The 144,179-nt window shown below is 42.3% G+C and overlaps 2 protein-coding genes across 2 annotated transcripts; both read right to left on the bottom strand.

The window, feature by feature from the left end:
- Positions 1-5,271: 5,271 nt before the first annotated feature.
- Positions 5,272-42,008, bottom strand: STK33 (serine/threonine kinase 33). Its single transcript, XM_056851650.1, has 13 exons — positions 41,754-42,008; positions 35,115-35,234; positions 34,271-34,384; positions 32,904-33,008; positions 30,231-30,369; positions 29,399-29,487; positions 26,155-26,239; positions 20,414-20,489; positions 16,629-16,741; positions 14,986-15,071; positions 8,517-8,765; positions 7,720-7,803; positions 5,272-5,454 (listed from the first exon to the last, which is right to left on the bottom strand). Exons 1-13 carry the CDS (start codon positions 41,979-41,981, stop codon positions 5,272-5,274), a joined length of 1,671 nt encoding a protein of 556 aa, XP_056707628.1. The 5' UTR covers positions 41,982-42,008.
- Positions 42,009-86,293: 44,285 nt separating this feature from the next.
- On the bottom strand, positions 86,294-143,656 carry TRIM66 (tripartite motif containing 66). The gene is made up of 20 exons (XM_056850705.1): positions 143,531-143,656; positions 133,428-133,532; positions 130,587-130,734; positions 127,027-127,159; positions 124,685-124,801; positions 123,381-123,495; positions 122,582-122,728; positions 119,894-120,011; positions 116,634-117,553; positions 115,394-115,537; positions 98,828-99,100; positions 97,527-97,752; positions 96,478-96,538; positions 93,835-94,009; positions 92,452-92,798; positions 90,852-90,984; positions 90,299-90,373; positions 88,234-88,386; positions 87,085-87,303; positions 86,294-86,366 (listed from the first exon to the last, which is right to left on the bottom strand). The coding sequence occupies exons 2-20, from the start codon at positions 133,434-133,436 to the stop codon at positions 86,307-86,309; spliced, it is 3,573 nt and encodes a 1,190-aa protein (XP_056706683.1). The 5' UTR covers positions 133,437-133,532; positions 143,531-143,656; the 3' UTR covers positions 86,294-86,306.
- Positions 143,657-144,179: the final 523 nt, after the last annotated feature.

Below are 144,179 nucleotides of genomic sequence, written 5' to 3'. Positions count from 1 at the left end.
GAAACAAACAAGGAGCTAACTTTTATTTATAGCTTAAACACAACGTTGGAGTGAGTCAGGTAGATGATCACAAAATTTCTCCACACGGACGTTTGGACCATAGCTCTGCGCAGGCATTCAGGATTCTTGGTTACAAGTCGCCTCTCTCCCAGCCAGCCTCAGGCCATTATTCTGTCAGTCACCCGCTGGGTTAAACTTCCATCTTCTTACTCGGCCACTTCTAACTCTCCCGCTTACTGAACTAATGGCTTTAACTGTCTGTCAGCCTCTCGCCAACATTCCTTCCGTTCCCATTGGTCATTCTTAGGGAGAGGTGGTACTTTACCTGTCCACCACAATCCCTTCTTTTCCCTCCCCCAGTGATGCATAAACAGGACTACTGAAAGCATGGAGCTTGGAGAAACTTGTTCTCCTGGGAACAAAGAGGTCCGTAGAGATTCCAAAAGGCTACACATTTGCAACACGTTTTTGTTGATTTCCATTTACATGGTTAAAAATGCCTGCTTCCAGGCTTCCTTCCCAGGATCCTGCATTCCTGAGGGTCACCATGGTTCTAATCGACCTTCATCAAACCAATACCTTTTGTCCATTAAAAAAATGCATAGTGGGTCAGACCCAAGGACATGATTATGTGGTAGAGTTATGAAGGAAACTGTGAACAAAATAACCTTCAAAGAGCAAGAAAAAGTATTCTATGAAATGTACTCTGTTAGACAAGGGCTTAAAAGGTAAAGGTAAACGTCCCCTGTGCAAGCACCGGGTCATTCCTGACCCATGGTGTGACGTCACATCCCGTTTACTAGGCAGACTTTGTTTACGGGGTGGTTTGCCAGTGCCTTCCCCAGTCTTCTTCCCTTTGCCCCCAGCAAGCTGGGTACTCATTTTACCGACCTCGGAAGGATGGAAGGCTGAGTCAACCTTCAGCCTGCTACCTGAAACCAACTTCCTTGGGATCGAACTCAGGTCGTGAGCAGAGCTTGAACTGCAGGACTGCAGCTTACCACTCTGCACCATGGGGCTCTTCAGACAAGGGCTTACAGCAGCTTAAAGAAATCACTGCCAATACCTTGAGCGTGGGGGTCTATTAAAGACTCATACAACAGAAGTCACAGTGCAAGGAATCTAGCTATGTGGATCTTCTGGTTGTTCAGAGAAGTACAGAAGGTTCTGCATCCCTTCCAGATTATATTTTCAGTAGCACTAAGGAAGATGATAGATGGGTAGAGTCAGCACTAATACAAACGGTGCAGTGGTTCTTACACTTTCTCAGACCTATCACTGAAACAACACTGCTTCTGAACATTTTCTACATATATCTTATTATTGCTCAATGATGTTCAGCACGGCATTCAGCATAATTTAACATAGGGAGGAGATTCTCCCAGCCACTGAAGTGTTATGATTCTAGAAAGCAGTGTAGTCAATCATGGGAAATAATGTCTCCCAATTTTTGTATAGTAATGGTAGTTTGGCATTTCCACGTCTGGCTTGTTAGTAAAAGATCGACATGTTTCACTGGTGCCGGCTGGCAAGAGATATTCCAGTGATTTTTGTACCTAAAAAAAAACCAAACTTTGTCAAAATCAGTAGCAGCAGTTTCTTTATGACAGCGTGGTGAGAGCCAGCATAGTGTAGTGGTTAAGAGGGGTCTAATCTGAAGAACCAGGTTTGATTCCCCACTCCTACACATGAAGCTTACTGGGTGACCTTGGGCCAGTCACAGTTCACTTAAAACTCTCTCAATTCCACCTACCTCACAAGGTGTCTGTTGTGGGGAGGAGGGGAAGGGAAGGTGATTGTAAGCCGGTTTGAGACTCCTTAAAAGGTAGAGAAAAGTGGAGTAGAAACACCAACTCCTTTTCTTCTTATAATGGTGATTACTAAACTTTCTATACCGCAAAGCTTATGCCTGTGCAAACTACCTGTACTGGTCACCATCACTTTTTAAAAACCTAAGTAGAAAGGTTCTCTGTTGTCTCTCTACCCAATATTAATATTTGAAACACTCTTCAAGGTGATTGTAGCTATCAAATTTTCATGTAGATAGGACTGAACAAATGAACTAGTACTGCATTTTTAAACTACTGTTAGACTACTGTTATTAAGGTTTGTCAGAATGGGCCCTTTCCTTTAGTTTTCCCTGTGGTGCCACTGTCTGATAACTATATAACCACCACCAAAGACAAGCTGCTATGGCAACCAGAAAGCACTCTAAGTCTTAGGTACTTCATATGGGCACCAAGTCCTCTGGGATGAGTGTATTTATTTTTTACATTTGTATCGAGCATGGTGTAGTGGTTAAGAGCAGTAGTTTGGAGCAGTGGACTCGGATCTGGAGGACTGGGTTTGATTCCCCACTCCTCCCCATGAGCGGCGGACACTAATCCCGGATTGGGTTCCCCCACTCCTATATGTGAAGCCAGCTGGGTGACCTTTGGCTAGTCACAGCTCTCTTAAAGATCTCTCTGACCCACCTACCTCACAGGGTGTCTGTTATGGGGAGGGGAAAGTGATTGTAAGCCGGTTTGATTCTTCCTTAAGTGGTAGAGAAACTTGGCATATAAGAACAAACTCTTTGTCTTCTTCTATCCTATCATTCTTTCCAGGAGCTCACAGAAGTATTTCAGTTTCACAACATTCAGTGAGGCAGATTAGGCTGAGAAAAAGTGACTTGCCTAGGGCTACCCAGTAAATTTTAAAAAAATTATTTTTTTAAAATCATTACTATCAACTTCATAACTGTTATATTGTCTTGGATTAATTAATATCATGGTTAGCTGTCTTGATAACTCTCAGATTCAGAGGTAAGGTATAAACTGTTTAAACAAATAGACAATGGGGATTGACTATTCATTTCCCACCTTCAAACCTCACTCTCTAACCTTCACAAAGCAAACCTAACTCTCTAACCTTCATTTGGGGTGGTTGAGGCAAGAAGCTGACAACTGCGGATATGTGAAATAGTGCGTTGAACGGGTCATGGGATGCCTCGCAATACAAATGTGCAGGTTATGCCTTCCGGACGGGGTATAAATTGAAATATAAATAAATAAATAAAAATAGTACACAGGTCTTCCAACTCGTGAGGAACACGGACTGATGCATTCCATTTATATAAAACTCTACATGCTCATGGGCTTATGGTTCAAAAGAGCAGTAGGCACAATATATGTCAGCTCATAAAACTTCATTTACAATAGCCAATAACTTACCTGAACATAGAACAGAATCACTTTTACCACCATGTCATCAGTTTGCAGCTAAGCAACCACTCTGATCAAGTAGGACTGACCTGAGGTTGGCTAATGATGCCTCTGCAGCTCTAACAGAGCAAGTCTTGACATACCCTTCAAGTAACTGTCTCACTGCAGGGAAAGAACTAGCAATGTGAGTTAATAGCTGGCTAGATTTGGTCTTTTAAGACAAAAAGGACCTATTGTGCCACTGTCAAGGAAATCAGAAAGCAGGATGGACTTTCTAAGAGATTCTCTGTCCGTTTCATATCAAAATGGAGAGACTGTCAGATCCAGTATCTGGAACAGGGGTTTGCTGGAAATAACCTGAGCATTTACAGTAAGAAAAATTCTGTAAAATCAATTGAGTAATTCAGGTGAAGTACTTCTGAATGTCAGCTGATACAAAGTTAGGACATTCTACAAAGCTCACGTTAGTAATTCTTTCTCTGGCTTAAACAATATATTAAATTCTTCATATATGGAACATCATTTATGATTTCATATGGAATAATTAAACATGAATTGAGATATTTGTTTCAAACAGAGAAGTGTCAAAATCTCTGTTCCCAGCTCCTATTTGGAAATCAGGACAACAACCTGGGAAGGCAGGGGTAGCCCAATCTCTGCTATGCACTCCACAGCTTTACTGAGATAATGAATGTTTCTGTACATGTACAATGCATTCAGGATCACTTACAACCAGAGGAAGCATACAACATTTTCCAAAATAATATAAAAATGTTTGAAAGAAATATTATGAAAGTATAGAGATCAGACTGCTGACAACTTTAACATAGTACACTACCTGTGCAATCCTGAAGGGGGGCGAAATGCTCTTAGGAGCCGGTGTGACCCCTACGCCGGGGTCCGGGCCACTTGCGCCATGCAAACTGGCACGGATGCCAGCGTAGAGCCACTTAGGCCAGCCCCCCTGGACCGTGGTGGCAATGTGGCCCTCGGACACTGGCATGGCCTCCCACCGGCATTCTCCCGGCATTCTTGGGGCATTCTAACCCCGTTCGTGCTGGGAACGCCCCCTAATGCAACGCCGTTGCTGCACCATTTTTGACGGCACAGCATCATTGTTTGCAATGGGGCCTTTCCTCCTATTTTAAGGTCTTTTTTTGTTTTTAAACCTGCTTCCCCCACCCCACCCCCCGCAGCGGCCGGGAAACCTCTGTGGAGGCGCTGCGGTGGCAGAGCTGCCTCCGGCCGATGCAGTTCCCAGGGCTGTTCTTTAAGTGTCGATGTCTGTTTTCAAGTACACTGTTATGAAGTAAATATAATATCATAGGCGTTGTATTTTAGAAGGAAAATTTTGCATAAATGTTGGACTTTTCCTTAGCAGCACAACCCATCCTTTTAAAAATAAAGATGTATTTGTATGTGAAAGTTATTTTTATTTAAATCAATACACAAAAATTTTAGCAGCAAGAAGAATGCCTCAGAAATGTTCATAGTACTTAAAATGTTTAGAATAAGTTCTCTAAAAAAAATCTACAGTGACACAAACATATCTGGAACAAGTTTCATTGACCTTGGTACATGAGTTATAATGCCTACAGCAAGTTTAAAAGCAAGATTCTACCAAATTCTTAAAAGTGCAAAATGCACAGAGTTATAAAAAATAAACCGCAGCCATTATGTATTTTGGCTTCTTATTTCCCGCCCCCCCCCCTTTCACAAATCTTCGTGACAATATTAAACAGTCTTAGGTAAAACACAGAAAAGTGCTCTCACGTGAATGATGCCTGCTACTCTACAGTAAATTGTTATAAAAGATATTTTTAGACAGTTCTGTGCTTGGAAAGCAATACTCAGTGGATGCCCTCATACAGGTAAGGAATTCACACTGCATTAGAACATTTATCAGCACTACCATGAAGCTAGAGCTCCTTTGATAGTTATGGGTTTCAGAACAACAGAAAAGGCTTAAGAGCGCAAGACACACAGGTCCTTGTGATGCAGTCGCCACATTTTGGCACTAGCAATAGGTGCTTTGCAAAGAACTGCATTTGGAGCAGATGGATCTTTCCTAGGATTTCTTTTTGGTTTTCAGTAAGCCGCTATTGGTCGCTGATTTTTGCGTCGTTTTGTTTAACGATCCTTGACTCGCAGAAAAAGAAACTTTTTCGACTTCCATTTTCTTCTCTTGACCTTCCTGGCTCCGTTTTGAATTCCCCACTGGAGACACTGATCCAGTTCTACTAATCTGTGACTTGAAAAAAAAATCAAAATATGTTAACAAAGAGGAAGAGTCCTATAAGAGTAAGCACTGTGGTACTCACTGGACCACAGCAATGTAGGTTTGGAAGAAGGGGATTTCTTAGTAGAAACTGCAGCGTCAAGACCAGGCTCTTGAAGTGGGTGTTTTCCCCTCATGATTAGTGGACAGCACTCATGTTGAATGGGTAAGCACACACATTTGTCTAACAGTTAACCTCTGTGAAGTCAAGAGCCAGTGTGGTGTAGTGGTTAAGAGCGGTAGACTCTAATCTGGAGAACTGGGTTCGATTCCCCACTCCTTCACATGAGCAGCAGACTCTAATCTGGAGAACCGAGTTTGATTCCCCACTAATGCACATGAAGCCATCTGGGTGACCTTGGGCTAGTCACAGTTCTCTTAGAACTTTCTCAGCCCCATCTACCTCACAAGGTGTCTGTTGTGGGGAGAGGAAGGGAAGGTGATTGTAAGCCAGTTTGGGACTCCTTAGAAGGTAGATAAAACTGGGGTATAAAAACCAACTCCTCTTCTTAGTATAAATCTAATCCTATAAACCCTTCAGACTACTTCAGTTAAGTGTAGCTGGACGAGTCGGTTCAGAAATTGGCAGTCTACTGCATGCAAATATCTTTGCAGCGTGCAGGACACCTCTGGGCTCACAGCTAGCCTTGTCTCATCTGTAGATGCTGTTTGTGTGAACCATTCTCTGTAGACACTTTATATGGCAGCTGTACTTTCTCAACATAACACAGAAGTTTAAAACTAGGCAAGGCCAAAATCACGCACTTCCAGTTACCAGCTGCACACTGCAGGTATTAGTTATGCAGAAGCTTGTGAATCACCTAGGAGACTCTCTCACACAGCTCAGATAAAGCACGTAGGTCCCACTGAGGTTAGGGGGCTACTTATGAATACAGCTGCATAGTTGTGACTTTATGGTGGAAGGCCCACAAAGCCCAAAATATTCATCAAACACTAACACACTTTTACGCGGGACTGCCTTTGGAAAGTACCTGAAAACTTCAATTGGTTCAGAATGCAGTGATCAGAGTTGTAACCAAATCCTATTATGAAAACTGTATAACCGCAGTTTTGTATCATCGTCAATGGCTTCTGATTTGTTTCCAGGCCAAAGTTAAAGCTGGTGACACTTTAAAGTGCTAAATGGATTCGGACTAGGAGATATGAAGGACCTTTTCCTCTCATGTGTCCTAACCTGTGATCTCAGATCTTCAACTGGTGTGTTACCATAGTATCAGAGCTGAAACAGATGAGCATTTGAGGTAGATACTTTCGGCCATGGCTTTTGGAAGTTCTCCAAGACACTCAGTTTGCCACCTTACACTTTCTGGTATTGTCCCCCCCCCCCCCCCCGAACATATTTGGGAATGGGTAAATTGTATGCAACTTTCTGTCTTCTGATTGTGCTGTTTTTCAAACACTGCTAGTTTGTTCTCTGATTTGATCAATTTACAAAATTTGTATCCCACCTTTCTGCCCTTCCAAGGGCCACAAGCCCTGACCTGGATGGCTCAAGCTAGCCTGATCTCGTCAGATCTCAGAAGCTAAGAGGGTCGGCCCTGGTTAGTATTTGGATGGGATACCACCAAGGAATACCAGGGTTGCTGCGCAGAGGAAGGCACTACCAAATCACCTCTGTTAGTCTCTTGCCATGAAAACTCCAAAAAGGGGTCGCCATAAGTCAGCTGCGACTTGACGGCGCTTTACACACACACACACAAGGGCCACAAAGGTAGCTAGTGATTTAAAAGATATATGATAAAATGACATTTCAAACCATTAAAATCAACCCTCCTCTCAAACACATATAATTAAAACAATTACAAAAAAGAGTTAAAATACATACAAAACATTAAAAAAAACCTTGTTTAGGAAGGAGGGATCATTGAAGGAATGCCAAATGAAACCAAAAAAAAGTCTTCGCCCACTGGCAGAAGTCAGCAACAGAAGGGGATAGACAAATTTCCGTGAGGACAGAGTTCCAGAATTTTGGTGCCATGACCAAGAAGGCCCTCTCCCGGCTTGCCACCCACCTGATCTCAGAAGCTGGGAGCAACCAAAACAGGGCCTCCAAAGATTACAGTAGTGGTCAGGCAGGTTCCTGTTACTTGACTTAATATTGTTACTATTATTTTTGCTTTTTTGCTTTATTCGTACTGAGGTAACCACCTTGTGTTATCTAGCAGAAAGATGAGATAGTGTTCAAATAAAGTGGCTATTTTAAAAAAAAATACTTACACTGGAAGATGACTTGAGAGATGAACCTTTCTTCTTAAGTGTCCCATTTGGTAAAGCATTGGTGTGACTTTTTTTCTTGGTAACCTGAAGAAAGAACAAAAGTTAATCTGGGGAATTCAGGCATAAAGAAACCACAAAAATATATGTGGTGAGATAAATCTGACTGTCCTTAAAACAGATCTTGGCTTAGATCGCACTGCTCTATCTTATTTTTTAAGGAAATTTATACGCTGCCTCTCCAAAGTCCTCCTTAAGGTGGCTTACAAGTAATACCATAAAATCATAAAACATCATAATTTATTAATACAGAAACAAAGCAAGCCATTAAAAAATTACATAAAACAACTGAGCACCCTGAAAACAGCCATAAAATAGGCTCTATGCCTAGTTTTTAATTTTTTCTCATCTTACAAATATCTAGGGTTGCCAAGTTCCAGGTGGTGGCGGGTAAACTACCGCCAATCCACCGGGCTGCCTGCCGACCAGCTGAGGGCCGGTGGGCACCCTGTGCACACGCGCACGTGTGACGCGCCTATGTCAATTAAGGGTTTACTCTGAAGCGACGTGGACGCTCTAGCAAATTCAGCTGAAACTCTATGGTTTCCATAGGTTTCCCATCGGTCGATCGGTGGGAGGTTTTCTAGGGCACGCGGTGTAGGCACGTACCTGGGTCGATGTGCCCATGTGCTGACATGCCTACATCACTTCATGTGCCCGCACCGCGCGCCCCAGAAAACCTCCCGCTGATCGACTGACGGGACCTAGTAAGCCTACAAATATCCCATGTTAACTGTTACCTGTTTTGTGGGCGTGGAGGGTTTGCTGCTCCCACTCTCCGACTCTGTTTCCGCCCCAGCCTCTGAGTTGCCATTGCTACTAATAGGACTCTCTTGGCCTTCACGGTTTCCTTCCTGCTGAGCACCACCTGATGCACCATTCAGGTCATCTGCAGCCAAGCATACTTCTCCAATCTCAGTGCTGCTGCTGTTGTTCCACTTCTTCATCAGCTCAAGAACGTTACAGGGTCTCTGGATGTCCGTTTCCCCCTAAACAGCAATATTCACTTTACTTTTCTTTTTTTCAATAATATGTTAGTCCAACTACACGCTGGAAAACAAGCAAAAAATGCAACGTGTTTCTGGAATTCTTTCAATCAAACTGTTAATCATCCTACAAAAGAAGGCAAGTAGTCAAAATTTCCATTAAAAAGGTAAAGGTCCCCTGTGCAAGCACCGGGTCATTCCTGACCCATGGGGTGACATCACATCCCAACGTTTAATAGGCAGACTTTGTTTACGGGGTAGTTTGCCAGTGCCTTCCCCAGTCATCTTACCTTTACCCTCAGCAAGCTGGGTACTCATTTTACCGACCTCAGAAGGATGGAAGGCTGAGTCAACCTGGAGCCGGCTACCTGAAACTGACTTCCGTTGGGATCGAACTCAGGTCGTGAGCAGAACTTCTGACTGCAGTACTGCAGCTTACCACTCTGTGCCATGGGGCTCTTACAAAATTTCCATTAGATGCTAAAAATATGTTATTGGGTATCATGCCAGCTGAACTTCCTGTGCGATTCAGAGAAGTATTTAAATACGCCACTACCACTGCGAGGGTGGTCCTAGCAAGGAAATGGAAACAACCACCTATTCCGGATATAGAAGAATGGAGGGACAGACTGATGGAGTATGCCCTGTTAGCAAGAATGACTCATATGATAAATACTAACTGTGACACCACCCTTGAGCAGCATAATGGGACATGGAAATCATTTTATACTTACGTAGAAGTTTGGTAAAGACAAGGTTTTAATCAGATGTATTATAATGTAACTTCAACTTTATTGATACAAAAAATATTAGGTTTGCTAAAGCATTAATCAGCTTTTGAAAACACGCATTTTCTGGCATGTGTTATCCATATTATTAGCTCAAATGATGAAAACTTTGATAACGCCAAATGCCTGTTCTGCGTTAGAATATTTCTTATTATTAGTAACCTTATGTGAAAGTTATATATTGGATATATATATTTCGCTCCTTTCCTGTTTTCCTTTTGTGCCCCCTCATTTCATTTAATAAAATAAAACTGGGGGGGAGAGAAGGCAAGTAGTCTAAAGAAAGAAAAAATCTATTATGGGGGAAAACATTCAGAGCCGTTTTAAGTATACTGGGTCTTATAAGAATAAACACAACTGACTACCTGTTGACAAACTCACACTCCTCCTCACCACCCACCCATGTCCCCATCCGCCTGTTCATTCAAATGTCCATCTACCACCTGCACATCTTTTTTCCAATGAGGGCAAAGGCAGGTAGGAAGAGGCTCCACTTTCCGCCACTGCTGCTGCACACTACCTGTGTGCCCTTCCCGTGGTGGCCCTGAATGGTGCATGTGGTAAGGTAAAGGTCCCCTGTGCAAGCTCCAGGTCATTCCTGACCCATGGGGTGACGTCACATCCCAACATTTACTAGGCAGACTTTTTTTACGAGGTCGGAAGGATGGAAGGCTGAGTCAACCTTGAGCCAGCTACCTGTAACCGACTTCCATTGGGTTCAAACTCAGGTCATGAACAGAACTTGGACTGCAGTACTGCAGCTTACCACTCTGTGCCACGGGACTCCTGCGCCACTCTGCGCCACGGGGTGTACGTGACCAAAACTTAAGTCAGGCATGCAAGCAGGCAGCAGGAGGGCTTGTGAGCGGAGGAAGGGCAAGTGCTGGGGAAAGTTCATGAGCGGAGGAGGGAGGGTAGAAGCAGGTGGCAGGAGGTTTGGGAATTCTATGGCCAGTCCCCTCCCCCCCAAAAAAACCAATCTGGAAGTGGCCCTGGGCATAGCGTAGTACCACCACGCTATGGACCACCCTTATGACCTTAGCTATCCATGTTCTTATATCCATGTTAGATTGTGCAGCTGCAACACGTTGCGTGTCAAACTGCCGGAAGACTGCTCAGAAACTACAATTAATATAAATTGTGGTGCCCAGATTGCTGACTGAGCACATCTCTTGTCAGTATTAAAAGAGCTAGTGGCAATGGCTACCTATTTGTTTCTAAGCACAATCCAAAAGGCTGTTTATTACTTTAATGCCTAAGTGGTTTGGCTATTTAAAGGGACCATACTCCTCTATGAACTTGCCCACCCATTAAGATCTTGGATCCAGGCCCTGCTCTGTTTGCCCCTACTCTGAAAAGCTGGGCAGGTGACCGCCAGGGACAGGGCTTCTTCTGTGGTGGCACCTCATCTTCAGAAAGTTGCCATATACCTGGCAACCTGCTCTTCCATATACCTGGCAAGCTGCTCTTCTAGCTATAGGTGCTAAATAAAAGCTTTTCTGTTCACTCAGTCCTTTTGTTTATTTTTGTTCGTGGCACTGGGTTGGGGTACACTGTTGGGAGTTTTGTCAGTTAGCTAGGCATATTGATTCTGCTGCTGGGTTAGTGGTTAGAGTGTTGGGGTAGGATGTAGAAGAGCCATAGTCGAGTCCCCACTCTGCCATCGAGGCTTGCTGGGTGACCCCGAGAAAGTCAAACACTCTCAGCCTAAGCTGCCTCACAGGGCTGTTGTAAGGATAAAATGGAGAAGAGGATAACATTGTTAGATGGTTTGAGTCCCCACTGGGTGAAAAAGAAGAAGAGTTGGTTTTTATATGATGACTTTCTCTACCACTTAAGGGAGACTCAAACTGGCTTACAATCACCTTCTCTTCCCCATAAGACACCCAGTGAGGTAGGTGGGGCTGAGAGAGTGTGACTAGCCCAAGGTCACCCAGCTGGCTTCATGTGTAGGAGTAGGGAAACAAATCCAGTTCACCAGATTAGCGTCTGCTGCTCATGTGGAGGAGTGGGGAATCAAACCCGGTTTTCCAGATCAGTCTACTGCTCCAAACCACCTCTCTTAACCATTATACCACGCTAGCCAGAAAAGATAAGGTATATATGAAGTAAATAAGGCAAGGTATAAATGAAGAAAATAAATGATGTAAATAAATAATAATAAAATTTTAAGTAGTCTTTGTAGGACTTTCATTCATAGGGTCGCCATGAGTCGGAAGCGACTTGACGGCACTTAAGTGCACACACACTTGATGGCACACACGCCTATATGTATAAAATAACACGTTAATACATATCCTAAGATCTTCTATGTAATACGAGGCTTCAATCACAGCCCAAGGTTACTGGGATTCAAGGAAATATAACCAGGTCGAGGTCCTCTGTAGCGATTGCCTCAGTTAACAGCATTTAACTTCAATATTTGCCTTCCCATAGCATGAGGCATGTGTATGCACTTTTTTGCGGGGGTGGTGGTGGTGATATTGGCATAATAAAGGCACACACAGAGAGAGAATTAGTTTTACACAAGTCAAGATAATGTATTCCCAGACCTTCTGCATTTATAGAATGATTTTCAGATGTGGACTCCAATTCTGCAGGTGCAAATTTACATCTGTAATTAACTGTAGACAAATTGATGTTGCAGACATCCAAATAGCTACCTTATTTGCAAGCACATTCAGGTAATTAAATTTCTAAGTGCACAAAATAGCACCTACAAAATAAGAGGCTGGGTTGTGGCCTCAGGAAAAAAAAAACCTGTGTTTTAAAGAGCTACAAATACCTAAATAGCACATGAAATGGAAGGGTGGTTGTGTTCTGACAGTTTTTAAGAAAGTAGAACCACTTAAGTTAATTGTCTATATTGCCTCATTTGAACACCTGTTGAGTTTAATTGGCGAGCATCTGGTGCTAATTGTGGGGAAAGTGGAGGATTACTAATTGGTTGCCTTTTAGATTGTTTCATTTTCTTTTGTCTTTCCTTCGAAGCCTTTTCTCTGTTCTGATTTTAAGGGAGTGCATGTCACCGCGAGAGTCGAGACACAGAATGAAGCAGTACGCCCTTCCATCATGTTGCACCCAGCATATGTCAGAAACACATTTTCCACTTCGTGCTCCCCAGTAGATGGGTTGTTCGGAATGACAATACTTCCACAGCGCAGCACCCAGAGTAGAATAAGGGTTGCTGGAGAAGCTATACAGAAAATAAGGTCTAGAGAAGCTACACTGGCGAAATAAATGATTGCTATTTTACTAAATTTCTATACCTGTTTGTGGTTACAACTCTCAAAGGGGTTTCTAACGCTTTAAAAAAAGAGCATCTTTTACAATATGGGTGAAGAATATGATGAATACCAAAAGGAAACATCAGCTAAACTGCTAACCGGTAAACAATTTCTGTTGGAATACTACCCAATAGAGAAGAATATTCATTGGAGAACACAGTTTTGCGCTCAGTAAAAGCAAAAGCCTGGCCAAGGGAAGGCAAAAAGGGGGGGAAACCCAAAGTAACAGATGATGAAAATGCATTACTCAATTAGAAATAGCAGAAATACCTGCCAAGCAATAATATGCTCCATGAACTCCAAACTTTTTTGTACATTAACTCCTATTTGACAGTAGCAGATATCACAAACATTCCAAGGGCAAGACCCTACAATCATTTGGTAACAATCTTTTATTGTATTCAAAAACTCCTAGGAATCAAGAACTGGTTTTGCCAATCTGGGTATATGTCTACTAGCTGTTTTTATGCACAAGCTCAATCTTTTGGTAAACAGCACCAGCTGACCAAACAAAGAAACAGACCGCCCAATCCTAAACAGAGTTACAGCTGTCCAAATCAAGTATCTTCAATCGACTTAGAAAGGTGAGACTCTGCTTAGGATTACACTGTAGGAGAGCAATACTAAGCAGTTCTACTCAGAATCATTCTCCGGTCTATTGAATGAGGCTTACTGCTAGCAAAATATTCTTAGGATTGCACTGCCACTGTATATAAAGAAAATGGCCACCAGCCTACTTATGGATTATAATATTCCCCGTTTTCAGTACGTCATACGCAACAGACACTATCAAGAGTCTGCAAGAATTATTTCCAAAGAGAAATAATTTTCTTTCAAGAACTTTCCTTCTGTGAAAGCTTCTATGATGGCAGAAAGCCGTAGTTGTAATATCTTAGGCATTTCCAGGCTAAATAATTTAGCCAGTCTTGCAAAATGGCCTTTGTTCTTTAACTTTGTTCTTAACCTGAAACTTTTGCCAGAAATATTAGGCTGTATTTAGTATTTTGGCATGACCACAACTACCTGCAATTTTAAAAAACTGAGAACAAATAATCAAAGGTACACATAAAATCACATGCATTTCCATTCTTTTGTCATTGATTCTTTATTTGAAATGCATTGTGCCAGATTATTTTTAAAATGTCATCTCTAATTGTGTAGAATTATGATATCTGCCATACCTTTTTGGAACAGGTCATTCTAGTCCCCTGATGGGAGAGTTTAGTTCCACATGCATTAAAAGCTACCTGTGCCATTTGTCACCAAGGAGGTAGGTTTCTTGCTTTGTTTTGTTTTTTTACAAAGAAGCCTCTACATGATAAAGCACTTTCCACGCTATGCATTTGGACACTGTGAAATCATTAAGGCTGCCAAGACAAAAGTCTGAAGCCCGAACTACTACCCAGAGTTTCAGTGGGGTTTAGTACCATAATTTACACTACAGAGCATGGTTCTCCGCACATCTGAAAATCAGGCTTAATAAACACTGGATATAATTTATATACAGAGGTACTTATTACTGAAGACTGAGCACACTCCTCTTGTACTTCGTAACAAAATCAAACACATTTCTTACTAAAGTGGCTCCCAGAGTCATTTACTATCACAGGCTGTCAATTCAACTGTACATCAACTTCGAGCATCTACCTTTCCCTTTTAAAGCTCTCTGCTTCAGGGCTCAACCTAGGGAACAACTCTTGAAATAATAAATTCTGGTGCTTGGGAACAACCCTCTAAATCAGGGAGCCCAGAACAAAACCTTGTCCAGACAGACATCTTTTTGTAGGGAAAAAAAAGGTTGTGGTAAAAGAACATGGTGTTTTGTTTTGTTTTCTTGCAACCATACAAAAAGCAAAAGACATACACCACTATCGGGCCATTTCCCTCCTTTTTGTACAGTTGCAAGCAAACAAAACCAAACACCATGTTTTTCCCCCCGCAGCTAACCCTAATTCAACTATTACCTTTGTCCTTTACCTTTGCATTTTTTAATACCAGTGTACTTAGAATGGTTTAACGCTGCTTAACATAGCATTGATCATGTACTAAGGTTTGGGAAAGCAGTGATACAGCGTCTAAATCCCGCAGTTAAAAATTAATTTTATACTTAAAAATAAACACGATTAAGAAATGTAAAGAAAAACTTACTGTTATCCACTGGTTATCAAGAAGCTCATTAGCAGTGATTCGATGGGCAGGATCTACTTTCATAAGCAGCTGCAACACATGTTTGGCTATAAAGGAAGAAGTTCATAAACATCTTATATTCTGGTTGTGAAGTTGGCCAAATCTTTGAGTACAAATCCAGTAAATGGAGCTGTGGATGGGCAAGATGGATCTTTCTACAAACCAGAAAAGGGCCCCAGGTTTGCAGAAAAAGGTGAAATCTAAGAAAAATAGATTTGGGAGGGGGGTTAAAAATCTGAAAATGATAAAAGGAGTGCCGGTAGTCTTAATCAACAGATTTCCTCAGTGGCTGTTGCTAGGCAGCCACAGATTCCAGGCTTCAGTTTCTGTCAGTAAAAGGCAGGGGTAGGGGGCACAGCCCTTTCCCGGCTAAGGTTGCCAGGTCCCTCTTTGCCACTGGTGGGAGGTTTTGGAGGTGGAGCCTGAGGAGGGTGGAGTTTGGGGAGGGGAGGGACTTCAATGCCATAGAGTCCAATTGTCGAAGCAGCCATTTTCTCCAGGTGAACTGATCTCTATTGGCTGGAGATCAGTTGTAATAGCAGGAGATCTCCAGCTTGTACCTGGAGGTTGGCAACCCTATTCCAGGCCTATTTTGGCCTTTGAGAGAGGACTCACTGGGGCAGTGTTGCCACTGGGCTATGGTTGCCAGCTCCAGGTTAGGAAATTCCTGGAGATCACCCAAAATTACAACTGATCTCTAGATGACAGTGATCAGTTCTCCTGGAGAAAATGTCTGCTTTGGAGGTTGGAGTATATGGCATTATACCTTGCTGAGGTTGCTTTCCTCTCCAAACCTCACTCTCAAAAGCAGGGGTGTCAAACCTATTTGTTACGAGGGCCAGATATGATACAAATGTCACTTGGGCGGGCCAGTTCATGCCTCGCCAGCCCATATTGGGACGGGGGGGGCTGCTTCGGCAGCTCACAGGTAGGATAAGAGCTCTCAAGGGGCAGGATCCGGCCCACAGGTGGTATGTCTGACACCCCTGCTCAAAAGGCTCTACCCCCAAATCTCTAGGAATTTCCCAACCTGGAACTGGCAAGCCTGAGGGGAACTGTCTCTGTAGTTGGGAGATCCATTTTGATTCTGGGAGAGCCACTGCCATCACTTCTGTTGTGGAAGGGAGGGGGGAGCAGATGGAGGGCCAGGAAGGTGAATGGTGGCACAAAGAGAGAGAGAGAGTCATGGGGTGGGGAATGGAAAGACAAAGTAACAGACATGGAGAAGAGTGAAAGAAAAGAGGTGGCAGGAGGGAGAGAGGGAGAGACTGAGAGAAGGGGGAGAAAGGAGGAAGCAAAGGTGGAGGGAACATGATAACTGCTCTCGCAAGTTTTTTGTGGGTCCCCACTTATTATTTCTATTTGTCAGAACAACTACATTTTTCCTGTTGTCTCGAAGTGTTTCAGTCCAGCAGAGAATATTTTACCTCTAATACTGAAAAGCTCATTCATCATCAGCTTTCAATTTTTTCTTCATATCAATTTTACATTTATAAGAAAACACACTCCTTAGTGGTAGTAAAGAGGTAAAAAAAAGAGTACCCATTTGCTGTTCTTCTTACTGGTACTGTTGTCGTTTGTTTTGTCATACAGCTTCAACTTACCAGCCTCACTGACTGATTTCCAGACTGAATGTTCATAGTGAAGCTCTCCTTTCTTTATAATTTCAAAAAGTTTTTCTTCTGAGCTTCCTAGAAAAGGTGGTTCACCACACAACCTATTGTGAGAAAAAAGGCCACCTTATATTCTATGATTCTATTTCTAGTTTCCTACCTCTCCTCTAAAGTCCTGCATTCTACCCTTTTCATTTGAGGGCTATATTTTCACTATGTGTTTTTCTTTCATCCTCCGAATGATGACAGTTGGGCTGCAAAGTACCTCAGCTCATCTGCTGAGGAACATAGGATAATCGTAAGAACATAAGAACATAACCTGGTTGGCCAGGTTATTATGGACCTTGGTCTGATCCAGCATGGCTTTTCTTATGTTCTTTTGTCAGTGGCTTCTATCAGTGGTACCAGTATAATACCATAATAATTCTTACATTCATGTAAAGACAACCATGCCTTATTATTCCACAGCTACAATACTGAATACCCACTCTTTTGAAAATCCATTGTCAGTTTTTAGAAGAAAAGATTTAAGATATGGAAAACATGAATTACTAAAGGTTAACAAGGATTTTTGTCTATCACAAATTTCCAACTCTTCAGTTGAGTAATATCAGTTGAATAATAAGTCTACAATCAATCCAAAAAAATCTTGGCATGCTAGGCTAAAAGATCATGTACCAAGATTAGAAATCCATATGAAAAACTGCCTCGGTATTCTATTTCTGTGTAATCACTTCTCTTCTGTCAAGCATATCTCAACTTGGATAACCCTCTTAACATAAATACCTTGCATTTTTTTAACGAGAAATTGTTCTGTGATTTGTGGAAACTAAAATGAGATTAATAGGGATATTGTCTATCAAGGCAAAAAAATCTGTATTTTTCCAGGATCCAGCGTTGGACTCACACATAGCGAGTCCTGAAAGGTTCAGCATGTTACTCGTACTAGAGAAACTGAGGCACAGCTGTAGCTATGCCAAGAATAATTTTCTTGCTGGCTTAAACGGAGTTCTGACACAATGAGCTAACCCATGGCAGTCCCAAGGGACCAAACAACCTACTGAGGGGGTCATGGATGATGGATAGAATATTGCAGTCACCATAGGGTGGACCCTTTGTACCGCAAATGAGAGGCACCTTCCTCTTCCCACAGCTGCCCTCTGTGACCCAGAAAAGCCATTGCTGAGGATTAAGGGGACCCATGTTAACACCAAGACATAAAACACAAGTGTCTGCAGTGAGGAAAAAGAATTGGGCACAATCATTGTCTGCTCCAACTAGAAAATCCCTATTGCACCAAAGGAGCCAACCCTCTGATGACATGTTGAAAATCATAACAGAATTATTTCAGATGAACCGGAGAAAGTGGTCTTTTGTAGGATCAAGCTACATTCAGTAATCTAATAAACTGTGTGGTTCTTTCCCTCAATCGCTACTTGTTTTTTTGTTTTGTTTTTTATTTTGCTGGTCTGTATTAAAATACAAATGAAATTTGACTGATATCTGATTTTTCAAATGAAATGTACATTATACATCTGAAAAGCATCATGGCGGAATTTCTCCTTTAACTCAAAGGCAGCATATGTCATTTAGCATGACTGCAAAGTGAATTCATGTAAAATGTCACAGCTTTGATCTCCCAAGGAGTTCAAAATCATACCATAGAAGAGACATATCAAGATAAGGCATGAAGTATTGCCATTGCTTTGGCAACTAGTAGGTTAATGCAGATGCTTAACAGACACTAGAAAGATCAGCTACCAACGGCAGCATTCAACATTCACTCAGAAACAGTACTCCGAAGTCCATCTAATAATGATGGGGTTGGCTGCCTATGAACATGGTATAGAAATTAAGAAGTATCCTGTAAGTCTCTTGAATACCAATTTAAAAGGCAACAATAAAAAGGTTATGAGCTGTGTGTTCCGTTAACTCTCAGATACTATGTTTATTTACTATCAAGTAACCAATGTGCAATATAAGACTACATTGTTACAAGACTATTGTGGTTATTAAACGCTAATTTGTAACATTTATATTAAAGTGTAATGTCAGGAATCCTGAGCTGTGCCTACAATCTGAACAATTCACTGCCCTCTTGTTTTACAAGGCCTGAGAATTGTTGAGATTGCAGAAAGAGCTCGGGATTTTTACTGATCAATCAAGTCATTCGGCTATTCCAGCCCAATTTATAATGCAGTCAACTGTGCTATACTGTGTCAGTATAATTTCTTCAGTGGCAAATATTAATACTGTGAACTATGGTCATAAAAGTGGTGCTGCCTCAGCATTAAAAAGTATGCAGATCTCATTGTATGAACAATTTAAAAAAAGAAAAAGAAAAGAAGCAATAAAGCTGGGCAGGCTACACTTTGGTATACAGAACAGCTAGAGTGGATTGGTTGTGAAAATGGGTGAGTGGGGAGGGTGGCAGCTTTAGGCTCACCATCCTTACTTTTTCCTTCCGCCCCTCACCAAATCAAATTAGGTGGGGGAAAGCTGTACTCATCCTTCATACCTTCCCTCACTTGCACTTAGAGCAAAAATGGGTTACTGCTGCTGCTTGCTAACCTCTGTTCCAAGACCAGAGCACATTTGGAGGAACTAGGGTAGACAGTACTTCTGTTGAGTTTGGTCCAAGGTGGCTTTCTGAGCCTAGAACACCTTGGGGGAGGATCAGATTGCATTTCACTAGGCTGTAGACATAATTTCTCTCCTTCCTCAGCCTCCCTCAACCAAGAGTAACACTCTAAGCTAGCTGCAGCAAAAGGAAAACAAAACTGTGTCCATGTCATTTGTCCCAAATTATTCTGACATTTTGTTTTCTTTACTGAAAGGCCTAAGTTCAGGACTGTGGTATTATTAACTAGAAACTGAAATAAATAGTAATTTGAATTTGAAAAACTAGTGGGGATAAAACACAGAATCTGATTGTTTAACATTTTACTTGCACCGGTTTGAGATTTTATTTTGTTTGCTTAATTAAAATGTTTGCTACATCTAGGGTTGCCAACCCCCAGGTAGTGGCTGGAGATCTCCTGCTGTTATAACTGATCTCCAGCCAATAGAGATCAGTTCACCTGGAGAAAATGGCCGCTTTGGCAATTGGACTCTATGTCATTGAGGTCCTTCCCCTTCCAAACCCCGCCCTCCTCAGGCTCCACCCCAAAAACTTCCCGCCAATGGCGAAGAGGGACCTGGCAACCCTAGCTACATCATATGCCTAAACCAAAAATAAAGTAGTAAAATACTGGACAAGTAAGTAGAAAAGAATCTGTAAATAAACTCAATTCAGGAGGCAAAGTAAAGCTGTCTGGCAGAATGAGTAGGCAGTATAAAGCAAGTGCTTTTGCACTGACATCCACAGCAAATCGTTACCATTGTTGTCAAATATTCAGTAGAAAAAACCAAATGTTTCCATAAACATTATTTTTTTACCAAGGAAAAGTTGCCAAGAGTATTCTCACCTATCACACACCATCTAGACACACACATTCTGTGATGCTGAGAACACCTGAAAGCGTCTAATGCTTCCTGGGAGTAAGCCCCAATAAATAAAATAGGGCTTCCTTCTAAATATACCTATTTAGGATTGCTCTCTAATTGTATTTGAAAAGATTATTTATTTTACAAAATCAAGAAAGTTAATCTAAGTACTGAAAAATTCTCTTATTCAGACCTGAGCCAAGCAATGGCTTTCACTTAAAAAAAAAAAAAAAAAAACCTTTTCTTCACAGGGAAATTTACATTTTATATAAATGTTACAAGCTACTTACAGCATATACATAATGACACCAATGCTCCAAACATCACACTGTTGGCTATAGTCATGTGCACTGATGACTTCTGGAGCTGCCAACCAAGCAGAAAAAATAATATTAATAATATTGAAAACATTCTTTTAAATGGTTAAAAAGAAAACATGTCTTGATGAGATATACTGTATACCCCCCTGAAGGAGAAAAGAACAACAGCAGATGTTGAGATGAATAATGTACAGCCCTTAACAATTCATGTGTCCTCACTTTGAACATTTAGGGATGATAACATTGTGGTTTTAACTAACTGTAGTTTCTCTAGCTATGAATTGTGAAAGCATTGCTTACAAAATACTGATTGCAAAATATTGATACTTCATGACCAGCAGATGAAATCGTTTCACTCTGAAAAATGTGCACAGTAGTGCAGAAGGCTGTGTAGTGGCTTTAAAGACAGAAGACCTCTATGAACATCCACCTAAGACAAGTTGTTTAAAAAGGACATTATTAACCTAACATAAATAAGCTAAAATAGAAAAGCCAATTATCAACATTACTGCCACACAACATACAATTTTGGACTATAAAATATTGATAACTACAAAATGCATTATCACTGTTTGATTTTATCCCACCTTTTGTCTCCTGTTCAGGGTAGTAAACACGATTCTCTCTACACCCCCTTTTATCTTCATAATAACCCTGTGACATAGATTTGTCTGAGAAACTGTAATAGCTCTTAAACTTAGTCCTCAACTTGGATAGGAACCTGAATGTTGGTCTCTCCAAACTAGGAACAAATTCAAACATGCCACTTAAAGTGCTTTTCTGTTCTTCTCCCATCGTTAGTGTTTCCATGTGGGACAGGATGAGCCTGGGTGACCATATCAACATCCTGCAGGGCTATAATATCTTGCTTTTAAATGCCAGGTCAATTACAGGTTAAAGGGCAGCCATCCAGGATTTAATTCTGGATGAGAGAGCAGACCAGGCATGTATCACCAAGACCTGACTGGAGGAGGGGTTAAACTCTCCCAACTCTGCCCCAGGGGTATTTGGTGATACGGCAGCACAGATCTAATGAGCGGGGAAGTAGTGTTGTAATCTATTGGGATTCTATACACTTGGCATGATGTCCTGTCCCATACGAACTATCCATTTATTCCAGACATCTTCAGAGCTTCAGTTGCTCTTGACATTAAAGCCATCCAATGGGTGGCAACTAGGGCTGTGTAAAACAAATTCAATAAATTTTGGGTTTGGGTTTATTGGGCCCGATTTTTTTCGGGAAACCTGAAATAAGCCGAATACCCATGCCAGTAAATATGGGCATTCGGCTTATCTTCGGGTTTCCTGAAAATAATTGGCACCGGGGGGATCATTTTTCGAGGTAGAGACCCCAAATTCTCAGTGTAGCTTGAAGGGACTCTCCTTGCATGAACCCCAAAGTTTGGTGAATATTGGGCTGGGGATCCGATTTTATAGGGTTCGGAAGGGGTCGCCCCCTCCTCCATAGAGAAATATTGCGAAGTTTGCAATGATTCTCTATGGGGGGGCGCCACATTCTCGCCGTCTGCTTCCTCCCTCAAGACACTAATTTTCCCATGGATAATTGCAGGGTTACAATCATTCATGGGAAATTGAGTTTTCCCATGTTTGTAATGGCCGCTTCCTTCCTTTCTTAAGAGTCGTGGGAAAACTCTGGTTCCCATGACTGATTGTAACCCTGCAATTAACCATGGGAAAATTAGTGTCTTGAGGGAGGAAGCCAACAGCAGCCATTACTTACAAGTCTAAAATGTAAGTATTTTTGAAATTCTCCCGGGGGGAGGGCATTTTTCGAGGTAGAGCCCTCAAATTCAGTGTAATTTGAAGGAACTCTCTTTGCACAACCCTCAAAGTTTGGTGAAGATTGGGTCAGGGGGTCCGATTTTATGGGGTCTGTAAGGGGTCACCCCCCTCCATAGAGAAATATTGCGAAGTTTGCAATGTTTCTCTGTGGAGGGGGGCAACCCATTCCAAACCCCATAAAATCAGACCCCCAACCAAACTTCACCAAACTTTGGGGGTCATGCAAGGAGAGTCCCTTCAAGCTACACTGTGAATGTGGGGGCTCTACCCTGAAAAATTCCCCTCCAAGACCCGAAAAAGCCAAATAATTATTCAGCTTTTTCTGGAATTGCCTATTCGGCTTTAGCTTTTCCCCCAGGTTTCTGCATTCGGTAAAGCTGAACTGGAAACTTACTGAAATGGCTAATTTCGGGTTTATTTTTGGTTTGGGTTTATCAATATGCACCAGCCCAAGGGCAACCCGAGAAAAGGCTTTCTTAGCCATGGCACCAAAACTTTGGAACTCCCTCTCCAGGGAGGTTCATCTGTCTCCCTCTAGCGGTGTCTTCTGCCAGCAGGTGAACCTTTTTTTCTCCTGTTTGGCATACTCCCAATAATGGTTATTTACCTCCTCCCTGCTTCTGGTGTTGTATGTTTATGTGTTTTTGTTGAATTATTTTATAATTTAAAATGCTGTTTTTAATTGTTCAGATGTTTTCATGTTTGCCACCTTGGAGATCCTGCTCAGGTGGAAAGGTGGCACAAAGATATTTCAAATAAATAAATAAATAAATAATGTGAAAAAGAGAAAGTCAGTTTTAATATCAGGATCAGGTTTGTGTTCAGTGAAAAACAAAAAATTCAATTTTGAGTACACTTGTACTAATTTATGAATCAACTGAGGCCATGCAGGAAGGCTGATTTACAGTTGCATTTCAACCTACATGTGCTTTGTAACACATGTGCGGCTTCTAAGACCGGTAGTGTAACTGTCCCACGTTAGTATTCAGCTTCATAAATCGTCTCTAATTTTTCTGGCAGCCATTGCAAAGATACCCATTTATATGTAAATATACTTGTCTTGGTTGCTCAATAGAAAGTATATTCTGGCTATGTCATCCAGAAATGCTATTCTAGTTAGCAGGTCAGATTAAAAAAACAAAAACTATCCCTATGACAGAGTGATTGAAAACACAGATAATGGACTATATCTTTTATTACTTGTGTACCACAAATGCAGGCTCTCTGTTCATATGAGATTTTAGTGTATCTCCCTTCAAGGCCCATAGCAGGCAAAGTTTTAAACCAGAGTGCTGTAAATGCTCTGTGCAATTTACAGCTTGTCAGATCACAGAAGCAGCTTTCCATCCTATGTCTTGATTTGAAAAAAATACAAGCAAAGAGAAAAATAAAGATGCTTGAAGAACTGCAGCATCTTGATACTAAGGCACGTCTTCGAGTCCCATTTTAATTAATGGTTCAATGTTTCTTCGGTTGACTCTACTAAAACAATGGGCACCCCCACATATTCTATTTAAAAATATTACCAGTTTAGTCCTATGGCTGTTTAGTCACATGACAGTTCCACTGTAATAAATGCAATTTACTCTCCTTCGACAGTGCATATGGTTCGACCCCTACAGTGCAATCATATACAGAGTAGCTCTACTCTAAGCCTATTAGACTAGAGTAACTTTAGACAGAATTACACTGTCAATGTACCAAATATTTATGAGAGGAGAGATTTCCATAGACAAACATACTTTTTGGCATTCTTTATAGTTTACAGCAATAATTAATAATGCATTTATGAATTCTAGCAATAATTGACTCCAATGTTTGCCCTCAACAAGAATGCTGGAGTGAAAATGCCACAGAAAAGTGCTTTGTACAAGTTTAATTTGCACCAGGTTAGCAAGAACCCCCACATTTTATCCCATAATCTTTCATGATTTTTGCCTTAAAATTTTTTATGGAGGGTTCACCAAACAACCTCCCCTTTATCGAGTAAATGTAGGAAGGTCTTGCAGTTTATAATCCACTGACTAAGACATTACAAGCGGTCTTCTGAAAAATGGATCTTAGACAATTGAAGGAGTTCAACCTGCTCAACATTTCGGTCAGCCAGTCTGTTTAAGAGCAATAAGGCCACTTCCCAATAACTACAACTTTGGTCTTCAAAGAATTTGTATCCAATTGTTCTCTTGTATGCCCCATTTGTGCCTAATATCCAAGGAACATATAATCTGAATATATCGGAATGGAGAGCTTTATGATGTGAAACACACTGGAAACTAGTGCTTAATTTACAATTTTGTGAATGAACAAAACTTTGCTTGTAATCAGCTTAGGGAACACCTCTTAAAGTCAGAACAGGATGTCAAATTCACCATTCAAGCCAACCCTCACTCTTATATTTGTACCAGTGTATAATATTTACCAAGCAGAAGAAACCACTATCTACATCAGATAATTTAAACTATAAATTGCATTGCTTAACCAAATCAAAGACTGGCCGTTTATGCAGGGTCAATTTCGATGCTCTCTCAAAGCTCTTTTTTTAAATGCGACCGTTAAAATGCATATTCACTGTCCCAACGCAAAAGGAGAAATTCCACCTCCCCCCCCACTTGCCTGCTCCTTTGTTCCTGTTTGCACAGCCATTAGCACCCACTGTGTGCATAACTAACGCGCGGGTGTGATTTTGCATGCTTGCTTGAGGGGATTCTTCATGGCGGAGCAAACACAAAAGGTCATGTAAAATGGGCTCTTAAGAAATGCAAAGCAGGCATGAGCCAGCTTCGCAGTCACTTCCTGAATGATGGTTCAGCGTGAATAACTCAAAAAAGTATGCGGGGCAATTCAGCCTGGAATGCGCTGCTAATTAGCAAGCATAAATGGCCACTGAGAAAAAGCCTTCAGAATCTATATAGGAGGTTTGATGGGGGGGGTGGGGTCCAGAAATATATTCGGAAACCAAATGGACCAATATGAATCACTGACTGGTGGTACTCTTCTTTTCTCTAAAGCTTGCTTGTGCTTCTGCCAGCAGTACATTACATTTAACCCAGTTTTCCAGTTTGTTTAACAAACATATAAAAGGTAAAGGTCCCCTGTGCAAGCACCGGGTCATTCCTGACCCATGGGGTGACATCACATCCTGACGTTTACGAGGCAGACTTTGTTTCCGGGGTGGTTTGCCAGTGCCTTCCCCAGTCATCTTCCCTTTACCCCCAGCAAGCTTGGTCCTCATTTTACCGACCTCGGAAGGATGGAAGGCTGAGTCAACCTTGAGCCGGCTACCTGAAACCAACTTCCGTTGGGATCGAACTCAGATCGTGAGCAGAGATTGGACTGCAGTACTGCAGCTTACCACTCTGCGCCACGGGGCTCCTAATAAACATATAGAGCCCACTTAAAGCCTATTTCCCTGATTTGGGGAGTGGGGTGAATTGGAAGCAAAGACCTTTCTTGGCATACAAAATAAATTATTCAGCTGCTGCAAAGTTATTTCAGAACTGTTCATTACAGCATTACTTTAAAGTTTTGAAATACTGAGTCATATATAGGTGCTTGCCTAGTCTACTAGGTTATATATGAGCCCCCGAAAAAGAGCGTCACCATTCTACTTACAGTGAGCTACAGAACTAATTTCATTCATTGTAACACCATTCTTTCAAGCAATGAGACTTAATAGGAATACATCACATGAAGTACTTGACCAGTGCTTCCCAAAGTGGGCAGTATCACCCCCTGGGGGGCAGTAGGATTAGCTAGGGAGGCACTAAGAGGCAAGGGGGCAGCAGGGGGTGCTAGAGGTGGGCCCCTTCAACTGTGTTGTTGGATGGGGTAGGGGGCACTGGGGTTGAGTTTATGGAACCAAGGGGGCGGTGGCCCGAAAAGTTTGGGAACCACTGTACTTGTCTTACCCATGTAGATAGGAGTCCCGCAGGTAGACTGGAACATACTTTCACTTCCACCGACCTTTTGTACAGCTAAACCAAAATCAGTCACCTGCAGAAAACAGAACTCAACTGTATTGAAAATTCCCTGCTCATATGTACTTGCAGTTCTTGAGAATTCTGTTCATATAATACCACTTTAGTGGGAGCTAACAGAACTTGACTAGAGTTCTCAAATGATCTCATATAACAGTGCACCTTACGCAGGGAAAACTCTATGCCAATCCTCCCATACATATTCATAGTCTAGTTTGAAACAACTTTAATCCTTACTTTACAAATTGCACCAGCACTTGAGCATACATAGCGGCAGAAAGCTTTTTTATGAGGTGTGAGTCAAGTGTACACTGCTTTATACCCTGGTATACAGCCTGGACCAAAGCTGTTAAATTAAAAAGGCAGATATTTTAATTATGTTATAGTAGGCTTATTATGAAGTCATTAGTGAACAACCCAAATGGGAAGTAGTAGATTCTAGCTGGAAAGTACAGAAGACAGAACACAGTAAGGAAATAAAGGAGTAGCTGGGAAATTGGAATGTGTTTCTATTCTCCATGTGCACACTGGCCCTATATATGCTACAGACTTTGCAAGTCATGTAATTGACATTTACTATGACTAAACTGCTTATTTACTTGCATGTTGAACCCCTCATCCTATTGCCTTGCTGTTTTGTTTCATGTTCAAATCAGATGCCATATGTGAACTGAACCAGTGGGAGATCAAGCATTTATAACAATAACCTTGTGAGGTACATAAGACCTTTAGTGACTAGTCAGCCAAAGTTACCAAAGGAGCTTCATGGGCAAGCAATGATTCAAAGTTCAGTCTTCCAATCAAAGGGCAAAAGTCCATTTACTAGAACTAGTGATGCTCAATCACCTGCAAGTTTGACTCATATCCTGCTTACTGGTCACAATCAGGGGGCTGATTTCTGATAATCTGCCAAGGTTCCAGATGCTCTGTGTGAATTCAGCTGTATCTGTCCAAAAAACTGGACTTTTTCTTGAAGCTGCTGTCCCCCTACTGGCTACCGCCTCTTCCCGTTGTTAAACAGCACATAGTTAAAGGGGTGGGGGAGATTGAGACTTTTGAGTAAAGACTTCCTATTTAGATGTTCCTGCATGGTTTCGCTGTCTGTCCATGAACATAGCTAATCTGGCACGCATTTAATGAATAAATAGCACTGACAGTGCAGGTGCAAAAAGCAGGCAAGTTGGTGAATCCAAAGTTGATCATTTAAAGGATGTAGCCAATTATGCAAGTGCAAAGGGTATGAGCTGCAAGCAATACGTGCTTCTTCTCTGGTAACTGAGACAATTTGGTCATGTTTGCCATTTGTTGAAGGAGAAGGAGAAGGAGAAGGAGGAGTTGGTTTTTATATGCCGATTTTCTCTACCTTTTAAGGAGAATCAAACCGGCTTACAATCGCCTTTCCTTCCTCTCCCCAAAATAGACATCTTGTGAGGTACACATGAACACATGAAGCTGCCTTACACTGAATCAGACCCTCGGTCCATCAAAGTCAGTATTGTCTACTCAGACCGGCAGCGGCTCTCTAGGGTCTCAGGCAGAAGTCTTTTACATCACCTACTCACCTAGTCCCTTTAATTGGAGATGTCGGGGATTGAACCTGGGACCTTCTGCATGCCAAGCAGATGCTCTACCACTGGGCCACGGCCCCTCCAAGGTAGGTGAGGCTGACAGAGCTCTAAGAGAATGGTGACGGGACCAAGGTCACCCAGCAGGCTGCATGTGGAGGAGTGGGAAACCAACCCGGTTCACTAGATTATAGTCCGCCGCTCATGTGGAGGAGGGGGAATCAAACCCGGTTCTCCAGATTAGTCCACTGCTTTGTTGCACAAAAGGGTACTGCTCAGGCACATAATTGCTTGGCATGGCGCTAGAAACATTTTAACAAAAATACTGAGGCAATCCAGAAGCTTGCCACACATGTAATTGAGGAAGTGTAATTAAAGTAAGCTTGGTCTGGCAATCATGCTTGTGTTGAAATTCTCAGCGTGTCTCACTACAACACAGTAGTTCTCTAACATTTAATATAATGCAATGACAAGTAGCTCAGAAGCAATTCGCGTGACTATGGTGCCAATTTCTGAAACCACCATTCCCATTCACAGAACATATACTGCCAGATTCCACAATAAGTTTCTCTGTGCATCTGCAAGCAACTCAGGAGCAACAACATGGAGAGAACGAGCTGGTGGAAGGCATGGATGAAATAGCCCCCGAAAGCTTTGATTCCTGACCTATGCTAGTTGAGATAAAATACATTTCTCAACACACAATATGCTCCCTTATCTACTGCAGAAAATCATACAACGTATCTTTAATTCTGCCAGTGTGCACATTACAGAAAACTCAGAGTAACCACTAGAAAAATGGTTAGTAAAGTACTATATAATTTATCAACCATGAAAGGCCAATTATTTCCAAACAAATAAATGGCTATAAGTACTTGGAATATTTAACGTGTTTAGTTAGTAAATAGTTACAATGTCCAAAGTCTACAAGCAGACTATAACTGGTATGTTAAAATCAGGGATACAGACATAGGTTTTTCGAAATTACTAAGGCTTTTAAATTAAACTGGCAGTATGAATAATTCAAAATAATTACAGTTCTTCTTGACTTACTGTTGATAATGGTTGGGAGCTATATCCAACAATATAAGTAGAATAAGATCTGGGTTTTTTTTAAAAAAAAAAACTTTTAAAATACCTATACTACTCTTCACTCAACGATGTCCAAAGTCTACAAGCAGACTATAACTGGTATGTTAAAATCAGGGATACAGACATAGGTTTTTCGAAATTACTAAGGCTTTTAAATTAAACTGGCAGTACGAATAATTCAAAATAATTACAGTTCCTCTTGGCTTACTGTTGATAATGGCTGGGAGCTATATCCAACAGTATAAGTAGAATAAGATCTGGGTTTTTTTTTAAAAAAAAAAAATCTTTTAAAATGACCTATACTACTCTTCACTCAACAAGAGGTGTCACCAACGGCACTTAACTCCCGCATTATTGTCAGTTGTTCCTGCCTCAGACCTTTTCTTTTTGGCTTGATTACACCACTTAGCGCCTCAGTTCAAAAAGCTAATAGGCATTTACTAGGAGACGATTTTGATACCTAAACCCACCCTCCACCCCCAAAGTACAGCTCGAAGAGTTGCTGTTTCTGGACTTACCTTTATATTCAATTTCATTTCATTTTCTTCATCAAAGTCACTGCTCTTAACTAAAATGTTTTCCAATTTCAGATCTCTATGAACAATATCTGTCAAGATGGAGAACAAAAAGTAAAGTGGTATTTATCAATTGCATTGAAAATATTCTGACAGAAATGTTTTAAAGTCTTTTGACTGAGTAATTTATGAACCACACGTTCAGTGCATTTCATTCTACGTTAATGTACAAGGCAGATACTGTGCTTTTTTTTAATAGAAATTGTCTGTAAATTCAAAACCTAAATCAGACTTAGATCTATACTTCTGACAAAAATATAAAAGTATACCTGGATTTCATGGTGTTACCAAATATGACTTGTCACATGATTTGCTTTAAAAGCACCAATTTGTGAAATTAGTACATAAGCAAAAAAAGTTCAACTTTTTGCTATATTCAGAAGAACAATGCATAAAGTTCCCTTTACTCTGTTTTTGTCACCAATAAGGGCAGAGGAAAGCTTAACATGAGAACCCCAAAGAGACAATATCTATAAAGCCCTATTGAATGGAGAAAGAAATAAGTGAACATTTTTACAACAAATATGCATCAAGATAGCAGAGATGAGTAAACATTGCTACATTAACTGAGGAAGAATATCTATGGGGCTGTGCAGATAGGAGTAAGCCCCACTGAATGGACTTGAGTGAAAATATGAGTAGATCTGCTTAGGAACACTCTTCTTCAGCTATTAAGGGAGCAGGACTACGTGAAAAAAGATGTTCACATCTTCAGGGGCACAAGTAGCAGATATAAAAAACGGTGATAACTATTAAGCTAAATAAAATATCTTACCTTTTCTGTGAAGATATGCTATTGCTGATGCAAGACTCTGAATTATGTGCCTTGTTTCATTCTCTGTGAATTGACCTTTTCTGTGAAGGATCTCTTTAAGTTCTCCATCCTCACACAGCTCCATTACAAGGTACATGCGCTAACATTAATGGAGGAGAAAATATATTTATTTTACGTGCAATATTAAATAGTTGTTTTAATTTACAATTATTACAAATTTTAAGAGCATTTCATATGTCCCTTTTTACAAAGATTAAATAATATTTCTTATATTCCACCATTAATGCTTTTGATCAGCCAACTGTCATCATCACTAACAGAATAATGTCTAAAACATATAAAGTAAAATTTATAGTGGTTATTAGTTGATCTTCGAAAAGCTATGGCTGCTTTCACACTATATTACACTCAGATTCTGTAGCAGTAGAAAAGAGCAAGAGTCCAGTAGCACCTTAAAGACTAACAAAATTTCTGGCAGGGTATGAGCTTTCATGAGGCACAGCTCAATTCTTCAGAATTCTTCGTGTCTCACTAAAGCTCGAACCCTGCCAGAAATTTTGTTAGTCTTTAAGATGCTGAGTGGTAAGTTGCAATACTGCAGTCCAAGCTCTGCTCTTGACCTGAGTTCGATCCCGACGGAGGTCGGTAAAATGAGTACCCAGCTTGCTGGGGGTAAAGTGTAGATGACTGGGAAAGGCAATGGCAAACTACCCCGTAAACAGAGTCTGCCTAGTAAACGTCAGGATGTGACGTCACCCCATGGGTCAGGAATGACCCGGTGCTTGCAAAGCACCTTTACCTTAAGGTGCTACTGGACCCTTGCTCTTTTATATTGCTACAGACTAACATGGCTACTCATCGTGATCAGATTCTGTAGATATTCACCAACCGTAGAGTTTTCTTATAAGCATATGAGCTCCAAGCTACAAATATATAGCAAATAGACTGAGTTCCTCCATAGAGATGAATGAGGATTCCTACACAAGGACAATTTTGATGTACATGTCTGAGCATATATGCAACTCTTGAAACCGAAACGAATGTAGAATTACTGCTGATATCTGTGGATATCCCCTTTAAGTAATCAGACTATTCCAAAGGCTCTAAGGAAGAATTCTCACATGACTGAGGAGTTTCCAATGAATCTTGGCTCACAGGAAGCCCCATGTGCACATCAGTGGTCACACAGATGTTAAGATCTTAATGTGTTTAAGAACGATCTGATCACTCAGGCAGCATACTGCTATTTGTTCCTCTCTATCACTTCAGGAATAAGTATGCCATGTCCTACCTCCAAGAAATGTTTTAGCAAACAAAAAAGGATAATTGCTCCTGTGAAAAAGATGTATAGTGCTTTGTATAGTGTTGAGAAGAATAAGCCAGATCTGCCAACAATGAAAGAGCACTATTGTGTGAGAAGGGGTGAGGGGAGAAGGGAATGAGAGAAGATGGGGGTGAGGGAAGATAGACAGAGAAGGTGTGGGAGCAGAAAGAGAGAGCGGGGAACAATGACAGAGAATGGGGGAGCGGGGAGGAAGCAAATGTGGGGGGATGGGATGCCCCCTCCCCACAAGTTCCTTGCAGGTCCCAGCTTGTTGCATCTAATGATGCAATGCCATTTTTCTGCATTGTATCTGCATTCTGAATCATGTCTAATATTCTATACTTGTTTTCAGATATCTGTAATCCTAGTCCAAGTACATTGCTGACTAGATGATTCACCCTATTGATAACATCAATTTATACCATGTAATCTCCTTGAATCTCTGAGAAAGGCAGACTATAAATATAATTAAAAAATAATAAAAATAATTGTTCCTGTGAAATATGTGTTGTACCAGGAAGATAAACAGAGAGTATCAGGTGACATCAAAGGTGCATTTTATCATTTATTGTAATATACCTTTTTGCACACTCTTGTTTCACAGGTAACTTCACAGAGCCCCACCAAAACAAAACCAGGGGGATGCCATTTTGTGAGAAAAATGCAGGCAGGGTGAGGATTCTTCAGTGAATTCTTCAGCAACCCAGTTCTAATACACAAGTATAAGTAATCAAATTTTGTTGGCCCCACAGGTTGTTTCCACGTGGACTTACTGCTGCAACTTGCTTCCTAGACTCATCCAGTTTTTATTGGATCTTCTACATAACATAATCATTTTTCCATTCCCCCTTCCAGCTCCATCCATGATTTTTTTCTATTGCTTCCTAAACCTGTTTTAATATGAACTTGCTAGAAAGGTTGAATTTAAAGGGGATTTTGTCAACAGTGTGTGCAGGAAGATGCAGCTTTTCAGACCTCCACACCCACATTGGTGCCATTTTTCTGGTATCCCCACAGGCCTGCCACAAACACACATATATGCACTGGCAGACTTTTTTCAGCTATGTTTTTTCCAACTTGGTAGCTGATATATTGCTACAGCTTTTCAACACTAGACTAATAGATCAGCTATGGACTTTTTAAAATCCATCAAAAACCCTACCAGATGGGGAATGACTAGCATAAAGGACACCTAGGTAAACATAGAGAATCTCTCCCCCAGGTGGATGCTCTGTTGCCACTGCAAATGCCACTGCATTCACAATGGCAATGACAACACCACACGGAACCATCATCTTGGTGTAAAAGAAGCCTGGTGTCAAGAAGAGGTAGAATTTTTGAAAACTTACCTTAGGTGACTCAAACACTTCTTCGAGATGTATTATGTGTTCATGGTTTACTCTTTTCAGGATATTTACTTCTCGTTCAAGTAGTTTTACAGCAGAACTTCCAGCCTAAATCAGTGTGAAAAGAACATTACATTCATTCTATAGTTTGTGGTTAAACAGACTTTTTTTTTTTTTTTTTTGCATACCACTCTCTCACATGAGACACAGATTCCATAGCTTCTGTCTGTTTGTTTGTTGATTTTTACCCCGCCCTTTCCTGGCAAAGCCAGGCTCAGGGCAGCTAACAACAAATAAATTCTATCGAATAACCACTAGAAGACATACCGGAGCCTTGTTTATCACCTCTCTTTGGCACATACACACGCAGAGTGAACACATATGAAGCTGCCTTATACTGAATCAAAGCACTGGTCCATCAAGGTCAGTATCATCTATTCAGACTGGCAGTGGCTCTCCAGGGTCTCATGCAGAGGTCTTTCACATCACTTACTGCCTGGACCTTTTAAGTGGAGGTGTCAGGGACTGAACCTGGGACCTTCTGCATGCAAAGAAGGCACTTCCACTAAGCCACAAACTCTCCCTGCATGCCAGGCCATTATAAGAAATGCAAGGTATGTTGGTTTATAGACTGAGCAGGGAGTGCAGAGCAGAACTTCATTGGGGCTCTGGCTCCCGACTGGTGGACCTCCCTGTCAAAGGAGACCCCATCCCCGAGGGCCTGCAAGGTTAAGATGTTCTGCAAGGCCCACTCCAGCTGGCCTCCCTGACCCTTCTCCCCTTCCCTTTCCCCCTTGTTTGCCTCTTCCCTTTTCTTCTTCCCCTTCCTTAATTAATCTCCCCTGTTGTTTTCATATGTGCTGTGTAATGTAATGTAACACACCTCGTCCTGGGAAACTGGGCCTTCTTTGTAATTGGTCTGTCCTCTCACCTTTCTTCTGTTTGTAGCTTATGTGTACATATCTGCCAACTGAATGTAACAATGCATCTGATGAAGAGGTAGGTTTGCCTGCCTTCAGGTACTAGCTGGAGATATCCTGCTATTACAACTGATTTCCAGCCAAGAGAGTTGCCCTGGAGAAAATGGCTGCTTTGGCCATTGGACTCTATGGCATTGAAGTCCCTCCCCTCCCCAAACCCCTCCCTCCTCAGGCTCCGCCCCAAAAACATCCCGCTGGTGGCTAAGAGGGACCTGGCAACCCTATGTAGAGGCCTCTGGTTTACACAAGCTTCTGCTCCAATAAATCCACTAGCCTTTAAGGTGCTACCAGACTCTTTTGCTATTATAGTGATTTCACTATTATAGTGTTGAATAAGGTTATTGTTACCTGCAAAAAGAAAGTCTTTTATCTATCAGAAATAATGCCTACCTTTTCCCGGTTTACTTTCTTGATTGCCCACTTTATACCCGTTTCTTTGTGTGTTACTTCAATCACCACCCCAAAGCTGCCTTGTCCTAGTTTTCTTCCAAAAGAATAAATTTGCTAGAGAAACAAAGAATAATTCATAATATCAATAATAAAAGAAAGTATGTAATAGTGGAATGTTGTTATAGAGGAATATTTAAGAAGGCATATTAATGGTGGTGTGGGGGGAATAGCAAGACCTATATACTTCAGCCATTTGGGCAAAGTCATGAGTTATTAAAACTCATAATCTCAGCCAAAAATGTGCAAAAGTAAAGTATGTATTAAGCATTAAAAACAATAACATGTACATTCTAGAAAGGTTTTATAGTATCTCTGTTTCTCACTGACACTGGCTTCCTAAGCAGAGTTACACCCTTCTAAGACCATCAAATTCAGATCCCCTGCTGAGGAGAGCACAATTATCTCAATGGATGCTAGAAAGTTCTTAAGAAATCACAATATAAAAATAATTTTATTTTACTTTAACTTTTAAAATATGTCCTCTCTTTTTTTCTGGCCAATTTTCCAACTTCAGTTGTAATGCAGTCAACTTAATTTGCCTCTAACTCTGCTATTGGTTAGCAGCTATTCATTAAAAAAATATTCTATAAACCCACTAATGCAGCCACTACTAGTTCAGCTCAGAAACATCCACCAGGCTGCTAACATGGCAATCCTCACAGAGAGCAGCATGCAACGAAACTGTTCCCAAGAAAGCTCAAAGGAATACGTACTAACCAAGATAAAAATGTATCATCCAGAAAAGTGAAGCTACAAGTTTAAAGTGATATACACAGTTGCAAACCTGAATTGCTGCACCATCCTCTATCCGTGTATGAGGAACTTTGCATTCTGTAATACTGCTACGAATGCTTGAGGCAAAGAACATTGGTCTGTGAGAGTCTGTTAAGGTTGATTTTGACGCCTTTGGGAATATAAAAAGAAAAGCATGACATTAAAATAGAAGTCATCGCTTTAAAAGGCTATATACTATTCTCTATATCACTGGTTCCCAACCAGGGGTCCGTGGACCCCCAGGGGTCCGCGGGAACTAAATTAAGGTCCGCAAAACAAAGTTATAAACCCATAATAAATTAATATTTTCAATTAAAAGTTCTCTATTATAAAAATATATATTCAAATATTATTCTAAGTTTAATGTTTAACTAACAGTTATGATTAAAGTTTACTTTCAAATTCTCGGAATCTTTATTTTGAACCTTGGGGTCCCTGCACCGAACAAAAAAGTCCTAGTGGTCCCTGGTCAAAAAAAGGTTGGGAACCACTGCTCTATATCTTTCAACACATGAGGAAGGAATATGTAAGTTACAAGAAACATAATATATTGGAAGTTGGACAAGGCCTAGAAAAGGTGAACAACAGATTTCATATCAATAATAGAAATATATGTTAGGATGACTAATGATATATATAAAGGTAAAGGTCCCCTGTGCAATCACCAGTCATTCCTGACCCATGGGGTGTCATCACATCCCGATGTTTACTAGGCAGACTTTGTTTATGGGGTGGTTTGCCAGTGCCTTCCCCAGTCTTCTTCCCTTTGCCCCAACAAGCTGGGTACTCATTTTACCGACCTCGGAAGGATGGAAGGCTGAGTCAACCTTGAGCCGGCTACCTGAAACCAACTTCCGTCAGGATCAAACTCAGCTTGTGAGCAGAGCTTGGACTGCGGTACTGCAGCTTACCACTATTCCTGTTAGATGCTTCTCTTACACATCAATAAAGAGGTACAAATTAACTACAGCATGGCCTTTAAAACACATATACACCACTGCCTGAATTCTAGGGAAATGCTGCTTGCTTTTTTCCTCTCACATGGAAATATGGCTCCCAAAATCTACCATTCATAGAAGTCAGCTGTGCCATATACCTGCTAATAAGTCAGCTCTTCTTTTCTTTCCACAGAAAAAAATTGTAGCATAATGAGGCTGCAATCCTGAGAGGGCGGAAGCTCCTTTGGAGCCAGCATGAACCCGCGCCGGTGTAAGTGGTCATTTAACCCGGGATAAGGGGCATTTACACCTTCACAGGTGGCGTCCCTGCTGGCGCCAGGACGCCACACAGCGGTGCAGGGCTCAGGTGGCAGCACTGCCTCCTGGCAGTGTTCCAGTGATACAAGTACCCACGCCGGTGTCCTGGAAGGTGGTCCAGGGGCATTTCTGGGGGCGGAGCTGCCTTTAGGCAGCTTCCTAACCCCATTCACCCAAGGAATGCCCCCTCATGCTGGAGCATCGCTACTATACCTTTTTTGGTGACGCAGCCTCGCTGTAGTCAATGGGAGCATTTTCTAGTTCTTTGCTTTGTCCCGAAGTGGGCAGTACCACCCCCTGGGGGGCGGTGGGATTACCTGGTGGGGCACTAAGAGGCAAGAGGGCAGCAGGGGGCACGCTAGAGGTGGGCCCCTTCAACTATGTTGTTCATTAATTTACAATAGATCAAGCTATGGCACCATGCTGGCAAATTTGGTAGAAACTATTGGAATTTTTTTCCCCAGACTTTGAAGAGCTGGAACCACTGGATCAAGTTCATCAGTTCTGTTGAATAAATTTAACTAAAAAGTTATAATTTGGTTTTGAATAGATGTGCAATTGCTACTGTTTTGATATTTTATTGTTATTATGTTCTTTAGTGAGTCATGCAAACCCCTATTTTGAATAATGCTTTTTATAGGGTAGGGGGCGCTGGGGTTGAGTGTGTGGAACCAAGGGGGCGGTGGCCCGAAAAGTTTGGGAACCAATGGATAGATGGACTAATGGTCTGACTCAGCACAACGTATTTTCATAAGCAGTGGTACAAACAAATCCTTGTACTCTGATCCTCACTGCACCAAAAGGAACACACAGAGCATCAGACAATTTTTAAAATGCGGAGGTTGAACTAAAATGCAGTTATAAGACCTCCGCACAATGAGTCTTCCCTGGCTAAAGATGACTGGACCAACTATAGGCCAGTCTCAGATTTGCTGTTTGGGGGCAAAGTGATTGAGCAGGTGGCATCATAGTAACCCCAAGCAAACCTATATGGCACTTCTTCATGTGACCAGCTTCAGTAAAGCTTCAGGCATGAGTCACCTTTAATGCCACTAGGAGCCCCATGGGGCAGAGTGGTAAGCTGCAGTGCTGCAGTCCAAGCTTTGCTCATGACCCGAGTTCGATCCCGACGGGAGTCAGTTTCAGGTAGCCGGCCCAAGGTTGACTCAGCCTTCCATCCTTCCGAGGTTGGTAAAATGAGTACCCAGCTTGCTGGGGGCAAAGGGAAGATGACTGGGGAAGGCACTGGTAAACCACCCCATAAACAAAAGCCTGCCTAGTAAACGTCGGGATGTGATGTCACCCATGGGTCAGGAATGACCCGGTGCTTGCACAGGGGACCTTTACTTTTACCTTTTTTAATGCTACTAGTGGATTATCTCCTCTTACAGTTGGATATGGGAGTTTCTGCTCTGTTGATTCTATTAGACCTTTCAGCTGCTTTTTATATCACCAGTTCTTGCACAGGAGACAACCGATAACAATGTGTTTCACATAAAACAGCTGCATTTTTATATAATTTACTTCTTTTCAAAACACCTTACGTATTCTGGCTGGATAAGCCTTACATAGTAATGGCCATCTGGAATGTCAGATTCAATCATTTATAATAAATTAAGTGATTCTTTTCTATCATGCAATATATCACAATATACCAACAATGAGGTGATTGTGGGTGAATACAATTAGCTTTCTCTGTGAAAAGTAAGTCCTCATGATATGTTCAAACATGACCTATTTGAGATTGTATTAAGTCTGCATCTTTCTCTTTAAGAGTGCTACTTTAAGGAGACCAATTTATGTTAATGTATCAAATTATGAATTATCTTCAGAACTTTCAGATTTAAGTGCTTTTTCATTACATTCTTTTTAAATGTGTATTTATTGCAGACATCTACAACAAAGGCTTTTAAAGATTCCCACTCTATGTGCTGAGAGCGTATACCATTAAAGAAGATATTATGATATGCGATGAATATGTTCCCAATAAATGCATTAGGTGGTGCTTGATGGAAAACAAAAAAAATGGTCTACACCTTTTTTTAAAAAGACTAAAGAATTCCTAATATATTTATGTCAGTTTAAAAAAAAATCACACTTCCCTCTGAATTCTTTCACCTGCCACTACAACTTAATTTGTAGTCACTATTACTGTAACCTTTGAGATTAACAATATTAAGTTTAAGTATTATTTCAAATAAACGCAAATATTTTAGAGGTTTAGTAGAACATATAAAGCGCAATCCTAGTCTAACCATGCAATCCTTAGTGGGGGCGACAGAGCCGGCGTGACCCCTACGCTGGCACCTACGCCAGCAATGGGGCACTTACACCGGTCCCCAGGGAACAATGCAACAGCGTGGGCATCGTGCACTGGCACTGCTGTGTTCCCAGAAGTGAGTGCCCGCATTGGCATCGGAGGAGGCAGACTCGGGGCATTCCCAGGGGCAAAGATTCCTTTAGGCAGTTTTCCAAACCTCTTTCAGCTAGGGAAAACTTTGCACTACTGCAGAGCTACACAGCAAAATAACTGGTATAGCGCCAGAAACTCAATGGGCAAGTTTCACAAGTTTTTATTTAAAATGCATTTAAAACACTTTTTTCCAGCTGGGAAGCCTCTCAGGAGGTGGCGTGGCTGCTCCGTTCCCAGCCGTGACCTAACTACCCCCCCCCCCAGGAATGGGCAGTCTGTCTTTTGGGTGCCTCACTCACAGGCTAGGCATGCTGGGCACGTGGGGGACCTTTGAGATTAACAAAATATTGTCGAAACATCAAGCTTTCAGAGAGGGCCGCCCAATGTTCTTTTCTCTTGAATATATACCTTTGTAATTGTGGATTATTCCATTTATAATATAACCCTAAACCTTGACTCTTAAATGGTTCTCAAACTGTGGGTTGGAACCCAAAAATGGATTTTGATTCTTCTGCAAGTGGGTCATGAGGCCAGGAGAGAGGAAAAGGAGGAGTAGTGTGAGCTGAGAGAGGAAGGTCTTGGAGGCTTGGTGGCAAATTTGGGTTTCTCCCTGCACAACATGAGACGACCCATTGCTCAGAAATGCTATATATTAATATATATTCTATATATGAAAATGAAATATAAACTTGTTCAGTATTAACTGAAATGAGATTCCTATGTCTTATGTTGGGGAGGAGGAAAGTAGTTTCGAATTATTTTGCAAGTGAGCCCCACAGGGTACTGCAAAAGTGGATTCTACATCAAAAGTTTAAGAACCACTGGTTTAGGATACCAACTACACTCTATGCCTGCAAAACTGTGAGATATGCCAACGTGACTTGAAGATACTGGCATATCTTGAAATGAATCAGACTCAAGGCATGCTGGAATCAGGTTGGGATGGTTCCGGTTCAATCCTGGCACCAAAGTAGAGCTGGGTGCCATCAGGGAAGACTCAAGGAAGAAGCAAGGATCCTAAGATTCTTCAGACTGCCTCCTCCACCCCAGCACTGACGCAGTGTTAAACCAGCAACAATTCTGTCATAACCAGAAAAACCTCCATAGAAGTCATACTGTTAAAATTCAAATGGCCCCCACCTTAACACTCCAAGCCACAGTGCAGTTTAAGATACCAACCGAACTCTACCCTGTACGCAGCTGGGCACATGCTCCTTAGCATGTGGGGTGTTAGTTCTACTCCAGCCTCTTCCTCCCACTTTACTGCTGATCAGCTGTTGCTGCCCAAAAGCTGAACTGTCATCTGGGGAAGATGACAGAATGATTTTGTGAATGTGAGGCAATGTATTCCCCTCTCGTTGCTGCCCTGCTGTCTACTTCCCCCTTGTGAGGTGAAAGGCTTGTGTTTTAGCCCTTGCCCACCCCAAGTGACAAACTTTTCTGCAAGAGAGTTTTAGGCACTTTGTTGCTATTGCTTCTGCCAAGTGAGCTACGGTCGAGGTAGAGGAAGAACAGGAAAAAGAAGAGGAAGAAGAAGAGTTGGTTTTTATATGCCGACTTTCTCTACCACTGAAGGGAGACTCAAACCAGCTTACAATCACCTTCCCTTCCCCTCCCCACAACAGACACCCTGTGAGGGAGGTGGGGCTGAGAGAGAGTGGCTTGCCCAAGGGTCACCCAGCTGGTTTGACGTGTAGGAGTGGGGAAACAAATCCAGTTCACCAGATTAGCCTCCACCACTCATGTGGAGGAGTGGGGGAATCAAACCCGGTTCTCCACATCAGAGTCCACCGCTCCAAACCACCACTCTTAACCACTACACCACGCTGGCTCTCTGATGTGATCAGACTGACCATGGTTCTTTCTCTGAGTGTCTGTCTGGCAAAAAGTAACACAGAATGAGGTTTCCTGGAGCTTGTCCCTGTGTTCCTGCTTGAGGGCCATCAAACAGGGAATACATGCCTTCCCTGACCGATGGCTCCAAACACTGATATTCAGAGATTTACAGCCTCTGGACATGGAGGTTCCTTTAGCCTTCAAAGCTAGGAGCCACTGATGGACCCCATCTTCCGTGAAACTGTCTAATGTCCTTTTAAAGCCATTTACGACAGAGGCCATCAGTACTCCTACTGGAAATGAACTGCACAATTGAATTATTAATTGAGTGAAGAAGTACATCCTTTTGTCCATTCTGAATCTACTGCCCATCAGATTAATTGGGTACCCATTACTATTAGTATTATGGGAGATAAAACATTTTCACTTTCCCATGTATACACGTATAAAACTCTATCTTGTAAGCCCCTTTGGGTCCCAACTGAGGAGAAAGAAAAGGCTTCAATGAAGAAAATGAATAAATAACGGTAGCCATTTCTCTAAACTGAACCGCCCCAGGTTTTCAGGCCTTTCTTCATAGGACCAGACCCTTAATCATCTTGGTTGCTCTCTTCTGCGCTTTCTCCAGCTCTGCAGCATCTTTTTTGTTAGTTTGTTTGTTTTGTTTCCTCCCTTCTTGTGTTCTGTGCATGGACAGTGACCTGCTGACATCAGGAATCCATGCCAGCATTACAGGCTCTGGTTGGCTGTTTCCATATGGGTGTTAGGGGGGCATCCACCCCATGATTGGTGCGTCGCGGTGGGGTTGATGTAGACTCCAATGCATTTGTTATGTCCCCCATAATGTGGAGTAGGGTATTTTTCAGACACACTTTCCCTCTAATGAGGGAGTAGCAGCATTCAGGACTTAGGTTTGGGCTGCCCATGTTTCCTTTCCTAGTATTAGGGTTCAGCTGAGAATAATAACCATTAAACATTCACATGTATTTGATACAGCACACTCTAGTGCATGCTTTTAAAGTTGTCCTATTAAACACAACCCAAGTTTCTCAAAGCAAAAGTTGACAATTTACTGATTAACGGCAAAAAGAAAACCAAAACCTAACCTGAGCTTACAGTTGGGGAAAAAACCAAGTCTGCTTACCTCTTTTGTAAGAGACACTGCTTGGCGACTCAAAGAAACAAGCATGTCTTGAGATTCTAAACACTTATTCACTGAAGAGGGCGTGCTCATTGCCTCTGCTACAACTTCTCTGTGGCACGTGGGGCTGTTTTGGCAATGGAGGCAACAAGATACATTGTTGCTGGGCTGAATTGGTCCTGAGCACTGGATGCATTTTATAGCCTTCTTTTCCTGACCAAGATCAGCCATCTGCTCAGCCTCGTAGGTCCCGCTGTGAAAATTAAATGGTCACACAAAGACTGGCCCCTGGGTGTCCACTGTTGGGGGGAAAAGCAGAACAAAAGGCTCAGAACAAGAATTGTTAAGGTCACGGTTGGTGGACTGATGGTATAAAAACATCCCTGGCAATGACTATCAGGCAGCCAAAGTAGACTGATATAGTCTTTTGGAATGTATGGCAAAAATACATAATCACAAGAAAAACTGCAGTTTTACAAGCATGGTATTCACCAAGCAAACCAGCACTATCCAGTTACCACTGGAAATTTTACATTTAAAAAAAAATACTTTTTGCCCTCTAGGACAACAAAGAATTACTTACAATATAATATTTTATAATTCCCTATGTTTGTAATACAAAATAAAGCCCTGTGGGGAATAAGGGTTTTGCACTCCAGGCTGTAAAAAAAAGATTATGTAAGGATCAAATTAGACAATACAACCGACTGCTGTTTTTCAGAATGTCTACCGTATTTTTCGCTCCATAAGATGCACTTTTTTCCTCCTCAAAAGTGAGAGGAAATGTCTGTGCGTCTTATGGAGCGAATGTGTGTGAATCCAGCCCCGGGGAGAAGGGCAAAGCTGCCTAGGCAGCGCAGAGCAGTTTAACCTCCCCCCTCCCCCCGCGCTTCCCGGTCTCAAGGCTCAGCTGTTGAGGCAGGCAGCGCAGAGCAGTTTAAATACCCCCCCCCCAGCTTCCAGGGAGTCCCTGGAAGCCGGGCAGGGGGGTCTTGAAAGTTCTCCATGCTGCCATCCCAGGAAGCGCAGAGCAGTTTAAATACCCCCCGCCTGGCTTCCAGGGACTCCCTGGAAGCCGGGGGGGTGTGCCTTGAAAGTGCTCTGTGCTACCTGGGATGGCAGCGCAGAGGAGTTTAAAGACCCCCCCCCCCCCCCGCAGGGCTTCCAGGGAGTCCCTAGAAGCCGGGCCGGGGGGAGGGTTTTGAAAGTGCTCTGCGCTGCCTGGTATAGCAGCGTGGAGAACTTTCAAGACCCCCACCCAGCTTCCAGGGACTCTGCTTTAAAGCCTTCTCTAAAAACTTGTTTTCCTCCTCTAAAAACTAGGTGCGTCTTATGGTCAGGTGCGTCTTATGGAGCGAAAAATACGGTAATACAGGTTGAGTAATCCCTTATCCAAAATGGCTGGGACCAGAGGTGTTCCGCATTTTGGATCTTTCCATATTTCGGAATATTTGCATATACATAATGAGATATCTTGGAGATTGACCCAAATCTAAACACAAAATTCATTTATGTTTTATAAGTACCTTATACCATGGCGCAAAGTGGTAAGCTGCAGTACTGCAGTTAAACCTCTGCACATGACCTGAGTTCGATCCTGATGGAAGTTGGTTTCAGGTAGCCAGCTCAAGGTTGACTCAGCCTTCCATCCTTCCAAGGTCGGTAAAACGAGTACCCAGCTTGCTGGGGGTAAAGTGTAGGCGACTGGGGAAGGCAATGGCAAACCACCCCGTAAACATAGTCTGCCTAGTAAATGTCAGGATGTGGCGTCATCCCATGGGTCAGTAATGATTTTTTTATACACACAGCCTGAAGGTAATTTTATACAATATTCTTAATAATTTTGTGCACGTTGGGCATCGTGGGGAACCTGCCTTTGACACAACTGGCCTGCACACATGCCATTTTATTACTCTTTGTGGGCGCTCAAAAATTTTCAATTTTGGAGTATTTGCAATATTAGATTTCGAGATAAGGGACACTCAACCGGTACAACACGTGACATTGCATCATTGTACTATACATCTTTCTAACCTCTACTAATCAATGATAAGAGGCAAGAACAGGGACACTTATTTATTTAAAACATTTATTAGCGACCTTTCTCCCTTAGGCTTGAATGTTTAAGGGCCTGAATTTTATTGCAGTTTTGATGTTTATTCGCTTTTCTTTCTTATTTATGTGCTGTATTCTGCCCTGACTACCTCTGCAGAAAGGCAGGATGATAAACACAGGAAATTAAAAATTATAAGTTTCTAAACTAAAGATTTAATATTTGCAGCAACGTTAAGTGCAACATAAAGAACAACACAACATACCTTATAAATAGAGGCCCAAAAGGAAATGGGTAACACTGTCATGGAATGGAGGCAGGAACAACAGTGGACACAAAATCACAGAATTGTGACACTATTGACTAAATTCTAGTGTTCATGAGCAGATCTAAAAAAAATACACAAAGAAAATAAACCACACAAAAAAGAAGAAAAACAAACTAAAGAAACCGACAACATTATTTTTAAAAGAGACTGAATGAGTTTATCAGATGAAAGAACAGTCTTGTCTCTTGGGCATAATATTGGACTGGTTAGCTTTTAAATCTTAGAATCATAGAGTTGGAAGGGACCACCATGGTAATCTAGCCCAACCCCCTGCACAATGCAGGAATTTCACAACTACCTCCCATACACACCCCCAGCGACCCCTACTCCATGCCCAGAAGATGGCCAAGATGCCCTCCCTCTCATGAACTGTGGAATCTTTTCTCATTGTTTCAAATAGAAGTGTATTTAACATAAGCCATTGTTTGTCAGATTTTATAACATTGCATGCCTTGAAAATGTAATTAATTGACCCACATACCAACACACATGCTCCCAAGTGTTCCCACCCAGCTCCTATACTTCCAGCAGGACTTCTCCTCGCTTTGCTACACCCCTGATGCTCTCTCCCCATCTGCTGGCTTCTACGTGCTCCCCTCCCTTTCTTACTGCTAGCCTCATGTAAACTGACTGACAGTACTCAAAAGATTTGAAATCCAACCTCTCCCCTTCAACAACTGCCATTAGAGTTGTAATATACGCCTTGAGGAACTCTGGGCTTTGGTAATAAGTAGGGTTGCCAACTGCCAGGTAGTAGCAGGAGATCTCCTGCTAATTCAACTGATCTCCAGCCGATAGAGATCAGATCACCTGGAGAAAAATGGCAGCTTCGGCAACTGAACTCTATGGCATTGAAGTCCCTCCCTTCCCCAAACCCCGGCCTCCTCAGGCTCTGCCCCCAAAATCTCCCGCCGGTGGTGAAGAAGGACCTGGCAACCCTAGTAATAAGGCATGCAACCTTGTTCACACTCTACCCGGCCACCAAGACAGGTGACCCATACGTAGAAAGCCGCACCAAACTTTTCCCCTCAAATATTTTCACGGCAAAAAGGGCACTGGGGTGTGAAATGCATCCTGAAATAAAATTTATTGTTACAGTACATGTATTGTGTCCCCAGCCTAACTGCAATGCTTCGACTGTAATAGTATGCCTTCTTTCTCCATTCCTCTGGGGAAACCATCCAATCAGGGGAAACACATTGAATGTGATGACATCACAGAGCCAATCACATCTGGCTACATTTGAGAGGGGCCATATTTTGGACTAGATTTGTGGAAGGAACGTGGCTCAGTGGTAAAACATCTGCTTGGTATATAGAGGGTTTTTAGCTTCCATCTGTGGCATCTCCAGTTAAAAGAATCATCTGATTCTTTTAGGTGATGTGAAAGAACTCTACCTGAGACCTTGGACAGTCCCTGCCCATCAGAGTAGAAAATACTGAGCTTGACAGGCCAATGAGATGATTCAGTCCATGGCAACTTCATGAGCTGATATGCTCATAACTGCATCATTGGGAACAAATAAAGCTACACTGCCCTCTCTGTGATACTCAAATTCAGCTATAGTCTTGGCAGAAAGGTATGTTGTACAGTATGTAAAGCACACACCTAAATGCAAATTCCAGCATAGAATGCACAAAGATAAGCCTTTAATTGCATATTCCAAAGCTGATGGCTTTGTTTTGCAGCACAGCTGTGGCTACGCCGCCACACATATTTCCAAGCCCTTTTGAACATCTTTCCCAAACTGCCAAAAAAGGGAATGCTTGCCATGGGCATAAAAACGTTCATAGAACATGAGCCCCCCTACCAATTTGCCCCCTCATTCTGTATATAGGAACGAATTTTGCAGTGATATTTACTATGCAAGTGGCAATCGTATTTACTATGTCTGCGAGTAAAGTGGCATCAAGTCGCAGCTGACTTACAGCGGCCCTTTAGGGTTTTCAAGGCAAGAGATTAACAGAGGTGATTTGCCATTGCCTTCCTCTGCACACAGACCCTGGGCATTCCTTGGTGGTCTCCCATCCAATTCCTAACCAGGGGTGACCAATATTTACAATGCAAAGCTTTAAATTTTTATTTATTTAAAATATTTTATGCTATCTTTCCACCCAATCAGGGTCCCCAAGGCAGCAAACGTTAAAACATTTGAACAATTAGAAACATTTAAAATGATAAAATAATGCAGTAAAAACACATACAAAATTCTGAATGTTATATATGACAGGAGTGAATATCTGGTGGCCAAACAAGCCAAATCCAGCCCATGAAATATTTTATTTACTTTATTTACTTTATTTTATTTATTTAGTCCCCCAGTGGGGACTCAAACAGCGTTATGTTGTTCTCTTCTCCTCCATTTTATCCTAGGCTGAGAGTATGAGACTGGGCCGAGGTTATATAGTCCTGGGCAGCCTTAACATGGCATGATAAAGTTTTCCCTGAGTTTCAGTTGTTAGGAAGAGAAAAATAGATTCAACACAACAGATATTTCACATTTCAATGCTGCCTCAGCTAAGCCTGTAATCGTGCAACTCTTTCTCCTCAAACGTATTATCTTTATCCTGGTGCTTGACTGCTCACAAGGAGAGTCAGTTTTTGGTGAAAATTACAGTTTCCGCTTCCAGACCGCTGTCTGGAGAATGAAACATTCCCCATTAATATTTATTTAGGGTTTGTTTATTTAGCATTACAGAAGCTGGCCATCTCTGACATATGCTGCAAAGTTAAGTTTAATGATCAACCACGCAGAACAGAAGTGTCTTATCTACTGCATGGATACCAAAGAATAATTAACCTCAGGCATCTCTTCTATGTTTTGGTGTTAGCCAACCATATCAAATATGCTTAAAGATCCAGTGTTTTTAAACATTCCTTTAAAAGGAAAAAAAAAAAAAGAACAAGCAAAGCAACACCAACAAACATTAAACTTGTAATCTACACAATACAGGGCAATGTATTTAGTTTTATTCTTTCTAGACAAGTTCAAGCATCAAATAAGGAGGTCTACAGAGTGGCCAGTTCCATTGAGGTATGTGGCTCAGAGTGGTAAGCTGCAGTACTGCAGTCCAAGCTCTGCTCACAACCTGAGTTCGATCCCAACGGAAGTTGGTTTCAGGTAGCCGGCTCAAGGTTGACTCAGCCTTCCATCCTTCCAAGGTCGGTCAAATGAGTACCCAGCTTGCTGGGGGTAAAGGGAAGATGACTGGGGAAGGCACTGGCAAACCACCCCGTAAACATAGTCTGCCTAGTGAACGTCGGGATGTGACGTCACCCCATGGGTCGGGAATGACCCGGTGCTTGCACAGGGGACCTTTACCTTTACCTTAAAGCTACCTCTTTCCATTTTTTCCCAGCACGTTACAGAAAGCACCGGGTAATCACAAATATCTTGCTACTGTGGTTCATGCCTTGGTAACATCTAGATTAGATCGTTGCAATGTGCTCTACATGGGGCTGCTCTTGAAGAGTGCTAGAAACTGCAGCTCCACCTGCACTGTTTCCAACTTGCTTCCAGGGCCAATTCAAAGTGTTAGTATTGACCTTTAAAGACATACACAGCCTGGTACCTGTTTGCCTTAAAGGCCACCTATTCACGTATGAACCAACCTAACCAATTACGATCATCTTCAGGGGGCCCCATCATCTGAAGCTAGACAAGTAGCAACCTAAAGAACGGCCTTGTCAGTCAGAGCACCAAAACTGGAAATCCCAGGGAGATTTATGTATCCCTTTAATCATTGTCTTCTGCCAGTGGATGAAGACTTTTCTGTTTCTAGCAATCCCTTACAGTTCCTCCTCCTTGTTTGTTCTTACTTGCTGGTTATCTATATATGTACTGGTTTTAAAGTCTTTTTAATCGTTTGCCACCTTGAGGACCCTAACGGGACAGAAAGGTGGGAGACACATGTTCTAAACAAATAAATAAAATACTGACAACATGTTGTTGGTTTCTAGGACCAGTGATTACATCCTGATTAAAATCGTTCAGAAAAATTATGTGTAATTGCAGGCCATTCTTTGATTTTTTTGGAAACAAAAACATTTTATTTATATTTTCTGTTTCTTAGAGTACATTTACAAGCAATTGATAACAGGAGCTCTACACTCTCACCTAAGCTCCCTGTGATGTGCCCAGTTTAAATAGCTGAATATGCTAACTCGAGTTTTGCATTCAGAACTTTGACCATGCAGTTGCCTGACCATTGCTGAAACATATGGAAACTTCAGTCATATTATTTATACATGATGTGAATAATAAACACGATTTAAACCAAATCTTGCAAAATTATGTTAAACCTTGCAAGGTTATGTTTAACCTTGCAAAAATGAGTATTTGGCTATGACTTCGATAGTGCAATGGGAGGGAGGGAAGGAGAGGGACTGGGTAATGAAAAATACTACGGGCAAGAGATCACCAAAGGGAAATACCACTCTACCAAAAAAGACATTTGAGGAGATCTGGTGCTTTTGAGAGGGGCAGGGAGTGATTTACAACATCCTTGGTTCTATACATTTTTGGCAAGGCTATTCCTGAATGAAAAGCAGAATCAAAATCTGCTTGATCTTCCTATAAAGCAAGAGTCTGTGAGTTCTACACAGCTTATGTATATTTAATTTTAACAGTTCCAGAAAAAAATGCCAAATTCTACAAAAACACTCTGAAATTACAGCAGGTTAGATCTGAACTATAAATAGAATTGGTCTTTCCTGCCCCCACCCCTCATTCTTACAGAAGCTTTTGACCCATTCATACGGTTGCCAACCTGCAGGTACTAGATGGAAATTTCCCGCTATTACAACTGATCTCCAGCCAATAGAGATCAGTTCACCTGGAGAAAATGGCCCCTTTGGCAATTGGACTCTATGGCATTGAAGTCCCTCACCTCCCCAAACCCCACCCTCCTCAGGCTCTGCCCCAAAAACCTCCCACCGGCAGCAAAGAGGGACCTGGCAACCCTATCTATTCATGAAAGGAGGAGGGTGATTTATGGAAGGTGCAGAGGCCTATAGGGGGAAGACAGAAGACAGGAAATATCTACTTCTATGCAAACTCCAATTCTGCATTTCACGATTAAAATGTTGGATAAGTAAATTAAGACTTTCTGCATTGCATTTATGAAGTGAAACTTTGAAAACAAAATAAGAAGCATACAGCACAGTTGTTTAATCCAGTTTCCCAAATTAGGATCCACTTTTCAATTTACTGTACTATAATTTTCAGGACCACTTCAAAAGTTACCATAGTTTTTGGGACTCACTTGCAAAGTAATTTTATGATACTTCCCCAACATAAAACAGAAATCTTACATCAGTTAACATGGAAAAAGATTATATTTTCATGCTTGGTATTTATAAATTGCCTGACCAACCACAGTTAATGGCCATTTCCCACATTCTGCCATCATGCAGAATGCCAAATTTGCCATCATGCTACCCAGAGTCCCAGTTTAACTCATTCCTTCTCCACCCTCCCTCCCTTCCTCACAATTCACCTATGAGAGAGTTGTGATCCACTTTTAGGTCCTGCCCTATAGTTTGACAATATTCGGCTTAATCCTTTACATAGACTCCTCCACGTATTTTGCAAAATAATTTTAGCACATAAATATTGCCTTGATACTTATCCATTCAGCACAGCACTTTAAAGAATGTTGAGACGGGTGTATTCATTCAGGAAAATAAGGCACAACAAAAGTTGATACTATTAAATTGTGAACATCCTGTAATTGGCTAAATTCAGAAAATTTTCTTCTAGCATACCAAGAAGTTCATGGGTCAATTCAAAGGTGCAGAGAGAAAAATATAAAAAGAAGGGGTTTAGTTTAGCTATGAAATAAAAATAAAACTATGTGTGCATTTGAGCACAACAATGACCTTGAACACTCATCACAAAAAAATGGAGGCAAATATCTGACAATTTTAGCAACTGGTCAGAGGGAGATATCATTTGAATAAATGGCTTCCACAAAAACAAAATTTTAATATGTGTTTTGTTTTGCTGGGCAACTTTTCAATACTTTATAGTGGCTCAAATTTGTTTTTGAGTGGACAGAATTTTGATACAAATTCTGGAGTAATTTCACTGCAGCCCATGCTGCTACTCTAAGCTTAAAGAATCTGGCTCACTGTGATTAAAATCAATAGAGCACATCATTTGATGATACCATTTTTCAAGAAAAGGCAATAAGCCTGAGGCATGCTATTATTAGATTACACATTTTCATTGACAGGTTGAAAGGCTTAAAAGGCAACTGAAAAATATGGAAGATTTCATTTTCAAAAGAAGAGGATTCATTTTCTCATTCAAGAGGACATCACCATGTCATTTCTTCAAAGTCAAAAAAGTTTGTCCTTTGTTGTAAGGAGCTTAACAAGAAAATTCCTTTCCTATATCTTATAATCTTAAAAAATGATTGCTGGTTATGGTGTATTTTATTTTTCAACAATGCACAGCATCATAAGAAATATGAATCATTATATCTAACTCTGAACAAGGCTCTAGATGCAATCTGTTAAATCTACAGATTTGGGCCCTGTACAGAGAAGGGGGATCTTTCATCTTGCTTGGGTGCTTCCTAGAGGCATCTGGTTGGCCACTGTGTGAACCAACTGCTGGACTTGATGGGCCTTGGTCTGATCCAGCATGGCCTTTCTTACGTTCTACAAACTTGGAGAAACCCAGTATTTGCAGAAAAAGTCAAGGAAAGAAAAAAGATGGCAGTGAGTGGAGGAAAAAAAGAAAAACGAAGAAGGAAAGAAATGTGGACTGGAGGAAGACAAGAAAGCCGGAAAAAGAGAAAAGGAAGCACAGGAGGAAAAGCTGCAGATGGGAGGATGAGACAGGTGTCAGGAACAGGAAGGGAGGGAGAGAAGGAACCAGGAAAAGGAGCAAAGTTCTGGGGCTATGATGGGAAGGTAGAAAATAAAGGCAGGGTAAGGAGGATGATCAGCGGGGGAAATGAGGTTCCCCCAGAGAGTCCTCATGGGTCTCCCACTTGTGATTTTATCATTCTAATAATTGTCCTATATGTGAATGTTTGTTAAGTGTGATGGTTTAAAATTGTGGTTTCCCTTCATACATCCCTGGTCCTCCATTACTTTTATTTATTATGCTTCTACTGTGTGTCCTCTAAGAGACATGGTTCAGTTTATATTATTCAAGATATCTTGAATTCCTGGGAAAGGGCAGGACTTGAAGTAAACGAACTTGCTTCTGCTACAATGGCTGATAAAATAGGTATAAGTGAACTATCAGCCACATATATGAAACTTACTGTCTACATGAACTGTGTTATCAGGCGCATGCATAAAATGATTCCACAAAATCGAATTTCAAGTGAACTCTCAATCTATATATTAGCAAAGATATGAATTTTATTTTAAAAAATAAATAGACACCATCAACATCAGGGGTGACTATGCCACATTCCAATATTTAGCCTCCCCTCTGAGGCCTCTTGCCGCTCCCCCTCACATCACCAGCTCCGGAGACGTCCCCATATAGGACACAAAGCCACTGCTTCCATAAAAACAAGGCTGGCCTGCTCTTAAGAGTTAGTGCAGTACCATCTAACAGCAGAGAACTGAGTTAGAAAGGCACATCTTCCCCACTGAGAGGGAATGATTGGCAGCCTGGCTCTTGCTGCGATAACATTACAGACGGAGAGCTCCTTGCCTAAATACTGTCTTAGCTCACAGCTCAGATCTAAGACCTTGAGATTGGGTCCATCCCAGATCCTGACACCTGCCTTTTTTCCTGAACACCTGCTGCCTGATCCTTTGGCCTGACTGACTTTAAACATGAGGTATCCCTCTTATTATTGTCTTCTTGTTCTTAGCTCATTTGTGGCTAACCCCACTAACAGTCACAAGGCATTCTCTTGTCCTGAAACTGTAACACGGTGCCATTTGTTCATCCTTGCGGCACCTCTACCTAATTTCCCCCCTGGACTGAATAACTGATCACTTTCCCAATTTTAGGCAGAGATATGATGCATGATACTATGTGATACACCATATGAGAGACAGTGTGTTGTGTTATGTTACAGTATCTAGTACGTCTATCTATTTTTATTTTATTTATGTTCGTTATTTATAGTTCTCAGTTGAGCTCAAGGTGGATTACATAGAGTGAGTCAATCCAGTCGACGAGGAACATTCAATAAACAATGCAATCGGAATTAAGGTTGTCCAACCAACCAGAAGTCTAAAAACAGAACTGAAGCAAAGCATAAGTATTGACATGACACATTAAATGATGCAAAATTCCATAGTAGGATCCTAGTTTCAGCAAGCTATACGCAATAGCATAGACAACAGCCCCTAATAATATTTCCAACTAACTTTGTGAATCATTTACTACACTGCAACTCTATTGCCAGTGTAGAAAAGCCATCTTGAATAATTCAGTTTTGCATTGTGAACAGAAAGCTATGACAATGAGAGCCTTCCTAACTTCCTCAGAGAGGTCATTATATGGGGGGGGGGGCACAACAGAAAAGGCATGTGTACAGGCAGGTGTTGATTTTGCTCATTTACCTTCCTCCGAGGAGCTCAGGATGTTCGCCTTTCCCTATTTAAACCCCTAACAGCCCTGTCAAGTAGGTTGGGCTGAGAGAGAGAGAACCACTGACCCCAGTCTTCTCCAGCATGTTTCACAGCAGTGTTGGCATTTGAACCCTGGTCTTCCGGATCCTAATCACTCTAACCACTATACCACATTAGCTTCAACACTGCAGTGAGTTCTGTATTGAGTACTGGAGGACATAGACATAGACAAGTTTTATTGCAGCATTGCCGTTCTAAAAAGCTTAGTAAAACTATTTACATTTCACAATTATAAATTAATTTAAAAAAAGGTAAAAAGTACAAAATACAGTACAAATCCATCAATCTGAGTTTTACTTTTCTCCCTAATTTAAAATTGAACTCATCTTTGCGGAAACCTTTGAAAGGCAGACTTTAAGAGCTATTGCACAAAACCCAGCAGTGGCTAATGTAATCTGTTCTTTTCTCCCCTCCAAAAGTGTCTGTGAGTACTGGAGGTGTTGCAGTGTGAACAGAGCAATACAACACAGTGCAATGTCTATTGTATGCTAGTTGTATAGCATTTATTTTATTTATTTATAATCGGCCTTTCTCACTAAGACTCAAGGTGGATTACACAGTCTAAGTCAATAGAATCGACAGGTTGAAACATCTAATAAGCAATATAATAGTGTAGTAGAACTGCCTTGTAATAAAATAATGAATGGCATTGTGTTGTGTGGCATGGGTAAGAGACAGGGCATTTTCTGTGGTGTCATCTCACCTTTGGAACACCCTTCCCCTTGAGGCTTGGCTGGCACCTACTTTACTTTCTTTTAGGCACCAGGCTAAAACACATCTTTTAACCCATGTTTTTAATTAGGGTTGTTATCTCATCCACTTTTTAATGGTCTGCTTCTGTTTTATAAATAGTTTTTATGCTGCTCATGTCCGATGCCTTGTGCTTTAATTGCTTGAGCTTCAATACTGTGGCTTTTGATTGTAAGCCACCTCAAGCAGGACTCTGAAGAGGTGGCACAGAAATATTCTAAATAAATAAAGAAGTTTGTATGGAGGCGTATAATGGGAGCATTGAGTGGTTGAGGATATAGAGTTTAGGTGAATGTTTTGATGATGTATTCACCCCAGCTAGTTAGAATGCCCATGAACAATGCATGACATCCCAGCAACTCAACCAATCATTACTATGATCTCACAGTTATCATCACAAAATCCCTGAAAGCATTATAATAAAATTGCTTCATGAAAAGTATTACAACAAAGATAAAGCTCAATCTGTCCCTCCTGTTTTTAATGGAGAATACAAATCTTTTAACATGAAAAAAATATTGTTGAAAGTATAGCATGCAATTTTAAAATTTGTATGCAAAAGTGAATTTGTATAATTGGGCAACATCTTCGGAGAGCTAAGATACCCTGAGACTGTGTTGGCATATCAAGTACATGTGCAACCACTCTTCCAGAGTAACTAGATTATTGGGTATTCCACTCCCTAAATCAACCTGTGTGTCATTTTTATTTTGTTGATGAACTGTTATATCACTTGTGTCCTTGTAACTTGGTGTTAGTATCGCTAGCTACCTTGAGTTTAAAAAGATAATTTTTTTATTTATTTAAAAAGTTATTTAAAACATGATTATGCCACCTTTCCACCCAAATAGGATTCCCAAGGCAGGAATATTTTAAATAAATAAACTACATTTAGAATTTTGGCAAACCTAGATAAACGGTTTTGTCAATGACTTTGAGGCATGTTTGACATCTAAAAAAGTGGAATTCTTGCTTTCGCAAATAAAAACACACACATACACAACCACAAGCAACACAAGATTCCGAGTGACAAACGTTAACAGGAGAACTAAAACACTGCCACACTATTAACATAGCTAAGAGTACACTTAATAAAACTGTCCCCTATCTGCTTCAAAATCTACAATGTCTAACGCATTTTTTAAAAGTGACGGCAAAAACTAAGCTAAAACTCTAACAGATGTCAAATTGTATAAATAATCCACAAGCTTTTAGTTATGTTAGCCTACTTCTATGCACTCACGAACAGGCAAGTGTAGCAACTACAACAAGTTCAGTCTATATCAAGAATCTATAAACTGTTAAAGCACACAGGAGTATTACAGAGACACCTGGTGTAAATATATCTTAGAAACTACTTTCTAGTAACTTTCTATGTACAAATTAATGATAAATCGTTAATTGTCATAGTTTTCATTTTCTACAGGTGAATATCTGAAGTGTTCATATTCTCCTCGGTTTTTTTGCAAGAAAATATAAAGTGCAAAAATTGAACTGAGATTGTCCAGCACTATGAATACCCTTTAACCTAAAACCTAACAAAGAGTAAAATAGTTATTTTTCTTACAAAGAAAACTTTTATTTCTATTTATTGAATACTAAAGGAAGGACAAACTTCCACAAATCTAACACTTTACTAAAATTGATTATTAAAAATTAAAATTCTTACCTGATTTACTTTGGGTTGGCAAAACAAAAGCAGGCAATATATCATCAAAGCTTTCTCATTACCTGTAGTAAAAAAAGGAATTAATGACAGAATGACAATTTACTGTATTTCTATTTACTGCTGGCAAAAGAGCAAGTAAACAAACCAGAGAACAAACGGAAGACAATATGTCAAACTCATATGCTACATGCACAGCATCAGATTTTTAGTAGATGCAAACCATAGCAGTATAAATACGTAGTGGGGTACAGCGGGGAGGGGAGACCTTGAGACCCAAGGAAAGTAGAGACAAAGTAACACTTGATTACACACTAAAGAATCCCATTGCCAAGGACAACAAGGGCCAAGTCTGTACAAGTAAAAGGTAAATACTTAGCCAAAGAAGCTGCTACTTAATGCTTCATAAGGCTAAGAATGTGTGTGTAAAGTGTTGTCAAGTCGCAGACGACTTATGGTGACCCTGTAGGGTATTCAAGGCAAGAGCCTAACAGAGGTGGTTTGCCATTGCCTTCCTCTGCATAGGCAACCTGGCATTTCTTGGTGGTCTCCCATCCAAGTACTAACCAGGGCTGCTTAGTTTCTGAGATCTGACGAGATCAGGCTAGCCTGGGGCATCTAGATCGAGGCAAAGAATACTAATTATAAAATATAAACTGCCATTGGAATTGAAAATTAAAGGGATCTGAGAAGTATTTTTTTTTTTTAAGTAGCAAAATGTCATGTTAATGTCATCCTGGAACAGAAAGCTAGCTGCAGTGAGAATGCTGGCTGGAGTGAGTTGACCATATCACTCCAGTGTTGTAGTGCCTGCACTGGCTTCCAATTTGCTTCCAGGCCCAATTCAAGGTGCTGACATAGACCTTTAAAGCCCTATATGATTTGCAGCCTGCATACCTTAACGATCACCTACTCCCCTAAGAACCCACCAGACCATCATGATCTTCTTCAGCGGCCCTCTTTGGATGCCCCCATAATCTCAGGTTAAACAGTCAGAGCCTTCTCAGCTGTGGCACCAAAACTGAGATTCCCCCCTAGGGACCTTCGTCTGTCCCCTCTATGATTCTTTTCTGCTAACAGGTAGAGACTTTTCTGTTTGGTCTGGTGTTCCCTTATTGACTCACCTTCTTGTTTGTTTTAACTAATTGCAATAATCAATGTGTCACTGGCCACCAAGATTAGGTTAATTCATGCCATCGTATTCCCTATTACGATGTATGGGTGTGAAAGCTGGACAATGAAGAAAGCTGACAGGAAGTAGACTCCTTTAAAATGTGGTGTTGGAGGAGAGTGTTACGGATACCATGGACTGTCAAAAAAACAAATCAGTGGGTTATAGATCAAATCAAGCCTGAACTGACCCTAAAAGCTAAAATGATTAAACTGAGGCTATCATATTTTGGTCACATTATGAGAAGGCAAGAGTCACTAGAAAAGACAGCCGTGCTAGGAAAAGTGGAGGGCAGCAGGAAAAGAGGAAGACCCAACAAGAGATGGATTGACTCAATAAAAGAAGCCATAGCCCTCAGTTTGCAAGACCTGAGCAAGACTGTCAAAAATAGGACGTTTTGGAGGACACTGATTCATAGGGTCGCCATGAGTCGGAAGTGACTTGATGGCACTTAACACACACACACACACAGTTGCAATAATCACACATGTACTGTTTTTAAAGTGGGGTTATATTATCTTTAACTGTTTACTACCTCGAGGGCCCTAACTGGCTAGAAAAGTAGGATACAAATGTTTTAAATAAACAGATATCAGCAAATGAAAGAATAAAGCAAATAAAATTTCATCTTGAGCCACCCTTCAACTGCAGAGAGCATGTGTGCATTGAAGCTTCACTGAACCCTTCTATAAAAAACATTCTTTATAACTAAAAACCTCACAAAAGGTATCGTTTCTCTTATACTGTGTCTTTTAAACAAACAAAAAATACTTACAATACCCCCCAGTGTGTATTCATTGCACACTGTAAGGAACATATTTTTGTCTCTATGCACTGAGTACATAAGGGCACATGAGGTTTTAGTTAAAAGTTTAGTTATCACTTTGGCGACCCTTCCAGCCTGTAACGGTGGTGGCAAATCGGTGGTGGTGGCTACCTTCCACCATCAGAGAGGTGCAGGGCTCTAGCAGCTGCGCCTTTTAAGGGCAAGCTGGTACGCACCGGCCTTTGGGCCAGGTGACGCACATGGCAGCAAGGACCTTGTGGGGGCTGGGTCCAGGCTTTCTTATAAGCAAAAGGAAAGGGGGAAAGGGCTGCGCTTCGCCCTTCATTTTGTTTAGGGTCCAGTTTACCCTATCTGCTTTGAGGCCAGCTAGCAGGTTGTGCAAGCAGCCAGCAAGTCTATCGCCACTTTCCCAGGCTACTATTACCCCCCCCCTTGTGCCCTCAGTAGGGTTTCCGAGGCCCTACTGGGATTCAAGCTTTATTGGATCACCTTTGCACAGGCTGCTCGTGTTTTCCCCCCACCTCCCCGCCACTGATTGTACAGGGGGTAAGCTGGTCCTGCGGTCTGAGTTGCACAGCTGCCTACAGGGAGGAAGGTTTATAGATCTCCACATAGGCAGCCAATTTTATTTTTCCTCCCACTCAGAAAAGGGAAGTATTATTAATTTTAATTAAAAATTAAATTAAATAATATATATACGTATATACACAACATTACATTAAGAGTAGTTCAGCAGTGGAATTGGCTGCCTAGGGAGGTGGTGAGCTCCCCCTCACTGGGAGATTTCAAGCAACAGCTAGAGGATCACTTGTCAGGGATGCTTTAAGCTGATCCTGCATTGAGCAGGGGGTTGGATGAGATGCCCTATATGTCCCCTTCCAACTGTACGATTTTATGATTCTACAAGATTATCTTCCATATACAGCACTGCATAAAGATAAAGGTATTCTGTAGGTTTTCTTATAAACCTCACAAAAAGAATGTTGGGATGCAACTGCCAGAGGACTTCTGGCTACCCTATTGCGATATTTGAAAGACTAAGTCCCAGCCAGGGTTCAATCAAGGAAGCTCACTGGAAATATTGTGGTGACATTGAAAAGAGACACATGCATTCATTTTATTATTCACAGAACGAGTTTAGAAGTACTAGCTACACTAAAGCTAGTCAAAACAAACAAAAGAAGGATAAAACGGATACTGCCTGTATGATTTTGAAATCCGTATTATAAGGATCAAGTGAATCATATTTTATGAAGCACATATTCTGGGTTTTGTCATATTTGTATCTTCCTGTACTTGATCTCCTGGAATTTTTTCCTTATATTTAAACACTGTTGTGTTGGTAACTGAGAGACATAATTAAAAAAAATTACAAAATAATTACAACGTCAAACTCCTCTCTCTCTGCCCAAGCAGCACTCTTCTATAGCATCAAATTCTATTATTAGAAAGAAATTTTGCAATAAAAAGACTTTAGGCTTGCTTTTAAAAAAAATAAAAACTACAAATTTATAAAACCTGATACAGATCGTTATAACAATATGCAATTCCCTATTTAAAAAAACAAAAAAAACCTCCCCAGTGGCAGAGATAAATGGCAGCTGTGAGGATAGAATGAAGGGGAAAAGGTGTACAGCGCCAGAGGTTGCAAGGCTTTTATATAACAATCTGCAGCTAATTCAAATATGTACAGTATAGTTATTACAAAGGATTTAAAATCAAACAGATAATGTGAACATTAAAATTTCCAAATGGTTAGCAAAAAAAAAAAAAATCCAAAGGCACGTAGCTACAAGGATACGGCAGAGAAAAGGGCTGCTGTGTGGGTGGGACTGAAAAAGTCTGAACTTTCCCACCCTCCGGGCAGCCATCTAGGCTTTGCTTTGATCTTTCGTAGAACCTCATAGTAAAACAGGTTTGAGAAAGATTGGAGAAAAGCTGAGGAAACCCTGGGAAGTACACAAATGTACTATGACACTGTGGAGAAGGAGAGGGGAACGACACTTTCCCACAGAACTGAACGAGGAAAGGGTCTCAGTTCGCAGGACTTAATTTTCTTACACACAAAAAATGAAAGACTAACACAGCCTATTGAAACCATACAGCAAGGCTGTTCACCGTCAGTTAGCAATTTTGTTCAGTTTTTCTTGTGCTGGATATTAATTCAAAACGTTATCACATATTCTAATGAAAGGACAAATCTTCTTATCTACCTCTTTTGTAAGGACTGTTAAAACAGTCCTTTGTATCTTGCCTTACTAATAATATATTACTTTACAGTGTTATCTGTAAAGGTAAGATAACACAAGAACTATTGTCCAGGTAGATCTTCATTTCAGCTGGTGCCTAAAATGAGATAAATTCCCACCTTGGTGTATCTTGGACCTGCTGCTCCTAAAAGCTCAAGTATTGTCATAAAGCACTCTACTGCACAGGGAAATTTCAACACAAGAAAAATCTACTCAGTATCAAAACAAGTTAAATGACTACATGATTCACTGAAATAATTCGTCACTAATTTCAGCAAATCGACAGCTTTGAAAATTAAATACACAGGCCACACACAGTTACTATTACTCATTCAAAGCCTTTCCCAGCTTTAAATTATAAGGCTCTCAAAAAAGTTCAAATACTCCAAATAGTACTAAAATAGGATTCTAAAATGAAAGATCTGGAAAACTAAGATCATATAATACTAGAAACACTAATAAAGTATGGAATTCTAATGTGAAATAGACCAAGTAAGAGATGTTAGCAATCTTACATTTGTCACCTCTAGACACAATGAAACTAACCCACCAACAACAAAGTACATCAGCACTGAAAATCACATAACCAGTTTGCAGGGGAACTGAGCCTTAACTGTACATTTTTTGTTCTTATACAGCAAGGGCTGGACTTCTGGTCAAGAGCAGGTCAAAAATGATGATCTATGAGTGGTGCTACTGCAACAATGATGTTTCTTTTCAGTACTTCTACCTTTTGCAGCTGTTTTCGCTTGCTACAAGCCAGTGGCAAGGGGTTAATTTGCAAAATGAATAAACTGTTCAGGAACAAGTTTTCAGAATATGTTTGACATGAGTTGAGACTAACGAATTTTTTTTCAGAATTTTGTATGATTCCCTGGGGGGAGCTTCAGGAATAGTCCAGACTTGATTACACTCCATCGTAACTCGGTAGTGATTTATGCGCACACAAGTAATTGCATCCAGAGCACAGTAGTATGTACATTTCTCCACTTAGCCACCAGCTTTTAAATCAATTATTAACACAGGGGTTTAACATTTTCATTTGCTTACATCTGAAGACCACTGTTCACCCTTCATTCCTTCCTGTGTTTATTTGCTCTACAATACCTACGGTTAGCTAGAATATATTTTGGATGTGTGTTTTTCTTGAATGCGGGTATCATTTGTGGCCACTGAACAGTTTCTCTGTAAATTGTGAATTCTGAACGTTCGAACATAACAGGAAACATGTCCCAGAGCAGGAATCAGCTTGGGGGCATTATCAATACAGACATGTCTTCTAATTTCGGGATACAGCAATGGAATGTTTATAGCAATGCTGTAACAGAATATGTTAGTACCACTGAAAACCCACAAGATTGAAGATTTCATATAATACTTGTAATACTTGTTCTGAACAAGTTGTTATGTGCAAAAATATCCCTTCATATATATTACATACCAGTTATACTTGGAGTAAATTAAATGTTTACATACATACAATATAACTACGGAAAACACACCAGGGACCAACCGGGATAATAACAGAAAGCTGCACATACCACAGATAATTATGCCTAGTATATTATAGGGATCTTATAACTTCTGCATGCACTACCATGTTTACCTTTTCTTTAATCATATCTGATTTCTGAGCTGAAAGGCTCTTCCAAACCCATGATCTACACATTTCATTGGGCACACATGTCCAATTCCTACAGCCCCTGTGCCCCCTCTTCCCCACCTCTCAGCTCCAGCACACACCTTCAGTGGAACTTGACACACATCTATGCACTCACTGCACACATCCCATGCCCCTTGGTTCCTGACTCCTCCACCCCACCTCCCTTTATCTGTTCATATAAAAAGCCTGAAATAAGTGCGTCCATGGCATTTCTCCCACCCTAGCATTCCTAACAGGGTTGAAATCTAGACTTTAGGGTATCTTCAGTTTTGATAATTTAGCAACCTATTTCTAATAGGACATGTCCTATTAAAGGTGCTTCTAGGGTTGTGAGGTCCCTCTTTGCCATCAGCGGGAGATTTTTGGGGCGGAGCTTAAGGAGGATGGGGTTCGGGGAGGGGAAGGACTTCGATGCCATAGAATCCAATTGCCAAAGAGGCCATTTTCTCCAGGTGATCTGATCTCTATCGGCTGGAGATCAGTTGTAATAGCAGGAGATCTCCAGCTATTACATGGAGGTTGGCAACCCTAGGTGCTTCCCACTCACCTATGCATAGGGTTGCCAACCTCCAGGTACTAGCTGGAGATCTCTTGCTATTACAAGTGATCTCCAGCTGATAAACATCAGTTCACTTGGAGAAAATGGCTGCTTTGGCAATTGGACTCTATGGAATTGAAGTCCCTCCCCTCCCCAAACCCTGCCCTCCTTATGCTCCGTCCCAAAAACCTCCCACCAGTGGCAAAGAGGGACTTGGCAACCCTACCTATGCAGGTTGTCTGCTTTCCCAGTTTCAGAAATCTTTTGCACATAAAGTTCAGTAGATTAGTGTGAAGACAACAGAAAGTCTTTACTGCAATATGAGTTTCTTTATGCATAAACCTACTTCATCAGACACATGACATGGATAGATGAGTATCAATTCAAGCCAGGAAGGGAGAAGGGAGGAATTAAATACAACCTGAACAGCTGTGTTTTATAAACTGAAATCAACTACAAGGCTTTCAGATTCAAGGCTAGAACTAACTGGAAAAATATGCCTTCGACAATATTTTTAACTGGACAAAATTTGTAATCTCAACAAAGTAGCTAGTGTATACTCTCCCACTGAGTGCACCTATGTCAGACAATGAGGTGAATATTTGCCAGGTTGGGGGGGGGGCGGTAAGTTAAGGAAAATAAGCTACTTTAGAAGTGTCTGTAACACATGTAGATATTCAGTGTGAAAATTGTCTGTATTCCGATGTGTTATTCCCTCCTCAAAGGGAAATAAATCAAAGCTATTATCTTTGTATTTTTATCTGTAATAAAACACAGGAAAAAGACAGCCTGCTGACCTTTTTATCCTCTGAACTTCAACTAAATTGTTTAACATTTACAAGCCTGTTGCATGATAAGACAATATTTCCAGGGAAGCTTCACTCAGACACCTGGGGTGATCTAGCACATAATTTAACACAATATTGCTAAAGGCAGAAAATGAAATGCTGAAAGCTCAATACATAGTAAGATTTTTATTTCAAATGAACTGGAGAGCTCATTATGAACAAAGAAATATGCAGCTATTTATAATAAGGATCTAATATTGAGGCAGAAGCCATGGTTTATAAATTTAACTATCCAGAAGGTGTTTAAGTACTAGAAATAAGAACTACATAAATACTCATTATAAGCTACATTTTAAAAATGTGAGCAATTTTTAAAGGAAACAGAACTGTAACTTAGTTGTGTAGGTATTACTTTATTCCACAAGGTGGCACCTTTGTACCATACTTCCTTGGTACAGTCATATTCAATTAATTTGTTAATACAAAAAAAGAGTGGGGGTTTCTGTCATTTACAATTCAGAGTCCCGTCAGACTTTCATTTAAAAATTCTCTGAAATAGTTTTCTCCTGTAGGTCTCTTCAGCGAAACAAGCATATAACTGCATAAAGGCACTGTTCTTTCAAAATTATCAGGAATCATCAACCGACTCAAAGAAAATCTGGAAAACCACCTTCAAGTACCAGTAAGGCTGGTCTATCTGTAGCATGTTGGAGAATGTTGTAAAGTAGTCCATACTAGATAGATGGGAGGGGATAATCTGTGTCCCTCTACCAACCACACATTCTTATACAGAAAACAGGAACAGAAATTACTCAAACCCAACATATTATGTATTCAAGGTCCCTGCTAATCCTGCTGTGTACTGTTTTGTATTATAATGTCCTTTTCCTATTTAAATTCTCATGAATATGAATTTCTAACATTTAACAAATAACTTAATCAATATTAACCCTGAATGGTGGCAACCTCCAAATCTGGATCCAAACTAGCATTGGTGCAAGTGGAAGACACTTCTTCTGGTCTCAACATGGTTTTCACATTCTCCGCATTGCAAGATCTGTGGATCATTAAATCCAGCCACTAAATTAATCAAAAGATAAGACAGAGCTTTCTATAAACCTTTAAAAGGCCCCAGGTTTCCAGAAAACCTTGGTATCTAAAAGAGGGGGTAAACCCCCCACAAATTTCAAGATTCAGCACTTAAAAGGCATAGAGGAGGGAACAAGAGCACCTCAACAAGAGCAATCTCCCTCTCTTGGAGAAGCTACCTACTTCTATCCCTTCCCAGCCCCAATCAGAGTTAAAATTCCATGTGAAGAGGGCTTTAGGAAATAAAGGGTGTGTAAATCCCTGATTTAGTTAGACTGATTTTACAGGCTGCCATTAACATTCCCACAGAGAGCAAAAATGACTACCTATTAAAAATTAGATAATATAATTAGTTCATAATTCAGAAGCAACGAGAAAATGATTAATGATCTTAGTCTGTTGCCCTTGTGTCTTACAGCCTAGTAGCCATAATATGACTTTTATTTCAACAACTCAGAAGGGACTTTAGAATTAAATTTATACAATTAAATAAATTCATAGAATAAAAGTTATCTAATCTAATTTAATGAAGTGATTCAGAATCCTGCCAGAAATCATGTAAGGTAAGAAACAAGGGAGGAACTTTGCAAAACTATGTGCCTATTATGTGCAGTAAATTCTGAATACGGCCAGCGTGGTGTAGTGGTTAAGAGACGTGGTTTGGAGTGGTGGACTCTGATCTGGAGAACTGGGTTCGATTCCCTGCTCTTCCACATGAACGGTGGACACTAATCTGGTGAACCAGGTTGGTTTCCCCACTCCTACACATGAAGCCAGCTGGGTGTCCTTGGGCTAGTAACAGTCTCTCAGCCCACCTACCTCAAAGGGTATCTGTTGTGGGGAGGGGAAGGGAATGTGATTGTAAGCCGGTTCGATTCTTCCTTAAGTGGTGGAGAAAGTCAGTATATAAAAACCAACTCTTCTTCAGGGATTGAACACACCGGTGCTGTTTTATAATACAGTAATATATCTTTCACAACTGATTATTCAGTATGCAACTATTAAAATACTAATAATGACCACTGCACATTGCAAATGTACCTGATTTCTCCACTAAATGATCGGAACCACACACAAGGGCCACACTGGGATCTAACCACAAATGGACAACCTAAACTACATATACGCAACTTCACAGAGCAAAATACCTCATACTTATGTCTGCCACAAATATTTCTTAGTCTTAAAGGCACTAATGTTGAGCTGTAATTTCTATTATATAATAAAGTTAAAAAGAGCAGTAAACGAATTTCTAAAACCAATGAAAACCTAAATATTAGTAAAACTATCATCATCATCTATATATCTAACCTTGCCCCTTGGTTTCTGTGAGGGGCAAGGCCCTTTCCAGGGCTGATGAGGGAGGACTCATCAGAGCCAGGCCCAGCAGCTCACTAATATTCAACAGCAGCCACCACACAAAACCCACTGACCCAGGTTCGAATCTCCACTCTGCTGTGCTGCTCACTGGGTGACCGTTGGCCAGTCACACATACTCGCCTAACCTACCTCACAGGGTTGTTGTGAGGATAACACTGAGATGAAAATTATGTAAGGTGCTCTGAGAAGAAAGGCAAGGGATAAATGACATTAATTCATTAAAATGAAGTCCTGTCACAGACCTGTTTAGTTTCATTTAGTTTATACAATATTTATTCTTCTTATGTGCATTGTAGTTATTATACCTATTTGCTTTCTTTACTGTATTCCTTGTTTCCATTTATTTTGGTGGAATTTTACACTGTAACAGCCCCCTCATCCAGTTTTTATGAACTATAGACACCTGCAAGCAAGGGATTGCTCCTGTCAGATTTTCGACTAATAGGAGAAAGCATTACCATTTCATGGGCATTGTTCCTTGCCGAGTGAGAACACAGAACCATGACTAGGGATGCATGTTTGTATATTTCCTGTCCACATAAATATCCAAAAAAATACCTTCATTGGGGCAGACCTTCCACTTTTTAAAAGAAGACATTTATGGCTTCCTTCACTTGTGTCATTAACCATGCAGGCATTCTTTTAAACCTTTCCTAACCTGGGGAATGCATTCTATCTGGGCTTCAATTAGTATGGTTTTAAATAGTTTGTGTTCCCAGATGGCCATCAGCTTAGCAATGCTTTCAAAACGATCAATGTTATTGTGCAGAATATGCAAAGCCTCCTGTACCTTTTTCTGTCTCCAGAAAGTAAGTAGATCTATGGTCTCCTTCCCATGCCAGGACTCTCTATGGACTCAAGCTGCCTTGTCTGAGCTGACGCTCTGTTTAAATTCACCAGCAAGGCAACCAAAAGAAAATGGCAATTCCCAGCATTTTGCTCAATGTGGTGTTTGTTATGACCAACGTTTCCACCCATACTTTTGAACGATTTGGTTGATGAAGATGGTGAGGGAGCATCAGTGATTGGCTACTGGGACTTTTCTGCAGGGATTCTCTTGTTGGATGATGGAGGACAATGTGCACGAACTGTTTTGCTACTCCAGCGTGGTGTAGTGGTTAAGAGTGTCGGACTCTAATCTGGAGAACAGGGTTTGATTCCCTGCTCCTCCACATGAAGCCAGCTGAGTGACCTTGGTCTAGTCACAGTTCTCTCAGAACCTCAGCCCCACCCACCTCACAAGGTGTCTGTTGTGGGGGCGGGGAAGGGAAGGTAATTGCAAGCCACTTTGAGTCTCCTTAAAGGTAAAGAAAATCAGGATATAAAAGCCAACTCTTCTTCTAGTGTGGACTATTTTAGAACATTATACATCATGCTGCAGATAAGCCATGTAGGCATTCTTTTAGACTTTTCTAACCCATACATTCTATCTGGGTTTCAAAGATGGAAGAGCTACTGGTTTGCAGATAAACTAGCCTTACTAGTAAATGAAGATGGTTTTCCAGATTTGCTTTGAGTCAGTTGAGACTCCTTTGAGACTCCTTACGGTAGAGAAAAGTGGGGTATGAGTAGGAAACCTTGTTATGGGGGGGGGGTGAAGGACAGCATTATGTTGATATCTGTAAAAGGCAGAATATTTTTTAATGAAAAGGAAGATCAGAGCAGCCCACCACAATTATATACAATATTTCCTCAACAGTGGAAAATGTCCACCCCCACAAATTATGTTTAAGGAAGCAGATTAAAATTTATATAAAGCAAGATCAAAGCTGATTGCTGCTGGAAAAAATGGTGCCAATGTGTCCTCTGAAGTCGATAATGCCTCCCCTTAAATAAAATGTCTAAACTGTACAGTGCATGGTAATGACTCCAGGCAAACATATGGGATCACCTTGGTAAACCAGATAAAATGGCCTCTGCCAGATGGGGAGAAAAGGTGGGCTAGGGTGGGGAAGTGGGCAGAAACCTCAAAATCACATAAAATATTACACACAAAAAATATTTTGTGTGGCTTTTTGGGATGCCAACAAATGTAACTCATGCCTGCATCTTTAAAAACACTGGCACAAAAGGCATCCCAAAAAGCCACACAAAAGATGGAGAAACAGCTGGCAGATGATACTATGCATAACCTTGGGGGGAAACTGACATCGCTTGCAAGATGGACCACAGCAATAACGCCATGCTGCAAATCCCATATTATTAGCTACATAAAGAATCACACTAGCAACTCATTTCCTGACCTCATAGCCTAAAGATGTGCATACACAACTGCAACCAGCAGAGGACGTTTGAGCATAAAGATGAAAAAGCAATTGCCAAATAATATATGGGAATTTTAAAATATAGCTAAAATATTTATCCTGGATATTAGGAAGCGTTTTCTAAATCTATGGGCGTTTCCACACAGAGGGTTCTAATTTCAATTGGGTTTATAATGCAAATGTACAAATCTACTACATTCCACATGTCTCTGATCTGCTTTCAGACATTAACTTAAGACAGTATGCAACAGGCGCAGAATCAATTTACCCTCACATGTGAAGACTCTAAGGCTGCAATCCTATGCACACTTATTTGGGAGTAAGGAAAATAAGACAGCAGAACTTCCTTCTGCATAAATATATTCAAGATTTTACATAAAATTCAAATTGGGGAGAAATATATTCATGATTAACTGTAAGTCTGCTAAAGCAGTCTTTTTTCTCATTGAGACCACCTGATCACATTCAAATCTGAAAGTGATACTGCAAGTGTGAAATAGAGACATTTCATGTGGTTTCATAGACCTATTATACGGAAGATTATGAAACAAGGACCCAAATGATATGTGTATTGTAAAGCATGAAGACTGGAATGCAATCATAACTCACCTTTTCTGAATGGCCATCAACTGATTCACAAATCCAATAGGAGCACATTTAAAGCTGCCTGTTTGCTTTACACACTTTAGAAACTGGATACACTCACTCTGTGTTGTTAAAACATGCATACTAACAGCAGGAGAGGGGTCGAAAATACTACTTTAAACAGCAAATGTGAATTCAGTCAACATCTCCCTAACAATTATGTACTCCCTTGAATGGATAAACCCAACTCCAGATTACTGGCAGACTGAAAGCATGGTTATGTAATGCTGCTAGCTAAGCATTTGAATTTCTTTCTCAATTCAAAAGGACAAAGTAGCAGGGATATCCATTAGTTTGGCAAGTGTAACTGTGGTCTGTGGCAGCCACTAGACACAGTTCTATCTGAATGCAATATGTGCAGAATCACACAGGGTGATGAGAGAATCAAGATAATGATATATAAATTTACAACTCTGTGTGATAATCCGAGACACTGGAGAGCTATGATGTTGAGTGAACCAAGTGACAAAGCTAACCTTTATCGAAACTTGATAGATGTCATTACAAAAAGCCCTAGATCTAGCCAACTGGATTTAGATGGGGCGGGGAGGGGGAGAGACATTTGAGGTTGGAAGCCCATGAAGCTGTGAAAAAGCTATGTAAAGGAGAGCTCTTGTGGACATGGGACCGTGATCTTTTTATAACACCCCATCATTTTGCCAACTGGGGGGAAGGGGAGAGGTATCCCTGGCATCTCCAGTTAAAGGGACCAGACAGGTAGGTGGTGTGAGAGACCTCTGCCTGAGACCCTGGAGAGCCGCTGCCGGTCTGAGCAGACAATACTGACTTGGATGGACCGAGGGTCTTCATGTGGCAGCCTCATATGTTCAAGTGTTCTGCCCTGTGTCTTAACACCCATCTATAGGTGAGGCTTTTCCCATCACTGCTTCTGCTTCACCAAATGAGTTTTTGCCTATTACGCAACTGATCAAAGCAGAGGAGCCATATCTGGAGGGAAAGTTGATAACCCTAAGAAAATCGTAAATTAGTGAGCAAATTTAAACATTGCTTCAGTTTTTGCACAGACCTCTTTAAAAAAAAATTATATCACTGTGGGAAAACGGTGACCCTGCGCCATCCCACCCTGGCCTAAGATACCTGTCTGCACCAATAACAGCATATTAGGGTTGCCAGGTCCATCTTCACCACCGGTGGGAGGTTTCTGGGGCGGAGCTTGAGGAGGGCAGGGTTTGGGGAGGGGAAGGACTTCGATGCCATAGAGTCCAATTGCCATTTCTCCAGGCGAACTGATCTCTATTGGCTGGAGATCAGTTGTAACAGCAGGAGATCTTCAGCTAGTACCTGGAGGTTACTACAAATCTGACACCGATCAAACCATACAAAGTATAGCTAAACAACAGACTGCATTATACAATAACATTGACAAGCACATACAAAAAATAGGATTTTTTTGTATGTGCTTGTCAATGTTATTGTATAATACAGTATGTTGTAGGATTTTTTGTATGTGCTTGTCAATGTTATTGCATAATACAGTCTGTTGTTTAGCTATACTGTGTATGGTTTGATTGGTGTCAGATTTGGAGTCACTACATTTATACACAGGGGTGTCTATTTTGGCTTAGTACCTGGAGGCTGGCAACCCTACAGCATATCCAAATAAATCTCAGAGGTCTGGGTCAAAAAGAGGTTATTTGAGCACAACAAAACTCACACCGACCCAGATAGGCTAGGCTGGCCATTCATTCATTCGCACAAAGGCGGGTTCCCCGGGCACAGCCTGCGCGGTCCCACTAAACGGGGGGGGGGGGTCAAGTCGAAAGCACCGACGAGCGCCAGAGTTGCTGCACCGCCCTCCTCAACCCCCCCCCTCCAATCCCCTCATTGGAACAGGCCGCTCCAGCCCCCCCCTAAAGCCACCGGCATCCTCCGCGTCGTCATGGCAACCGGACAACGCGCCTCGCTCCTCCCTGCGGCCCGGGCTGGTTGGCGTTAAAACTTGGGGGGGGGGCCGGGGGGTGTTTCCTGGTCTTTATTCCGTGATAACGGCCGCGGCTCACCTGCCCGTGACGGCTGTTCCCTCCAGCCCGCCGCCGCCCCGCTCCTCGGCTCCTTCGCACTTGCAGAAACTTTCCGCCGCGCCCTCACCAGCCCAGGGAAACCACGGCGGGTAGGGCGGCCGCGCGGGGACAAAAGAATGCAGAGCGCGGAGCCGTTCCTGCCTTCTTGATTGGGCAGCGTTGAAAAGAAGAAACTCTCACTCTCGCTCATACACACACGCTTTCCCCCGGCAACTTTTTCTTATTAAACTTCACAAAAATGCTTTTTTTAAAAAAATATATATTATTTTCAAATTGGTTTACAATCTTCAGTATCTTTCAATTCACATAATATAAACGATTTTTATCTTATCTCTAAGCAAGTGTGTATAGTTAACTTCCCCTCTCCCCTCCTCAGTCCGTTTAATATCCCTGTTTTTCTCTTTGTATTCAGTTCTAATTCATTATAACAAACCCTATCTGTCAATATCTTAAAATACATTTTTTTTTAACTTTGGTAACTTAATTACTTCGAACAATTTGAATTAGATCAATTCATATCCCTTAATATTGCCCAATTTAAATTCAGTGACACAATATATTGTCCATGCCTCCCATTCTCCCCAAAAATTCAGTATTTTCTTTTCGATTTATTAATGCAGTTAATTTTGCCATTTCAGCCCGTTCCATCATTTTATCTATCCAAGCAGTCTTATCTGGTATCTCAGATGTTTTCCATTTCATTGCATAAACCAGTCTTGCAGCGGTGGTGGCATGTCTCAAAAGCTTCACAAAAATGCTTGATGTGACCTCGGTCGTTCTGCTTTTCCTTCCGCCTTTGGGTTTTTGCAACTGCCCTCTGCTGCAGGCGCACCCGCAGCCATTGTGACTTCCCCCCCACACACACACCCCAACTCAACCAAGACACTTAATCGCCGGCGGAGGGGTTGCCAGGTCCCTCTGCACCATCGGCGGGAGGTTTTGGGGGCGGAGCCTGAGGGGGGCGGGGTTGGGGAGGGGAGGGACTTTAACGCCCTAGAGACCGATGGCCAAAGTTTCCATTTGCTCCGGGTGGACTGATCTCTATCGGCTGGAGATCAGTTGTAATAGCAAGAGATCTTCTGCCACAACCTGGAGGTTTAGCAAAAAAAATAGACACTTCTGTGTATCTTGTAGTTACAACCAAATAAACACAGACACGATACTTATAGTTACAACTATTCAATGTGTATCAAAACCTATACAATTGCAACTACTACTACTACTACATACTAATCAATATCCACCAACCAGTGAACAATATAACATAAAGCAGCTAAGCAGGTTCAACATTTCTTCATTTAAATAAGTATAACCTGGAGGTTGGCAACCCTAGGAGAGACACGGTCATTCTAAACACAGGGCTTAGGTCTGTCTGAAATTTCTTGCGGCTAGGCAATACGTTCAGGAGGCTCTAGGGAAGAAGAAGAAGAAGAAGAAGAAGAAGAAGAAGAAGAAGAAGAAGAAGAAGAAGAAGAAGAAGAAGAAGAAGAAGAAGAAGAAGAAGAAGAAGAAGAAGAAGAAGAAAGTTGGTTTTTATATACTGACTTTCTCTACCCTTTAAGGAAGAATCAAACTGGCTTACAGTCACCTTCCCTTCCCCTCCCCACAACAGACAGATACCCTGGCCATTTATGCATGGGAGGTTTTATTGGGTTTTATATTTGGTTAATATAGCAGAGTATGCCCAGTCACGGAAGCGAGATACTGAGTGCAATAAATTCAGTCTTCCCAAGAAGTAAATTGCAAAAAAGCAGAACTTACATTTGTTCAGGTTTAGTTTGTTAACATTCTTGTTGCAGTTGATAAAATTAAATCCATAGGGGTGTCCTTTGAGGCGCTACTCCCCTTAAATGAGGCGCGAGCCTTCAGAATTTTAGAACTAAGGATCACCAACATTGGGAAACAAATGCTCCTTGCTAGAGCTACAAGCTCTTGCTCACCTTTAACCTATGGTCTCCATATGACCCCGAGCTCTTTACCTGGCTACTTTTACACTCTGACCTCCCCTTTCTTGAGATGCCTTTTTATGCAAGCTCACCTAAATTTCCTCCCCACAGCCTGGACCATGGGCAGATATGCCAAGGTCCCCTATGAGAAAAGGCTATGTTCCTGTGCCGCTGGACAAGTCGAAACCGTGGCTCATGTATTGCTACACTGTGAGCTTGGCTCACCCTTACGGGAACAGATCATTCAACCCCTTTTGAAAGATTGCCCTGGTGGCACCGATAAGGAGCTAGTCAGGTTTCTTTTAAATGACAGCTATCCTCAGGTTACTGCAGGGGTTGCTAGCTTCTTGGTAGGGCTGTTGATTCGGTTCGGCCCGAACTGAAAATCAGCCAAATTTCCCCTGATTCGGTGGTTTTTAGTTCGGGAGGAACCGAACTCAAAACTGGCGGGCAACCGGGGGGGGGCGAATTCAGCGAGTTCAGGAGTTCGTGAATACATTCGGCAGATTCGGGGCCGTCAGTAAGCAGCATAACCGTCAGTAAGCAGCATTCTCCTCCCCAGGCCAATCGGTGGCCAAGCTGGGTCTTCTTCTGGCCAATCAGTCAGGATTGAGTACTGGAGGAATCAGCTGATGTGCGGCCCGGCCAGGGAGAGAGAGAGAGAGAGAGAGAGAGAGAGAGCGAAATCCTCGTGTGTGTGTGGGGGGTGCTTGTGCACATTCGCTCCTTTCTGTGGCTGCAGGGGGCGTATTTTTGGGGGTACAGACACAAAACTTTCACTGGAGCTTCAGATGAAGCTTCTTAAGATACTCCCCAAGTTTTGTAAACATTGGGTCAGGGGGTCCCGAGATATGGGCTCCCCCCTTTTTCTTTCCATGGCTGCAGGGGGCGCATTTTTGGGGGTACAGATCCCAAACTTTGAGCGGAGTTTCAGACCAGTGTTCTTAAGATACTCCCCAAGTTTTGTAAACATTGGGTCAGGGGGTCTCGAGATATGGGCTCTCCCACTTTTCCCTCCCCCCCTTTTTCCATTTATGTGGCTGCAGGGGGCGCTTTTTTTGGGATATAGCCCCCAAACTTTTAACATAGCTTCAGTCAATTATTCTTAAGATACTACCCAAGTTTTGTAAAGATGGGTTCAGTGGGGGCAGAAATATCGCCTCCCCCCTTTTCTCTTTCCATGGCTGCAGGGGGCGCATTTTTGGGGGTGCAGATCCCAAACTTTGAGCGGAGTTTCAGACCAGTGTTCTTAAGATACCCCCCAAGTTTTGTGAACATTGGGTCAGGGGGTCCCGAGATATGGGCTTTCCCCTTTCCCCTTTCCCCTTTTCCCTATTCGGATGAATGGATCAGCCGATCCTGTGCATCTCCAGAGCAAAACGTCCCGTGCCTAATTGGAATCATCTTGGATTACAAGTCCTCTTCAGCCCCTCTTGATGGAACAGAAGACAGCCACAGTAAGACCCCTTTGGGGGCTTTAATCTATAATTTTTCTCCTGTGTATGTGTGTGTGTGGGGGGGGGAAAGCAGAGTCTGTGTGTGTGTGGGGAGGGAGCAGTTTCTGTGGGGGGGAGCCAAAGGGGGCTTTCGTCGGTTCTGCCTGGGGTGTGTGTTCCCCCTCGAGTCTCTCGCTCCCTGGTTTGAGGGGGGAGGTTTCAGTTGTGTGTTGCAAAGGTGTTGTTTAACAAGGTTGTGTTGTTTTGCAGTTGTTTTGCAAATTTCTCAGCTGTTGTCGGGGCTGGGAGCTTTGTGCGTGGGCGGCAAGCTCTGCTGAGAGATGCACATTAAGGGTGGGGGGACCCCTTTCAGGGCCCATATCTCAGCCCCCCCGACCCAATCTTTACAAAACCTGGGGAGTCTTTCAATAAACGTCCTTTGAAGCTCTGCCGAAAGTTTGGGACCTCTAACCCCAAAAATGCCCCCCCCAGAGCCGCGGAAAGGAGCGATTGTGTTTTTAATGGCTTTATTCGGCCGAATTTTTTTCCGAACTTTGAATTCCCGCCGAATTGAACGGATCCGAAGTGGGGGAGTTCGGACTTCGGCATATCCCAAATCAAAACGGGCTGAATTCGGCCGAATCCGAACTATACCGAATTTTTTTTAATTCAACAGCCCTACTTCTTGGGACTTATTTAAAAAAAAAGTAAACCTCGTATATGATCTAAGGAAGAGACTTGTTCCAAATTTTAAAACCTCCTTTTAACCTCAATATGTATTTATTTATTTTTATGGCAATAAAGGTCTGATTTGATTTGATTTGATAAAAGATAGAAAACCTCATCTAAAGAATACATGTCCCTATACAAGTGGCTAGCTAATCCAGTGTCATGTGAGTGCGAGTATGATTGTATGGTTTATGCAGGAGAGACCTGTAGAAACGTCTGCCTCCTTTGCAGACCATGTAGAAAGAGAGAGGCAAAATGGCTACTGAGAAAGAAGGAGGAGGAGTTAGAGGGCAGCCCCCAAGTTCAGCAAAACAGCAACATCTCATTAAAGAAATAGCAACTACAAACTTAGAGTAAAATAGTGCCCTCCCCACTCACTCCAACAGGTTTTGCCTTGGATTTGCCACTCTCTAGTTGCACATTTTCCCCATCCAAATTCTCAAAACTCAGCAATAAGCCCCCATGCATAGTTTTGAGAATTCAGGTGGGGAAAATGTGCATCTAGAGAGCGACAAATCCAAGACAAAACCTCCCATGCACAAATGGCTTCTGTGAGGTAGGGGAGGCTGAGAGAGTGTGACTAGCCCAAGGTCACTCAGCTGGCTTCATGTGTAGGAGTAGGGAAAGCAACCCAGTTCACCAGATTAGCCTCCGCGGCTCACGTGGAGGAGCGAGGAATCAAACCCCATTCTCCAGATCAGAAGATTATATGTTCAGTGGCTGTGGAAGTGGCAAGAAGATAAGTTGTGGAATTTCCACGAATGCATTTTTAGATTTTTCCTGAAAAGATAAAATTCTAGCATTTAATACTTCCTATAAAGCACAAATGCCTTTAGGCTTAAATAAAGCCATAACTGCAATCCTGGGCACAATTATGTGCTGACATGATTTTAAACTTGGTGGAAGCTTTTTTTGGGCTAGCTCAAAATGCTGGTACCTCTCAACACAAATGCGGTCTTGTATAGCCCCTATTCATTTCAGTAGGGCTTGCACTGGAAAACTTCACAGATTGTGCTCTAGCCAAAATGTGTCTCAGCTTCCCACTTTAACAACCTTAATAGCATTCAGAATCTACCAACCAAGGTAATCCTGCCTTTATTTTTTTAAAACCACATTTTATCCTTAGCACAAGACTCTTGCAAGCAAATCCTGATGCAGAATCAATAGCACAATATTTATTTATTTATTAGATAATACAGGAGGGGGGAAAGTATGTTTTACAACTTTTAAAAATAAATCTGGATGCCTTTTCCCCAAAATATTACATAACCTTTATGTCAAAAGTTAGGACCATTGAAAACTCAGTCATTTAAATGTGCAGTCATTTGGGGACTATACCAGGTCAGATTGTAAATTTGAGAGTACATGTTTTAATACTTCCTCGTTTTTTTAATATTCCTGCACAATTGGAAAGGACTTTTTTGTAACATGATTAATGGAACTAAAATTAAAGAGAGCAGGTTCCCTGAGGGCAACTGTTTCCAAGGAAACAGCTCCCAACCTTGCTTCGGACACAACTCTGTTTAAAAATGCTTGGCTAAAGGCTTAACATTTACAGAACATTTCTCTTTTAATTTAACTACTGTGTCTTTTTTCTCATGAGCTTGCTTTTATTATGTAGAAAGAAGGAATTTTTTTTTTTACATGGGGAATATCTAGGACCCCAAGATTCAAATCACCATTCGGCCATGGAAATTTAATTTATTTGTCACTAAATTGTAGCCCTGTGTATTACAGCTGTGGGATTCTTACAGTTGTGAGAGTACAGATTACAGAATTCCATTTATTTATTTACTTCATTTATACCCTGGATTGACACTTTCACTGAGCTATCTACTATGATACCCAAGATTTTTTTCCTTTTCAGCCTCAGCAAGTTCAGGCCCCATCAGCCTATGCTTGAAGTTGGGATTTTTTGTTCCAATTTGCATCACTTTACACTTACCAACACTGAACTTCATCTGCCACATTGTCACCCACTCACTCAATTTGTGGAGGATTTGTATTGCTTGCAGTTTTCCTGTGGCTGGTTTTATATTAGCATACTGTACTGGAAGTGCTGGGAAAAACTAGCATCATGTATTTGTCTTTTGGTCTGTTCCACCTGTGCTAATCCAACTATTTCCGGTCCGCCACTTGGACCGGCAGGGGTTGGTAAAGACTCTGCATGACTTGTTTACATCAGGCCTTCTAATTTTGGCACTTAAAAGTTCTTCATCTGTTCAGCAGCAGTCAGAGTACAAGCTGTATTTACTAGCACAGAATAGTATTACTGAGTTTTGTAAGCAAGAATGGTCACTAAACAATGAACTGTGGTATGGTGACCTTATCTAAGGTCCAAACTATTGTGAGCCACTGCTGCAGGTTAAATAATGTATATTTACCCTAGGTATACAAAATGTTCAAGATAAATTCCAATAATAATAATTAATCTACAATAAAAATCACATTGTATGTTTACTAAAGCCAGCTATGGTAACGACAGTGATTGCATTGTAATCTTTAATTACTTAGCTGTTAAAAAATTCAAATTATTTCCTGACATAATAGTATGCCGTCAGCTATAGTACTGTTACACGTTCCTCACTTCCTAAGCAATGAGAAGTTCCAGGGGCAGCACTTCCTGAACTGGTTCTCTTTAGAGGAGAGACAGAGAGCAGACTGAAATTTATTGGTATTTTTGTAAAATTTGCATTATTTATAAATATACAAGTAGAGTACATGGGCACTCCTACAGGGTTGTAGATCTACTATACCATATCAGATCCCCAGAGAGAGAAATTCTGCATCTCAAGGAGCACCAGACAAATCTCTGAATGCTTCTCTCTCTTTTCCAACCACAAACCTGCCATTTCTCCACACACTTTGCCCCTCCTCCAAGCTCTGGTGGGTATATAACAGAGCTACTGAGGCCCTATCACATAAGAACATAAGAGTAGCCTTGTTGGATCAGACCAATGGCCCATCTAGTCCAGCATTCTGTTTCCAGCAGTGGTCAGTCAGATGTAACAGGGAAGCATGCAGGCATGGACTGCAGAAAATGGGCCCTCATCTGCAGACTGTAAACCTAACCTTACTTCTGGGAAGCAAGTGTCATGGAAATTAAGGAGATTTAATTCTGAGGAACCGTGGTCATGGTTGGGCTGAAAGTGATTAGGACAGTGACAACTAGAGAGGTGGTCCGGCATCCTCACTTTCATTCTTCACAAGGCAGCTGAAGACAGTTTTATTTAAGAGTTCATTTGACTAATTTTTAGGGTTGCCAGGTCCCTCTTCGCTACCGGCAGGAGGTTTTGGAGGCGGAGCCTGAGGAAGGCGGGGTTTGGGGAGGGGCTTCAATGCCATAGAGTCCAATTGTCAATTTCTCCAGGCGAACTGATCTCTATTGGCTGGAGATCAGTTGTAATAGCAGGAAACCTCCAGCTAGTACCTGGAGGTTAGCAACCCTACTGCCACATGAGGTAGAGCCAGCCACAAAATAATTGCCAAAACTTAACCTCAGTTAACACAGTACAGATCTTTGTGCTGTGGTGGCAGCTGCTGCCAAAGCAACGTTTTAAAAAATGTGCACAGCCAATCAAATCTCCAATCAGATGCCTTGCTGGACAAAAGCACTACCCGGCCCCACTCACTTCCTAAAAATACCTGGCGAACACCAGAAGAGGAGTTGGCAGGCGCATAGGCATCACTTTGGGGACCCCTGCTGTAAACACTCTCTGATGTCTGATGTGTTAAAAATCCTGGTTGCTAGAGTTGTCAACAACAATACAATACAATATCTTTATTGGCATCTTGAAATAATAAAACACGCTGAACATCCGGCGAAGATAGGTCAAAATCATTCTTGTGATTCATTAGTAATGATAATTTATTGATTAAAATTACAGTTTATATAATACTTGTAGGTTGCTAGAGTTTAAGAAATTAAGCAATAACCTCTATATTATACTATGTTTGTCAGTCCACATGGTTTGAATACCACTGAATCTTACCTGAACAGCTAGCATTTGTTTTCATAAATGTTTCCCCATTTGAGAAACAGCAAAACCACTTGGTACATGATCTCATAGCAACACCTTCTTTGATTACTCTCAGTAGAAGTGAAAAGATGCCTTTGGGATTCAGGGCTTTCATAACACAGCTAAAAACGACAGGCATTCATTTTGGAATCGCTAAATAACACTTCCCTTGATGCAAGCGTTAAATGATTCTACAAACATGGATAGACATATTAATTGTATTTGGCCCACTGGTTCAGATAAACATTTACAGTTATTGCAGTTCTCTACATTAATATACATTTGTAAACAGTGTCGGTTTGTGAACTCTTAATAAGGATTCCTTTCATACAGAACAGGTTTAAATAAGCATATAAAATGAAATTTAAAATATGTAGAGGTCTCTGTTCCGTACATTTTTAGCCTGCTCTTCCTCAGAGCAGTGTACATATTTTTCCCTTCCTCGTTTCAGTCTACAGGATATCCTGCTTTTCCTGATGATCAATAACAACTGTTTTAAGGGTCTGTAACTTACCTATTCTCTAAACATTAATTATCCTATTTCCATAGTTGTGTATCACTCACAGGTGCTTCATAGTGCTCCTTTCTTTACCGGGGGGAACGGCTGTGGTGCAGCTTGACCAGATTCTGGACCCTGTTCGGTTTCTAGCTGAGTATATGCCTACAGTTCAAACATATAAATTTTGTACTAGCTCCGTATCTCCCCAAAAATTCTGGGAATTATCGTTTCAGGAGGTAAAAAAGGTAAAGGTAAAGGTCCCCTGTGCAAGCACAGGGGCATTCCTGACCCATGGGGTGACGTCACATCCCAGACTTTGTTGACTGGGTGGTTTGCCAGTGCCTTCCCTGGTCATCTTCCCTTTACCCTCAGCAAGCTGGGTCCTCATTTTACCGACCTCGGAAGGATGGGAGGCTAAGTCAACCTTGAGCCAGCTACCTGAAACCGACTTCCACCGGGATCGGACTCAGGTCGTGAGCAGAGCTTTGGACTTCAGTACTGCAGCTTTACCACTCTGCGCCACAGGACAGTGTTTCAGGAGAGTGTACAGAATTCTGTTACAAAACGCTTTCCCTAGAGTACTACTGTTCCCAGGATCCTGTGTATAAATCAATATAAATGAATGGCCTAATTTATCCAGTGGACACACTTGTTCTTGATGAGAATACAAAAGTCTGAATAGCCGAAACTTGGCCACAGAGAACATTATTCACTAAAGACTAATTTGATATTATAAATAATAAGGGGGAAGACAAGTTAACTGAGGGGTGTAAAATCTGATTCAAGAATTTTCAGTAGCAGTTTTGCATTCAAAATTTAGCACATAGTAAATACAAACACAGCATAGCCCATAGGCACCAATTATACTCAAACTCAAGTGCTCCCCCACTGCTGCAGCCATGCCTACAAGGGTTGGTGCAGTTTACGATGCTGATAGGGCTGCCAACCTCCAGGTACTATTTATAAAAATACTTGGATTGCACAAGAAGTTAGTCAAAAAGAGCAACCACTATGGCTAATTTACAAAGACCATTGAGATCAGTTTACACAAAATAAATTTCTTATTGGTGCTTTTGTTTCTGCACAAAATAATATTTTTCCAAACTTGGATATTATTACAAACAAAACATCAAAATTGATTCAAACCAAGACAGGCTGGAAATAAAAAGAAGAGGATTAAATGATTATATGAACTTATACTTACCAATTGAATACTTACCAACTGACGAAAATAATTATATGAAACAGGACAGTTACCGGAAGCCTGTCTTGGTTTGAATCAATTTTGATGTTTTGTTTGTAATAATATCCAAGTTTGGAAAAATATTATTTTGTGCAGAAACAAAAGCACCAATAAGAAATTTATTTTGTGTAAACTGATCTCAATGGTCTTTGTAAATTAGCCATAGTGGTTGCTCTTTTTGACTAACCTCCAGGTACTAGCTAGGGATCTCCTGCTATTATAGGGTTGCCAGGTCTCCCCTTGCAACCAGCGGGAGGTTTAGGGAGGCAGGGTTGGGGGTGGAGATCAGCATCATCTACATGATGACACCACCTCTGGTTTGTCAGGGCAGCCCCAACTGGGGTGGTGGAGGGAAAAAAAAAAGCCCCGGACGACTACTGGAAGGAGGGAAGCAACGAAGGTAAAACAGGCTGCAAGCAGTGCCCTGTCCTCCTGCCTCGTGCCAAAGAGCTGATTGGGGAAAAACAGCTGATTTGCTGCCAGGCTCTAGGAGGAGTGGGTTTTTTTCTCTAGCGCCCCAGTTAGACTCATGACATCATCATGCCAGATAGCTCCCCCTCCCTTCCCCCACCTGCTTCCGCCCGCCAACACTCAAGAGTCAGTGGGCAACAGGCACAACAGGCAGTAGATTGCCCACCATAAGTAGGCAGTTGGGAGCCCTATGCTATTACAACCAATCTCTAGGTGATAGAGATCAGTTCACCTGGAGAAAATGGCCACTTTGGCAACTGGACTCTATGGCATTGAAGTCCTACCTCTCCCCAAACCCTGCCCTCCTCAGGCTCCACCCCAAAAATCTCCAGGTATTTCCCAACTCAGAGCTGGCAAACCTAGATGCCAACTATGGGCACAACGAATCACCTCCCTCCTTTGCAGAATAGAAGCCTCCTCCCTAACACCCAATCACACACACCCAGACCTACAAAACCCTGGCCAGGATGCCCCACAACTCGTTAGGTAGGGCACACAGAATGGGACGCTGTCTCTCAGCTCCCTGCCGTGCAGACTTAGAGTGAGCAGCGAGGCACTTTGGTGGAGGGAGAAGCACAGATAGGGCACTTAGGGCAAAGTGTTTGCCCAGAAGTGCTAACACCCAAAGGGGGAAGCAAAGTTTGTGGCTGACCTCTCTCATTTCAGAACCCTAACAGGTATCCCATAGCTTAGGGTTGCCAGGTCCCTCTTTGCCACCGGAGGGAGATTTTTGGGGCGGAGCCTAAGAACGGCAGGGATTGGGGAGGGGAGGGGCTTCAATGCCATAGAGTCCCATTGCCAAAGCAGCCATTTTTCTCCAGGTGATCTGATCTCTATCAGCTGGAGATCAGTTGAATTAGCAAGAGATCTCCTGCTACTACCTGGCAGTTGGCAACCCTACCATAGCTGGAGACTCGATCCAAACAGGTAAGCATGGGCCTGGGTCCCAAACCTCCTTCCCCGTTGCCCTTGCTTGAGGATGTGGCCACACTGCCTCCCAAACCCAAACCCAGCAGCATTGCGGTTGTGCAGGAGACCCCTGAGCCATGGCCTCCTGGCACTAGGGCCTAGGGTTGCCAGCACTGGGATGGGAAATATTGGAGATATTTGGGGTGGAGCCTGAGGAGGGCGAGGTTTGGGGAGGGGAGGGACTTCAATGTCGTAGAATCCAATCGCCAAAGCGGCCATTTTCTCCAGGTGAACTGATCTCTATCAGCTGGAGATCAGTTGTAATAGCAGGAGATCTCCAGCCACTACCTGGAGGCTGGTGCATCGTAAGAGCTCTAAGAGAGATTCCCATTCCTGCCCCTGGGCTGTGGCGAGTGGTGGGCTACAACCTTGGGCCTGCTGGACCCTGATTGTTTCTGTCTGTCCTGTCCATCAGAACACAACCCCCAGATGGGATGCTATGGTGCAGTTGCAGATGACCCTGACACAGCTGCGGCCTTAAAAACCAACTATGACGCTCACTAACCAAACTCTTTAGGAGTGGATTAGCAGCATCACAGTTATACCGGTGTTTGCCTGCCTCAGAACAGGTGGCCCTTAGGATTGCACTGTATGGAATAAAAGGTATTCCTCTATTGTTGTATAGGCAATTAGCTTTTATAATAGGAGGAGTTTAATAATCCCTCGTATCAATTCACAAATGGTGATAAACTCTCCAGTTTTAAAGTAATGGTTGCTGCAAATTTCTACTCTGTTGCAGTTTAAATAATCAAATGCCTACCCAGGATCACCATGATTATTTTAGTCAGTGGAAAACGTCTTTTGAATAGACCTTTAGATAAAGGTAAAAGTCCCCTGTGCAAACACCGGGTCATTCCTGACCCATGGGGTGACGTCACATTCTGACATTTACTAGGCAGACTTTGTTTACGGGGTGGTTTGCCAGTGCCTTCCCCGGTCGTCTTCCCTTTACCCCCAGCAAGCTGGGTCCTCATTTTACTGACCTCGGAAGGATGGAAGGCTGAGTCGACCTTGAGCCGGCTACCTGAAACCAACTTCCGTTGGGATCGAACTCAGGTTGTGAGCAAAGCTTTGGACTGCAGTACTACAGCTTACCACTCTGCACCAATAGACCTTTACAGAGCTCATAAAAAATCATCTAAGCTTATTATAAAATTTATTCATTTTTCTAAGGTGGAGACTTACCGCTTGTTCCTTATTGCAAGAATTGTTTGTTTACTATGTATAGAGAAAATGTAATGGTCACAAACAATTCATTTCAAGGACCGTATTTTCTAGTAAACTGCTCTGACGCACATAATATGTCATTCTTAAAATGTGTTCCTTGTTTTGGGTAGCAACCCTATTGTACAGTAATAAGGAGAATGCTTTCATCCTATTGATCGATTGCACTTAGAAACAAACTTCACCACTGTGGGTGCCTGAATGACAAAGCAAACATTTCATTTACCTCAGACGAACTGTGTCCTTAACCAAGCATGACCTAGAATACCTTCAGGACTACACAGAAACTTCATCTGCTGCAGAACACAACAGCCCATGTCATTACAAAAATAAGTCCACATAATGAGTTGTCAAAAGCATATTTCCCCAGGGATTTTTGTTATCTTTTATGCACAATTCAAGGTGCTGGCTCTTACCTAAAACTCTAAATGGTTCCGTGTTCAATATATCGCAGAGGCAGCCAGCTCTTCTACACTCAGTTGCAATCTTAAGACCAACAAATAGCAATCTAGATGCACAACCTATCTATACAGCATGGTCAGAGACTGCTCCACAATTATTTATTCACTGTTCAAACAAGCAGTGTTAAAGCATACACTGTTAATCTTGAAAGGAGGAGTGCCAGATTCAAATGGCTGCCCAGCCTCATAGCTTCATAACTTACTGTGTGACTTTGATCCTGTCCGTCTCAGATCTACAGTATCAGGTATAAATATACTCCAACATTGTATAATTTAGCCCAAAGTTGAACATGGACCTCAATATCCAGACTCAAAGGCTGCTCTAAAGTGGTCAAATCTGAGACAAGGTCTGCAAGTTCCTTTATGATATCTGAGCAACTGAGGTTAGGAAATCAGAGCACATCAACCAATAATACCAAGTCAATCAATCAATCTTTTTAAAAAACAGTCATAGACCAGCACAGCTCTTCACAATTTACCACTAAAACCCTTAGTATTAAGCTCTACCCACAAGTTTATAAGAATAGTAAAAAAAAAAAAAGTTGTTTGCACTCTTTGCAAACTATATATACTATCCTTTAAAATTATTGACCTACCGATGTTCTCAGCAGTGTCTGACGGATTCTACAGGCCACTGCACAAATCTGTGATTGGCCAGTCCCCCCAATGGTTCATTCACCCAGCCCAGGCAATGGAGGTGTGAGAAATTCCACTAACAGTGCCAATCACATATGCCATCTTTACAGTCATAGAATTCCATATCACGCAAAAACTTCCCACAACCATAGTACCATAAAAGTACCTTTACAGTGAATATAAATCTCCAAGTCAACGAGGGGGCACAAGAACACACCTCAATGTGTTATGTGATATTTACTCTACCACTGCTATGGCACACACATTAACAAGTAAGTTGGGTGTGACTCAACATGATGCTTCCGGGAAAACGGGTGGGGGGAGCCGAAGTTGTACTCCTTAAAACAACAATAAGAGTGCAGGAAACGAATCCCTGAGGACTTGTAACAGCTGGCAAAATATGTTTGTATGAACCCCACACCAAACCAGTGATTATGATAATGAAGGGGGAGGGAAGGAGAATGGGACACAAGTTCATTGCTGAATTATTGTATCAGCGATAAGTTGATTGTATCAATTAAAAATAATTTCATGCAATTAGGAGAAGGGGGGAGAACACAATGGGGGGAAATTAAAACCCCAGTGACGAAATATGGATTTGGGGCTTCTAGGGGTTTGAGGGGTTTGCAGAAGTATGGAAAGGGGAGGAAGAGGGAGAAATGAGAGGGTGGGCATTTGGGGGTGTGAGTTGAGGAACCTGTGGTTTGCCATATGCACACAAATTGCGTACGTTTGACACAAGTTGAACTCGGATCGGAATTCAAAGTTGTGCTAAAACAGCAACGGGAAGACTTGGGGAAAGTGTGGGGTGAAACCAAGTTGAACTTAGAGGGACGAAAAAATCATGCAAAACTCCAACAAAGAACCGAGTTAGACTGGTGGTGAACATGAGTCAAAGTACCCATCCATAAATGGCCTACCTCTCACTTTACATTACTTGTAGCCCTTCTGCATGCATGTGTTCTGAATGTTATACTAACCCTCTGCTTCTGAATATTTGTGTTGGTGTACCTGGCTGTGGTCCAGTTATGTTCCACTCAATCTAAAAACCTCTCAAATATATCTTTAGGTTTTTCTCAGTGTTAAGGAGAAAGATCCACTTTGAAGACCAAAGGAGGATGCCAGCTAACAGAAGTGCTACCCCTCTCTCAATCCACAACTGGGCTCTGGCCTTTAGCATCTTTACAGGTGACAATTCCTCCTAGTCTCTGTGGTACATAATAGATCAAACAGAAGTCCTAGACCACCCACCCTATGTAGCCACTCTAGGACTTCAGTCTCTCCTGGACTGGATAGTCTACCCTATGACTCTGCCATTTCCTCCATGGAATGGCTTTCTGTAGTCTGGAGACCAGTTGTTATTTTGGGAGAACTGTAGGCTTCAGTGGTAAGTTGGTAACCCTACAAAAGGCTATGAAGGAAAGCATGGTTTCAGAAGGAGGCTTGACAATCCTTGCACCTCATCATACTGCTAATTATGTCAGGCTAATTATGCCATGAATTATAGCCAGAACATAAGCAGGGAAGGAGAGTTAAACAGTTTTGGGTTTTTTTTCCAGGTGAACTGTTTATTATACATTAGCAAAAGAGACAACATTTTTTTTCTACAGCATTTTTGTCAATATTAACAATGGACAACAGGAAGATCTTGCTAATAATTCTATAAACTCTCACAGTGTTATCTATTATAACATCCATATCTACCTTATGTGATACATTCATATAGACTGTGCTTAAAATCTTTTATTATTTACAGGAAATGTAGCAGAACTGAGATATCACTAGGGACTTAAGCAATCTTGATTTTAAATGGCCAGATGAAAACCAAGGAATATAAGACCCCCCCTACGCCACCCTTTTTCATTTTCATTATTTCATGTGAGATTAGGAATGAGGCTAAACAGAAGTAAAGGAATGCCAGACTGGAAAGAATGTGGCACAGCTGAAGTTTCACAGTGAGGTTTTGTGATAGGGACAGGGCATAAGGGATAAGAACTTAAGGTCTTATATAGACTGAAACAACTGTATCTTCAATAACAACCCATACAGTTTGCCTGCATGAGACAGTCTTACTCTTAAAATTTGACACTGTAGTGTTCAAATGGCAAAGTAAGAAAAAAGTCCCTGAAAAAGCAAAAATGATGCTCCATGTTTTAAAAAATTATGTACCAGGATCACTCGTGTGGTAATGCCTACTGGTGGGCTCCATAATCAACCCTCATCTGCAGTACATACAGATTGACATAAGTTGGACACAGGCATGATCTCAGCTGCTGGTGGTATCAGTTGGGCATCCAACCCGCTCAAGAAATATTGAGCCATTTCAGCCCACGGTTATCCTCTAGTCCCTGTGAGTGATGAAGGCACTAGACATCATTTCCAGAACTAAGGAATAGATCTTGAACGCAGGTCTGTCACTTTATGGAGCTGGGTGGTGCATTTCTCATACTAGATATATGTTGAATTCATTTCATTCAGTATAGACACAACAGACTTAGACATTGCTACCTAGGGTAAAATGGTTACATTTTAATCCAATATAAACATGTATGGAACATAACATTACTAGATGGTTATGTTAGTTATGATCTATGAAGTAAAAAGAGTGTATGAAATGATTTTAAGACCAGAATAAATATATCCCTATTGTTATTAATAGTTGCTATTGCATATGACCATAGTGTAAATACAAATTATTAGACAGAATGGATAGTGGGGGATAGATTAAAAAGACAATCTTCCCAAAGGGTCTTGAAGTAAAGTTGGTCAGTCATTGTTGTGAAATTCAAGTGGAGTATCTAAGTGCATGTTCTTACTTCCGCCAACATTTTTTATGACTGTCATTTATTTTGATTGATATGTTGGGTTCTTCACAGCATACCTGGCACCAGTGCAGGTCACACCTGAGAAAGTCCTTTAGCTGGCCAAAACATCGGCCTTTTAGTTTTTTCACTTTCCTGCAAACAAAGGAAACAAAGCTTAAATAGCTAGAAGATACAACCTTGTGAAATATTATTGTACTTTCTGCTTGGCAAAGTAGATAGGTGGCTTGGATTAACTGTAGGGGTGGGGGAATGGAAATTAATCCAGTCCCTTATGTTGGCAATATCCCAGCACTCACTTGTTGCAGGATATGCCACCTGTGTAAAGCAGCAGAGGTCAAAACAGCCAAAAGCTATGTGGAGGAATATTAACAGCACACATATTAAATATAAAGAAAACTGTATTTAATAAAAGTGTATAAAGTTCTGAAAAACAATCAACATTTTCCTTAAGAGGTTTCTACTACTTTTCTCATATTAACTGAAACATTTTTACTTCTTCATAGATTGTGAGGCAGAGAGCTAACACAGAGTGATACTTAGAGAGACTTCTGACTGAAGTCTGAGTGCTGAGTGACTGGAGGGGCCAACTCCACAGGAGCACAGAGCCCCCTGCCAATCAAACTAGGCTCCAGCGTTAAATCCAACAATACTTCACTTATTCACCCCTTTGTTCCCAAATATAAAAGTCTAACACTGACCATGGAGGCCATCTTGGAATTCAGCTTACAGAAAGGATTGGCCTTATCAGACCCAAACTGGACAGCACATTCACACATATTTTGTCAAGGCTTTACCCCTGCTTAAAGTGTGGCCTCTTTGCAACCTTGTGTTTTTGCTTTTGCATTCTTACAGCATGTCGTCGCCTTCTTTTGGGCTGGATACACTCTTGTCTGTATGAGGGCCAATGGAATCCCTTGGAAGCTGCTTGGCTCGTCTCATGCTCCACTTCCTCTGAATCAGAATCATCTTGCTGAATCAAGGAGAAATGTTTTTCTGGGTAAATGTCTTTCAGCTTGCTTTCAAAGAATATTTCCAAGCATCGTCCAGCCTCAGCAACCTCTGAATCAGGCTGCAAGGAAAAGCAACAAAAGTATTAGACCTGCTTTCTCTCTTGCTAGGAGCAATGCACCTACCAGATCTTCTGCACTTCATCTACTACCTGCTCTCATTGCCTTTACTGGATCGTCACTGCTGACAATGCTAATTATTTGAATTTTTGGCAGTCATTATCACTGAGCTGTTAGAATGTAAGCAGACAACATTAACTCAGCTCTTCCTGGTGATTATTCTGTAGTTGCAGAGCAATGGGTCTATTCTTACAACTGTTTCCTGCACCATAGTTAAGCCACAAACTCCAACACATGCCCATACCTCACATGAAGCTGCCTTACACTGAATCAGTCCATCGGTCCATCAAAGTCAGTATTGTCTACTCAGACCGGTAGCGGCTCTCCAGGGTCTCAGGTAAAGGTCTTTCACATCACCTACTTGCTAGTCCCTTTAACTGGAGATGCCGGGGATTGAACTTGGAACCTCCTGCATGTCAAGCAGTTGCTCTACCACTGAGCCACAGCCCCTCTAATGACCTCATTTTTCATGGATTAATCAATGGCATTAATGCGTTTCACAGAATGCTATGAATGGGTTTGCCCTGCAAGTTAGGTCATAAGTAAATAAGATTCAGCATTCGTTTTCCAAGGTCTCCACTTTTCAGAATTATTCATAACTCACGCATATCTCAGTGTAAAGCCCAAACCTGGTGTTTGCCCTGTGTCTCCATGATGATAATAATAAAAAGCTGCTATCAACTACAGCTCAGTGGCTATTTGGCTTTTTTTTTTAACACGCTTTGTAACCAGTTTGACAACCCCACCTTGGGACTATTCAAAGCTGGATTAAAGAACAAGATGTCCAATCAAAATTTTCATAAGCATGAAAGAAAACCCAATTCTTTGCACTTGTGATACTATGTGCTGCTTTCTGAATCACAGATAATTACATAATTGAATGTCGCACAGTTCCAGAACATAAGGCGCACATCAGCTACCAGCTCCTCAGAGGTGGAGTAGTGGAAGTTGTTCTTTTTTTGGAGTTTTTTCCTGATAGTGGACAAGTCCATAGGCCTTTTGATGATCTGATAATAATGACGAGCCTATCAAAGAAGAAAGACATAGCCCATTTATTAGAGTAGTGATCATCACAATAGCCTCACATGACTAGGGTTGCCAGGTCCCTCTTCGCCACTGGGGGGAGGTTTTAGGGGTGGAGCCTGAGGAGGCAGGGTTTGGGGAAGGGAGGGACTTCAATGTCATAGAGTCCAATTGCCGAAGCGGCCATTTTCTCCAGGTGAACTGATCTCTATCAGCTGGAAATCAGTTGTAACAGCAGGAGATCGCCAGCTAGTTCCTGGAAGTAGGCAACCCTACCTGACACCCATGTGGTACCTACATTACAGACCTGTTTGGTCATTACAATGTTGGCTGGCAACCCTACACATCTCTAAACATTCCTGTGAAGTAGGCCGCTGTTTTCTTCACTTTACAAATAAGGCAATGAGTGAAACTGTAAAGAGCAATGACAGGTTGTGTCTGTGCAGGGACCTAAGCAAAAAAGTCTTTGACAAACAGACACCAGGAGAAAAGATGAGAAGAAGCTAGTTTCGCCTTAGAAAGGGAGGCTGCATTGTAATTAAGACAATGCAGATTTTTTTTCATATGTGGTGGGGTTGCATAAGGGCATCAATCTTTTGGAAACAGGTTGTGAAAATTATGTCAATTGGGTTGAGGAAACAAATTCCATATAAGCCAGAAACCTGATTGTTGTACTATCTGCATGCGTTACATATGTTAACTGCAGCTAGTATGGTCTTTGCTTGGCAGTGGAACCAGAAAACCTCCCCAAACATACATGACTGGTTGTCAAAAATAAAAGAGGTGCATATTTTAGTGAAGCTAACTGCTTACCAAAAAAAGTTATATTAATAGTGTAGACCTGTTATGTACAAGAACTATTCAAAGAATGGAAATGCCCATTTTATAATAAGATATACTATACTATGGACACTTTCACACATGCCGAATAATGCACTTTCAATCCACTTTCAATGCACTTTGAAGCTGGATTTTACTGTGTGAACTGGCAAAATCCACTTGCAAATGAACGATAAAGTGTACTGAAAGTGGACTGAAAGTGCATTATTTGGCATAATATTTATTATATGTGCGAAAGAGCCCACAGTTTTGGTTAAGCGAAAAGGGGCTATGGATGCAGGGTTGTAAAGTATTTTATGTGACTTTATGTGATTATAGTAGTCAAAAAGGGCAAGAGTCCAGTAGCACCTTAAAGACTAACAAAAATATTTTCTGGTAGGGTATGAGCTTTCGAGAGCCACAGCTCACTTCTTCAGATACAGCTAGAGTGTGAATCCATCGATTCACACTCTAGCTGTATCTGAAGAAGTGAGCTGTGGCTCACGAAAGCTCATACCCTACCAGAAAATATTTTTGTTAGTCTTTAAGGTGCTACTGGACTCTTGCCCTTTTTGACTACTGCAAACAGACTAACACGGCTACCCACTGTGAATTATCTTTATGTGATTATGTGACTATTTGTTTTTAGTTTATGTATATATTTACTGTTGACTGTCCATTTTTATTAATAAAAAAAGAAAGGGAGACTGAAAGGGCATAGGAAAGCACTGAAGGGGCCACTCTATTTATGATTAAAGTCATGCAACTAAAGATGTGCGATTGCTCCTATGAAAGAACATTCTGGATCAGGCAAAAGGTCCACCCTCTGCAATCACTTGCATGACCATGTGAGAATTCCTTCTCAACCTGTGTGAACAAACTCACTGGAGAAATACATCTTCACTCTCAACCCTGAGACTGGACTATTTTATGTCACAATACATACCAGCCATTTCACTGAAAGAGGCAAACTAGTGCCTGCCAAGTCAAGAGGATTATTTCACAGAAATACAGTGTGGACTAGGATAAGAAAAAGAGAGAGGAGACCAAAACGAAAATTTCCAGAATGGTTTTTTGATGTGGTGTAATACTTACTAGGGGGCTGACTGGTTCATGGAATGGCAGGCTCAGGCTATTGCAGAACAGTGAAAGTACCAGTTTCTCACACTTCTGTAAAACATACGTTGACAATTTATTATTTTTAAAAAATCAGCTGTGTCAATGCAGATTTGGTGTAATTTAAGAGTTTTTGCACAGGTAATTCATTTCTCAGTTTTCCTACTCCATATTCTAACTAATCCAGCCAAAATTGTGGGGCAGTAGCTAGTTTGGACTTGACTGTGTTTTGTATTGTGATTCCATGCATTTCTAAAGGTATTCCTGCATGCAGGAAGTCATGATCTCAAAATCTGAGGAAAAAGTCACAAGATTAGTTGAACAAGCCAAAGTACTGTATACTTTCCAAACATGGCTGTGTGAATTAACCCTAAATCGCACATGTTCACCACAGATGTGTAGTTTGCCTTTTTATTCCATGGAGTGATTCCTGGCACATGTACGTGTACTGAACAGGTAGCATATATCACTGGAGAGAGAAAAAGGCTTTGTCATTGCTTGTCCATATTCCTATGCTGATATGTAGACTTACCTTCTGGTCATAGTCATCAAGGCCATAAGGTGGTCTTGCACGCATTAGTGTGTTGCTGCAGCGTGTGTTTTCACAGTCATATTCTACTTCTGGCTTCTCAACATTGCGGCAAAGTGTACACACCCATTCCCCTCTGAAACACAGAAACGAAACACAAGAGCAGTTTGTTGCTATAGATGATTGAATGCCTGAAGGAAAACACCAAACACCAAAAGCTTTGACAAGCATCAGGAAGATTCTGCTGTACTGGCAACCACAAGTCGAAAGCCCACTAGGCTGGAAGATTACATAGACTGTAGATCCTAAAGGACTTTTAACTGGGAATATTTGTGCCTGTCACAGGAAACTGCAGCTTAGTGTGCCTCATGAATGCAGCTAGAGTCCACGGCAGCATCTATTTGATAATTAGGATTCCATCTTTCTAAGTCTGATTGATGAATCAATAATACTCTTTGAAAGATTCAATAATACTCTTTGAATGATTAGAACAGGCCCTGCAGTCCCATATTTATGTCACCTCAAACTTCCTAGATCCTTCCCCTGCTTCTGCCTAACTCTCCTAAAGAAGTGAGCTGTAGCTCATGAAAGCTCATACCCTCCCAGAAATTTGGTTGGTCTTTAAGATTCTACTAGTCTCTTGCTCTTTTTCTACTGCTCTTGGCAGACCAACAGGGCTACCCACCACTTTCAGAGTCGATTGATTACTATTATTCCATGGCTGGCCGTCTGCTCAGTGATTCACTTGAAACAGTCAAGCTTGCAGTGGTATTATCTTCCTTAGTGCATCCTCACCCCAGATGGAAAACAAATGCAAATACGCCTTTTCTCTCCCAGGAGACTCCCTGAACTCCCAAAGGCTTGTCGTTATGTGTTAGACTGCTTTAAAACAACTTTGCTGATTTGCCATTTTCAAACAAGTATGCACAGAACCAACCCTAGAAGCTAAAATGACTAAACTGAGGCTATTGTACTTTGGTCACATTATGAGAAGGCAAGAGTCACTGGAAAAGACAATCATGCTAGGAAAAGTTGAGGAAAGCAGGAAAAGAGGAAGACCCAACAAGAGATGGATTGACTCTATAAAGGAAGCCGCAGCCCTCTATTTGCAAGACCTGAGCAAGGCTGCTAAAGATAGGATGTTTTGGAGGACATTGATTCATAGGGTCACCATGAGTTGGAAGCGACTTGACAGCACTTAACACACACACACATGCGCAGCAGAGATACATCACTCTGCCATGTTAGAGTGCAATTTTTTTAAAATAAAGCCACCCCAAAGGGCAGCATGGTGGGTAGGATAATTTCAATTGGGACAGATGTTCCAGAAAGGAATCAAACATGCCTCCAATGCATTTGGGGTGGAAACATTGGACCAAAGGAGAAACCTCAGGGGAAATGCACAGAAAATGAAATGGAAAGGCAATGAAGTTGTGAAGAAGCTCCAAAATAATCCATTTAACACAAGCACCCAAACCAAGGCATCAAAGCTGCCTGCAGGAAGTCACAGTTGATGCCAAAAAAGTGGGTTGTGGAAGTCCTAGATATTGTTTGTATACATGCATTAAAAGGAGCAGATGTTGCCTGTTCTGCTTGCACTCACACAGGAAAGCTGAGCAAGGCAGGAACGTGGCACGAGAGGTGATACACCTTTGGGCAGTAATCACAGCACAGCAGCTCTCCCCCATTCAGGCAAACAGCACAGAAGTCCTCGTTCTCAATAGGGCTGTCTTCCTGGGGAACCATAGCTTTCTTCAGACTGTTACTGAGCCGATGATCCTCAGAAGAAGGCAACACTTGCTCTGCTGGTTGGCTTGAAAGGATTCTTCGGCCCTCTGTCTTCTCAGGCTTGGCATTTAGTCCTTTATTAGGTGGATTTCCTTGACTTGCCTTGGCATTAGGTGGATTACCTTGATTGACCTTGGCATTAGGTAGATTTCCTTGATTGGCCTTCAAAGAAAAGTAAAATTCAAATTTTAAAAACACCTATCAGAATGCAGAAGCTTAATTACAGTGAGAAAATGCTGCCAATGTTATTTTCTAGAAGATTTACATCCCATCTTTCTGACATTAGAATGGCACACATGGTATCTCATGTAAGATTAAAATATTATAAATAAAAGATTGATAATACAACCTTTTTTAAAAAAACCTATTTAAAAAGCATCCAACAGGACAATAAAGATAATAATAAAAACAGCAATAATATGGAGATGTTCAGTATAACTCATATTGTCCCCAGTTACATTACAGATTATTATTGAATCAATGATTCAGCAATGACTGCATCAGTCATTCTTAAAAATAATTGATTTTGCAACTTGAACATTGCTGGGCAGACTGAATGACAGTGGGTCCTTCTGGGCCCTCCCCAGTGTGCCAGATGTGATGGAAAGTAATTTTTCCATCATATCTGGCACACTGGATTCTCAGTTTTGCATTAATCATCGTTTAGAAACATCTTGATTTGCATGCTATATGGAGCTTGGACTGAAAGAAAGCAATGTGTTACTGAATAACAAAGCTCCACCTATAGGCAAAGGCAAGTCCCTTGGTTTTTATATGCCTACTTTCTCTACCACTTAAAGCAGAATCAAACCGGCTTACAATCACCTTTCCCTCCCCCTCCCCGAAACAGACACCCTGTGAGGTAGGTGGGGCTGAGAGAGCATGACTTGCCCAAGGTCACCCAGCTGGCTTCATGTGTAGGAGTGGGGAAACAAACCCAGTTCACCAGAGTAGCCTCTGCCGCTCACATGGAGGAGTGGGGAATCAAACCCGGTTCTCCAGATCAGACTCCACCACTCAAAACCACTGCTCTTAACCACTACACCATGCTGGTGTCCTATAGAACTGATGTGACTAAAGAACACTGTGTAGGTGTTGTACTACCAGAGCCAAATCCAGTGATCAAGATCATCACATTTAATTTCAGATTTGTGTAGGTAGAAGGAAGGCAGACAGTTATCAAACCAGTTGTGTTTACCTTAATAGCCATCCTTGATGACTGAGTACCGCATTCAATTATCAACAGGAAAGTCCCATCATGTTCATTCTTCTGTGGCTGCAGTTTGAATACTGGAAGCTCTCCAGATTCTGATGTACGTATCTTCAGCCGCTCCAGGCACACGTAAGGGACCTTCACCTCTTTGGCACAAGCTCTAAAAGCAATCGGACTGAATATTAAGTATTATCTCTTCATTTTACCTTTATTATCAACATATAATTTGACAGGGCAGCTTGTCTTTTTATACAGCTAGTCAAAACGATCTAATAGGATTTTGTTAATCCATTTGACATATCAAGTACGGAGTTTGATACTTTAGCATTTAGAAGCTCCGGTCCTAACCAACAGATCATTGCATGTTGCTACGTATAAGGATTTCCTCATACTGACTCCCCATTGTGTGTGTGCAAAGTGCCATCAAGTTGCAGCCGATTTATAGCGACCCCTGGTAGCGTTTTCAAGGCAAGTGATTAAGCAGAGGTGGTTTGCCATTGCCTTCCTCTGCAGAGTCTTCCTTGAAGGTCTCCCTTCCGAGTACCAACCCAGCTTAGCTTCTGAGATCTGACAAGATTGGGCTATACTATACCATCCCACATCCTAGGACTCCCCATTACTGCCAGCTTTACCTTTTCCTTTTATCCCTTAGAAGCTCCTTGATCCATTGATCTTGAGCAGCATATATCTAGTGTTTGAGGGATATAAGGACTGAAACAAATCTTGCCACTGATAATGTAGCCTTGGGATCCCTATCGCTTAGTAGAAAAGGCATTATGTCAGACTCAGAGAAATTAGATTTGTATGTTAAAAGGGGGGAGATATAATGTGATCGAAATTCCTCGTAAAAGCAGCATTCCAAAAGGGCATGAGCTAGTGAATCGATAGAGCCAGAAAAGCAAGGACAAGTCCTGTCTGGATATGGTATATTCACAATTCTGCCCTGCAAAACCATAGAGGGGTTAGCATTCAGTCTAGCTAAACAAAAGCCTCTAGAAAGACGAGGAGTTGTCAAATAATATGTATAAGCAGGCAAACCACGTGGTGGTGGTATTCCGAAGAACTGGGATGAACAAACACGGCGAGCACGAAAAGTAGTGGATTATAATCAAGCTCTTTAATGCGCTTTTTAATTTTGGTGAAAGTTTCAGTTTTCTCAAGATCTAATAACATATTCTGCGAGAAGACCAACAATGACAATTTCTCATCTAAGATTTTTTGCCAGCCAGCTTTACCATGAGGACAGGAAAGGTGAGCCTAAGTTCAATTCTCACATCCCCATAGTTGAGAGTGCCAGTCATATGTTAGACAGATGCATGCATGATCTCTATCATACAAGGGCACCACAGAAGCAAGCCTGGGTATTCAATGTTTTTAGAATAAACAAAGTATGCATGGCACACATTCATGAAAATTGCTCTGGAGATATCAGGGCAATTTAATTCAAGTGCCATATTCATAAAGTTCTGAAACTACGGGTTGGAGCAACCAAGCATATCCAGTGAAAAAGGAAGGAGGGGTCCCCTTTGACCACTAATGTCTACATTAGGGACCATGGGACCTGCATGGGGGGGAAAAATCCATTTAGGAGAGGGCCTGTAGTAAGGAGAGTAAGATAGAATGAAAAGGCTTGCAGGATCCAACCGTATATTTAATTGTTAAGTTAATTACTGATTGCTATATCCTTGTCAACAACTAACACATACTGGCAATTACTAAACCATGATAACCCAGTTATTGTAAGCCTGAATCAAGGAAACTGCTTTCAGAATTACTGTGTTTCAGATTTCCTAATCTGTAAGATGTAAATATTAATGCACAGCCTATGTTTTGTTACAAAAATGAATTACTTTACAAAGTAACTTTCATAGCAAATGCTCTGCAGACAGCAACACAAGACTTATTGTACCTTTTAAAATACATATATTATTTCACATTTCAGTAAAACTGAGACCAATTTCAGATACTTCTAATACATTTGTTAAAGCATGCTGAAACTCAGAGTACTAAGAAACATTGAAAGTGGTCAAGGATTAGTATTGGCCTAAGTTTCATGTCCTCTACTATAATTACTTCTCTTGTTCAACTGGCTCTCCGTTACTTGTTTGAGAACTAGTATGTTGGTTAGGAGCATGGGCTCTGAGATGGCATCCTCATTTCACATCTTAATTCTGTCACAATGTGGCTGATCAGCAATCAGTTTATTGCCTTAGGCAATGAACTCAATTATCTCAGTTTCAGTTATTCATCTGTCATATGGTGACAATAACATCAGTCTACCTTCCAGACTTGTTATGAGTGTGAGCTGATGGGTGTAAAACATTTGGAACAGTCAGAAAACACGTTGTCTAAATAGTAGGCCTTGGGTTGGATCCAAAGGAGCTTGAACAGAACTCTGCTCAGAGAATAGATCTTTCTTAGATCTTTCTCACCTCCTCTTTTCCACTACATTGCACAAAACTGCTCCAAGGTTCACAGGGAACCTTGGGAACAGTAGAAGATGTGATGTGGGAGACTTCAGTGGAACAGAGAAAATTTGCAATATGCAATTTATTTTTCTTTGTAAGCAAAAAGAAACTCTATAAACGATAAACAGGCTATGCCTTAATTGTTAGGTATTTTGATTACCTGTTGTTCTGGTTACTCTTAATTTCCATTTCAAAAAGTCCCTCTTCACAGTTATGGCAATCTGGAAGAGGAGAAAATGAATAAAATACCAGTGATCCTATTCATACCAAGATACAGTAAATCTCAGAAGCCAAACCCCTCCACTCACATTTTCAAGCTACTTTGAAAAAAAAGTGGGTTTGTAAATTTTCAGCCTGATTCAATGTCTTGATATTAAACTTGGATCCTGCAAAACAGCATGTCCAATCCGAGCATTTTTAAGACCCACTAGGAGAGATTTAAGCCTACAAAGATGCCCACAAATGATTATTTGGCAGAAGAACAGTGCTTGAAAGCAATATGCAAGCTATGTTAATTGCATGTCCTTGAAATAAAACTGTGCCCTTCCAGTTCTTAGTATTTACATACATAATCCATCTTGGTGCTGAACAAGTTATACACCTATAGTGTTAAAACAATGCCAGAAGAATATTAAAGAAAGTTCACATTGAGATATTACAACAAGCCCTTTCTTTGCATTGTGAAAAGGAGCCCGTTGCTGGGGATCCTGAGATCATTTTGTGTAAAAGAATTAAGGCATGACGATGAATTGATGGATACTTGGTGAAAAGCGCTCTATAAAGTTTTGGTGATCACCATCTTTTTCCCTCTACTGCATTTTCTTCTTTGGTACATTAGTGAAATTAGTCCCATCCCCCACCCCCAACTTTGGATCAATCTATTATCAAATTAGTGAGGGTCGAAGTGCCCCAGATTCTCAACATGAATCGTTAGGCTCATTTGAAACTAAATGAAAGCTCTAGATCTCTGCTAAGAGGATTGCTATCCAATAAAACCTAGCAGTCATTCCCAAAATTTCTATCCCATTTTTTCATCAGCAAGTAGCTCCATAATGACTAGGGGCAAGCTCTTTGGAAATCAAAGATCAGTTCAGAATCCATCTTATGATGGATGTCAGAAGTAGAATGAATTATATCTGCAGTGATCCTGAAACAGACACAACTGTGATTATCTAGAAAGCCCAAGGAAGATGAAGAAAAACCTGGTACCCTCAACATGTCTTGGTTGCTGTGGATTAGAGGGCTGTATGCAGGAAGAGTTGGTGATACAGATGTGCGGAGAGACACACAGCTGAGTCTTCTTCACCGAAAGATTAATAGGCTCTTCCAGAATATTTTCCATAGAAAGAGCTAACTCATTACTGTCTTTTGCCTCAACCGCAGCAGAGTCATTTCCACGAGGGTAATTCACAGGGCCAAATTCTTCATTTTCAAGCTAGGGGAAAAAATGACACTGAAATGCACAAATTGCTTTTTAATTTCCATTTTGACAACATAATCATTACAGAAGAGCACAATGACATTTTTGAAGATGTTTGCCCTGACTCAGAGAGCCCCACATACATAGTGATGTGCTTTAGGCATGCTCCATGGGACTTTTGCCTATTTGCCCTTTGAATCACAGACTAAAATGTAGAAAAAAGCTACTTGAGCTGTAGCTCATGAAAGCTCATACCCTGCCAGAAATTTTGTTAGTCTTTAAGGTGCTACTGGATACTTGCTCTTTACTGCTGCTACAGACAGACTAACACCCGGCTACCCATCATGAGACTAAAATGAAATATTGTAAAGAGCTTTAGAACCCTAGCCTGCAGTTTCTTAAGAGGGTCATACGTGGCACAAATGCTGTCCATTCAAGAAACACAAGTTCAACGTTCCTTTAGGCACATGGAACCAGCTGTGTGGTTCTCTACATGCAGGCTGCTGTTTTTGCAAAGGCAACACCTCGCTGTTTGCCTCCATTTGATACCAAGGGGTAGCACTTGCATGCAGGAAAGCAAGTAGACAGCCTTATATGTGTGTAAAAGAAGCCAGATCAGCAGCATGAGTAACTTCCAATCTAAATGCTATGGGCTACAATCCATAAGGGCATTTATTCTGCATAGGACATTGCACCAAAGGATAATCAACGTCATGTGGGATGTGCGGAAGACCATTACTGGAGAGCTGAACTGTGCCATTTCACATCACTACGGGTGACCATTTAAACAAATGTCCTGCTAGTGTGGTCTAGTGGTTAAGAGCGGTGGTTTGGAGAGGTGGACTCTGATCTGGAGAGCCGGGTTCGATTCCCCACTCCTCCATGAGCGGTGGAGGCTAATCTGGTGAACTGGATTTGTTTCCCCGCTCCTACACATGAAGCCAGCTGGGTGACCTTGGGCTAGTCACACTCTCGCAGGGTGTCTGTTGTGGGGAGGGGAAGGGAAGGTGATTGTAAGCCGGTTTGATTCTTCCTTAAGTGGTAGAGAAAATCGGCATATAAAAACCAACTCTTCTTCTACAGCTCTTACCTTGCACACTGCACTCCCCAGGGGCATGGCACCTGTTGCAAAGTGGTCTGTAGTCTCAGAGCTCGAGTGATTTGTAGTTCTGTCCAAGGCCAGGCTGAAACTTGGTGCGGATTCCAACTGCACATCAGTGACATGTGGCATACTTTGGGACTGGCCAGATATTACAGCAGAGACCTCTTGTGTCTGTAGATCAGATGACCTGGATGCCCTTGTTGAAGACAACTCCATGTCTAAAGCATTTGATAAGCCCACAATGCTCAGTGAACCTGAATGCTGAAAAAGAAGATAATGTGTAGTTCAGCGTACATGGAAAGGTACTTTCTTTGAGGCCTTCATAGTTCAGTTGTGCTTGTAATATTGTGTGATTTCATTTTTATGCCCTTTTTATGCCCTTATGATTTTTTAGGTGGCTGCACATCACTTTAGAAATTTTTCAGAAGAGTGGGGAAAGGAGGGAAGGAAAATAACAGAATTGTTTTCTCATTACAGTTACTCATATGTAGCAGTGTAGTACCTAATTCTGAAGCATCCAGTTAAATCTACATAGCAAGGAACTACAAGGTTTACCCTCATGGTCATGCAAGCCTTTCCCAATTGCATTTCACCCATTCCACAGATCTATATTCGGAAGGCCACCCAAAAACACGGCACCCACATTTTCTGAATACTTTTCATAACGTGCAAAGTCAACCTATGATTTCAGTAAAGCCTTTGATGAAGTCCCCCGTGATCTTCTTGAAACAAAGCTAGTAAAATGTGGGCTGGACACTGCTACTGTTAGGTGGATTGGTAATTGGTTGACCAACTGAACCCAAAGAGTGCTCATTAATGGCACAACTTCATCCTGGAGAGGAGTGACCAGTGGGGTGCTACATGGGGTCTGTCCTGGGACCAGTACTATTTAATATTTTTATAAATGACTCAGATGATGGAATAGAGGATATGTTAATCAAATTTGCAGATGACACCAAGTTGGGACGGGTAGTTAATATCCCAGAGGACAGGGTCAGAGTTCAGAATGACCTTGATAGACTGGAAAACTGGGCCATAAGCAATAAAATGGATTTTATAGGGAGAAGTGTAAAGTACTTTACCTAGATAGAAAGAACATAAGGCACAGGTACAGGATGGGAGATAGTTGGCTTGACAACAGTACATGTGAAAGAGATCTGGGAGTCTTAGTGGACCACAAACTGAACATGAGTCAACAGTGTGATATGGCGGCTAAGAAGGCCAATGCAATTCTGGGCTGCATCAATAGGAGTATTGTGTCTAGATCAAAGGAAGCAATACTACCACTGTATTCTGCATTGGTCAGACCTCACTTGGAATACTGTGTCCAGTTTTGGGCTCCACAATTTAAGAAGGATGTTCACAAGTTGGAGCATGTCCAGAGGAGGGTGACCAGAATGGTCAAAGGTCTGGAATCCATGCCCTATGAGGAGAGACTTAAGGAGCTGGGTTTGTTTAGTCTGGAGAAGAGAAGGTTAAGGGGTGACATGATAGCCATGTTTAAATATTTGAAGGGATGTCATGTTGATGAGGGAACTAGCTTGTTCTCTGTTGCTCCAGAGACTAGGACATGGAGTAATGGATTTAAACTAATAGAAAAGTGATTCCACCTAAACATTAGGAAGAACCTTTTGACGGTGAGGGCTGTTCGACGGTGGAATGTGCTGCCTCGGCGGGTGGTGGAGTCCCCATCTTTGGAGGTCTTTAAGCAGAGGCTGGATGGCCATCTGTTGGGAGTGCTTTGATTGTGGGATCCTGCCTGGCAGGGGTTGGACTGGATGGCCCTTGTCGTCTCTTCCAACCTTGTGAACTTGTCAACCCCAGCTTCAAGGTCTTTGAACCTTCATCTTCCATATGGTACATTAGGAAGGCCTGCTCCTTCACAACAGGTGGGCAGTAGAGGAGAATGCTTCTCAGCTCAATGTAGAGAGACCTTTTCTCACTATGGCTGAATCCCACATTTCTTGACTGTCTAGGTTCCAAAAAGCCAAAGCATCACCAACAGCAAAGTTTGGAGTAGTAGCCATAGATCCAGCTTCTCATATTAGTATGTGTGTGTGTGTGTAAAGTGCCTTCAAGTCGCAGCTGACTAATGGCGACCCCTTTTGGGGGTTTTCATGGCAAGAGACTAACAGAGGTGGTTTGCCATTGCCTGCCTCTGCACAGCAACCCTGGTATTCCTTGGTGGTCTCCCATCCAAATACTAACCAGGGCTGACCCTGCTTAGCTTCTGAGATCTGATGAGATCAGGCTAGCCTGGGCCATCCAGGCCATACCAGTACTTTATTTTAACTGAGCCGTTTACAGAAACTGGTCTGATCTTGCTGCAAAGGACTCAACAGAACACTTGTTGCCTCAGGATGGTGAGGGGTCCGGAGAGCAAGTCCTATGAGGAAAGGTTGAAAGAGCTGGGTATGTTTAGCCTGAAGAGGAGAAGACTGAGAGGGGATATGATAACCATCTTCAAGTACTTGAAGGGCTGTCACATAGAGGAGGGTGCCGAGCTGTTTTCTGTTGCCCTAGAAGGTCGGACCAGAGCCAACGGGTTAAAATTAAATCAAAAGAGCTTCCATCTAGAAATTAGGAAGAATTTTATAACAGTTAGAGCGGTTCCTCAGTGGAACAGGCTTCCTCGGGAGGTGATAGGTGCTCCTTCCCTGGAGGCTTTTAAGCAGAGACTAGATGGCCATCTGTCAGCAATGCTGATTCTATGACCTTAGGTAGATCATGAGAGGGAGGCCATCTAGGCCATCTTCTGGGCATGGAATAGGGGTCACTGGGGGTGTGGGGGGGAGGTAGCTGTGAAATTCCTGCATTGTGCAGGGGATTGGACTAGATGACCCTGGTGGCCCCTTCCAACTCTATGATTCTATGATTTATAACTCTGAACAGCAGGGTTTTGCAGGATCACTCGATGTATTTGAAACAAATACCTTTAAAAAGATTCAATTCTACAGAGAAGCATGCATCTATTTCTCCTTATTCATGTTCCAGTTACAGGAAGGGTATGAAGGGAGCATAATAGACTGCATCTTGTCAGTATAAAACATTAATTTTAGGGGGGGGAAGGGGGGAAAGGCCATCAAACTGCCATATGTTTCTCCCTGGAGACAAAACTTAATTCTGTGGTTATCTGTCTGATGAGGAAACATCATGATCATTCAGTACAAAAATATACATGTCTATATCAAAGTGCAGAGTAAGAAGCTGACGTATTTTATGCTCTGATCCAAAGAGCTTCTGTCAAAAGTGGCGAACAATACACTGCAAGCAAGGTTCATTAAGACCCTATTAATTCTCTCTCTCAAACAATAATTCCCTTTGCCATTAGCAGGTGGAGGGAAATCTCTTCTCCTGCAGTGATTTGTGTGCTGCTAGATGGGTTTTTTTTTATATAGCAGATCAGAGCTGCCTAAAAAGTGTGATTGCTTTAAGATTCTATTCTTGGAACTCAGAAAACATTCATTATATACATGCTTGCACAGTGACTGATGATATAAGAAGACCTTTTGAATGTGATATTTAAACATTTACTGCTGCAAGTATATGAACCATTATAAACGTTTTCAGCCAGCTTGCTTTTGCCCTTTCGTTTTTACTTCTTTATCCATCCCTGTGTTCTTCCAGCGCCTTCTAGGAAAGGCACACATCCCTTCTGCACAAAACACAGAATGCAGTTTATTAAAAGGGCCAAACCAAAAAATGGGAATGGAAGGTCCATGAACAGCTTAAAAAGAGTGTTGGGGGGCAACTTAGATTGGGACCCTGGTTTGCCCTTTCCCCCTGCACTGCTCTCCCAAAGCAACCCCTCCCCCAGCTGCTATTGTCCCCATGGGAGGAACAAATGCTGAATAGGTATCTACTCATTTATTAAAATATTCAAACTGAAGCAGTCCATAAGGTAGCTACAAGGGAGCCTGGAAGGTTTTCCCCGTGGGGCAAACAGCACTCTCCTGGGGGGTATCTGTAATGTCAAAATGGCTTGAGGTAGGGAAGAAGGGTTAGTGAAACTGCATCATGGCTCTGATCCAGATCAGCCTCCTCTTCCAACCTAATGCTGCTTTTAAGGGAGAGAGAGGGAGGGAGAGAGGGAGAAGGAGAGGGGGATCTACAGAGTTGTATTCGCAGATCTCCCACCTCCATGCCTGGTGTGGCCCTTAGTTGCAGCAGCAATCTAGGAATGATGTTCCCGGCATCACAGATCGTTTTGCACCCCTTTTTGTCACCTTTATTTAAAAATATTTAAATGATAACGCCTGAGACTGCCCCTTCCTTTGCTGATCCTGCCCCTGTGCTTTTAACTGCAGCCTGATCAGCAGCAATTGAGCGGGTGAAACTAGTTGGTGTGAATCTCAAGCTATTCCTGGCACAGAGATGTGTGACATTTCTGCATGCCAGGCTGCCCTTCAAGGCGGTAAAACATATAAAGCTCTACTTTCAATAATGACAACGGAATAATAAATGAATCAGAGCGACAAACGTCGCCCCTCTTTTTAAAAGGCCCCCTGCCGGCATGCATTACAAACCCCAGAGGAAAGCAGAGATGCAAACGCCTACCTTGATTAAAGTCATGGCTTAGGATTTGTTACGACTACACCCATTCTTTGGAAAGAAACTGGAAAGAAATGACCGAGAGAGCGCAAATGGCTGCAAAGTAAGGCAGAGGCTCTGAAGTGGAGCAATCCCTCCCCCCCCCCCAGCTCATTATGCTGCAAGGTTAAACAAATGCACCGACTCAAAGGCAGTTCACAGGAGGAGGTAACTCAGAGCGCAGCCCACCTTTTTGCTGGGCTTGCCCAGCAATAGTGCAGCTGCCCCAAAGCCCTTCCATTCCTGGGGGGAGGGAGGGGGAGAGTAGCATTCGCTCCATTTTCTTTAGGATTTCATCCCAAGGAAATGGAGATGGTTTGTGGAGAAAGGGGGGGGAAACCCAGGCAGTAGAAGGAGCAGCATCATGTATTATTTATCATCCTTTTCAGGTCAAAGGAATAAACTTGGCTAATCTGCAAGGTGCTAGGAACACACAAGCGGTGAGATAACATGTGTAGAGGAAAAGGAGGAGGAGGAGGAGAAGAAGAGTTGGTTTTTATATGCCGACTTTCTCTACCGCTTAAGGAAGAATCAAACGGGCCCACAATCTCCTTCCCTTCCCCTCCCAACAACAGACACCCTGTGAGGTAGGTGAGGCTGAAAGAGCTCTAAGAGAGCTGTGACTGGCCCAAGGTCACCCAGCTGGCTTCATGTGGAGGAGCGGGGAGTTGAACCAGGTTCTTCAGATCAGAGTCCACCACTCCAAACCACCGTTCTTAACCACTACACCACACTGGCTCCATAAGACCACATTCTCAGCAGCTCTATGAAAGCGCTATCCACTCTGCACTATCTAAGAAGCAATTCTGGAAGGTGGGGTCTCCACATTACAGCCAGGTAGAGGGCTGCGTTTCAGTGGATGGAAACCTGACGTTACTCTGATGCAACATGCCTCCATCTTCTTAAGCATACAGTTAGCAGCACAGCACAATTTAGGATTTGATCCTAAGGCTCCAAGATTAACTATGTTATTTAGGGAGGCTAGAAGTTTGGATGCTCACAACTGTGAAACAAAAATCATGATGTTCAAGAATGCTGTAAATCTCACTTCTCATTTTACAAAATAGCTGGCTGCTAGTCCTCATGGTCAAATTTAAGATTCCCTAAAACATGAGAGCAGTTTCGGCTGGAGATTGAAACTGTCTCCGTAGGAAGTTCAGTGGGCTGCGAGTGTAATTTTTTTATTCCACACAATCCTATTAACATGCCAACACAGCTTCAAGAGCCAGTGTAGTGGTTAAGAGAGGTGGACTCTAATCTGGAGAACTGGGTTTGATTCCCCACTCCTCCATATGAGTGGCAGACTCTAATCTGGTGGATCGGGTGGGTTTCCCTGCTCCTCCACATGAAGCCAGCTGGGTGACCTTGGGCTAGTCACAGTTCTCTTTGAGCTCTCTCAGCCTCACCTACCTCACAAGGTGTCTGTTGTGGGGAGAGGAAGGGAAGGAGATTGTAAATCGGTTTTGATTCTCCTTAAAAGGAAGAGAAAATTGGCATATAAAAACCAACTCCTCTTCTTCTTCTGTCCCACAGGCCTAGGGCTTGCCAGCATGTAATTATCTCATCGTTAGTTTCTCTCTGTTTTCCCAGGGTTGGATCCAGTGGAGGATTTCTGCAGGTGGAAGGGGGGTGATTTTCACTGACTCTCCCTCCACCCATGCTGTTCCTGGGAGGTCAGTCTCCTTTTGTCCAGGAGCAGCATGAGGGCAGCCTTTTTGGCTACCGTGGGAGTAGGGAATCCCTTGTGTCCACGGAGATTTCCATTGGATCCAAGCCCCAGTCTGCTGAGAAAAATTCAGATTCTGCACAATAAACTGCACAATAAACTGCACAATAAACTGCACAAAAATTCAGATTCTGCACAATAAACTGCACAATAAACTGAAAAAGTAAACGGAACGGAGAAGTCAGAGGTAGAGCACAAGCTTTACATTTAAGCTTCATGTTCAGTCCTTGGCATCTTCAGATATATGATCTATTTTGGAAAGGTTAGAAGAAGGACCCCCAGGACAGAATTAGATCATTCAGAATGTTGTATATAGTACTACAATATAAGGTCCATTAATCTAAATCAGTATTCATCAGTTTCTTTCCCAAAAAATTGAACATATATTCAACTAAGATAATGTACATGTATTTATTTAGATGTGATCAGTTATAACAGTTCTTCCAAAGAATGTATCAGTTCTGATACCAAAATTAACTAAAGGGGGTAGAACAGAGAATGCAGAAAACATCTAAACTTAATGTTATTTTATTTATTTATTTACGTTATTTATAGTCCATCTTTCTCACTTGGACTCAACGCAGATTACACAGAGTGAGTCAATACAATCAACAGGATGGGACATTCAGTGAATGATGCAATAGGAACTAGGGTTGTAGAACCAACCAGAAGTCTAAAAACAAAACTGAAGCAAAGCATAAGTACTGACATGACACATTAAATGATGCAAAATTCCATAGTAGGATCCTTGTTTCAGCAACCTATACATACTAGTATAGACCACAGTCCCTAATAATTGATCCAAGTAACTTTGTGAAACATTTAGTATAGTGCTAACTCTATTGCCTGCATAGAAAAGCCCCCTTGAATAGTTCAGTTTTGCATAGTCTGTGGAAAGCCAGGAGAGTGGAAGCCTTCCTGACCTCCACAGGCAGGCCATTCCACAAGGTGAGAGCCACAGAGGAGAAGGCATATATGGGCTGTTGTTTTTTTTGCTCATTTGCAAGTTGACACCTGCAGAAGACCCTACTCCGATGAGCAAAACTGTTGTAGCGGAGCATAGGGGGAGAGGTGGTCTCGCAGATATGAGAGTCCAAGGCCATGAAGAGCTTTGTATGGGTTAGCTAATACCTTGAATTGAGCCTGGGAACTGATGGCCCAGTGAAGTGCCTGCAGTAGGATTGCCAGGTTCCTCTTTGCCACTGGCGGGAGGTTTTTGGGGTGGAGCCTGAGGAGAACGGGGTTTGGGGAGGGGAGGAATTTCAATGCCATAGAGTCCAATTGCCAAAGTGGCCATTTTCTCCAGGTGAACTGATCTCTATCGGCAGGAGAACAGTTGTAATAGCAGGAGATCTCCAGCTAGTACCTGCAGGTTGGCAACCCTAGCCTGCAGTATGGGAGTACTATGCATGCTCCATCTAGATTCCATAGCCAAGGCATGGAATTCTACACCAATTGGAGTTCCTGAATTGATTTTGAGAGGAGACCAGTGTACAGTGCACTACAGTAGTCTAGTCTCAATATAGGGTTGCCAGGTCCCTCTTTGCCACCAGTGGGAGGCTTTTGGGGTGGAGCCTGAAAAGGGCGGGGTTTGGGGAAGGGAGGGACTTCAATGCCATAGAGTCCAATTGCCAAAGCAGCAATTTTCTCCAGGTGAACTCATCTCTATTGCCTAGAGATCAGTTGTAATAGCAGGAGATCTCCAGCTAGTACCTGGAAGTTATGAAGTAAAAGAACCTATGCTGAAAATAGTGAAAGCTAAGTAAGAAGGCAGCACGTGGCTCAATATTCAATTCATAACAAAACCAAGGGTTAGTTTATTCAAATTAAATCATTCAAAAAACCACTAACAAACCAAAGTAAGGTAAGAGTGTTAACATCACACAATTTGCCTCGCAGGGCTTAAAACAGCAGCCTCACAGGGCTTAAGACAGCACCTCTGAACACTCAAGGGGCTATATACTTCTAATATACTTCAATGTAACCAAAAGGCTATAACATGTAACGAAAAGATACAATTTTCAAAGCAGCCCAAAGACTTATGAATGTATAATCACGAAGAAAGCGACCAAAATCCTGGAAGGGTCCACCGAAAGAACGCGTTTCGAATTCTTCATCAGCTTGCTGACCCAATTAACATGAGTTATGTACTTCAATGTCGCGAGACTCACAGTGATTAGAATGTTCCCATTCTGTTGCACAAGAAGAATATAAAAATTCAATAGGGCAAAAAGCTCACACTCGGTAAGCATCAGCTTCTCCGGAAAGTTTCTGGAGAAGCTGATGCTTACCGAATGTGAGCTTTTTGCCCTATTGAATTTTTATATTTTTATAAGCTGCCTGTCCAATTACAGAGTGAATATTTCTGACTTTAGCATAGGGGGTGGAATACTACGTTTCACATCTGTTGATGGGTTTTCTTGCTTCTGTTGCAGTTATTTCGATTAGTGGTTTTAATAAAAGCTATGAAAACAAAACAACTTAGCAAAAGTGTAAGAGATTTCCCTAGCCTGAAAACAGTATGTATTTATTACAGCGATGTATTATTTACATAACAAATTGCATGCAGAAACATGAAGCATCTGAAAACAAAATGTGCAGGGCCATGTAGTGGTGACCTTGGGCTTTTTTGGCGCATCCAGTTCCCTACAAACATGAAGTTGTTTGCCTATCACCACAGCAAATGCATGGAGCCCATCCCTCAGATCCCTAAGAGCCTTCATGCACTCTGCTGGGTTGTTTGTTGTTTTGCAATAAATATACACCTGGCTCCTATATTTTGCATACCACCCATAAGCTTGGTGGTGGAAAGTGTCATCAAGTCACAGCTGACTTATGGTGTGTGTGTTACAGTGAGGGGAAAAAGTATTTGATCCCCTGCTAAATTTGCCCGTTTACCCTCTGACGAAGAAATGACCAGTCCATAATTTTAATGGTAGGTTTATTGAAGCTGTGAGAGACAGAATAACAACAGGAAAACCCCCAGAAACCCAGAAGACAAAAGTCAGAAATTGATGTGCATTATAATGAGTGAAATAAGTATTTGATCCCCTATCAACCAGCCAGATTAGGGTTCTGCTGTCGACAGAAGTAATCAATCCATCAGATTCCAAACTAGCCACCATGACCAAGACCAAAGAGCTGTCCAAGGATGTCAGGGTCAAGATTGTAGACCTGCACAAGGCTGGACTGGGCTACAAGACTATTGCCAAGCAGCTTGGTGAGAAGGTGACAACCCTAACCCTAACCCTAACTGTCAACCTCCCTCGGTCTGGGGCTCCATGCAAGATCTCATCTAGTGGAGTTGCAATGGTCATGAGAACAGTGATGAAGCAGCCCAGAACTACACGGGGGGAACTTGTCAATGATCTCAGGGCAGCTGGGACCATAGTCACCATGAAAACAGTTGGTAACACACTACACCGTGAAGGACTGAGATCTTGCAGAGCCCGCAAGGTCCCCTTGCTCAAGACAGCACATGTACAGGCCCGTCTGCAGTTTGCCAATGCACATCTGAATGACCCAGAGGAGAACTGGGTGAAAGTGTTGTGGTCAGATGAGACCAAAATCGAGCTCTTTGCCATCAACTCAACTCGCCGTGTTTGGAGGAGGAGGAATGCTGCCTATGACCCCAAGAACACCATCCCCACCGTCAAACATGGAGGGGGACATATTATGCTTTGGGGGTGTTTTTCTGCTAAGGGGACAGGACACCTTCACCGCATCGAAGGGACGATGGACGGGACCATGTATCGTCAAATCTTGGGTGAGCACCTCCTTCCCTCAGCCAGGGCATTGAAAATGGGTCGAGGATGGGTATTCCAGCATGACAATGACCCAAAACACACGGCCAAGGCAACAAAGGAGTGGCTCAAGAAGAAGCACATTAAGGTCCTGGAGTGGCCTAGCCAGTCTCCAGACCTTAATCCCACCGAAAATCCGTGAAGGGAGCTGAAGGTTCGAGTAGCTACACATCAGCCTCGAAATCTTACTGACTTGGAGAGGATCTGCAAAGAGGAGTGGGACAAAATACCTCCTGAGATGTGTGCAAACCTGGTGGCCACCTACAAGAAACGTCTGACCTCTGTAATTGCCAAGAAGGGTTTTGCCACCAATTACTAAGTCATCTTTTGCAAAGGGATCAAATACTTATTTCACTCATTATAATGCACATCAATCTCTGACTTTTGTCTTCTGGGTTTCTGGGGGTTTTCCTGTTGTTATTCTGTCTCTCACAACTACAAAAGACCTACCATTGAAATTATGGACTGGTCATTTCTTCGTCAGAGGGCAAACGGGCAAATTCAGCAGGGGATCAAATACTTTTTTCCCTCACTGTAAGTGCCGTCAAGTCGCTTCCGACTCGTGGCGACCCTATGAATCAATGTCCTCCAAAATGTCCTATCTTTAACAGCCTTGCTCAGGTCTTGCAAACTGAGGACAGTGGCTTCCTTTATTGAGTCAATCCATCTCTTGTTGGGTCTTCCTCTTTTCCTGCTGCCTTCAACTTATGGTGGGATTTTCAAGGCAAGAGATGTTCAGAGGTGGTTTGCCATTGCCTGCCTCTGCGCAGTAATCCTGGACTTCCTCGGTAGTCTCTCCTCCAAATATTAACCAGGACCAATCGCTGCTTAGCTTCATGAGATTTGATGAGATTGGGCTAGCCTGGACCATCCAGGTCAGGGCACCCACCATCTTAGCCCAGAGTAATATTCATTGAACTTCCTGTACATTTTGTTCTTGGGTAAATGCAAATGATGGCTGCCAACTTGGAAGGCTTTAAGAGGGGAGTGGACATGTTCATGGAGGAGAGGGCTATTCATGGCTACTAGTAAAAATGGATACTAGTCATGATGCATACCTGTTCTCTCCAGGATCAGAGGAGCATGCCTATTATCTTAGGTGCTGTAGAACACAGGCAGGATGGTGCTGCTGCAGTCGTCTTTTTTGTGGGCTTCCTAGAGGCACCTGGTTGGCCACTGTGTGAACAGACTGCTGGACCTTGGTCTGATCCAGCATGGCCTTTCTTATGTTATGTTCTTATGTTCTTAAAGCTTCTCCAAGTTCACTGCTATTGTAATTGCAATGTAAAGTAAGGTTACACAAATGCCACAGCCGTCCTTTTGTGGCCTTTGTGCATCACAATGCTCCTGCACAGGATCATTCTAGCCAGATTTTTAAAAAAGGAAGCAAGCAGTAGCTTGGCTGTATTGCCCTCTATTGGATAAGGACAGAAAAGCAGAGTGTCCTTCTGACAGCCACCTTCGGGCTATCACACAGTAGCCAAAAATAAATGAGTGTCTAACACTATTTCAGCAGCTCTTTTGAATTTACATCTGAGTACCTGAATCCAAACTACTGGACACACCCCTTTTAACTTTTTACGATGAAGTTTTCGAAGAACATACACTATAAGAAGGTAAGAAAAATATCGAAAAAGACTGAAATGAAGAAAAAGATACAGGGTAAACATACAGAGACAAAAATGGCTTCCTTCCTTCCCCTAGGTTTAACAGCCATTGGCAATTCATCTATCATTTCACACTTTTACAAGGGGGGGATGAAATTTAATTTCCCCCTGACACTATAAAGAGAAAAGTTGCCACATCTCTCACACAATTGACCCGTCTACTTGACAGCAGATAACGCAGTATCCACTTCTCAGAAAGTGTCTTTAGGAGGGATATGTTTATTTTGTGGACATGATAAAACAATGGGGGCAAGAGAGTCTATTTGATCCGGACCAAATGGGCATTTGCGTTCTTCGGCGATAATTTCATAACATGGCTTCCAAATGCACAAATAATTATTTATTTCTTAAAATTGAAAAAGACTATCTCTCAAGGCTACGCTGACACTAGCTCTACAAGGTAAGGCAGGGGAGAGGAGACAGTGGTGCCTGATAATGCAGCATAACAGTCTTATCTTGGGAATGTGATTATCAGCTAATAATCATATGTAGGGTAGGAATCAAGCAGCCAGTACATTATCATTCTCAGCTGGATTTCCTACCTTCTATAACTTCTAAGAATATTCTTGTAGGGAGATATTTGCGTACCTCCTATTCTCAATGTGCTTGTCCTTGCCAATCAAATACAGTTCGTTTTATAAGGACATTTGTTTCTTACACATCGCCCCAATCCTATCCAGCAACTTTTGTATCAGATCATTCTAACGAAACCACCTTTAAGGTGTAAAAAGGTTGTGCTTCAGCTTGTTTAATAAGGAAGCACCTGGTTAAATCTTGGTAAAATTTGGTAAGATGGGGGAAATGGACAGAGTTGCAGTGAGGTTACTGTAGACTAAATGAACACACGAACGCATGAAGCTGCCTTATACAGAATCAGACCCTTGGTCCATCAAAATCAGTATTGTCTACTCAGACCAGAAGCGGCTCTCCAGGGTCTCAGGTAGAGATCTTTCACATCACCTACTTGCCTGGTTCCTTTAACTGGAGATGCTGGGGATTGAACCTGGGACCTGCTGCATGCCAAGCAGATGCTCTACCACTGAGCCACAATGTTCTAAGAGGTCCTGATAATGTATACAAATGAAAAACTACAGCCTCCTTCTGGGCCCTTCCTGCTGATCCCATGAGCCACACTCCAAACCTCTCCCCAAAGTCCAGCCCCAATGGCTCCACTGAGCATAGAAGAGGAACTTTCCATTTATGGTGATACAAAATTTTGCCACAATGTACAATTATTTTAGCAGCTCTTTATGAGGGAAACCAGAGTTGCCATGTTCAAAACATTTGATAAGCATGTCTTGTGTGATGATCTGGTACCAAAGAGTTCAGGACAAAAACCCACAATGAGTCCTCAGCACTGTCAAACCATTAGACACTTTTCTCACAGGCAGAATAATATCTGAATTTGTCCACAATTCTTCTAGCAGCAATAACTACAGTTTGGATGGATTAAGAGGTGCTTTACTTGAATTATGTGCCATCCTGTTAGGGACTTTAACTTGGAAGGCCTGAACATTTGTGCTAATAGAGGAAGCAGTGAATGAGGCTTAGAAGTCTTGCTGGATTTGTTCATCTAATATTTCTTCTAGATTCCTAGATTCCCAATATCAGAAGACATCTCCTTCAGATGTGAGGTCAGAATGACCTAGTAGATGGTAGAAGTAAGACCTCTGGAAGACAGGGGCACACGTTCCAAATAGGATTGGAAAAAAATGATAATTAGTATCCCACATTCTATTTGATGCGGTTTATTGCAGCAGCAGCATATTGGCATCTCTTGCTGCACAGGAAGCAATGAAGGCTCCACGATCTTTAAAAGCTTCTCACAGAAAAAGGAGTTTCGGTAGCCAGTAAGTCTATCATAGGATGCACTGCTGTTTCTACGGAGGAAAGCTCTTTAGTATTCTTCCAAGTATTAAATGCTGGATGGTGCTCAACAGGTATCAAACGAAACAAGCCAAGACCCATGTTATTGTTTTTTCTCCAATGGTCCCAAGTGAGTTGAGTACCTTTAATGAGGAGGTGCTTGAATAGGTATTTAGGAATATCCATATGATAATTCCAGATCAGGATATCCAGTGTTGGGCAGCTTGCTTTCCTGTTGGCGTCTACCGATGCTCTGAGGAGAGATGCAAGCATCTGGCTAATAACGGCAGCTGAGCTGTTGCAAAATACAGGTCCAGGTTTGGAACTGCCAAACCTTCTTTAATCACAGGTCTATTGAGTTCAGAATGTTTCAACGTTATTTATCCCCCCTCTCAGATAAAGTCAGGAAGTAGTTTGTGCTATTTTACAAGACCAAGTAGAATAATCTGAAATTAAAAAAGGGATCCTAGACGAGACGCGTCATATGCACTATGGCTCTTCTTGAGGTTCACAAGAAGAGCAGTAGGGCACACGGGCGACTTACAGTTATCAGAGGATTATTTTTGCACACTCTGTGGAGCTGATTGAAAAGCTGTTGGTAGGTAAAGTTTATGTAGATCAGAAAGTGAAGGCACAATTAGTTTCCAAAGTGAAGCCACGTCTTGATAGGCCAGAAAAAGCTATTTATTACTATTATTATTTATAGTTACACATTTTTCAAAGAAAAAACAGTGGAATTGTGGAACTCTCTGCCCCAGGATGTGGTGATGGCAGCCAACTTGGAAGGCTTTAAGAGTGGAGTGGACATGTACATGGAGGAGAGGGGTCCTTATGGCTACTAGTAAAAATGGATACTAGTCATGATGCATACCTATTCTCTCAAGGATCAGATGAGCATGCCTATTATCTTAGGTGCTTTGGAACACAGGCAGGATGCTGCTGTCGTCTTGTTTGTGGGCTTCCTAGAGACACCTGGTTGGCCTCTGTGTGAACAGAGTGCTATACTTGATGGACCTTGGTCTGATCCAGCATGGCCTTTCTTATGTTCTTATGGCTAAGACAGGGCATACAGCAACGAAGGGAAGGATAACCCTGTCTACTATCTCTTTGGCAATGGAAGGGATCAGAGTAAATGATGTGTATTGATTTTAGTTCATGAGGACACTGATCATGGGCCTCAGCAGCCCTGAAAATCGCAGTGCAAAATTCTTCTGGAGAGCAGATACCAGAGGTATGGCTATTCGATGTAATCAAATGCTTTCTCAGTGAGGACCAAGAGGTCTTTGTCTGCTCTCACCATGGTATAAGGTGTGTTTTGCCCATGAGACATCATCATGCAATGAATCCCATTTGGTCAATGTAGGTTTGTTGGGGCAATGATGGTTTTCAGTCTGTTCATTAAGATAACTGTAACGATCTTAATGAGTTCTCATTGATTAAGGTTACTGGGCAGAAGAAGGCAGGCATATCTGAGCCCTTGCCTAGTTTCATCCATCCACCTTTTCTATTAGCCACAAACAATTATGCCAAAAAAATGTATTGGTATTTTGCTTTAAAAAATAATTAGATGCAAATATGACTTACATATATCCACCTTTTTACATTTATTTCCTGAGTTCTCTGACTGGCAAAGTCTGTGTCCTGCATTGAAGGGACAATGCAAGGATCTCCATGTATACCATAAGACTTTAGGAATGCCAGCATCCAGGTAGGACCTGGGGATGCCCCGGAATTACAGCTGATCTCCAGACATCAGTTCCCATGGAGAAAATGGCCACTGAGGTAGTACCCTGTCCTCCTCAGGCTCCACCTGCAAATCTCTAGGAGTTTCCCAACTTGGAGCTGGCAACTCTATCCCTCCCCACCCACACACACACACACACACACACACACACACACACACACACACACACCCTCTGCTGGTGGCCATGGAGGACCTGGAAACCCTATAAGACTTTCTTGAAGGCCTCTTCTGGGCACAACTCCCTACCACCTGACAAGCTGCTTCTGAAACTTGAAAGACCTTTGGAAACAGCCTACATATAAAGAACTCTTTGCATTCTGGCCTTCAGATTTGTTGAAGTATGGGGTTCTCAACATGATGCATACATTCCCAAGCACTGGAATGTATTCCAAGCATGTGTGGGAGCTCGGTATCCCTGCTTTGTGGGGATTTGCTGTTTACAGTCCTCCTGGCTCAACCACCCAGCCAGGAAGAATTAAAACTAATAGTTCTAGCAGTGTGAGTGGTAATGAAGAGCTTCTGAAAATACTCAGAAAGCTTCCTCTTGTGTCGCTGGGAACACAGTGAGAACTTCAAGCCTGGCCTTCTATTCTCCACAGACTTTACTCTTGCTGATTCTCCTTTTCATATTACCACAAGATAAAGTTTGGGAAAGGGGAAGAGATGGGAAACCATCAGCAGGGAAGAGTGGGCAAGGTGGAAAGTTGGTGTGGAGTCCAGTTTTTCCATCCTTTCAGAGAACTCTCAGCAAAAGGCAGAGCCTTTTTTGAGAATTCACTGAAAAAACTTGTTAAACAAGGCACACTCCCAATTTCTAAAGGGCATTTTACACGAGGCCTAAACTGCATCTTCACTCTATATGTCATGAAACTTAATATTAATTACAAATGCCTTTCCCACACATTCTCTTCCTCACTAACAAAATCAGACATGCAGAAATGGTTCATGAGAGTCTGACAGGTTCCACATATGGGCAACTCACTTTGTTCCAAAGATACGGGCCACAACAAAAAAACACACAAAAGGATGAAGTATTACCATCTGTATCAAACACATTCTTAATCTTAATTCTTGTAACCAGACAGAGAGGGACAAGCAATCTTCAAAGGAGCCATAGAGAACAGAAGAAGTATTCTCTTAAAAAAAACAATTGTGTACCTTTCTCACTGGATTCAAAGTATTCTCTGGGGACTGAATACGGACAATAGCTTCTTCTAATGGTTGTGACACAGGTGGAATCACATTTCTGTCAAGGGGAAGGACTGGCTTTTGACCTTCAGGCTCAGTGGAATCTTCACCAACCTAAAATAAAGAAATAAGCAGCACAAGCTCATTAATACCAACGAAGTCACTCCAGGAAACATGTTAGAACACGAAACCCTCCTAGGAAGCAATTGTCTTATTGTAATGACAGAGGGAGGGAGAGAGAGAGGAGAAGAAGAAGAAGTCAGCAGGTCATATTTTAATAGGCTGGACAAAGTTCAGTCCAAGGTGTGATTTATTAATTTTAAGGCCTTAAACAGCTTAGGGGTGCCACTGGATCTCCAGCCTACTATAATCACAATTACAGCATTGTAATGCACTTCATATGGGACTGCTTTTGAAAACTGCTCAGAAACTTCAATTGGTCCAGAACGAGGCAAAAAGGTTATTGTCATGGGCTGGATACAGGGATCATATCACTCCAGTGCCGAGAGATCTACAATGGCTGGCCATCTGTTTCTGGGCACAATTCAGAGTGGTGGTTCTCACTTATATGTCCCTAAATGGTTTGGGGTCAGGGTACCTGAAGGACCACTTGGCACTTCCTCCGGTATTGTTCAGCCTCCAGCCCGCCAGTTAAGATCCTGTGTGCTCCTGCTTGCAGAGGTAGGGCTGCCAACTAGGGTTGCCAACCTCCAGGTACTAGCTGGAGATCTCCCACTATTACAACTGATCTCCAGCTGATAGAGATCAGTTCCCCTGGAGAAAATGGCTGCTTTGGCAATTGGACTCTATGGCATTGAAGTCCCTTCCCCAAACCAGGCCATCCTCAGGCTCCACCCCACAAGCCTCCCGCCGGTGGTGAAGAGGGACCTGGCAAGCCTACTGCCAACCTCCAGGTGGTGGCTGGAGATCTCCCACTATTTCAATTGATCTTCAGGAGACAGAGATCAATTTACCTGGAGAAAATGGCCTCTTTGGCAATTGGACTCTATGGCATTGAAGTCCCTCCTCTCCCCAAACCCCACCCTCCTCAGGTTCTGCCCCCCAAATCTCCAGGTATTTTCCAACCTGGAGCTGGCAACCCTACCTTTCACGCACACACCCAATCTGTGGCTTAAATCCCAATATCTCCTGTTATCTAAAACTGGAGATAATTAACTAAAACTAAGAGGGAAAAGCCTAGTCCACTCACTTGTTGCGCTTCCTCTTGGCTTTGTTGCTGAGCCGGAGCCGGCTGCCTCACAATGTAGTTTATCTGACCCACAATGGTTTGCTGCACGTGCTGAGGCGGTTTGGCCTGATTCAGCTGGAGGCTTGGCTGCTGAGCCTGGAGGAGAAGCTCCAAGTCTTTCTTCATTTCTTCCAGCTCAAACTGGTGATGCATGATGTCCAAGCTCTGCTGTATCACTTGCTCATGAGCTTTTTCGTTTGGGCCCGTTGTGGGCGGCGGCGACAGCTGCTGCAGTGGGGGTGGCTGCTCCTGATGCGGCGGCTGCGGCGCATGGTTCAGTTTCACCTTCTGGAGAGGACTGAGCTGGACTTGCACAGCTGGCATCTGTAGAGGAGACTGTGCTGGCCCCTGCTGGGCATGACCACCAGCCTGGCCTTGGGGTACCTCCTGCGGAGGAAGAGGATAAACGGGGTGTGTTGCCTGGTGAGAGGCTTGATCCTGCACATGCTTTGCTGCCCTGGTGGATATGCTCTCATGCTCCTGGTGAGACCTGGCCTCCAAGCAAGGCTGCGTCGTTCTCATGGGACGAGCCGCACACCTCTGCTCTCTGTCGTGCTGCTGCAGGCTGTACTGCAGAGGGAAAGGCTGCTGGTGCTGCTGCATTTCCGGAGGCTGCCGGAAGGCCGGAGGGTGGCTCATGGCCTGATGGGGCAGTGGCCCTTTGTTCATGTGTGGGATGTTAAGGCAGTGGGTGCAGCACACTGGCGTGGGGCAGTGGACCGGAGGGTGAAATTGGTGGGGCTGATGGTTGAGAGGGTCATGCTGCGGCGCTGGCGAATGGTGGCCGTGATGGTGGTACAAAGAGGGCTGCATTCCTTGCATACTTCCGTAGGCTGGTACATCGGAGTGAAGGGTTTGTCCCCCCTCCATTGACAAGTGACCTATAAAGAGAAAGCAAGGCCAAACTAATGGAGGGTAGCATTGGGAAGGTTGCAGGGAAATAACCCAGAAGAAGAAACCTCAGCAAAGGGCTGCGGGGCCACTTTTCTGAGAAGAGCCCAAGGTGTTTTCTAGCCCCTTCAGAAACCCCTCTCCTTATCTGATACTCTTGTACAGAGTAAAGAATTACCTCCTGAACTGACGAGAGTCTAGGGGCTAACATACAACCTTTTACTTCATGGAACGACTTCATAGAAGGAGAGTTGACTCTAAACATGGGTTGGAACCATGAAACACCTTGGGTCAATGGAACCATTTCCTAGCCAAAACCATGAGAAATAACTTGATTTAATAATATTTTAATTTTCTATAGGTAGAAGAAGAAGAGTTGGTTTTTATATGCCGACTTTCTCTACCACTTAAAGAAGAATCAAACAGGCTTACAATCACCTTCCCTTCCCCTCCCCACAACAGACACCCTGTGAGGTAGGTGGGGCTGAGAAGGCTCTAAGACTTGCCCAAGATCACCCAGCTGGCTTTCTGTGTAGGAATGGGGAAACAAATGCAGTTCACCAGATTAGCCTCCACCACACATGTGGAGGAGTGGGGAATCAAACCCAGTTCTCCAGATCAAGTCCACTGCTCCAAACCACCGCACTTAACCACTACATAGTTAAAGATATAAGAAGCCCCAAGAGCCCTGGATGGCCCAGGCTAGCCTGATCTCGTCAGATCTCAGAAGCTGAGCAGGGTCAGCCCTGGTTAGTATTTGGATGGGAGACCACCAAGGAATACCAGGGTTGCTGTGCAGAGGAAGGCACTGGCAAACCACCTCTGTTAGTCTCTTGCCATGAAAACCCCAAAAAGGGGTCGCCATAAGTCAGTTGCGACTTGACGGCACTTCACACACACACAAGAGCATAACATTGACTTGTAAAATGTGTAAGAGAAGAGACTTTTCCAAGAGACTCTGAACACATGAACACATGAAGCTGCCTTATATGGAATCCGGCCCTTGGTCCATCAAAGTCAGTATTGTCTGCTCAGACCGGCAGCGGCTCTCCAGGGTCTTAGGCTGAGGTATTTCACATCACCTACTTGCCTAGTCCCTTTAACTGGAGATGCCGGGGATTGAACCTGGGACCTTCTGCATGCCAAGCAGATGCTCTACCACTGAGCCACGGCCCTCTGATCTATCCTTGTGGAATTAGTCTCCTTACAAACATGAAAAGGCTTTAACTTCCCACCCCGCTCCTTTCCCCACCCCATCCCCATCCCCATCCCCATCCCTGGCCTTTTTACCTAGACTACCTTTGAAATTATAGTTCTGTGAAAGCAATGTGACAGAAAATGTAATAGACTGATAGGTATATAGAAGAGGTGGTTTCCTACCTGAGGCCGGATACCCTTATACCACTTCAAGGAACTTTCTTCTAACTTGTGGCTCTTCCTTTGAAGCAAGAGCCACTTAAGTTGGAGGAAGGCTCCCCAAGCTAGAGGAAGGCTTCAAATTTTGCTGAGTGAAGTGGTTGAATATGGGTCATTGGATAAAGGATAGAGGTTGGATTTGGGAATTAATTATCTTCCCCTCCCATCTACCAGCGTTATCAAACACCAAATGTACAAATAGAATTTTGTCTTGTTCATAATACAGTTTCTCCTTTTCTACAGAGCCCCATGGCACAAGCCGCAGTACTAAAGTCCAAGCTCTGCTCACGACCTGAGTTCGATCCCAACAGAACTCGGTTTCAGGTATCCGGCTCAAGGCTGACTCAGCCTTCCATCCTTCTGAGGTCGGTAAAAGGAGTACCCAACTTGCTTGGGGTAAAGGGAAGATGACTGGGGAAGGCACTGGCAAACCACCCCATAAACAAAGTCTGCCAAGGAAACGACGGGATGTGACGTCACTCCATGGGTCAGGAATGACCTGGTGCTTGCACAGGGGAATACCCTTACCCTTTTCTACAACACGATCCTATAATTTTATCTGTATTTTGTATATAGAGATTTTTATTATGTAATCGGTTTTACTGACAAGGTTTGCAGCTTATCTGGCTAATGCCATAATAATAAAAAATCAATCAATCAATCTACAACACGATCCTTTGCCTGACCCATGCTGTTGTCAAATGTTCCTTATTTGAAGAATAGCCCTATTTTAAGGGTACAGAATATATTCCAGAAGATAAATGTTACATCTTCAGTCATTTCTGAAGTAAAATTCCAAGCTCAAGCCTGTATAGAAGAGCCACCTTTTAACCTGGAAACTCTGCTTCCCTAAGCCCAGATGTATGACAGTAGATATCTGAGGAACAAGGAAGTGTAAAGTTGTGTACGTTTACCTAAATTGGAGAGCTGTTTTGTCCAGAAAGATGGGTCCCATGTGAATCTGACCTTCCAAGGAGGACTCACATCTGTATTACAGTTTGTTTCCAGCAAACGTTGAATTTGAAACACAATCTGGTAACAAACCAAGGGATGAGTAATGCAATTAGTAATCAATATCCATAATATACCATAACAATGAACATGACATTTAGAGCTGGTTGTGTCCTTTAAAATGTGCATTAAGGCTTGGTTTCAGTCAGTTATTGTTGAACAATAACCCTCTGATTCACTTACAAGGGGAAAAGTGCATGCTAACATGAACTAAAACACAGGAAAGTAACACTAAGGGCTCCTGAGCCAGCTCTCCCTCGCCACAGAAAAAAATTATCTTTCATTTTGACAATCGCTGGGTTTTTGTGTCTGTGTGAACAACAGTTGACTAAAGAAATATGGCAACTTGTAAATGGCCTGAGTTAGAAAACAAAGATATATGTTTCAATGCCCTCAATGCCCTCCACAACTGAGAACAGAATAGCACAAGCAAAAGCCAGGTACAAGGATTCAAGCCACATATATAGGCAGACATTGTCCTGGTTGCCTTCTGGGCACAAAGAGGACTAGCGCAGCAGACAAAAGTTCATGCTGGGATCAATATTTCATTTTTAAGGTTCCACTAGATTCCTTTTTTATTGTAAATAAATTCAAAAAGTCTGAGAACCCCTGAAGTGGTACCCACTTCTAAACTTCCTATAATTTTTGGAACCTAGTTGTAAAGAAACTCCTTGCTGCTTTTCCTCCCCTCCCATCAAATGCAGGACTCAACCAACATGAAACATGTTTAGTATTTATAAATGTAAAATGTGACTGAACAACAACCTGTAGGTTGGATCCTGACTAGTGTTTTCACAAGCACAGGGACTTCTTCTCACTGAGTGCAATCCCCCCTCCTGTGGGAGTCCAGAAGGCTACCTGTTCTTGCCCCAGTTCCTGTATTCCTGTGTTTCAAGCTCCAGCAACAGGAAGAGGTGATAAAATCGCACTTTGCACCCAGAAGTCCTGGTACCCATGGGAACGCTAGTCAAGATCTAAGCCTCTGTGTGTGTGTGTTAAGTGCCATCAGGTTGCTTCCAACTCATGGCAACCCAATGAATCAATGTCCTCCAAAATGTCCCAGGATGGTGCTGCTGCAGTGGTCTTGTTTGTGGCTCCTAGAGGCACCTGGTTGGCCACTGTGTGAACAGACTGCTGGACTTGATGGGCCTTGGTCTGATCCAGCAGGGCCTTTCTTATGTTTTTATCTTTAACAGCCTTGCTCAGGTCTTGCAAATTAAGGGCCGTGGCTTCCTTTGCAGAGTCAATCCATCTCTTGTTGGGGCTTCCTCGTTTCCTGCTACCTTCAACTTTTCCTAGCATGATTGTCTTTTCCAGTGACCAAAGTACGACAGCCTCAGTTCAGTCATTTTGGCTTCTAGCCTCTATTCATGACAATTTCATACACTATGCAAAGGCAGACCCAAATTGGCCAGCCAGCCTCCCAGAATCTCCTCTCACAGCTTACCCTGTTCTATCTCCTCCCACCTGACTTCATGAGCCTCTTGCAACAGAATCATGACCTACTTTGGAGTTCCAGTCCACTGTTTGGAGAACCTACTGAATAAGTTAATGTGCTAGGTGTTCATTCTGCACTGTTGGTCCCTCATACATCTTCATTACAGATAAAAGCAGTTGTGTGACCGGAGTAAAGTAGGTGTCCGCATGCACTTCCAGGTCAGCACTAAATCAGCACTGGATACAAGATACCCTTTTCTGCAAATGCTTGGGTTTCTTTACGGTGCTTCCAGAAGAATAATTTTGTAGTTGACCCAGGCAGTGATTCAGCATGGTGAACACCTTCGGTCCACACAAGAACTCTTCCCACACCCTTGGTGACCACTCTGTTAGTTCCAACAAAAGAACAGAAGCAACATGGCTGGCATAGCAACTATCACATTAAAATGTCTATAAGGAAGCCTATTCCCCTCTGTTTATTGCCTTTTTCTTGGAGGAACTTTCCCTCCCACTTTGATTTGGCTTTTGATGGAGTGAGGCATGGAAGCCTTCTTAAAGCCTTAGACAATACAGAAGTCGTTCATGAATCTGCCCCACTTCCCTCTAGGGGAGCTCATTTTTTCTTCATTCTGTTCCATTTTTAAAAAAAGTTTTACTAATAAAAATGGACAGTCAACAGCAAATATATACATAAACTAAAAACAAACAGTCACATAATTACATAAAGTCACATAAAATACTTTACAGCCCTGCATCTGTAGCCCCTTCTCACTTAACCGAAACTATATCTTATTATAAAATGGACATTTCCATTCTTTGGTTCTTGTCCATAACAGGTCTACACTATTAATATCATATTTTTTTTTTGTAAGCGGCTAGCTTCACTAAAATATAACCTCTTTTATTTTTGACAACCAATTATGGATCTTAGGGGAGGTTTTCTGGTTCCACTGCCTAGAAAAGACGGTTCTAGCTGCAGTTAACATATGTAACGCCACTATCCGTTGGTCTCGTAATTTCGGGAAGATAGTTCAACAGTAACGTTTCTGGCTTAAATGGAATTTGTTTTCTCAACCCAACTGACATAATTTTTACAACCTGTTTCCCAAAGATTGATGTTCCAATTTTTTAATGTCTCGCTATTTTGTTCTTACCAGTTCTTTACTGAAGAGGAATGGAACACTGTTTTTACTACACACTGCCCAGCTGAGGAAGTTCTGCACATGTTCAAATTGCCTGTTTAATACCATGATGCCCTGAAGTTGTTGTTCCAGTTTTTGCTTCCTTTCACTGGTGATTCTCTATCAACAATTGGAAACAGAATAGATTTGGTTAATGTAGCTGGTGGCGGGGGGTTAGTAACAATTTACACAATATATTCAGCATGAATCATGAAAAGGTCCACTCTAGGTAAGTATTTAATTAAATATATTCCCATTATATCAAGCAGAAAGTGAAAGCGGAATTAATAGAGAATTATCTTCTCATACAGCAAAATCTGCTGTTCTCAGCAGCTGCCATGATAACTCGAGCTGGGTTTCACAGAAACGCTACTGAGAACACATAAAATAAATGTGATATTGCGACCACAAGCAACCTTTATAACTTGGGAACCAGGTTCCCAGAGAAGGGAGAGAGTTAGACTTCAGGCATCTTCTCCACTTCCTCTAGATCATGAGCTGCTTTCTGTGTGGATTTGACCTGGACATCTTTCTTGGCTTCCATCACTGGCACCATAAAAGGTGCTCCTCAGCTGATATAGGCACAGTAAGCACAAACACCCTGCAAGAACCTGTGGCAGCTGCCTTTTCTACAATTATTGCCAGAAACACCTAGACCTCCCACCCCATGCAGCATTGGATACTGAGTTCACCAAAGAAATATAATAAATGCTCTGGTTAATCACCTGTGTTTCATGTGAACATGGCATAATCTGTTCTAGCTACTGCTTACCTCTAGCTGTTCCAGGAGGACATTTGTTCGCTTATTTATTTCACTGATCAGGACCATCTTGGCCATTTTTATCTGATTTTCCACTTTCCTCTGTAAGTGTTTTACTTCAAACAACCTGTAGAGATGGAGCCATTAGCAGATTCATGAAACAGACCCATGAGCAAACATGTCTGAAAGATATCCTTGAGTTTTGAGAGTTGAAAAGCTTCCCACTCATTTGACAGATTCCACCAGAATACTGAAACAAGTGTGGATACAGCTTGTACCTTCCAAAGTGTTGAGCACGAAGCTAATACTTGATTTTAAGGCTGGGAGCATTGCTGGGAACTTAAAAAATATGCTTCATTGGTAAACCTTAAGACTTTCCTTAACCATTGCTTGAGAGGTTTGCTGAGCTCAGGTAGCAACCTTATTTTTGCTTATTTGCTAAGTTTCTTGAAAAAGCAGCTGTTAATTCTGACTAGTACTCTTTTAATAGATCATGGCAAAACCTTTTTAAATACTTAGTTGTCATACTGAAGTGCTGAACAATAAAATGTTGTCATTACGATCTTGAGTACCTATTTTTGTAGCTATGAAACCACAGCCTTTCCAATGGTCATGATACTGGGCATAAAAAAGGTAAAGGTCCCCTGTGCAAGCACCGGGTCATTCCTGACCCATGGGGTGACGTCACATCCCGACGTTTCCAAGGCAGACTTTGTTGACGGGGTGGTTTGCCAGTGCCTTCCCCAGTCATCTTCCCTTTACTCCCAGCAAGCTGGGTACTCCTTTTACTGACCTCAGAAGGATGGAAGGCTGAGTCAACCTTGAGCCGGCTACCTGAAACCGACTTCTGTCGGGATCGAACTCAGGTCGTGAGCAGAGCTTTTGACTGCAGTACTGCAGGTTAACACTCTGCGACACGGGGCATATCCACTGGTAATTCCTTCTTAGGAATTAAAAGCTGGGGCCCCATGAGAAATTTGAAAATCCAATCCCACCCTCCAAAATCAGCCTCTCTCTAAACTGTAACTGGCGAGCAGTTTGGTTACCTGTTTCCTAACCTGCTGCAGCCACCATGCTGCCTATGGATTTAGATGGTCATTGGATAAGCTGCTGCAAAAGTGATGGCCAAGGAGATGTTGCACTCGACAGACAGCAGGTTGTCATCTGTCAATCTGCAATCCAGTCTGGAAAAATGAGGATGACCCCTCCCTACAGTGTTCCTATGATTTAACAGCTGTTGCTAGAGGGCAATGTTCCAATGAAAGAGACCCTTACCAGAATCTACTTTCTTACGCAAGAGGCATCACCAAAGTTACCTGTCTTCAATCTGTTTGGCCGAGACCTGTGCTGCACTTTTCTTCTCTTCCACTTTAGCTGTGACATTTTCCAGGATGACTCTCTGGTTTTGCAAGGCTTCCTGGAGATGCCTGAACCTAGAGGGAGGAAAAGAAGACTTTGGGTTGGATCCTGTCTACTAATTTGGATCCTACGATTCTCTTCTGCTATGTCTTCTTTCAAGAGAGAAAGCCTTTCTCCAGTGGAGAAAGGATTGCTCTGATGGAGGAAGACTTGATAGAGGGGAGTCATGGATCCAACCATTTGTGTGGATTTTTTGCTCTTTTCCACTAATATTAACAAATCAATTGTGAGTAGCACTGAGGTCAAATCCCAAACAAGCTATGCAGAAAAATAGTAATATCAGGGTGTTGTTGTTTTTTAAATTGTGAAAGGCTGTAAGTACAGTGAGGCTCATGCCTTTGCTCAATCCCATCATCTCTTTTAAACTCTGTTACCAGGGCTGAGGAAAACCCTGAGGCCTTGGAGAGCTGCTGTTTAGACAGGTCTAGACTAAATGGATCAATGGTCAACCATCTGACTGTATAAGGCAGCTTCCAATGGCTTTCATTAAGGGGGAAATGGCAGTTTTAATTTTAACAGTATTGTTGATATTTTAAATTTTGATAATAAGTAAAAATAGAGTTTCAGATCCAGTAGTTAACTGTAAGAAAAGAAAGGCCTTGCTTGACCTTGGTTTGGGGAGGGGCCATGGCTCAGTGGTAGAGCATCTGCTTGGCATGCAGAAGGTCCCAGGTTCAATCCCCGGCATCTCCAGTTAAAGGGACTAGGCAAGTAGGTGATGTGAAAGACCTCTGCCTGAGACCCTGGAGAGCCGCTACCGGTCTGAGTAGACAATACTGACTTTGATGGGCCAAGGGTCTGGTTCAGTATACAGCAGCTTCATGTGTTCATGTGACCTGCTTATTTATAGCATGTCAATTATAATTGAAAGTATCTTACATATAACTGATCAGGGTCTTTAACTGAAAGCATCATGATGTTTCCACACTACCAAAAAAAACTTGCTTTCAACAAAAACAGATCTCAGTAAAAATTACGTACCCCATATATATAGCATCTCTCACCTGTGGGTGAAAACAGCTATACTCTTGGGCCTTAGATTACCCTTTTTGTCTTGGGGAGCAATTTATCAGAGCAATTTAGTGTAACTATTATGAGAATGCTGTTTAAAAAGAAATAGAGTTTGACACTGAAGCAAAACAATTTGATCAAGAGACTGACATACTCCAGAGAAAAAGAAATCAACTATGGGACACAGGCGAGCGAAAGCAGATGATACAAAGCAAACAAGAACTAAACATTCACAAAAAGTACCTGTAGACCTGTGTCCTGTAGACACCAACAACAATGGCACATTCTCTCAAAGGACGTGCTAGTAGCTCCAGAATGCAAGCACACAGATATATTTCAGGCAGCCATGAAAATCTCCCCACCTCTAATTTGGGGTCTGCTGATGCTTCTGAAGTGGGGAGCTCTCCCAGGCACACATTTAGTACCATTTGTGGCTTGTCTTATTTCAGAATGATGGCCTTGGTGGCTATCATAGATTCCCCTGCCACACACCCCAAGCTTGATTCAATGGTAAAACAGGGGGAGTGGAATTCTCATAGCCCAGCATTCCAACCCATCTGTGATTTTGCTTACTCTGCCCAGCCTGGCTTCTATTATGGGGTAAAGCTCACAGCTTGAGTATTGACCAGTGTGGTGTAGTGGTTAAGAGCGGTGGTTTGGAGCGGTGGAGTCTGATCTGGAGAACCAGGTTTTATTTTGAGCGGTTGAGTTTGATCTGGAGAACCGGGTTTGATTCCCCTCTCCTCCACATGAGCGGCGGAGGCAAATCTGGTGAACTGGATTTGTTTCCTCACTCCTGTACACGAAGCCAGCTGAGTGACCTTGGGCAAGTTACAGCTCTGTTAGAGCTCTCTCAGCCTCACCTACCTCACAGGGTATCTGTTGTGGGGAGGGGCAGGGAAGGAGATTGTAAGCCGGTTTGAGACTTCCTTAAGTGGTAGAGAAAGTCGGCATATAAAAACCAACTCTTCTTCTGACCATCAGATATTTTTTAAAATTTTAAATTTTCTCTGGTAATTGGGGTATCTTGGGAGGTTACGGTTTGGGAACAAAAGTTCAACCTATGCTGAGAGACTATTGTCAAGCAGATCTCTTGACTGCCAAAGCCAGAATACATACTGCTATATTTTTCATATTTGAGGCCTGGATAGCTTATAAAACAATATACAACCATAAGCTAACTCAGCCTTTCCCGGTAGAATTAAATTGAACCATGAATGTTGACTACCTGTGTTCTTTGTGCTCTGTCAAAAGGCAGCAGCAGCAAGTAAGCATGTCGCAGGTCTCACAAAACATCTTGAGTGGCTCCTGACTGTGCACAGGGCAAAACAAGGCAAAATCACCGGCTCCCCCTTCGCCACCTGAAAAGTAGGGTTAACATGTCATCAATGACTTTTTAGGCTTATAAATGGTGTGATTTAGGCTTATAAACTGTCGTACCATAGGTCTTTTATGTACTGTATGATATCTTACCCTGACCTGAATGGCCCAGGCTAGCCTGATCTCGTCAGATCTCTGAAGCTAAGCAGGGTCAGCCCTGGTTACTATTTGGATGGGAGACCACCACGGAATACCAGGATTGCTGTGCAGAGGAAGGCACTGGCAAACCACCTCTGTTAGTCTCTTGCCATGAAAACCCCAAAGAGGGGTTGCCATAAGTCGGCTGTGACTTGAAGCCACTTTACACACACATGATATCCTAAGCTGTTTTCGACAGATCACTCGGAATCTGATAACGGACACAGGATCTGAAACATGCTCCAGGATCTCAGGCTTCTCAGCTGTTCTTTACAGTAAAAGAAAATTTTCAGTCATGGAGATGATTTTGTTCTTAGAAAAGCATCTAATGCAGATGCATCTCTGAGACTAAGCAGGCCTGGGATTCACCATTAGGAGAGCTGCCTGTGAATCATAGAATCATAGAGTTTGAAGGGACCACCAAGGTTGTCTAGTCCAACCCCCTGCACAATGCAAGAAACTCCGAAACACCTCCCCCACACACACACACACCCATACTTCATGCCCAGAAGATGGCCAAGGTGCCCTCCCTCTCATAATCTGCCTAAGGTCACAGAATCAGCATTGCTGACAGATGGCCATCTAGCCTCTTCTTTAAAACCTCCAGGGAAGGAGAGCTTACTACCTCCCGGGGAAGCCTGTTCCACTGAGGAACCGCTCTGTTAGAAAAATCTTCCTAATGTCTAGACAGAAACTCTTTTGATTTAATTTCAACCCGCTGATTCTGGTCCGACCTTCTGGAGCAACAGAAAACAACTCGGCACCCTCCTCTATATGACAGCCCTTCAAGTACTTGAAGATGGTTATCATATCCCCTCTCAGTCTTCTCCTCTTCAGGCTAAACATACCCAGCTCCTGCAACCTTTCTTCATAGGACTTGGTCTCCAGACCCCTCACCATCTTGGTTGCCCTCCTCTGGACCCGTTCCAGCTTGTCTACATCTTTCTTAAACTGCGGTGCCCAAAACTCAACACAATACTCTAGGTGAGGTCTAACCAGAGCAGAGTACATGCTGTACTTGAGCACTCAGAGAAACTCTGATGAAAATTAACATGAATGTCAGCATTCACTGGAGTAGGTCTGAGAAATGGGGAAATATATATCTATATATTAACATTCAAAGCATTCTTCTGGCATGGACAGCACCCACCCCACTTCAGACATATAGTTTATCGTACACATAATCCATCATGCTGTTCAATCAATCTGTTCAATATGGTAGAAGTGGAAAAATGAAGGAGGGGGGAAAGAGTGGGAAAACAGAAGGAGTTCTTTGCATGGGGCACTCAGAACAGAACGCACACAACCCCAAGCTGGGGAAGATAGCAGAACCATGCCTAATAAATATGTATTGTATGTGGTCCCTGGTAGTTTGTTCTGATTCAATCACTTCTTGCTAGCTTCAAAGGGAGAAAATTGCAAGGTGTTAGTAGGGGCTGGGTATAAAAAGATTTTCTTTTCGTTCCAAGCCTCCCAAGACAATATAGATCTGAAGAGTTATGAGGAGATACATTTACATCCCAATAGTAAATTTTTGATCAAGTTTCCATACTGAGATCTTGAATCAAGTATTTTCTTCAAAATCACAACCACCTTTCTCCCCTCCATATATAAAGGGAATAAAGTAGCATGCATATTGTAGCGAACTGATGCACTTATGTAACAGTCTTGCATATTTTATTCTGGCATGCATGCAACTTTGGTGCCATGTTGTGTTCTTGATGGATAATCATCTGACATCTTCAGTCTGCAATGGCATGACATGAATTTTAAATAAGAATTCACCATGGAAAAATTGGACTCTCCCGACAGTAGGTTGAGAGTACCGGAGACAGGGCTTGACTCCTTAAAACAGTGCCATTCAAATGTGCAGAAACTCCCTCAGGGTAGGAACTTCCTTCAGTAGTGAAGACACAAAATATTTCCATCCCCCCCACACCCACACAATTACAGACAGGGATCCATTTTTTCTATCCCTGCTATTTAGTCTGAATAGTTTAGTACTTCAGGATGCCCATCACTAAGATTTCCCTCTGAGTTGCCTTTAATTTCTAGAAGAGAATCAGGGATGGAGTAGAAATTTGGTTGGGGGACTAACTGATTCACTTCTAGTGCATTTTTAGCTATATATCCCCCCAGATGTCCGTTTCTCCTCATCCTCCACCTTCCAATAAGGCCTTCTGTTTAATATGTCCCATCCTCTCCCTAACCTTAGCACCCTTTCCTGACACTGCAAGCTAGCCTGAGTCCTGCTTATCCCTGCCCATCTGCTCTGTACCTAGGGTTGCCAGGTCCCTCTTTGCCATAGGTGGGAGGTTTTTGGGGTGGAGACTGAGGAGAGCAGGGTTTGGGGAGGGACTTCAATGCCATAGAGTCCAATTGCCAAAGCGATAGGGTTGCCAACTGCCAGGTAGTTGTGTAATAATATAATAAACAGCACGTTGCTCAACACAAAAACGTCACAATTTTTACTGACTGAATTTAGTATTACTACACACGAAAAAACTAATATCTCAGTAATACAATAAACAGGTAATAATAAACAGAAAATATGTGGGGATATTTTCTGTTTATTATTACCTGTTTATTGTATTACTGAGATATTAGTTTTTTCGTGTGTAGTAATACTAAATTCAGTCAGTAAAAATTGTGACATTTTCGTGTTGAGCAACGTGCTGTTTATTATATTATTACACAACTACTCGTCCAGCACAGGTTTTCTTGTTCAATTAGAAACTGCCAGGTAGTAGCAGGAGATCTCCTGCTAATTCAACTGATCTCCAGCTGATAGAGATCAGATCACCTGGAGAAAAATGGCCGCTTTGGCAATTGAACTCTAAGGCATTGAAGTCCCTCCCCTCCCCAAACCCCGCCCTCCTCAGGCTTCGCCCCAAAAATATCCCACCGGTGGCAAAGAGCGACCTGGCAACCCTACAAAGCGGCCATTTTTCTCCAGGGGAACTGATCTCTAGAGGCTGGATCTCCAGTAGTACCTGGAGGTTGAGATCTCCAGTAGTACCTGGTGAGATCTCCAGTGAGATCTCCAGTAGTACCTGGAGGTTGGCAACCCTATGCCTACCTCATCCTCAAACGTATCTTCCAAGCATTTGGTTCAATTATGCACCTTATGTCCTGGGGAGGCCCTGAACAATATTACACTATTCTTGCCTTTATGTAGGGACTGTGAGTAGATAGCTGTGTGGATTGCTTAGCATAAGGGAAAGACACCCCCCCCCCGACCCCAAAGTTAAGAGTTACGTAGATTTCTACCGGAGCAGCTCTTCAACGATACAGGCATGAAATGCTCTCCTGCTTCCTTGCCATGCCCATGTTCTTCTGTACACAAGCTGCACAGCCACCTGTTGCAATTGGTACACAGACTGTGCGCTGGCCTCTTCTCTTTACATCCAGAGCAATTCTGTAAAAAAAAGAAAGAAAGAAAAAAGAAAAATGTTGCACAGAAACTGAGATGTAAATCTGAGATGTAGAACTGTCTGGACTGAAGGCAAATCCTGAAGGCATTATTTGGAAGGATGACACTTCACTTAGTGTGTCACACATTGCTACGTGTTAGTTCCTTAAGCGTGGCCTTGTTAGTACAAAAACTGGATCACTCCATGTAAATCTAGGGTTCCCAGGTTCCTCTTTGCCACCGGTGGGAGGGTTTCGGGGCAGAACCTGAGGAGGGTGGGGTTTGGGGAGGGGAGGGACTTCAATGCCATAGGGTCCAATTGCCAAAGTGGCCATTTTCTCCAGGGGAAATTATCTCTATCGGCTGGAGATCAGTTGTAATAGCAGGAGGTCTCCAGCTAGTACCTGCAGGTTGGCAACCGTATGAACATCTGAGGAACGCGTCACTATGGTGACTTCATGGGAAATAAGGCTGCTGTTCTGATAAGCATTGTGTATGAGAAAACACTTTACTAAGTGCAGCTTTTTTCCTACAGCGTAGACTATCAGTATCATCCTAAGCAGAGATAAACTCACACACACATGAACACATGAAGCTGCCTTATACTCAATCAGACCATCAGTCCATCAAGGTGAGTATTGTCTACTCAGACTGGCAACAGCTATCTCAGGCTGAAAGAGCACCCATATGCAGATGAGCATAGGCATAACTTGGTTATAACTTTTGGCGTATCTTCAAGGCAGCTGTTAAGTAATAAACTACAGGTAGAGTAATAGCCTTATCTTTACCAGATAAATTAAATGGTAATCGTGAGCACAAACTGGAAAGTGTGAAATCACTGCATTGATAAAAGATGATCTTAAAGAAGAATATAAATCACAAGTGAATAAAAGATGGGTAAGTGTTTCTGTCTTTGCCTTTCCACATGGGCAGACTCTCTGATCAACTGTACTGTCTAAGAATCTGCCAAATAATTTGTTGAGAGGTAAGGCATTATGTCTGGCCAAGATGAAAAGTCTTCAAAAGGTTGGGATAGTTAGGAATTTTAGATGGGGAAATCTGTCCCCAGGAAGAGGGAGCACCATGAGCATACAATATGAGCAGATACAAAATAAAATGCAATATTTAGTGTGCCCAATGTGAATGTTTTTTGCTACACTCTGTATTCTCTGAACTTCTCATTGCATAGAGAAAAGAGCAGGTGGAGGGGGCTTAGAAGGCTCAGATACTACATCACATGCTTTCCACATGGGAGCCAGCATGGTGTAGTGGTTAAGAGCAGGGGTTTGGAGTGGTGGAGTCTGATCTGGAGAACAGGGTTTGATTCCCCACTCCTCCACATGAGTGGTGGAGGCTAATCTGGTGAACTGGGTTTGTTTCCCCACTCCTACACATGAAGCCAGCTGGGTGACCTTGGGCTAGTCAAACTCTCTCAGACCCCCCTACCTCACAGGGTGTCTGTTGTGGAGAGGGGAACAGAAGGTGATTGTAAGCTGGTTTGATTCTCCCGTAAGTGGTAGAGAAAGTGGTAGAGAAAGAGGTCTGGACAATCTTCAGCTTTCTGTAAGCAGCCTAGAAACTGTACATTCTGTTTTCTTTCTAAACTGGCTATCAGGAATATAAATAGATGGATTCAAAGTAACTAGAAAAGCTTTTTGTAATGTGAACATTCTAAGAAGGGAAATAACCGCAGCTGCTTAGAGCCCATGAATATTAATATAGTGAGTGAAAAAGCATTTTCTCTGTTTTTCATGATAACACAATCAACACCTGCCACCTAAATATCTCAAGATACTTTATATTCATAGTTTATTTCCATGCAAAATACCCTTCATGAGATACATCACCCTCTACCATAAGGAGCAGAACAACTGGGGACTCTGGCATGGGAATATCTCGGCTTAAGATGGGTATGAAAGAAGAGTCACGGGCTGTTAATTCTTTACGATGGGGAAGTTCATCTCCAAATAGCTCGCTTACAAAAAAAAACCCTGTCTTCTGACATAGGACTAGAGCAACTGTCCTATGGGGAGCGGTTAAGACGCTTAGGGCTGTTTAGCTTGGAAAGAAGGCGGCTGAGGGGAGACATGATAGAGGTCTATAAAATTATGCATGGTTTGGAGAGAGTGGACAGGGAGAGGTTTTTCTCCCGCTCCCATAATACTAGAACGCGGGTCATCTGCTGAATCTGGAGGGTGACAGATTCAAAACATAAAAGAAAGTTTTTTTTTCACACAACGCATAGTTAAATTGTGGAACTCCCTGCCCCAGGTTGTGGTGATGGCTGCCGGCTTGGAGGACTTTAAGAGGGGAGTGGACACATTCATGGAGGAAAGGGGTATTCATGGCTATTAGTTAGAATGGATACTAGTCATGCTGCATACCTATTCTCTCTAGTATCAGAGGAGCATGCCTATTATATCAGGTGCTGTGGAACACAGGCAGGATGGTGCTGCTGACGTCGTCTTGTTTGTGTCTCCCTAGAGACACCTGGTTGGCCACTGTGTGAACAGACTGCTGGACTTGATGGGCCTTGGTCTGATCCAGCAGGGCTTTCTGATGTTCTTCTTAATGAGTGCATTTCGAAAGCCACTGATTCAGAGTGGTAAAAGAAAGTCTTCTGGGTTAGACTGAAGATATTTACTGAGGTTTGAATGAGTACAATGACCACAGGATGACACAAAACAGTTCCCACTTACTCTGGCCATTGCTGAATTTGTTGCAGACCAAGTCCCCCAGAAAGAAATGCTCAGCTACATTCCTCGATCAGTGGAAACGTTTTCAAAGAGGGGATGAGAAGATACCTAAACAGAGACAAAAGAGTAGCACAATTAACACAAAAATCTAAATGTTTTTAGATGGACCTGTAAAAGTTTTAGGGGTATACCTATAAATATAATACGTATCTCGAGAAAGACAGAGGTACAACCTCTAGGGGGCTGCAACTGGCCATCCTTTAAGACTTTATTGTTTTATATAAACCCAACACTTTGATCCTGAAAATGCATCTTCTCCGGCCATTATTACAATTTTAAGAGCATTTTAAAAACCCCAAAGAACTACCATTCTATCCATTTGTTCTCACAGGAATTGGTGATATGAGGCTACCCAATGATTTCCATTTTCCAAGGTTATATCAACCAATGTCCTTGTGCTTCCCAACTGTGGCCAGTTACGCTCAGTGGAAATCCCTGAGGTTTGCCCTGCAACGCTGTTTTCAGCTGGGGTGGTAACATATGCCAGTAATGGCTCCCCAGAGTTTGCCAGCTAGAAACAGGCAGAGTTTCATACACACTGATAATACGCCTTGCTTCCTTTTGGTGTAGTAGGATGCTATTTATGTACACATGCGCTGTCAAGTTGCAACTGACTTATGGCAACCCCAGCAAGGGGCTTTCAAAAGTGAGAAGCAGAGTTGGTAGCCTTCTTCTGCAGATTCTTCCTTGTTGCTCCCCCATCCAAGTACTGACACATCTTAACTTCCAAGATCTGACGAGATCAGACTGGAGACTATATACAAAGAGAGATGAAAAGGCATTATCAGGAAATGTGGCTAACCTTGCTTGCTCTATAACAGCATGTAATGAAACTGGGCTAGAGTACTTCTCTGTCTATTCATTAATTTATTTAAAATGTTTATATTGCCTTTCAGAGCAGCTCACCAACACAACAACAAAAATAAATCAAACCAAACACCATAAATCAACCCAAATCAACAAATCACTAAAACAGTGGTTAGTCACAACTAGGGTTGCCAACCTCCAGGTTGTTAAGACTAATGAAAAAAGCAGCACGAGGTTCAAATATACAAATGAAAAAGCAAGATTGACTATTGAAGTAATGATTGTATTTTCTCAAGCAATTACTTCAATAGTCAATCTTGCTTTTTCATTTGTATATTTGAGCCTCGTGCTGCTTTTTTCATTAGTCTATACTATTTCAGCATAGGTCTCTTGTTTCCTAACCTCCAGGTTGTAGCTGGAGATCTCCTGCTATTACAACTGATCTCCAGCCGACAGAGATCAGTTCACCTGGAAAAAATGGCCGCTTTGGCAATTGGACTCTATGGCATTGAAGCCCCTCCCCTCTTCTAACCCCACCCTCCTCAGGCTCCGCCCCAAAAAACTCCAGGTATTTCCAACCTGGAGCTGGCAACCCTAGTCACAACACACTAGAGCAGAATCCAATCCCTTTTTCTTGTTGTTGCAAAACTCTAAGCCACCGCACAAGAAAATAAGACTGCATCCAGACATCACTGGATATTGTGCTATCATTGTACTAGAGCATTCATTCACCTCTTGGATTGTGTCTCATCCACGCAGGAAAACGCTGTTACCAAATATATTCGCTTGAAGTACACTGTTATTGTTTAGTTGCCAATCATAATAATTTGTCTTGAGATGAATGCACCCACTGTTGGATATTGCGCTATGATAATAATATGTAACCCGATTTCCCTTTGTGGACAAGACAGCCCAGGAGGAGAATGAGTACAACAGTATTGCAATATCCAGCAATGTGCAGGCGAAGCAGCTAAACAATCACAATGTAGACACCAAGTGAATATATTTTGAGACGGTGTTCCATAATGGTTTTATATATTGTTAATATGGCAGGGTTTGTCTAGTCATGGAAGCGTGATATTGAGTGCAATAAAATCAGTCTTCCCAAGAAGTAAATTGCAAAAAGTAGAACTTACATTTATTCAAGTTTAGTCTGTTAACATTCTTGTTGCAGGTGATAAAAGATAGAAAGCTTCATCTAAAGAATACATTTCCCTATACAAGTGGCTAGCTAATCCAGCGTCATGTGAGTGCAAGTCTGATTGCATTGGCTTTTACAGGAGAGATCTGAAGAAACGTCTGCCTCCATCCAGACCATGTGGAAAAGAGAGAGAGAAAATGGCTACTGAGAAAGAAGGAGGAAGAGTTAGAGGACAGTCCCCAGGTTCAGTCAAAGAGGAACATCCCATTTAAGAGATAACAACTACAAATTTAAATTAGCACACACACCCAATGTCAAGGTATGCTGAGTCGTTCTTGCTCCAACATTCCAAAGATGGTGTCAGCAGTCTCCTCACTTCAAAAGGTAGAGGGACTAACCTAGAGAAGGGCCATTATCATATGTGGCAGGTCTACAAGTATCTTCCCTCATACAGGAGAAGAATGACTGTATAGTTTGTATGACTATATAGAGAAGTATGAGACTACAGTGTCTCCTCGTCCACTATGAGGCCTTGCAATAAGATTGGTTTGCAATTCTAGATGGAACTTTTTTTAAGAAGCTGCAGTACACTGCAGCACCAATGCAGATTTATGATCTGTGAGGAAGTAACCGCCTTTCTCAATTCACTATCTTTTGGGTTAACAGAATCCCGTTCTTGCATTCATTTTCATTGGAGACCATTAAAATCTAAATAGGACCTCCATCTACAGAAGCAGTATCCATTTGATCATCAAGTAAGGGCAAACTATTCATTTCCCAGAAGGATCTGGCTGACCTTCGTTTTTAAAATCCTATCATGGACATGAACCCAGTTGCTCACAGATCAAAGCACTACAGTTCTCAAGGCATCTATTTTAATCTTTCCCTTTGAGTTTCAAGTGAAAATAGAATTCGAGATCTTCTCCCATCACTCTGTATTTCCTGTGATCATTTTGTAGTAGTCATCAGCAACATGTTTTTCATTCTAAATTAGGTAAGCTTGTTCAAAACTATGTGTCTAGAAAATGTTCTCATGTACAATTCCATACGAAGCTGACCTTATTTTATAAATGTTCTGCCTCTCTTGTTTGTCTTTAGCCAGAATACTCTGTAGAATAAATAATCAGTCATTAAGTTATCCATCATTCTTACAGTTGTTTAGATGTGTGCCACTGATCCACTAAGGATTACATGTTTTCCAGTTACTCAAAAGTTCAACCTTAGAGTTACATCCTTTGACTTCAGTGGGCTTTAAAAGGTATAGCTTTCTTTAGGACTGCGCTGCTGGTTTTATAAGATTAAGACAAGGAAGGTGATAGTCACATGTTCTTTTGGTAACACAACTTTCATCTCTTGTCACCACCATATTAGCCCATACCTTATCTGCATTAGATCCCTGCGTTATTAGGGGTCTTATTGAACATACAATAGCAATTATACTACATTTTTATTCTGCCCTTCTAGAACAAGTTCATGGCAGTATGCACTAGGCTGATACCATCTTCACAACAACTGCAGTTGGTCAGGTTGAGAAAGAAGGACTGGGTGATATAGGTTTAAGCAAATTCAATCATATCACCCATGGTACATTGACTCAGGATTTCAGGAAAAAATGAGACATTATATAAGAGAACTGAATTACCGGTAGTATTACAACTGGTTAATAATAATATTTCATTTTTAACACCATCCTTTTTCAAGGAACTTAGGGCGGTATACATGATTATGTCGATCTGTTCATTGTATCCTCATAACAACCCTGTGAGGTTAATTAGGCTGAAATATCAACAGTCAACATGGGTTTCTCAAAAACAGGTCATGCCAAACTAATCTCATATCTTTTTTTGAAAGGGTGACAAGTATGGTAGATGAAGGGAATACTGTAGATGTAGTGTACCTTGATTTCAGTAAAGCCTTTGATGAAGTCCCCCATGATCTTCTTGAAACAAAGCTAGTAAAATGTGGGCTGGACAGTGCTACTGTTAGGTGGATTGGTAATTGGTTGACCAACAGAACCCAAATGGTGCTCATTAATGGAACAACTTCATCCTGGAGAGGAGTGACCAGTGGGGTGCTACAGGGGGTCTGTCCTGGGACCGGTACTATTTAATATTTTTATAAATGACTTGGATGATGGAATAGAGAGCATGCTAATCAGATTTTCAGATAACACCAAGTTGGGACGGGTAGTTAATACCCCGAAGGGTAGGGTCAGAGTTCAGAATGACCTCGATAAACTGGAGAGCTGGGCCATAAGCAATAAATGGATTTCAATAGGGGAAGTGTAAAGTACTTCACCTAGGCAGAAACAACATAAGGCACAGGTACAGGATGGGAGATAGTTGGCTTGACAACAGTACATGTGAAAGAGATCTGGGAGTCTTAGTGGACCACAAACTGAACATGAGTCAACAGTGTGATATGGCGGCTAAGAAGGCCAATGCAATTCTGGGCTGCATCAATAGGAGTATTGTGTCTAGATCAAGGGAAGTAATACTACCACTGTATTCTGCATTGGTCAGACCTCACTTGGAATACTGTGTCCAGTTTTGGGCTCTACAATTTAAGAAAGATGTTGACAAGCTGGAGCGTGTCCAGAGGAGGGTGACCAGAATGGTCAAAGGTCTGGAATCCATGCCCTATGAGGAGAGGCTTAGGGGGTTGGGTTTGTTTAGTTTGGAGAAGAGAAGGTTGAGGGGAGACATGATAGCCATGTTTAAATATTTGAAGGGATGTCACGTTGATGAGGGAACTAGCTTGTTCTCTGTTGCTCCAGAGACTAGGACATGGAGTAATGGATTTAAACTAATAGAAAAGCGATTCCACCTAAACATTAGGAAGAACTTTCTGATGGTGAGGGCTGTTCGACGGTAGAATGGGCTGCCTCAGAGGGTGGTGGAGTCCTCGTCTTTGGAGATCTTTAAGCAGAGGCTGGATGGCCATCTGTCGGGAGTGCTTTGATTGTGGGATCCTGCATGGTGGGGGGAGGGTTGGGGTCACTGGGGATGTGGGGGGAGGTAGTTGTTAATTTCCTGCATTGTGCAGGGGGTTGGACTAGATGATGAGGGACCCTGGTGGTCCCTTCCAACTCTATGATTCTATGATCACCCAGAAAACTTCATAGCTGAGTGAACCTGATTGGGGTTCCTGACACAAGCTGATATTTTCGGCCCCCTTAGGTTAGATGTACTGTACATGTTATTCCATACTTAAGAAAATCGGTGCCTGGAAGACCTCACATTTCAAGGACTTATGAATGGTTTACCATGTCTGCAAAACCTGAGAATTTAGGTAGGGGACCGCTATATTTTTAAAATTTGTCAATAATCTGGTGCCAAACATAGATACTTGTGAAACAGTTACTGACATGCACACTTGGTATGAGTGGTTCAATGGGAAGGAGGGGCATATTTTGGGGACCAACCAATCCTAAACAAGCAGGCCAACCTGTCACATTCTTGCACCCATTGCCATTGGAGACCATTAAAATTTAAATAGAACCTCCATATTCAGAATCAGTATTCATCTGATTATCAAATAAGGGCAACCTGCTCATCTCCCAGAACAATCTGGCTGACCTTAGTTTTTAAAATCCAGACATTTTCAGACAGCTTTCTGAAACAGCATCCACTAGAACTGAGCTCTAGAACTTCTGTTAATGACCGTAGTGAGTCCGAGCTTATCCAGAACACACTTTCTTCAACTGTGCAACCATATTCCATCCTTCCCTTACCTACACCCCCACAACAGAAATTAGCAGACAGGACTTCCAGGTCAAAGGTACAGCTTCTAGGCAACAACTACGTTGGCACAAACACCGTTGTTTTAGATATAACCACCGGGTATTTAGGAATTCCTTAGTCTTCCCTCCATCATTATGCACAGCATCTTTTCTGAGAAAAGTATAAGCTCTATCTTCCCAAGGTCATATACTGTAACAACCCACGGTCATTAATCAATAAAACACTGCTAAGCTAATTGAAAGAAACTTTCATGTTTTCTTACATAAAAGGAGCTCAGAATTCTTTTAGATTAGAGTTTCCTTAGCTGTGTTTCAAATTTCCACAGAAACTGTAGTAGCTCAGGACTAACCTAAACAAAACACACCAACAAACAAAATTCCTCTATATACATGCACACACCAATTTCTCCTTTCAACCAATGCCATATCTAAGTACTGAACTGAAGAAGTGAGCTGTGGCTCACAAAAGCTCATACCCTGCCAGAAATTTTGATAGTCTTTAAGGTGCTACTGGACTCTTGCTCTTTTTTTACTGCTATTGACAGACTAACAGCGGCTAACCCATCGTGCTTAATACTGAACGGTTCTTTGGGAAGAGACCTTTTTGTGTAAAAATCATTGTGTATTGATGACGCTGTAGAAATAAACAACATCAATGCTCAAGGACATTTAGATACCAGTTTTGGGGCTCTGGGTTGCATTTTCTGAGGATGAAATGCTGGGAATTCTTGAGATGTGTTAAAGTTGCACCTATACTCTGTTATCACTATTTATTCAGTGCCCCTCATTCAATGTCCCCCCAAGTGCAACAAGTAATAAAAATAAACCAATAAACAAGGATAAAAACAAAAACAGAGCCTGAACAAACAAAATAATCCAATCAGGTAGCAAAGAAGAAGAAGAAAGAAAAAGAAGGAAGAAGGAGAGTTGGTTTTTATATGCTGACTTTCTCTACCATTTAAGGGAGACTCAAACCGGCTTACAATCACCTTCCCTTCCCCTCCCCACAACAGACAGCCTGTGAGGTAGGCAGGGCTGAGAGAGTGTGACTAGCCCAAGGTCACCCAGCTGGCTTCATGTGTAGGAGTGGGGAAACAAACCCAGTTCACCAAATTAGCCTCCGCCACTCATGTGGAGGAGTGGGGAATCAAATCCAGTTCTCCAGATCAGACTCTACAGCTCCAAACCCCCGCTCTTAACCACTACACCACACTGGCTCTCAATAAAGCTTATGAATAGCAGAAAAGGCTTGAATTTAAAAAAGGGGATGGGAAACTTTGCAATACTTTCTTACAGTTAAAAACCTTGGGACCTATCTTTTGGTAGAGAGCTTCAAATAAGTCCCCTCCAAGATGGCCCTGGTGTGTATCTTAGTGTGTGTCAAGTGCTGTCAAGTCAATGCAAACTTAAGGCAACCTCAGCAAGGGGCTTTCACGGCAAGTAAGAAACAGAGGTGGTTTGCCATCACCTTCCTTTGCAGCCTTCCTTGACAGTCTCCCTTCCAAGTACCCACCTGCTTAGCGTCTGAGATCTGGCTATATAGCAGTCCTCCTTCCCTCCCATGTATCTTCATAGATCCTCATATAAAGCAGTGAAGCCTAAGCCACAAACAAGCAGAGTTACAAAACTTAGCTTTAAACCTGCTTCGCCCTACTTCAGTTAGACCATTTATTCACGTGCTGTGGCTCCCCCATGTTAGAAGGTTAAATACTGTCAGGTGTGACATGACTCTTCATAGACTTCTCTGTAGTCCAGATGGTTGCTCAGGGCAAGACATGGACATGGACTGGAGCCAGGTACTAGTTGGGAGTTTTAATGGGGATGCTTGACTAGTAATATTGGAGGGAAAGGCCATGCAGCTGCCCCCACCTCTTGTATTTAGAACTCACCAGCACTGAGAGACTGTTATAAACAATTAAATAATATGCTAGCTATGCACACTAAAAGCATAGACCTTTATTTCAGTAAAAAGGGCTTGAATGAGAGGCTGATTTTTTAAAGTCCTGTAACCTGGATGGATAGGGTTGCCAAGTCCCTCTTTGCCACCAGCAGGAGATTTTTGGGGCGGAGCCTGGGGAGGGCAGGGTTTGGGGAGGGGAGGGACTTCAATGCCATAGAGTCCAATGGCCAAAGCAGCCATTTTCTCCAGGTGAACTGATCTCTATTGGCTGGAGATAAGTTGTAATAGCAGGAGATCTCCAGCTAGTTCCTGGAGGTTGGCAACCCTATGGATGGAAGGAGTGGCTACAGTCCAACAGACCCTTCTCGGTCAGGTAGTGGAGCTTTCTGTTTGTTCCTGGGACTACTGAAGGCAGATGCAGTTGGATTCCGGCACAGGGCGGATTCATTCATTTATTTCTTCAATTTCTAACCCGCTCTCCCCAGCCAAAGCCAGGCTCGGGGTGGGCAAGAACCTTTAAAACCATATCTCAGAATATAACTATCATTAAAATATTTAACAATAAAATGGTATACCAAGAACACTTAACTCATTAAAACCCACAACTGGTGCACAATTTCAATGGTACCTACTGAGGTGAGCGGCAGGCAGGTTTTACATTAAAAACAGGTCTGACACAAAAAACAAACATGGCAAAAGGAAGGGGGCAGGGAGGCCAGTATTAGGGTTGCCAGGTCCCTCTTCACCACCGGCGGGAGGTTTTTGGAGCCTTAGGAGGGCGGGGTTTGGGGAGGGGCTTCGATGCCATAGAGTCCAATTGTCAAAGCGGCTATTTTCTCCAGGTGAACTGATCTTTATCGGCTGGAGATCAGTTGTAATAGCAGGAGATCTCCAGCTAGTGCCTGGGGGCTGGCAACCCTAGCCAGTATCGATGACACTTGCGGTTGCCCTTAGTTGTAGGCCTAGTTGAACAGCTCTGTTTTTGGATGAGCAGCACACGAGAGCAGGTCTGTGAGCAATCGCTACACCCACTGGTTGTGACGGTGAGACACACGCCTGGAACCCCACTGTGAGAAAGCAGATTAGGTGGGATGAGGTGAAGCAAAGAAGGGAGGATGTGGGAAGGATTAGGAACACCATCACCCCTGCCAAATCTTCACTAAAAACCCTCCTCCTTCCTGACGCTCCTTCTCACTACAGATTGCCACTGTCGGATTGATGCATTGGTGTAGCATGTTGCTTAGCTCTCAGTGCGCATGCAGAAGCCACAAGTCAAGGATGCATACTACATGAAAACACTGCTGTTGACTTTTGCTCCCAAAAAAACAGCTATACTGACAAAAATTGTGGCAAGAGACCAAATTTCTGGCTTTCACTCTCAACATTATGGCAAACATGTTGCTTTTCTTGGCAGCAGGCAACCCCAACCTGTGACAGATCTGCATAGTAAACATTGTCACTCTTATGGGGAACAGAAAGATGACTACAACAAATTTACGCTGGGGATATTTTGCATTTCCATCTAGAACATATCCAAGAGCAGGACTTTGAACTTAGTGTGACTTAACTCCCTCTTGTTTATAAACTATACATGGAAATGTGAAACTGCCAGGTGCCAAAATTGGACGAGTGCGTATTTTGCCATCTGGACGCATGATTCAAAGCTACAGCAGGTTTCTGCCCGCTGGTACACCAGGTGAAAGAGGCCGTTCCTCCTCAACATATCATACGGGAGGCAGCTCTCAGCGGCATCTATTAAAGTGCACAGGTAAACATCAGAACCACTCTCTCGATATAAAATGACCAAATGCATTTGGGTCACTGGAAGCTCAGGTGAGCGTGACCTTCAGGCCTCCCAGGTAGCACCACCACAAGCCTCCCAGGGAGAAAACGCAAGAAGCGCAAGGATGACGGCTAACAGCAGAGATGCTGCAAATCGGAGGTACCCGCAATTACTGCATTAGGCAGATTTTTTTTCCTCCCGTTTCTCCACCTGCTTCAGTATCTGTTACATCCTTCTTTTCGTCCTCAAAACAGATTGTTTGCTTTTTTGCTCTCTGAATTCTTTAACCCCAGGGGATTGAATTGACCTTCAGTTACCCTGGGCTGGTTAATCAAGCGCCACTTGCAATATGTGGTAATTCAAGACCTGTAGGTTAGAGGGATGAACGTACGCACATACACAGCGCTGCCTGCTTTCGCCCCCTAAACCTTAACCGTGTTGTTGACAGGCTCCATGCATTTTTCTTGGGAACGGCTCTCCAAACTTGATCGGCACGACATGACGCCCGACAGAAAAACAGCCTGCCTGGATGTTGGCAGACACTGAATCATAACTGACAGACAGCCGTTCTGACTAGAAATGGGGAGTGCTTATGCCAACCTCCTTGTAAACTACTCCTAGGCTATGTTATTTACTCCGGAAGGAAAAAAAAATACTTTTCATGTTTGCTTACCTGGTTTCTCTGGAAAGCAGCCACTTAAAGAGAGGTGCACAAATAAGTGTCTCTTGGCTGAGGAAATAGGTTGTTACTAAGCAGAAGAGCCTGCACAGCGTAATCCCTGGAAACAGCTTTTACTGTACAGCGTCAGGAGTGCTGATGAGAGAAAATGACTAGACCTCTCCGTTGAGCATCTGGGGCTCCTGCCGTTTTTCTGCAAACCCCTCTTCAGGAACGAGGAGGGCAGCCGAGGTGCCCCTCATTTTCGTCTCTGCCTCTGACTTTTAGGCCTCCTGCACGTTTGGGGGCTTTCCCCCCCCCCCGATCACAGGAGTAAAAAAACAATCCCAGGGTGAGGCAGGAATTAGAGCAGCCTCTCTCGCTCTCGCTTCCCCCAGATCTTCTTCGACAAGTAACTCTCCATAAGAGATGCTCAGAAAAGGGACACTATAGAAGGCTCTTAGGTGACCCTATAGCGAACAAATCATAAAATATAAATTTACTGTCAGGTCTGCCTTTCAGCTTGCAAAGATTCGCCGTTTGGGATCTCAAAAAACAAGAGAGACATTTATGTCAGAAACCTGTACTTTACAGAGACCTGCTTTAAAGATATCATTATTACTGCGGGCAGAGAAAGAGGATTCAGCATTGCCCCAGAGATTCA

Source organism: Euleptes europaea, chromosome 6 (assembly GCF_029931775.1).
Source record: "Euleptes europaea isolate rEulEur1 chromosome 6, rEulEur1.hap1, whole genome shotgun sequence".
In the NCBI taxonomy this organism is placed as follows: Eukaryota; Metazoa; Chordata; class Lepidosauria; order Squamata; family Sphaerodactylidae; genus Euleptes; species Euleptes europaea.
This window is presented reverse-complemented; position numbering and strand designations above follow the sequence as displayed.

Excerpts from the sequence above, each read along its gene's own strand:
- STK33 (XM_056851650.1), bottom strand. The coding sequence starts at position 41,981 with ATGGCTGATCTTGGTCAGGAAAAGAAGGCTATAAAATGCATCCAGTGC. Across the intron at positions 35,235-41,753 it reads CAGTGTCTCTTACAAAAGAG|GCGTCAAAATCAACCTTAAC; the intron begins GTAAGCAGACTT and ends ATATTCCCAAAG. Across the intron at positions 8,766-14,985 it reads TTGATAACCAGTGGATAACA|GGGGAAACGGACATCCAGAG; the intron begins GTAAGTTTTTCT and ends ATTGCTGTTTAG.
- TRIM66 (XM_056850705.1), bottom strand. Across the intron at positions 127,160-130,586 it reads ATCGTTGAAGAGCTGCTCCG|GTGGCGAAGGGGGAGCCGGT; the intron begins GTAGAAATCTAC and ends CCTACTTTTCAG. Across the intron at positions 90,985-92,451 it reads GCCTTGCTCAGCTTTCCTGT|AGGGGAATGGGTGTGTACAC; the intron begins GTGAGTGCAAGC and ends TCTGTGTTTCAG.